Source organism: Miniopterus schreibersii (genome assembly GCF_964146895.1).
Source record: "Miniopterus schreibersii genome assembly, chromosome: 14".
NCBI classification, from domain to species: Eukaryota; Metazoa; Chordata; class Mammalia; order Chiroptera; family Miniopteridae; genus Miniopterus; species Miniopterus schreibersii.
Window position 1 is genome coordinate 45,444,674 of NC_138114.1, and position 144,179 is coordinate 45,588,852.

The 144,179-nt window shown below is 41.9% G+C and overlaps 4 protein-coding genes across 11 annotated transcripts; 3 read left to right on the plus strand and 1 right to left on the minus strand.

Moving 5' to 3' along the window:
- Positions 1-14,323: 14,323 nt before the first annotated feature.
- Positions 14,324-37,317, plus strand: PDCD4 (programmed cell death 4). Of its 5 annotated transcripts, none has more exons than XM_081157817.1 (12): positions 14,324-14,413; positions 18,874-18,980; positions 20,618-20,920; positions 22,454-22,548; positions 24,136-24,249; positions 26,418-26,639; positions 28,102-28,199; positions 29,090-29,204; positions 32,603-32,710; positions 33,188-33,298; positions 33,957-34,096; positions 35,935-37,317. In XM_081157817.1, exons 2-12 carry the CDS (start codon positions 18,938-18,940, stop codon positions 35,993-35,995), a joined length of 1,410 nt encoding a protein of 469 aa, XP_081013943.1. In that variant the 5' UTR covers positions 14,324-14,413; positions 18,874-18,937; the 3' UTR covers positions 35,996-37,317. The 5 variants fall into 5 exon arrangements, with proteins under 5 accessions (XP_081013943.1, XP_081013946.1, XP_081013942.1 ...); XM_081157820.1 differs by having other exon boundaries at positions 20,660-20,920; XM_081157816.1 differs by having other exon boundaries at positions 14,328-14,464.
- Positions 37,318-37,668: 351 nt separating this feature from the next.
- BBIP1 (BBSome interacting protein 1) lies at positions 37,669-47,544 on the minus strand. Of its 2 annotated transcripts, none has more exons than XM_081157821.1 (3): positions 47,456-47,544; positions 38,808-38,879; positions 37,669-38,032 (listed from the first exon to the last, which is right to left on the minus strand). In XM_081157821.1, the coding sequence occupies exons 2-3, from the start codon at positions 38,851-38,853 to the stop codon at positions 37,866-37,868; spliced, it is 213 nt and encodes a 70-aa protein (XP_081013947.1). In that variant the 5' UTR covers positions 38,854-38,879; positions 47,456-47,544; the 3' UTR covers positions 37,669-37,865. The 2 variants fall into 2 exon arrangements, with proteins under 2 accessions (XP_081013947.1, XP_081013948.1); XM_081157822.1 differs by lacking the exon at positions 47,456-47,544 and adding an exon at positions 46,378-46,462.
- Positions 47,061-91,271, plus strand: SHOC2 (SHOC2 leucine rich repeat scaffold protein). Of its 3 annotated transcripts, XM_081157815.1 has the most exons (10): positions 47,951-48,056; positions 55,001-55,076; positions 62,946-63,882; positions 74,170-74,307; positions 78,654-78,784; positions 82,993-83,181; positions 84,682-84,804; positions 86,739-86,876; positions 87,187-87,304; positions 89,182-91,271. In XM_081157815.1, exons 3-10 carry the CDS (start codon positions 63,180-63,182, stop codon positions 89,388-89,390), a joined length of 1,749 nt encoding a protein of 582 aa, XP_081013941.1. In that variant the 5' UTR covers positions 47,951-48,056; positions 55,001-55,076; positions 62,946-63,179; the 3' UTR covers positions 89,391-91,271. The 3 variants fall into 3 exon arrangements, with proteins under 3 accessions (XP_081013940.1, XP_081013941.1, XP_081013939.1); XM_081157814.1 differs by lacking the exons at positions 47,951-48,056; positions 55,001-55,076 and adding an exon at positions 47,061-47,314; XM_081157813.1 differs by lacking the exon at positions 55,001-55,076.
- Positions 91,272-103,141: 11,870 nt separating this feature from the next.
- Positions 103,142-105,395, plus strand: ADRA2A (adrenoceptor alpha 2A). Its single transcript, XM_081157336.1, has 2 exons — positions 103,142-103,566; positions 103,691-105,395. The coding sequence occupies exon 2, from the start codon at positions 103,987-103,989 to the stop codon at positions 105,376-105,378; it is 1,392 nt and encodes a 463-aa protein (XP_081013462.1). The 5' UTR covers positions 103,142-103,566; positions 103,691-103,986; the 3' UTR covers positions 105,379-105,395.
- The last annotated feature ends 38,784 nt before the right edge of the window (positions 105,396-144,179 follow it).

The window sequence follows — 144,179 nt, forward strand, 5'->3', positions numbered from 1 at the left end:
CCCAATGGTTATTTTGGATAGTGTCTTACACCTTTTCAATAGCTTCTGCATTCCTATTATTTGATTTGATATATGGGCCAATCACTGATATGCAGAGAAGAGGTATGATTGTGCCCACCAGGGGACTTGTGGAATATGTGTCTTTTTTGATATCTGCATGTTCAGGATATTGGAGACTTCCCCCTTTAAGCACCAAGGTGTTATTTATTTGAAACATTTGGAAGGAAATCTTTCTAAAATAATATTCTGTAAAGCCCTGCCTTGCTAAACAGTAGGTATGGAGTGCAGTAATTTGAAATTGCCCTGGAAAGTCTTTGTAAGTATCAGTTATCACACTAAGCTCCTGGGCATGACGGCCATTGGAGCTATTGACCTGTGTAAGTGTATTTGCCTTAGGATCAAATGGCTTGTGTTGCTTTTAAAGATCTTGTTCCTACCCTAATTTTTCTTTATCTTTCCTTGCTCTCTTGGTTGCCTTTTATATTTCTGTCAGTGAACAGTATGCCTATCTCTAGCAGACCAACTGCCTGCTAATCAATTGTTTGTCATCTGTGGTGGGCCAGGAAGCCAGAAAACCAAGCATAGTCTCATTATATGTAAACTAAGAAAACACATGCTCTAAGAGACCAGAGGGGCTTTTTTTCTCTAAGGAATGAGATAGACCGACAGGTGAAATAGTTTCTTTTGATTACTCAGAAGTCTTTGGGGATTTTCACATTGATGAAAGTATTAGTCCCACTTTACAGATGAGGAAGCGGATGCTATTGAGACAAGGTAACTTGGTCTAGGTCACATGGTAGTTGAGTGACAGAACAAGCACTAAAACCTGGGTGTCTTCCTCAGTTGCTTGGCCCTGTCAGGTGTGGCCCTAAACACGCTTTCTTTGATGAGCCAAGCGGCAGGAGCTTGGCTGGGGCAGAACATGCTATTGTGTCTTTTGTGTTTGTCACCAGAAGAGTGGGCCAGCTGCAGAGCCTGGCCACTAGGAGGTTTACCCAAAACTACAACCTACCTGGATCCCTTCCCCTAACAAAGCAGGCCTCTTGGTTGTTAGAAATTAGAACCTGGGAAACAGCTGTGTTTACTTCCAGAGGGCTAGTTTATCACTGCTGGGTCCTGGAGGGGATTGTTCAAGCTTATCTTCTCTAGATAGCGATGTGCTGAGGGCTGCACAGTTCTGACCCAGATTGAAATCAGCTGCAAAACACTAGTCCTGCGCGTGCACACACACGCACACACACACACCACACACACACAGTTCTCAGGCAACTTAAGCCAACTGCAACTCACTGACACATCCTTTCCTCAACAGGCCGACTCCTTCCCAGAAGGCTGTGTGCTGAGCCAAGGCAAGCTGGCAGGTCAGCAAAGGTCCCAGGGACTCTATTGAGCCGGGATCATTTCCCTGAGCTGGATACCTGCCTCCTGCCCCCATATGCCTCACTCTCATGTCTTTCATGCCAGGAGCTGGCTGGGTAAGAGGGCACATAGGGGAGAGCTGGTGAGCACCAGGCAAGGGAACACTCAGGACCAGGGACAAAGGGCAGCTTTTGACCGCTGCACATTCTATGCAAACCCTGCACTATTTCATTCTGGGAAGAAAGCCCTTGTGAAAATGGCGGAACCTCAGTCTTTCCCGTTTAGAAATTCCATCCCGGTTGCTCCAGGTGGTAGAGGCTCCAGTCCCCGTGGCTGTGATCTGGTCACTGCCCCTTCAGAAGCTTTGAATGGCTTCCAATAATCTGGCCCCATAAAGTCCAAACTATCATTGAAGACCCTTCATGGACTGGCCACAGCTCTATCTCCCTCCCAGCCCATAGCCACTCTCTCTCTGTTCTCAACATTCATAGTATTTTTCTCTACCCCTTCTAGCACACTTAGCACGTTTCACTGCACACTCTACTTATTTTTATGGGTCTTATCATTCCTACCCGGCTAGTAGTCTGTGAGCTCCTTAAGGGCTTATCTTTGTACTTTGAGTCCTCACAATAGTGCAGGCTGTTCTGGGGTGCTCAATAACTTTTGTCTAATTAAACCAGAAGCTCTCCCACCCACAAGGCTGAGTTCACCTTGATAGAGACAAGACATCCAGTTCCCCACTGTTCACGGCAGGAAGGACGCTTTCACGCCAGCCTGCACAGAGAGCATTTTAGATAGAAACCTCAAAGGCATGTGGCCCAACCCTTGCATATCTGTGACGGGGAGACTGAGACCCAAGCACTGGGCTAGGAACAGTGGGTGTTAGTCATTTGAGCTGAGGTTTAGCCAGCAGAAGCCACTTTCCTAAAGTCAGACAGGTAGAAGGTGATAGACCTGGGTTTTAAATCTAGGTCTGCCTGAGTCCCAAACCTATCTTCTGTTGTATAGGGGCCCCAGCCTCAGCCCCTGAAAATCCAGCTGTCTTGCTGGTTTCCCAGAAACGGGCTCTGGCTGACCAAGGCCAGGGAGGGTTTAGTCACTGAGGCAGGCGGTACCTGACTCCAGTCCTGTCTGCACTCTGTGCTAGAGAAGCTGTTGATGAACTCTGCCTGTCCCAGGCCTGGCAGCCCAGCTCCCCCAGCTGGGTCTTTTCACAGAAGACCCATTAGGCAGCCTAGAATATCACACAGAGCCTTTGTCCAGAGAGCTCGGTGTTTTCCAATGAGAAGTTTGCTTTGGCCATGCCCGCGGGGATGAAGGAAGTATAGGTCTCCAGCCTCCTGCCCACAGGGCACTGCTCCAAGAGGGCAAAGCCTGCAGCTCCCAAGAGAGGAGCGGAGGGGAGAGGGAGCTCGGGCCAAGGGGAATCCAAGTAGAAACTTGGGAGACAAACGGCCTGGGTGGTATTTAGCACAGTGGGTTAGGGACTCCACAAGAGCTTGAATAAGAATTTGCATTGCTAGACTGCAGTGGGCAGTAGAAACAGCTCAGGCTGATAGGTCACTTGGGTTTAAACCCTGTCCCTTCTGCTTGTGAGGCTTTTGGCAATTTTTAAAAAATCTTTCTGAGCCTCAGTTTCCTTATCTGTCCTGTGAGGGGATCTTGGTGGAGTATCTTGCTGGGTTTGGTGAGGATCAGACACCCTGGAATGTGCAGGGCACACAGTAGTCACCCAATAAATGGTGGTCTTTATAAATGTGTGTAAACCTGCCCTCACTTCCCAGATTTATGAATAAAAGACAGAGCTGCAGAGAACATTGGGTAATGGTGTTGAATGACTGTTGATTGAGAAAAGGAAAGGAAATCATTATGAGCAAACCCACATTTAGAGGAACTCTGCCCCAGAAACAGTTGAGGGGAAGACAATCTGTTTCTAATTAGGGGGTAGCCAATGGAAGGACTGTGAAATTTAGAGTTGTTGATTCATACCTGTTTTAAATTTAGGATGTGTATGTGTGTGGTATGTGTATGTGGTGTGTGGTATATATGTGTGTGGTGCTTGTGTGTGGTTTGTGTATGTGTGTGGTGTGCATGTGTGTGCATGTATAGTTTGTGTATGTTGTGTGTGGTGTGATTTCAGTGAGATTTCACCTTATAACTTGAGGTCTTGTCTTTCACCTTCAATACTGCTGTTAAAAAACAAATTTCAACTGAGTAGATTTAAAAATCTAATTGGTTTTATTAAGCACTTCATAATAGGGCAGCATCCCATTTAGCAACTAGAAGGGCTGCTCTGAGAGGCTGCATAAACTGGAAGGTGTTTATAGGAAGAAGGATGGGGCAAAGGAGCTATTAATTAAATTAAAAAAAAGGGTTATTTTTAGATTAAGATGTGTTCTCTTGGGGGAAAGAGCAAGACAAGGGGTTTTATCATGAAGATTGTGTCTTCTTTCTATGGGGGCAATTGAGAGGGCCCACTAGACAGGTGACTTTAACGGTGCTTGACCAGAGAACTCCAGACTGAGTAAGATTATGTTTCTAAAGGCTGAAATAACAGTTATGTCGGGTATTAAATGTAGGTTTGGTATCATGGGCTTTAGCACAAGTGACACCATTTTGGGCCTGTAGTTTTCTCTTTAACAGTGTTGAACAAAGAAGGAAGGAAAGAAACACTTATTATGTAAATCCTTGAGTATATGCTTTTTGCTTAAGTCTCCCCAAGGCTCCCAGACAAGGAAAAATAAGGCTCAGCAAGGTCCCTTATCTAAGCTCAACCATCTGGTTACTTTCAGAAGCCAACAATAGACCCCCATCTGCCTGACAGGAGTAGGTATACTGACTTGACTTCTAAAAGAAGAAATCCCCAAATGCAAATAGGGTTTCAGGCAGCATTTTTTGTGGTGTGTCACCCAAATACCTGTGCTCTGTTCTGGCTCCCAGACCTGCAACTTCCTGTGCAGTGCCTCACCACTCTGGTTGTTTTTTTTTTGTTAGCTCTTCCTCTGAACCAGTCCTCACCCTAAGGGAACAGGCTCCATGAGAGCACAGCCAGCTCAGGGGCTGCTGGGTCTGGCCCCTGGGCTGAGGCAGAAATACCAATCCTGCTTCTGCGGGCTGGGCCAGAGTGTTCCTGAGACAGCTGGAGTGTTCCTCTGCACGTTCTGCCTGGGATCTGGCATGGCTGGGGTCCCTGGAGAGCTCCAGCTTCCTGCCATTCCTGAGGCCCCTACACATGGCCACAGCCCTCCTTCTTGGCACGTTCTCTGCGAAGCCAGGCTTCAGCTGCAAGCACTGAAGCCCGATTGTTGCAGTTTTTTCTCCTGAGCAACTCCCTGCAGACACTGCAGTGAATGACTGGCAGGCGACTGCTGGGCTAAACCAGGAAATGAAATTCACCCACGCCTCAGACCAACTCCTGTACAGAAAAGCAAAGTTGCATTTGCTCCTTCATTCTTTCTCCAACTATTATTGACAAGCACCTACTATGTGCCTGATGCAGGGGTTGGATTTTTTTTGGGGGGAGGGGCCTTTCAGGATCCTACAATCCAGTGGGGGAGCCAACATGAAAACAAAGAGCTGAGCCTGGGACACCAGCTTGAGAGCAGACAGACATATCATACTCTGCTCTGGGCCTAGGAAACTTCTCATAAGAGGTACTGTTTTATTCAGATCTGAAGGATCACAGAATTCAATGAGGAAAAATAATATCAATAGCAACCAAAATATTTTTATTAATTAGGTACTTATAATATGTCAGGCATCCTGCTGAGTACTTTACAAACATTACTTCTGAACAACAGCCCTAATGCAATAGGTGCTGTAATGATCCAGGTGATGTTACAGGTGAGGAAACTGAGGGTCAGAGAAGAGGAAGTAGACTTGCTCAAAACTAGGAATCGGAAGAGCCTGTATTCAAACCCGGTCTTGCTGATTCCAGGGCCCGGCCTGTTATACTTTCTAGTAAGTACAGAAATTACAATAACATAAACAGGTATGTGCTGAGAAGTCTGGCCCCCTCCTGATCCCCATATATCCCATGTCCCCATTGCCCTTATAGATGTAGAAGTTACATTAGTTTCTTGTATATCCTTTCAGTGTTTCTGTGTGGGAATATAACCAAGCCTGAATAAATATTCGTATATCTCCCTATTTCTTACAACATAAGATGGCATATATTAACACTGACTTGTACTGTGGGTAGTCTTGGAGAATTTTCCATCGGAGCACATAGAGATTGTCCCTGTTCTTTTACACAGCTGTACTGTTCTCCATTTGTTGATCCCAGCCTTTCAAACACAAGGCAGTTTGTCCTAGCTGGGGAGATGTGTGTATGCTTTATTCAACTGTTTTAATTTCACGGAGTATCAAGGAGCAAAGGGATGATTAGACTTATTTTTAAAAGATTTCTTGAGAGAGGTAAGAAGTTGCTCTCAGCACAGCCTGCCTGGACATGTGGCCCCGCCTGGATATAGGGACACATACACCGCCACAGTGGTGGCTGGGGAAAGCCCTTCCATGGAACAAGTTCCGACATATCTCTGGCCTTGCTGCCTGCAGTTCTGGGCCCCTGCTTTTTACGACATCTTCCCTGTGTTATGCCTGCAAAATTTTTATAGAGCTTCCTGTGCCTCGGATGTAGAAAGTGCATGTAATCTTCATGCATCACCGTGGGCTACTTCCCCACTGATTATGCAAGAGTTAAGACCTTCACAGGGGATACTTAAAGTGTTCCCAGGCCTCTAGTATGCCCTGGGAAAGCTTGTTGTTGGGGCTGAGACTGACTCAAACACCTTTGAAAGTGAGCTCGAGTCATCACTCCTTTTTCCCTGAGTTAGGGGATCCTCCCAGAGAATACTAATGCCTGTGGGGATAACTTTGGTCCTTTCAAAAGAGGCATTTGATCTTAAGGTCATGCTTGGAAAAACCTTGCTGGCTTCTAAAAGGTTGTGTAATTTCCAAGAAGCCAGCCCCATCAAATGTGATGGCCACCAGTCCACTGCCTGTGTTGATGAAAGTCTATGGCTATGGGACTATCACATGCACTCGTCACAGTAAATAAAGCCAACCCAACTTGGCAGTGTTGGTTCCATCCTGTTCTAGTACCTCGATATTTACCTTATCCTTCCACAGGATTCTTAAGAGATTGTTGCTTATTAAGGGCAGTAGGTACCATACTGTCTCCTGGATGAAAATATGCATAATCATTGCAAATGGCTAAAAGCAGAGTCTTAGGCCATTAGCCAACCCAGAGATTGTATTGAATGGATCACAGCCCCAGAAAGAATCTGGGAGACCTTTTAAGTTCTACACCTTCAAAGCAGTCAAAGTCGTAAGGTCACACTCTAACCAGTAGCAGAGCTAGGACTGGAATCCAAGCCTCTCGCCTTCTAGCCCAGATCCTATTGGCTTAAAGAGAATTAAATGGGTTTACTTACAATAGGATTTCTCAGAAACTTAAAAGCACCACTGTTTATTGTGAGTCTATAAGAGGCGAGATGATAAGTTTTCCCCAATTATTTCATCCTAGAACACTTTTGTGGTGCAACATCTGTGGAGCACACAGTAAGTCCTCACTTAACGCTGTTGAAAGGTTCTGACTTCAAGCAAAACGATATAGAACAAAACCAATTTTATCGTAGGCTAACTGATATATGTTCCTACAGCATATTCCTGGTCACAAAAACATCAAGCTTCAAAACAGACCCAAAATACTTCTAATATTAAATATTAAAATAAATGTGAGCTACACAAATGTAAGATGAATAGAAACAAGTAAGATAATTCTTTTCCTACCTGCTTATTCCAGTTCAGGGTCTCTGGGGGCTGGAGACTATCCGACATCTCTGGGGACAAGGTAGGGACCCACCCTGGAAAGAATGCCCTTACATGGCAAGGCACACTCACACACTCACATTGGGACAATTTAGACACACCAATTCAACTCACATGCACATCTTTGGGAAATGGGAGGAAACCGGAGCCCCTGGAGAAAACCCACATAGACATGGGCAGAATGTGCCAACTCCACACAAACAGAGGCCCTGACCGGGAATTACTTTCCCCCCCCCCATCAGATTTATAATAAAAGGATATTGAACAAAATGACCTGCTGTATTTTGACAGACACCATATACTGTTTCTTCTCTTAAATAAGTTCAAGAGTTTTAAAGAAAAATTCATGGGTGATGGAGCTATGATCTTTGTTTGGGAAACACTGGGAGGTTCCGTTTATAATTCTGGCCCACTGAGGACAACCTAATGGATGGTAGCTGCCATACCTGACTGTAATGACTATTGTGATGTCTTAAGAGGGCATCCCATTTCTTTTTAGGACCACTGCTGTCTTTAAGACCAATTTTGTTTTGTTTTGTTTTCCTGCTGTGGTTACTTTGAAGGCACTTTGATTCTGTACCTGGTTTGACACACAGAGGGAAGTCTGGTGGCAGTTCCTGGTGGACCACCCTCTCTGAAGACGATGCTCTTTTCCGGAAGCTCTCGATCATTTTTGGGACGTCACTCTCTCGGGTGTCTTGTGAAAAAATGTTATACACCAGAAAATGCGTATTCATAATAAAATTTACACAAAATTTTAGGATGTTCTTGTACCCTTGGAAGCTCATCAATAAAGCACTGCCTAGATTCATTGTCCTGAAAAGGAACTTTCTGAAAACAAACACACACCTGCACTTACACAGACACAACACAAGATATGGTGGTAAAGACTTTAAATAATTGCCCCCTCCAGAGTTATTTTCTTCTTTCCTTTGAACTCTTGGTTCTTGGGGGGTGCCTTGCTGCCTGCTAGTTCCTGCTTCAACTCTGGCTTTGTCAACTGTGTTGTTGAAGGGCTGCCAATCATATTGCGTTAGATGCAGAATTTGGGGATTTCTGGAGCTGTTTTAAAATGTGGTGTGTTTTTGGGGGGAGGGAGGAAGAGAGAAGTAAAGAGGAAGGAAAAGAGGAGGAAAGGAAGAGAGAGAGAGAGATGGATAGATGGATGGGGGAGAGAGAAAGAGAGGAAGGAAGGGACTGAAGGACAAGATGTGTTCAGAGAAACATATGGAAAAAGGAAGGAACCTGTACATAGTGCGTAGAGGCACTGTGGCTGGCTGCAATTTGGCTGGAGCCAGACCTCTTCCCCTCTCTGGGCCTCAGCTTTTCATCTGTATTCTGAGCAACTGGGCCATCTCCCAGGACCTTCTTGAAATCTCTGACCTTCCATAGGGGCTAACTTCATTTTTATTATAAACATTTAATAATAATAAAAAACCCCCAATATCTTTCTTGGCTTTCCCCATTCTCTTATTTTTTTTACTTTTATTTCTCTTTGCCCAAAATAGAGGTTTGATTAGTTCCCTTTATGAACTTCCTTTTCTACCTTCTGCCCAGCTTAATGTCTTGAGCCTGCCCTCCACCCCTTTCCAGCCTTCTCTGGTTGTGTTTGTAGCTCAGGCTCTCAGTCACAGCCCATGATCATTCATTCCTCTTATTTTCCAGCAAGAAGGGTCCCTTATTTCCACACCAGGTTTCTTGGGCTCTACTACCCCGTTTGGGAGGCAAGCAGAAATTGCATCAGGAGGAGACGCAAGTTCACAGACAGGAGGGGGGCATAATGGCAGCTTAAGTGCCTTTGTGCTCACTGGAGAAAAGAGAATGAATCCCGAGAAGTGGGATGCCCCACTGAGGACTCAGTATTTCAGAGGAATGCAAATAAATCCTTGGGAGATACAACGGGAGGAGCTCTTCTCTACCCTGGCTCAACACAATTAAATAGATGCAGGTGCGACAGTTTTAGTAGGCCCTGGAAAGCATCGGGATAATTGCAAAATTTGGAGGAACTGGAGTTTTCACGGGCTTAAAATTCAGGCCAGGTGCAGGAGATGTGTTAACATTTCTGGGCCTAGGGGGGAAAGATGATCTGCTGGAGTTCCTCAATCCTAATTGAGTTTGTTGTTAAATCCTAAGGTAGCCGGAGGGAAAACAGAAAGGCATGCACCAAGAAAAGCCCTCAAAACTTGAACTGGGGAAGTAAAGCCATATTAGCCTTTTTTGGTACATACTATTTTAAAACACTATTTCTATGCTCTAGAGAAGACATTCTTGAAAATGCCCCCATCGATAGCTTCTAAACCTCATGTAAAGCCTCCCCACCCACCACTCCCCCTCCTTCCTCACACCCAGGACCTTAAACTGGACTCATCTGATAGCCAGAGGCTCTGGAGACCAGAAATGAACTCAAATACGTAATTTTTTTTTTTTTTTTGGGTATCAAAAGACTCAAGGTTGAGCAGCAGAAAGATTCCAGCCCAGGCCTGTGTCAGGAGGTCTGGACTTCCCCTGTGAACATGATCCCCAGCATGGGCAATGCTGGGACACTGAGACCTCATTTGCATTCTGCCTCTGCTTACCAACTAGCTGTTTGGCTTTGGGTAACTCACTTGACTTCTCTGGGTCCCTGCTTCACCATTTGTAAAATGAAGGGTTCAGACTAGGGATCCCCACATTTCCCTTTAGCATAAAAGTCCCGTGGCTACCAGTGACCTGCTCAAGCCTCACTTGCCTCATCTTTAAAGAGTGATACCTGCTTCTCTACTTCATAGGGAGAGGGGGAAAGTGCTCAGTAAGCCTTAAAACACAACACAAATGTCAGCTACCATCATCATCATTAGAATTCTTCATGTTTTACTATTTGTAAGACCAATTCAGTGCCTCACAGGAATTCCTAAAATTCAGTCCTTGGTTTGATGAAATATGAGGCAGGATGTCAGCTCAGGTAGATGAAGTTGCTGCAGATGACAGCAGCATCTGAAAACTCGTCAGAAGGAAGTGGGCTAAGGCCTCCCTCGGTCTCCAGAGATGGCCTCTTCTTGACCTCTTTCAACAGTGCTTACTAAGGGACTCGTGTTCTCAAATGCGGCTTTGCCTAAAGAATTGAAAAGACCTTGCAGGTTTCCAAAGACAGTAATAGCCATTTAAGGTGCTTATCTTTTGCCTAGCACCTGTGCCTTTCCAAGTAATTTACCCACATTAACTCATTAGCACTCCCAACCTTCCAGCTCTTGCCTTTGGTATATGGAGGGAGGTGATGTTATCTGAGCTTTGCGATCAGGGAAAGCGTCTGGGTTGAGAGTGACAGTCCCTCTGTCCACACCTGGTGGAGTTCTTCCCTGCCACCAGTAACAAACCCACTCATCTCTTGTCCTGCAGTAAAGGACTCTGGTGATGCTATCTCAGAGTAAGCTAGTAAGCAATTACAATGTGAAATGAAAATGTACATTGTGGCCTAGAAGCCTGGGCAGCTCTATGTTTCAGACATTATCTACCCTAAGGTAGAATATAATGCCTTTGCCAGGAACACAGCTGGTTCAGCTCCATCTTTTCCCAGAACAGGCACACAATAAATATTTGTGGATTGATTTGGTGGGCAAACATTCTTCACACTTGGATACTTTTCCATTTTCCAGCATATTCTTTTTATTCTTTTTGAATGTTTAGCAAAGGTGCAGGTGGCCAGTGTTCAGTACAGCTGGAAGGAATGTTGGTGATAGTGGATGTCATCTGTATTTCCCAAACTGGCTTCTAAGTAACACTGATTTTGGGTATCTTGAAATAAAAAGGTTCTGTGTTTAAATAAGTAGCCACCTACTCTGGTCCCCAAGATTCCCAAGGCACATTAACTTATTAAATAGACTGAGAAAAGTCGGGAGGAAAAATAAACAGTTTTAACTTTGTTAAAATAATTTCTTTCTGAGTCAATTTGATTATGGAACACTCCCATCCCCCATATTTTTGTGTGATATCTGTTAAAGTTCCACAAATTCATGGTCTTTGGAAAATACCTTGGAAACTACTAACTGAACCCAATTTCTAAATTTTACTGATGAAAAAACAGAGGTTCTGAGAGGGGCTGGATTTCTTATAGGTAGTTAGTAGGGGAGCTAGTACTAGAACCCCATTCCTTGACTGCCTGGTTCAAACTGGTCAACCGCACCCAACTAGGGGGCATTCCTTAAGGTGGGTGCTGGGCTGCCAGGCATCTTATGTAGTCCTTAAGATTAGGACTACATAAAGGATTAGAACACTGCTCCACAATGGGTTCTTTTGGGGTAATTTGCTAAAAAATAGAGGTTGTTTTAGGTGCTTTTAAAAATGGGTAATTGAATCCCACTCTTTTGTGACTCTGTAGTTCTCAGGGTGCCTGCCTAGTGCAGCCTGGATATTCCAAGGTGTTTACTAAATATTAAATAAGTGAGAGAACCTAGCAGGGGTCAGAGGAGGTTGCTGACAGGGAGGGAAGAGAGAAAGGTCAGGATCTGAGAAGGAGCGAGAAAAGGAAAAATGTGGATGAAGAGCGAGACAGATGGAAAACGGGAGCCCGCAGTCACTGATCAGTGGCAGAGAAAGGAAAGGAGACAGCCGCGGGTGATTGAAAAACAAAACTAAGCTGGGTGAACAGGAAGCTTTGCTTTTAAAAAGTAAAAGTGACTCACGAGGCTGATTCGGATGCTGGCTATTCAGTGAGGGCCCTGCCAGGAGAGCGGGCTGAGCATGAAGTGCTGAGAACCTTTGTGAACTCAGACCAAGGCGTATTTATTGAACAAGTACAATAAATGTGCAAGCTGTCTTCTTAAGCACTACAACGATAGATGAGCAAGACACGGGTCTTGCCCTCAACAAAGTGATAGTCTAATGGGAGGAAAGCTGGGACAGGGACTCAGATAACATAATGAAAGGTAGAATGTGATCAGTGCCTCCAGAGGTACAACAAGCCGATACTGTGAGGAATCAGGTGACAGGAAGATCATATCAAGTCTTGAGGTTCTAAAAGGCTTATCTGAGGGCCGTGAGGCATGGATAGGATTGCAGCAAGCAATGGTGGGAGATAAGAGGAGAGGAATTTCAAGGCGATGTGATAAAGAATCTTCCGGAGGTGGGGAAGCATATGGATCAGTGAGTGGTCCAAGTGGTTTGCAGACAGGGCGGGGTATGGACTGGGAGGGGTATGGAGAGATACGGCTAGAAAGCCTTGAAGTCATACTGGGGGGGCCTTGAATGCCTGGCTCAGGTGCTGATGCTCCAGGCAGTCAATGGGTAGCTAGTTAAGGGGTGGTGGTGGTGGTGGTGTGTGTGCCCGCGCGCCAGCGCAGAGGAATAACAACACTACAGATGATTCCCAGGCAGGGTGACTGCGCAGAAGGGGTAAGTCAGGGAAGGGCTTGCCTGGTGAGGGTGGAAGCACTTAGGTTTTGGAGACACCCCTGATCAGTCTGAAAATCCTGCCCGAGATAGTGCCTGAGTCCTCTCCTGAGACCACAGAGACACACACAGAAGGTTCTGGTCATTACCCCAGGGGTTAGAGAACCGGAAAGAATGGGAAGGGAACCACAGCCAAGAGGAAAAGACACAAAAAACAGCCACAAGAGGTGGACATTTTTCTTTCTTAAAAGTTGAATTAATTGGAGTGATATTGGTTAATAAAATTATATAGGTTTCAAGCGTACATTTCTCTAATAATCATCTGTATATTGTACTGTGTGCTCACCATCCAAAGTCAAGTCTCCACCACCGTTTAACCCCTTCTCCCTCCTGTGTCTATGAGGTTCCCCCCCTTAATCCTTCCTTTTCAGACAGCCCCCCAACTCCCCTCCCCCAGCTGTCAGTTTTCAGTATCTTTGAGTCTGTTTCTATTTTATTTCTTAGTTTATTTTGTTGATTAGATTGCACATAGGAGTGAAATCGTATTTGTCGTTCTCTGCCTGGCTTATTTCACTTAGCATAACCCTCTCTGGGTCCACCCAGACTGTCACAGGAGGTGAGATTTCCTTTCACTGCCGAGTAGCAGTCCTTTGTGTAAACGTACCACAGCTTTCCTGCCCACTCACTGCCGGTGGGCAGCTGGGCGGCTTCCATGTGGTGGCTGGTGTAAGCCCGGCTGCGACGGGCGGGGGTACACGTGGTCTTCTGAGGTAGTGTTTCCGGTCTCCGCTGACATATCCCCGGAAGTGGAATCGCTGGGTCACCCACAGCGTGGAGCTGCCTTAACAATTTTTAAAAATTTAAAAAGGATTTAAAAAGAGGTGTAAGTTTCAATAAAGAAATTATAGTCGAGCGTTTTGAAACCCAGCCTTGGAATGGGAGTGCGTGTGTTTCAATGGCCTGACTACTCATTAATAAGCAAAGGGACTTCAAGGAGTTTTACTTTTATTAATTCTAGCCCAAGGATATGCTTTAGTGATTTGAGAGAGAGGGAAGGGGGGGAGGGAGAGCAATAGACACGTAGGAAAGGCTGACTGGTGGCCTCCCACAGGCACCCCCCTCCAGGGATGGAGCCCGCACCCCGGGCTCCGTGCCCACCGGGGTCAAACCCGAAACCTCTCGGCCAGGGGCAGGTCTCCAACCAGCCGGCCCGCCCCAGGTCTCAAGGAGTGTTTGTCTCTTTCCTCATCTGCGAAATGGGAGTGACCTCCATCTCAAAGGCTGAGAGCTTTCACTGGGATAAACTCCTTAGCGTGGGGTTTGCACACCTAGGAGCCTCGGGGTGAGCAGGGGCCAGCAAGAGAGGGGACTGGAAGGAGTGGGCCCCTGAGGAGGCTCCGGGGACGAGGGCAGGGCCCTCGGGAAGCCCCAAGCCTGTGCTTTAGCCGAATCCGCCGACCGCCCGTGAGGGGAATGGGCGAGCGGGCCAAGGCAGCCTCAGCCTAGTCCCCACTCCAAGGCGCTGCCCTGTCACCCATGTTTCCATCCCACCGCGCCTCCCAACCCCCCCCCCTGCCGCCCCGGTTCCCGCTCCCGCCGCCCGCTCCCGCCGCCCCGCTCCCGGTTCTGGAAAGCAGACGCGCATGCGCGCTCTTGGGCTCCTGCCCAGCTTTCCACGTTTCACTTCCCTCCCTTTTCCGCAGCTCCAGCTCCACCGCTACGATTGGCCAGCCGACCTCTTCGCCTCGTCCAATAAACGCCGGGCTCTCGCCCCCGTGTTACTGGGTAGAACAAAACAAAAACAGAGCGAGAACGGCCGGAGACGCTCCGAGGCAGCGGCGGAGGCTGAGGGGGTCAGGTCAGCGGACAGGGACCCAGGGGAGCGGCGGCGGCGGCAGCGGCCCGAGGGGTCAGTACCGGCGCGACTCGCACGCCCGGGAGGACTGCGCCCTCTCCACAGGCCCGGCCCCTCTCGGATGCAGCCGCACGTTGGGAGGGGGAGGGGGCGTGGAGGCCGCGGCCGGGTCTGGTCAGGTCCGGGTCGGCGGGGTTGGGGTCCGGCCGCCTCCTCCGAGCCCCGCCGGCCCCGCCTCAACGCCCGGGGCAGCGGAGAGCCCACCCTGGCCCCCTCCTCTGGGCCCCGGCCCGGAGCGCGGCGGCGCGGGCCCGCCCCCTCCCGGACCCCATCCCCGCTTTGCCAGGCGCGCGAGGCGCTCGGCGGAGAGGGGCCCTGCTCGTCCCCGCGAAGGCCGAGGCTTCATTTTTATCGGGGGAGTGGGCGTTGGGAGGCGGGTTTCTAGCCTGACTGAAATCCAGCGGGGGAGGCGTGCGTCCTCCTCGCCCCCCGGCCTCCTCTGGAGCCTGCCGTAGAGGCGCCCCCAGGCCCGGCCTGCCCCGGGCCCGCCCAGCCCCTCGCCCCCGGGGGCCTGTCGGGACCGGCGGCGGGGGTCCCGGCCTGCGCCCGCGGCGGGGTAGCGGGCCGGCCGCTGCGGAGGGGCGGCGCGCTCGCCCGGCGCGGGAGGCGGACACGTGCCGGCCGCCGGCCCTGCGCGGACGTCGCTGCTCCCCTCCTGAGGCAAAGGGTCGTTTTTTGTTCTTTGGCTTTTTGAGTTTTTAGTTTAAATGAAATCTCCCGGAGAAGACAAAGACAGGAAGGGAGCCCCCTTTCTGTGAAAAGCATGCTGTGTGTGTTGCATTTGTCAATTTCGTGCTGCAACGTTCATGGGAGGGTTGTGTTTTGTTTTTTGCAAGAGCTTTAAAACGGTTTGCTAAAGTCAATATCGCCCGTCTCCCCGAGCCCCTGTGAGAGCTGGCTATGTAGCTAGCGACAGTATAGAATCTAATTAAAACAGGTAAAAATGCAGCTTCGTGTGGAAAAGACAGTCACCGCCTGTTTCTACTTATGTTTTTACTGTTGAATTTTAGAATTTTGGCATTCTTGCTAATGTAAGGCTTTTTATAGGAAACCACTATGTACTTTTCAAAAAAGGAACCACTACCGATGTGTTGTGAATTTAATTATTCGTATTTATGCCCTTACCCTTCCTTCACTGTAGGTTTATTAAATTCCCTAGTATCTCAGCAGGCGTCTTGGCATTACATTTCGATTGGTTTGTCTGTTGTAGTAATAGGAAAAATAGTTGCCAGGAGTGCAAAAAGAAATGACACTGGTGTTTTCTGTAGTGCTCGCTTTTGCATCATTGTGGTTAAATACTTTTAGCTGATTTTCTTTGGTTGCTAATTAGCTGTAATTGTAGCCCTGGAATGAATACAAATAATTTTCTACCTAACATATGGACAGAACTTCAAAAATTGTCCGAGTGGACTATCAGGTGTATTTCAGGGAATAGATTTTTTTGTGGGGGAGGGGAGCGGGTAAGAGGCCTAGGCTCTATCTTTTAAGGAGTGTCTTGGCAGTTGAAGACATCTGGGCATATGTTTTTGTGAAACACATTGTAGAAATGAAAACAATGTTTAATTTCAGCCTTAATTTTGTCTAACGTGTAGTTTTGTTTTCTTACTGAAACTTAATTTTGTAGTTTAGTATGAAGTCTGGAGGTTTAAATTTTTTGCTTTACATTTTCTTAATTTGGGGGCAAAAATCTTAAGGGTTGTTACGTAAACCGGGGTGGGGGGAACCCCACTGCTTTGAAGGGAGTAGAAACAGGGAACATAACTTTATGCTTCTCCAAATGTCTGTGTTGCTGTCAAGTGTGACTGAGTTCTTGATTGCATTATCGTTGCCTGAAGAAACAGGGCTATTTTTTAAAAATGATTACTTAATAAAAACAAACTTGGAACAGTATAGATTATAGTCATTACCTGATAATTTTCTTTGCCCAACTGAATGTCTTCTGTATAATAGTTTAAAATAACCATTTTTAATGTTTGAAAAGCAGTATTTAAAAATTTGATGTAATAATAGGAGTCTATGTTTTAATAAGGTTTTTTTTTAACCCTAAAAAAAAACTTCCTGTGGTATACTAAAATTTGGTATTAAATGTGTGCAAACAATGCTGGATTTAGAAGGTTTAGATTCTAATCCTGGTTCTTTCACTGAGCAGCCTTCTCTCTGTGGACAGATCACTTGCCTTCTCAGAATCTGTTTAGTTCTGTGCAAAGTGGAGTACTTATCTCAAGATTGTTCTGAGAGGTACATGAAATAATGCATGTAAAATTGTTTTTGAATTATAAAGGGCTTTGTAAACATCAGTTATGATGGTTTCATTTCCTTTATTATGTTCTGCAGGAAGTATTTTCTCAGATTATACTTGCATCAAGTATGAAAAGACTTTAACGTAACTCTAGTGTAAAAAAATCATACACACATCATATGACATTTTCACTTTACTGTGACATGTAGTTCATATACAGAAATGAAACAGATACAGCATTTTCAAACTAAAGGTTTAGATTTGCAAACTATTTTTGTGTGCATATCTATGTATCTCTTGTATATATTTTTAAGGTTATTTTTTCTCCTAAATCCGGAGTTTGTGGGAATTATGGTATTAAGAGGTATTTATATAAAATCATGTCTTTTTATTCAGAATAGAATTGGAGTGATGTCACCACTTTGTTAATTTCTGAAGCAACATGGTAGCATTTTAGTAGCCTAAGGGTTATATCATATTGAGAATATGATTTTAACAAAAGGTGTGTGTGTTTATTTTTGTTCTACAAAATAATACCCTTTTCTGGAGAAAGGGGCTATAAACTTGTAAGATGTTAAAGTAGTACATATAGAGGAATTTAAAAGGCAATTTCATCTTCCAGGAGGCATTATATATCATTATTCTAAAATGACATCTTAAAAAAAAGAAGAAAAAAAAAAGCCCTAGCCAGTTTGGCTCAGTGGTTAGAGTGTCATCCTGTGGAGTGTGGACTGAAGGATCCGGGGTTCGATTATGGCTAAGAGCACATACCTCGGTTCCAGGCTTGATCCCGGGCCCCAGTCCGGGCACGTGCGGGAAGCAACCAATTAATGTGTCTCTCTCACATCAATGTTTCTATCATTCCCCCCCCCCCCCCCCCCCCCCCCCCCGCCTTCCCAGTCTCTCTAAAAAGCAATGGAAAAAATACCCTCATGTGAGGATTAAAAAATAAAAAAATAGAATGACATCTACTGTTACGTTATGTGAGAAAAATAACCTTTTCTGTAGTTCATTAGTCATTTTCATTAATTTGTGCATTTTATGTTTTAAAGGAAGAGCACACTACTAGTAAAATTACTGTAAATGACTGGAAGGACTTGTATGTAACCTGTAAATACTTAAGTACTCTAAACCATTATTTGAAAAATATTTCCAGGGAGATTCTGAAATCACATTTGGTTATACCATCTGGCAATAGTTCTTGTGAAAATATATTTTGATAGTCTCTATATCACTGAGTTAATTGTCTAAATAAAAGATAATCGATTTCATCAAAACCTTTAAGCCATTTTGAAACTAAGGTCTAAAATACTGAGATGCTAATGTCATTGTACTTTTTCCTTTTTAAAATAGGTAAGATAATTTTTAAGTGTGTTTTTCAGATTATAAAAATAATACACTTGTTATGGAAATCAACTAAAAAGTTTCTCCCAATCTCAAAGTTGCATAACAGTAATTATGGATACCTAGGTGATGAAATGGCAGATCTATCTGCCTTTAGATATGTTGTAGAGTGAATAATAACACAGTCATGTGATATTCTTGATTAAACAAAACTCTGTTTGCATTTTGTAGTACTAATAATTCATGGGTAGCAAACTATCCAATATTTATTTATATCAGGTTAATTATGAGGCCTGTTATTCCTAAAGGATTGGAAGTGTGTGTGTGTATACTCTTTTAACTTGAAATAAACATATATAGCAATCTCTTTTAATTCCAAGTTAAAGGAGTAATTTGGCACATCCAGAAATAGGGACTTTTTTTTTTGGACACAGAAAAACTTGTCAGAAAGATTGGAATCAAATATTATTTAGGGTAAGCTATCTTTGAAAGTGAAGTGAAGTCTTTTTTAAAAAAAGAATTATGTGATTTAAAAAAATGTATATATTTATTGATTTTAGAGAAGAAGGGGGAGGGAGGGAGAGAAAGAGAGAGAAACATCTGTCAGCACTCCGGAGACCAAGCCTGTAACCTGGGCATGTGCCCTGACTGGGAATGGAACCCGTAACCTTTTGGTGCGTGGGAGGATGCTCAACAAACTGAACCACACTAGCCAGGGCGGATTTTTTTTTTTTTTTTTTTACAGTGTTATTAAGTAGATTGAATTTACCTTAATTATATCAGTTTGGAAAATATTGAAACTTTTTTTTTCTTTTTAAAGAAATAGATCCCAAAGGAAGTCTTCCATTTGGTAATTTAATCAGTGCACTTGAAATTAAGGAATAATGGACGTAGAAAATGAGCAGATACTGAATGTAAACCCTGCAGGTAAGTATTAATATTTTGAACCTTGATTGTATTATGAGCAAGTTTGAGGCCATACCAAATTTTATGAAAACATGGTATTAGAACCGTCTTTACTTTAAAAACCATCTTATTCATGCTACCAGAAAATAGGTCATATGTTGTTTTTAAAATCAAGTTTGTGAATCTTGTTTTCATAGAAATTCATCACACCCTTATTTTTCTGCCTATCCTTTCCCATTCCATATGTTAACACTCTTTATAATTAACTATATTGTGCAGAGTGGAGAATAGTGAACTTGCTCAGTAATACTTTCACATGAGCTAGTTAGTGATTTCTATAACATAAACTGTTACTGGTATCTTTCCTAACTAATTTATATTTTATAAATTACCTAAGGGTATTTTCCCTTATTTGCTATCATACCTCAATAGGACATTATTATAAAGATGGATTTTTGAAATAGATGTCCAGATGCTGAGTTATTTCAGACAACGTGAAATGTGTTTCCAGTTTTTAGAATAACCTTTGTGGAGAGTTCATTAGGGTTTTCAACTGTTCAGAAATTAAGAGCTTTCATATTAGTGTATTTTAAGTAATTGTTTGCTTATAATTTTATTAATATTGGAAATGATTCTTTTTTGTAATTTAAATATTTTTTACTCTTTAATACAGCTTCATTTTTTCAATGACTAATTCACTGTTGCTTACAAGTTACATAGTTTTATTTGATCTGAACACTTTGAAGTTGAAACTTCTTTGCCATTTTGTATTTATAAATCTGATTTCAAGAGTGCTAGAAAATGATAATAAAAAATTATTATAGTAATTAATGATTATTTTGGTGCTGCTATACACAATAGCTATATGGGTACTGTATTTGTTTTTTTGTGGGTATCATGTACTTCCTTCATTGAGGTGGGGATGGTAATAATACACTTTAAGATTATATTTCACATATAAGTAATAGCTTCTTTTAAAATACTTTTACATATATTTAAAATGTATTGGGGTAACATTGGTTAATAACATTATATAATTTTCAGGTATAAGATTATAGTTCTTTATCTGTATACTCAGTTGTGCAATCTACACCCAACATCTAGTTTCCTTCTGCTTATTTGACCCCCTTTACTGACTCCGTCTTCCTGCACTCTCCTCCCCTTCTGGTGGCCACCATTCTCTTGTCTGCATCTGAAGTTTGTTTGTTACTCTTTGTTTTATATTCCACATATGAGCAAAATCATATGGTTTTTGTCTTTTTTCTCTCTTATTTCACTTAGCATGATACTCTCAGGATTCCATTCATGTTGTCATGAATAGCAGTATTTCATTTTTTTATGGCTGAGTAATAGTCTATTTGGTGTTTATATTAGGATAGATTATATGATCTAAACAGGTGAAGATAGCATGCTTTCAGTAAATTTTGTTCATTAAAATTCAAAGCCTTAGTTTACTTTCCTTGATGATGTGAAAAGTAATCCTATTTAGTCATCATTTATTAGATTGAACCATATGAAATTGCTAATATGTGACCATGACTGACCTACAAAGATGGTAATTTTATGTGATTCAACCTAATGTAACTTATGACTATAATTGGTATAACAGTAGATGACTAACATACTTAGAATTTTCTTTCTTCACTTTCCTCTTTAAGATCCTGATAACTTAAGTGACTCTCTCTTCTCTGGTGATGAAGAAAATGCTGGGACTGAGGATATAAAGAACGAGATAAATGGAAATTGGATTTCGGCATCCTCCATTAATGAAGCAAGAATTAATGCCAAGGCAAAAAGGCGACTGCGGAAAAACTCATCCCGGGACTCCGGCCGAGGCGATTCAGTCAGTGATAATGGAAGCGAAGCAATTAGAAGTGGAGTAACTGTACCAACCAGTCCAAAGGGAAGGCTGCTAGATCGGCGATCTCGATCTGGGAAGGGACGCGGACTACCAAAGAAAGGTTGGTGCACACCACACCCAGACACACGTGGAAAATACTGTCAGGTTCTCGTACTGCACTTTCCTTGTTCTACGAGTGAGAGAAGTTTAAACAGTGATAACGTAAGATTTTGTGGTTTGTATATATTTCTTACATAGTACTAAATTGAGGATCATCCCACTTTTTCTTTGAGACTTTTTTCTTATTTGAATAGATACAGTTTTTTTGAGCAGAACTTTATTTTCCAGCAAAATACACACTGACATTTTTCACAGTTATGAATTGTGCATGTACTCTCTTCCCTTGCTTGAAAGAAATAGGGTCAGGAATTCATCATCCCTATTGTCTAATGAATCAGATTATGTCCATGTGAAGAATACATGGTACATAAATTTGATTGGTAATATTTTTCTCAGAATTTTAATGATATCATAGATCTGGTTCCCAGTTTTCTTTAGCTCTGTTTATCTTGGGTACTGGAATAGAATGCCTGTTTTACCGCTGTATCTCCAGTGGTTGGAGTAATGACTAGCTATGTAGGTATCTGTATGTAAACATTTGTTGATTGAGGGGGTCTGTCAGCTTTTGTCTGTGGTAGGATTTTGGTACAACTTGGTGCTTTCAGAAGCTCCCGGCTTCAACTCATAGCCTAGGATTCTTGCAAAATGTTTTTCTCCTCTTTCCAAAGTAGTTCTTCTTGTTGAATCGCCTATAGCCATGGTCGGATCAAAACGGAGCCTAGTTCTCAGGTTCTGTTTTGCTCTGGAGGCAAGGATTGTACTCTGGATATAAAATAAAAACCTCCAAAAAATACTGGCGATACTGTAACCTTCTTTTAAAATAATTCAACATATTGTACCTTGTCAAAACATTTCAGTAAGTTTATGTAGGAAAGCATCTTTGAAAGTTGCATTTATTAAACTTCTGTTCAGCTTGTATATAGAAGTAGAGAGAAATGGTCAGTGTTATTAATGCTTAAATAGCAATTTTTTGTAACATTGCTAGTTGCAAAGTATAGTTTAATATGTACTTTTATATCTAAAGAGTATTTGACTTTAAAACTTTTTATGGTGGTCACGGTGCTTCTTTGTTAATTTCTTCCTAATTGAGTTTTCTTTGCCACATTTTATTGGCTCAGCATAATTTCTTTTTGTTTTGGTCTCAAGAAATGTCAAATAAAATTTAGAAGTAAACTAACATCACCTCCTTTGAGGTCCCCAATATAGCTATTTTTTCTGATCTTTTTTTTGTTTTGGTTTGCTTTTGCTTTAATTAAAGCAGCTGCCTTTTTAGTTTTAACTTTATAAGCTATTTCAACTTGATGTTTCTATGTAGGTTATAAAATATCTAATTACTGAAAAGGCAGTGATCTGAATAAAAAGAGTCAAAGTATAACTCTCAAGTGGGGAAAAAAGCCTAACAAATTAAAATAGTTTTTTAACTATTATTTTAATTAACATTTGAACATATAGAGTTATCTCAAATTTTAACTGAAATTAAAATTTATGAACTATGAACTTTGTCTCTTTGCCTTCTCAATTTAAAACTTTTCAGGTGGTGCAGGAGGCAAAGGTGTTTGGGGTACACCTGGACAGGTATATGATGTGGAGGAGGTGGATGTGAAAGATCCTAACTATGATGATGACCAGGTATCAGTGTTTTTGCTTTTTTAATATATATTTAAATACTTACAAACTTTTTTGATCTCATGTTTGTAGTTTACTCATATGTTTGTCAAATCATATGTTCTATGCCTGTATTTATTATTTATAACTGTTAAGTCATATATATGATTATATATACTAATGTGTGTATATGTAGTGTACAATTATATATGTATATACACGCACATATTAATATAGGCATGTAAGTCATATATTTACCCAGAACCTCAGACTGTTAGGTTAATTTTGGATTAGGAAAACAAGATAACTGATATTAATGTATATTAATTTTTATTTGGTTTCTGAAGTGAATCAAAAATAGATCTTTACAAATTCACTTAAGATTATCAAGTTGAGAGTTTTTCAATAAATTCTTTTGAGTTAATTTAGTTTTTATAGTAATGAGAAATTGAGAAGAATATATATATTTTGAATATCATAAAAGACAGATATTAAGCTTCTTTTACATATTGCTGTTTAGGATGTTAAGTTTGGTAGTTTTGAAACTTGGATCTTTTTTCTAGGGATAGTGCTGAGAATATACATTTTTAATAGATTTTCTAATGAGTTTACATATATTTATCTTTTTACTGGAAAATTTCCAACTTATACAATAGTAGAATAGTATAATGAACCTGCTTGTATTTGTCTCCTAGCTTTACCAGCTTTAATAATTAGTACTCATGGCCAGTCTTTTTTTCATCCGGTACTTCCATTTACTCTTCCTGTTGTCTGTTCTTCCTCCTCACACCCCACATCTCTGGATAAAGTATCTGTATAAGACAAGACGTGGTAATGAAAATTTTAGATAGGAAGTTACCAGGGTATATGTTAGATTGTTTTTATTGTGTATTGTTTATATGTATGTTTTTAACTATTTTAACAGTTGGATATGGAAATATTTCTAAGAGAACATAAAAAAATATATTTTAAAAACAGTAGGATTCAAATACTATAGAAACTTTGCTAAATGTTCTAGTTTTAATATATAATCTTTCAACTTTATGTTGTTAGATGTAAGCGAGTCATAAGTTGTATATAAACATTTCAGGGATTTTTGCATAGGAGAAGGGGGATACTTGTTTTTGAAATTTCAGTTTAATAGTGCTTTTCACTTAGAGAATTTTTTGTCGCTACAACATAGATTTTTGTTATACAGACGTTTTACTATGTTAATACCAATCATGAAGGCTTTGGTTCCTATTTCATTTTTTAAAAATGTGGTTATAATGAAAACACTAGATATGATAGGAAGCCATCTTAAAGCTTTTTGGTCACTGATGGATTGGTTTTGTGAGAGATACGAAGAATTAACAAAAGATAATGGGGAGTTGGAAGCAAGTCATATTTGCTGTGATTGGTGGTTCTAATCTGTGTATTGGTTTATTATATTTAGATTTTGTAAAAGAACAGTGACAAACTCTATTTTTATATAAGTGATCAAAGCATATAGCGTGTCTTTTCCCCCAGAATTGAGATTACTAATCAGTTGGAATATAAAATTATAAAACAATTTCAGTTTATCTGAATATTTTGTTCTTTAATTTATAACTCTTCCCCTTCCCTTCCCAGGAGAACTGTGTTTATGAAACTGTAGTTTTGCCTTTGGATGAAACAGCATTTGAGAAGACTTTAACACCAATCATACAGGAATATTTTGAGCATGGAGATACTAACGAAGTTGCGGTAGGTTTCAAGTTGCAATAATAATTTATTTCATAGAGGAGAGAAAACACTATTAAAACATATCTAGAATGATCTTGGGTCACTGAGTAAGTTTAAGAATTTTCTTTTGTATAAATAAATTTCTAACTAAAAAATGGAGTAAAATTTCATGAATTTAGATTCTTACCTATTGGGATTAGATTAATTCTTACCTATGTGCCATTTCCTTCCCTGAAAAATGATACAACACAATGTTTTTATAATTTTTTAAATTACAAAGTATTTTTATAATTGATAGTTTATAAAATATAATTTTAACAATTTCAAGGCATTTATGGACCTTAAGCCTCCTAAGGGATCTCAGTTAAAAATGCCTAAGTTTCATTTTTTTGACATTCACTTCAATGTTTAGGATTAGGATACAATTTATCTTTGTACTTTGTCCAAAAAAAAAAAAAGAGAACACAGGCAAAGATTTGAAAAAAAGAATGTATACAGAAACCAAGAGAACAAATTGGTAATTTGTTATGGGAACATTTACTGTGTTATGGATTTTTCATAAAGTACTTTCTAAAAGGGGTAAAATAAAATTATTGGTCTAATTAGGATTTTACTGATTTAAAGTAATAAAATTGCAACTCTTAGAAGACTTTTTAGATTCTTTTAATTCAGACTTGGCTTTTTTGGTTGTCTGATACCCTGAAGGTTTGATATCTTTGGATTCATAGGATTTGAATAGGAAACAAATATTTGTTCAGTGCATTCCATGTGGAGAAATTTGTAACAGGTGATTCCCGCCCTTTTGAAGCTCAGTGAAGTGAGAGAATGATAAACATTATTAAAATACAATGTGAAACATTATATTATAGAGGAAGAATTTAAGTCCTGTGAGGGCAGGGACTGTTGAAAACCTGTTATCTAACTAGCATGGGACCAATAGTATGCTGTGTGTGTGTTAACTGAGTAGTACTGTGAGCAGAGTGTTATGGAAGCATAAAATGGAGAGTAATAGAGAGATGATTCTGAGCCATCTAGTTGCCATGGTAAGATGGCTGGAGAGGGTTTTTCAGTAAGGAGGAGTGTTGTGTTTAAAGGCATTGATTTAGCTGTTCAGGCTCAGTCCAGAAAGATGAACTGGAGTGGGAAGAGACAATAGGGACACCAGATAGGTGCTTGTGAAAATAGTAGTGGCATTCTTTTAGTAATATACCATGATTTAAATATTCTGAGAAAACTAAGTAAAAAGGAAGGCACTCCAAGTAACTGAGTTAGAATTTAACCTCCAGGGTCAAAATGACTACATTCTATTTCCAACTTTATTCCAGCTGTGTGCCCTCCCTCAGCAAGTACTTAATTTTGCTGTGCTTTGTTTATGATGAGTATGGTGATAATACCTCCCCTCAAAGGGTTGCTTGAGTATTAAATAAGATAATATGAAATAAAATGACTGTTGCAATGCCCGATACATTATAAGTAGTCAGTAAGTTTATTGTATTTTTAATAGGGAATTTTAACTTTATTTCAACATTTAAAACAATAATCCCACTTAAAAACAATGGTTTAAGATCTCATTTTAAACTTCATATGACAGTATAAAGTAAATTTTTGTGTGAAGAGAAAGTTTTGCAGAAAAGTAGAGTATAAGCAGCTCATGATAATATAAAATGAATTTCTCCATAAATGCTTATAAAGCAGTATTCCTAGAAATAATGTTAAGAGCTTGTAAGGCAGAGGATTAGTTAACTCCTAACACCAAACTTCATAATAATATGTGGTTTAAGAAACTATTTTAGGTGCAATTCACTTTTTTTTAATTGATTGATTTTGAGAGGGAGGGAGAGAGAAAACATTGATTTGTTATTCTACTTATTATGCACTCATTGGTTGATTCTTGTATGTGCCCTGACCTGGGATCGAATCCACAACCCAAGCAGCTAAATAGGGATGAGGCTCTAACCAACTGAACTACCCAGATAGGGATGTAATTCACATTCTTGAGTTCATTGATATTCATTGATAGTTCATTGAAGCTTGACGAAGTGGGTCAATATGTAATTTATATGCAGAGTAAGATATATTTATCCTATCCCTTAAAATATGACTGCTTCCCTGATTATTTCCAAATGGGGAGAGGTAATGATATATAAAATCTTGATTTTTCAAAAATAAAATACTTGTTTTTTGAATAGGAAATGCTAAGAGATTTAAATCTTGGTGAAATGAAAAGTGGAGTACCAGTGTTGGCAGTGTCCTTGGCATTGGAGGGAAAGGCTAGTCATAGAGAAATGACATCTAAGCTTCTTTCTGACCTTTGTGGAACAGTAATGAGCACAAATGATGTAGAAAAATCATTTGATAAATTGTTGAAAGATCTACCTGAATTAGCGTTGGATACTCCTAGAGCACCACAGGTTTGTATGGTTTTTCTTGTTCATTATCTTCCTCCACTACTCTTTCAGTTATAGAAATAATACAAACTCCTAGGAAATTTTTTTGATGAAAGAGGAAAATATGGTCCATATTTCCTGCCACACAAAAATAGCCCTCTTAACATTTTAGTGTATTTTCCCTGAGCTGTTTTTGTTCCCCCCCAAACAGTTTTCATCATACTATAATTTTATATCTTTTCCCCCAATGCTCTTTATAGTTTTTAGGTCACACTTTTTTTTCCTGTCTGTAAATTCTCTATTATATGCAGCTAAGCTGTTTTATGTGCTGGGATTCTTAAAAAATGTAGATTGTTGTTATCGAGGATTGAATTTGCTTACCTAATGTTTATTAAAAAAGTAATCATAAATAAGACTGCTCCTTTTTGTGGCGTTGTGAGAAAATAGTTAGAAAATTCATGGTTTATGCTTTTGTTTAGGTTTCTTTTCTCAAAGCCTTATACTTTTATTAGACTTAATACAGGCTGACATTATAACATGATTTTCTGGTTTGAGATTGAAATGTGTGTAATTGTTGCTGGTTCCTTGACCAAAGTCTTAAATCAAGGTAGGAGAGCTTAAACATTAATTTAGGAATAGAGTATAGGTAGGTTAATTCCTGAAAGCTGTGATTCAAACATGGACTTTTTTTTACACCAATACTCATACTTTAAAAAAATGATTATGTAAGTTCATATTTATTACAAAATTTTTGAAAAAATAAAAGCCAAAATGAAGAAAAGGGCCAGCAGAAATAATCACTGTTTACAATATTCCATTCTACTTTCTGTGGGTATAAATGTATAGTTTTTATATATCCTTATGTTTTTGTTTTAATAAAAAATGGATCGTATTGAATATGCTATTTGTAAACTCGATTTTCCTTACACCATAAAATGTAAATATATTTCCCTGTGGTCACATAATGTACCATCTTATATGTGTACCATTTAACCATACCTTTGGACACTAAAGTTTTTTCCAGTTTTTATAAGAAATAATGCTATGAACATACTTTCAGATAAATATTTCTACAAAAATATTTTTACACAACTTTTCACCATGAGATAAATTCTCTTAATCAGTTTTTTGGGAAAAACCTAGTCCCATTTTTTTCCAGATAAGGGATTTCTCTTGACTTTAAGTCATTGACTTAAGCATTTTGATCACATACTCTGTTTCAGGCATTATGCAAGGTAAGGTGTTGGGGATTCAGTAGTGAGCAAAAGAGAGGTCTTCCCCCCTTTGTCACTTAACTTGAAGGTTAAGAGGGAGTGTGTGCCAAGCATGATTAGTAGGTGCCGAAAATTTTTTTTGAATACTCCAGCCTGTTTTAGGTATTGACTATGTAGTTTAACCAGTCTCCATCATTTATGTATTTAGAAATTGTATTCTGTAAAGGTTTATTTTAGATTTTTTAATACAGTTTTTTTTTTTCTTATTATAGTTGGTGGGCCAGTTTATTGCTAGAGCTGTTGGAGATGGAATTTTGTGTAATACCTATATTGATAGTTACAGAGGAACTGTAGATTGTGTACAGGCTAGGTAAGTAAATTAATTTTCCTACTTAGAATTTCAAATGAGGGGAAAATGCTACAGGATTCTATTGAAATGACACATGAATTAATCAGACATTATAGACATCTATTTGTCATTTGTTTGTATTCTCCACTATTAAAACAAAACTGAGAGGTGGTTGGCCTGATATAATAGGAAGAGAACATTACTATAATGCAGAAGCTCTGGGTTTTAGCTTAAACCATTAGCTATCTTCATGTCAAGCCACTCTTTTCTGGGCCTCAGGTTCCTTATTTATAAAATGAAAGGATCCGACTTAGAGTATTTAAGGTCCCTTCCAGTTTTAACATTCTGTAATTATTTAATATTCTAATAAGATGGACAGTATTAACAAAGGAGCCCCATTTCCATTTTATTTTGTATTTTATCTGTTACAGAAATATATATATATATTTTAAAATATATCTTTATTGATTTCAGAGAGAGGAAAGGAGAGGGAGAGAGAGAGATAGAAACATCAATGATGAGAAAGTCATTGATCGGCTGCGGCCCGCAACCCGGGCATGTGCCCTGACCAGGAATCGAACCCCGATCGCCTGGATCCTAGGTCGACACTCAACCGCTGAGCCACGCCCAGCCCGGCGTAAAACTTAGTTTTATGTGAAGTGTTCCTTCTCAGGATAGGTGACTTATTTTTTAATAACATTAGGTTTTTGTTGATTGAGATATGGAAATAATAGAGATGAGAATATTAACATGAGAAGCAACTTTTAATTTTGCTTCCAGATTTTTATTTTAAACAGTAGTCTTTAAAAAGACTTGAATTTTATGTTGTTTTTTTCAACTTTACCCATGATTTGGTCAACTTGCATCATGTCCAAATGTCAAAGTTAAATTAATTATTTTTTTTTTTGTAGAGCTGCTCTGGACAAGGCTACTGTGCTCCTGAGTATGTCTAAAGGTGGAAAGCGCAAAGATAGCGTGTGGGGCTCTGGAGGTGGGCAGAAGTCTGTTCATCACCTTGTTAAAGAGGTAACTATTGGTTAATATCTTTAACTTAGTTTATATGTATTCTTCTAGGGAAATAAACTATGCCTTCTAGCTGGTATTTTTGTGGACAAAAATTAAGTCTTGTAGCTGCAAATGGAAAATTGAATAATCTCTGTATATTTGGCTTTGTACCTTTTCCTATAGATTATCCAATAATTATATAATTGTTATTAAATTTGTATGATTTCTTTGACTTAAAAAAGGAGACTGGGTTAACTTAAAAGGGCTTTTATGATTAAGCAAGCTCTGTATGAACCTCAAAGGAATGCATGAATTCTTTTTCTTACATTGGTATTTAAAATTTTCAAATACTGTTGAAATAAGATTTTCTCTTGTAGTTATCCAAAAAAAAAAAAAAACAAAACACTTTATATGAGCATTTTGAAACTCACATAAAATGAAAGGATTGGACTTAAGAGTTTTCTTTAGATTATAAATTATGAATTATGAATATAATTCTCAGATTATAAATTATGAGTTATGAACACTAGAGTAGATCATAGTGGTAGATTTTTTAAGGAGGTTCACTACCTGTATGCGAGCTTTCAAAGAAGTAATTTATTACATTAAAATGCCAGATTTAGTCTCTGGATTATTTTTTTTCTGGCAGTAAAATGATGATGTATGACAAGAAACTTAACAAACAAAAAATTAATCTTATTTGCATATTTTAAAGAAAATTAGAAGACTTATAGTTCATGTGATTCTAATTTTAGATTATAATCTTTATATGTGACTGTAGTTGTGATACTTAATAGATTTTTTTAATCCTCACCGAGGATATTTTTTCTATTGCTTTTCAGAGAGAGTGGATGGGGGGTGGGGGGAGAGAGAGAAAGAAACACTGATGTGAGAGACACATTGGTTGCCTCCCACACCCCTATGGGGGCCGGGGATCGAGCCACAACTGAGGTATGTGCCCTTGACTGGAATCGAACTCTAGACCTTTCAGTCCATGGGCCGATGCTCTAACCAGTGAGTCAAATGCAATTTGGCAAGAAAATGAAATAAAAGGCACCTGGATTGTAAAGGAAGTAAATTCTCTAGTCCCAGCTAACACGATCTGTATAAGGAAAACCAAATCAATCTATACAAAAAAGAAAAGCAAAAAACTAAACTGTTAACTAATAAATGAATTCAACAAGGTAGCAGGATATTGATCTTTCAATATACAAAATTCAATTTTAGTTCTGCACACTAACAATGCATGAACAGAAATAAAATTAACAAAATAATTATAAAATAAAAAAGATGAAAATAGAAATAAACTTATCAGAGGAAGTACAAGTTTTATACACCGAAAACGGCAAAACATTGTTGAAAGAAATGAAAGACCTAAATAAATAGCCCGTGTTTATGGATTAAAAGACTTAATATGATTAAGATGGTAATTCAGGTAGTCCCCAATTTAGGATGATTTGACTTAATGATTTTTTGACTTTATGATGGTGTGAAAGCTATATGCATTTAGTAGAAACTGTGCTTTGATCCTCACCTGAGGATATTTTTTTCCATTGCTTTTCAGAGAGTAGAAGGGAGAGAGAAGACGATGTGAGAGAGGGACATCAATTGGTTGGCCTCCCACATGCGCCCTGACAAGGGCCAGGGATGGAGCCTGCAACCCAGACATGTGCCCTTGGCTGGAGTTGAACCCTGGACCCTTCAGTCTGAGGGCCTATACTCTAATCACTGAGCCAAACCGCCTAGGGCACAAACTGTACTTTGAAGTTTGATTTTTTCCTGGGCTAGTGATATATGCAGTTTGATACTTTCTTGTGATGCTGGGCAGTGGAAGCAAGATGATTTTGCCTAATTGTAGCTAATGTAGGTTGTTCTGAGCATGTTTAAGGTAGACTGGGCTAAGCTATGATGTTTGGTGGGTTAGGTGCATTATATATATTTTCGACTTACAGTATTTTCAACTTACGATGTGTTTATTGGAACATAATCCCATTGTAAGTTGAGAAATATCTGTACTCTCCAAAATTAATATTTTGAGGAACTCCCAAACTATTTTATGGTATGTAAATTATCTCAACAAAAAATGGTCAAGATAAAAATTGAAATAAAACTACCCAGTATTTCAGTTTGACATTATTTGGATATTCATTTACTTTTATATGGAAGGATGAGTTGGACAAAGAGGACTTTTAGAAATGTATACATGTATTCGTAATTCATCATTCTCAAAAATTCATGGAACCTGATGGAAAACATTTAAAATACTTTCAGTTACATAACAAAGTTTAAAAACTAAGTCATATAATTTAAATAATAAATGTATTAATTATAGAGTAAAAATGTTACTCAAATGACATTAAATATTTTCTAAAGCATAATAGGAATTATAAGGATGTATTCTGTTAATCAAATTTTATTTTACTTTTTATGAAATATGTTTTAGAAGTATGAAATATGAAGTAGAGACACATGAGATTATTTTATTCAGTTAGCCAGCATTGAGCATCTACTAGATGCAAAGGTGATTTTAACAGGTAATGTATAGGGAAGAACATTCCTAGTTGACATTCTCAAGCCGAAAACTTTTCCCCATTTTCTCTGGGGCCATAGATGTTATTGTATAAATTTGAATAGGAAAGACAAGACTTGTCTCTTTAGCTGTTTATAACTGGAAGCTGAAATACTCATGAATGTTGTAGATAATGGGTTTCAAATCCTCACTTTTAGAGAAAAGTATATGGAAATCTTTACCCTGTCTAGTAAAAAAAACCCTGATACTTCATTTTTTTGGCTCTCAGTGCAATTTTAAGGTCATCTTGATGAAAGTGAGAGTTTGTGCCACTTCAAAAGTTCATTTGGAGACTTTCAGTTAGTGCCCTCTAGTGGTACTTAAGATCCCTTATTTTACAGGGAGCATTAAAAAATTATGGTGTCAACTCAGGCCATGTATGACTTAAGTCTATTTGTAAATCTCAGTGATTATTAAGACACACTGAAGTGCTTCATTTTCTTCATAATAAAGAACCAATTAAAAATTGAAGACTGACTTTTTGTATGAAAAAATTTTGTTATGATGGTGTCAAGTCTATATGTTCTTAGACAGCTGTTTGTAATCTATTTCATCATGTATATTGAGAATGAGGGTAAGTAAATCCTTTGACAAAGCACAATTTTTTTTTTTTTTTTAATATATCTTTATTGATTTCAGAGAGGGGAAAGGAGAGGGAGAGAGAGAGATAGAAACATCAATGATGAGAGAGTCGTTGATCGAGCCCACAACCCGGACATGTGCCCTGACCGGGAATCGAACCCTGATCGCCTGGATCCTAGGTTGACGCTCAACCGCTGAGCCATGCCCGGCCGGGCAGCACAATTTTTAAAAACAAGTTCTAACACATCTCAATTTTCAAACTTAATAGATTGATATGCTGCTGAAAGAATATTTACTCTCTGGAGACATATCTGAAGCTGAACATTGCCTTAAAGAACTGGAAGTACCTCATTTTCACCATGAGCTTGTATATGAAGTAAGTTTACTTTGATATTCCAAAGAGAATTGTGTTCTTTTTTAAAAAAATTGATTTTAGAGAGGGAAGAAGAGAGAGACATCAATGTGAGAGAGATACACAGACCAGTTGCCCTGACCAGGGATCAAACCCCTAACCTACATATGTGCCCCGACTGAGAATTGAACCTGAGACCTTCTGGTGCATGGGGAGACAGACTAACCAGCTGAGCCACACTGGCTAAGGCTCTTTTGTTCCTTTTTGTACTGCAGTGACATAATGCTTCTTTAATAACATACGTTTTTTTCTTCTTCTGAAAATCAATGAAAAATATCCTTGGGTGAGGATTTAAAGCAAATTAACACTAATGGAGAAAGTTGCTTCTAAATTTTTATGATGATTATGGTTACATATTAAATGGATCTGATACATTTTAGGAGCATTTTCTTATATGAACTAATGACCAAAAATACATTCATGCATTCATTCAATTTTTAGGCCATTGTAATGGTTTTGGAGTCAACTGGAGAAAGTACATTTAAGATGATTTTGGATTTATTAAAATCCCTTTGGAAATCATCTACCATTACTCTAGACCAAATGAAAAGAGTAAGTATAACATTATTTTGAACAGTTTTTAGCTTATACCTTAAATATATGATAGAATACAGATGATGAATTAATGACATTTTCCTTTAGATATGTTTAGTAGTATTATGTCTATAGTTTTTTGTTTTTTTAATGGCAATGTTTACGTTTGAGTCTCTTGCAGCCATTTCTTGGAAAGTAACACTTCAATAGGTTTTTTTTTAACCTGTGTTTTTAAAAATGTGATTGTTCTTCCTCAAGGGTTCGATGGTTTCTATTTTATATCTAGAGAGAAACATGAACATTTAGCAAATTATACTTTAAAGTACTTAATTTATTATTATTTAAAATTGTATGCATTGCTATTAAAGTGTGAGTGAAGTTCTTTCTTGACTTATTTTTTTTTTAAATGTAGTAAATGTACTATATAGAGAAGTAGATGGGAAAGAAATGTGTCTAATATCTGATGTCTGCCTGAAGATCTTTTGAGACAGCAGTTTTAACTTAAACACCCTATAACAAATGTACCTATTACCTGTATTTTTCAAGGTTCAGACTTGACTTTAGTCTTATTATATGAACATTTGGCCTTAAATATAGCTTGATGACAGTGATGAGTTGTATGGCATTATGTATTTTATATGGGCTAACAATTCTGTATACAATTTCATTGTTTTAGGGTTATGAGAGAATTTATAATGAAATTCCAGACATTAATCTGGATGTCCCATATTCATACTCTGTGCTTGAGAGATTTGTAGAAGAATGTTTTCAGGCTGGAATCATTTCCAAACAACTCAGAGATCTTTGTCCTTCAAGGTACTTTATTACTTTCTCAACCTAAAATACTGGGTGAGGTGCTTGGGAAGGCTAAGCTAATTTTTTATCATTCCAATTCTGTCAGAAAAATAATACTATCTTACCTGGAGCACTCAAGTGTGAAAATCATCTATTTTGTGTTTATGGAGAAACAAGGGTGAAGCTTATTTTGCCCCATTGTGAATCTAAACTCATAAAGCCACTGGAGGGAAGCTAATTTTGTGGAGCAGTTTTGTGTACCAGGTTCTGTTCTAAATAGTTTAAATATTATTTCAGTGTAGATATTACCATCAATAAGATGAGAAAATTGAGGCTTAGGGAGGTGTAATGTACCTTTTCGAAGGTCACACATGATAGAGGCCAAGGATGAATCCAGACTTTTTCTGGCTTCAGAGACCTAGGATCATTCCTGTACCTTTTGCTCCTTCACAGAATGGAGAAATGGGGCTAATTGGATCTGACTTTATATTTGTGCTACTAGGAACGAACTCTTTAGTAATAGCTTATCTTATGTGGGTCTGTTTTATGTACATTTTGTTTTTACAATTTTTATCAAAAATTTCCTAAGCTTTGTGTATTTTTATTTAAGTGTATTGTGAGTGCTAAATCTCAGAAAAGTACTTCTTGGTGTAGTGTCCCTTGTTCTAGAAAGTAGAAACCATTAAGAGAGAAGGAAAAGATAACAGTGGAAGATACAATTTAATGGCTTTGATAAAAATATTTGAAAATGTAGGTCTCTGCTTGGTGATGGCACCCTTTACGTACTGATGTGCCAAGCAGTATATACATCAGTAGAACTGTCAACTTTGTCAAGACTTCTTGCTACTTACTGCTTTGTTCCCCACCTTGGTCTCCTAATACCATAGTGTGTGCTTTTATGTTCACAAAAATATAGTTGGTTTCCAGTTAGACTTAGTATGAAAAGGAGACAACACCCTGGTATTGGCTTTTTAGAAGTTTCAGCCTCTGTTCAAAGGTCTAACTGGTTATTTGTTACGCTTTATTCTCATTTGAGGAGATACCTAAGCTTCTTATAGACCCACACCATAGAACTTCGACTCTTACCCTCTCTTCTCCTGCTTATTTAGTTTGTGACGTGCACATTTGTGTATGGCCTCAAGTATCTGTGCATGTTGGTTTAGGGTCAGCGAATAAGGGCTGATTCTGCCTAAACTGTTCTCCGCTTATTGCTTTAGGCTGCTGGTCAACTATTTCTCATGGGTTGTTGCTACTACATGTAGCTAAAATGTGGTTACAGTACAGAGCAAGGCCGCTTGAGTTTGAAATAGCATGAATCCCAAAATGGGGCACAGACTGGAATTAATTTGATTCTGATTTAGTTTTTCATACTCGGGTTAAAGCTTTTTTACATCTGAAAAAAATTTAAAATTTTAAACATAGATATTTTGATAGGTTGCGTAGGTCTAGTTTGCATAATTCCAGATTATATTGTTCTTTCCTATTTGGTTTACTGTTTAGCTTTCAAATAATATTAACAGTAGAAATATTAAATTTCTAAATAGCAATGTTTGCCTTATATTTTAACTTTTTTAAAACATGACTCCCTTTCAACAGTGAACTTATTTCAATAATTAAGCTTTTATTCAACTAAAAACTGCTCAGATTAGCAGTTCATTTGATATGCTATATTCTAGGATATATATAGAAGGGAAAGAGTCCTTTTCAGAAGATTTAGAGGCCTACTGATTTTTCTGTTTTAAACAATACAACCTTTTAAAACTTAATGGATAACCAGGAAATACCAAGTTTTAAATTGTTTAAATTGACTGTAGTCAGAATTTGTATGTGTTTTCATGTTTATGTTTTTTGCATTACAGGGGCAGAAAACGTTTTGTAAGTGAAGGAGATGGAGGCCGTCTTAAACCAGAGAGCTACTGAATATAAGAACTTTTGCAGTCTTAGATGTTACAAAAAAAAAACCAAACATACCTGAATTGTAAGAGTTGTTAGCACAGTTTCTTTTTTTTTGTTTTTTTTTTTTGTTTTTTTTTAGGCACTTGTTTTGGGTACAAGGCATTTCTGAAATTTTATAGACTTAAATTTAAGGGGGATTTTTAAAGCAAGTGTGTTTTTTTTTGTTGTTTGGGGTTTTTTTTTGACCGTGTAAAGGAGGGACAGAAAAGTAACCACTTCTTGAGTGGAATGTTCTCATAAGCTACCTTTTGTAAGTGCCATGTTTATGACATAATCATTCCAAGTTTTGCATTGATGTCAGATTGCTACTCCTTTCTTTCAAGGACAGTGTTTTTGTAGTAAAATCACTGGTTTATACAAAGCTTTATTTAGGGGGTAAAGTTAAGCTGCTAAAACCCCATGTTGGCTGCTGCTGTTGAAATACTGTGCTTTGGGAGTAAAAAAAAAGTTATTTGTCTTAAAGAATTTTAAGAAAATGAGTTAGGAGACTTATTCATCTTTCCAGGGAACATACTGATTGGTCTTAAAGACTAGACAGTTAGGTAAATGGTGGCTGGAACATCTATTTTTCTACAAAACTGGAAGAATGAACCCGGTTCTAGAAGAATGTATGACAAAATAAAACATGTGAAGCAGTATTGAGTCTTTATTGGGAGTACATTTGTTTCAGGTTTTTAAAAAGAGTTTTATTTCACATAGCAAATTTAAAATATAAGGGAGTGTATTTGAACCTAGTGAATTTGTTTCTTACAAACTTAAAAGTACAATAGTATTTATTTTAATATTGTACTTGGGAAATGCATGCACACTTTAAAAAAAATTATAGCCTAATGAAATTTCTAAAATACATACTACTTTTCATCCTTCTTAAGTTCTATTACCAAATAATGTGTCTTACAAAATATTCTTCAAGAAACTCAGTTTGGCGTTTATTCAGTGTCTGAGAAAATAGTAGCTACCAATAAATAAATATCTAAAGAATGATCACATTTCTAACTTCTTTTGCAGAGCCTTGATTACTCAGCAAGGCTTTAAGGTCTGTGGTAATTTAAATTGTCTGTTACTGTCTGCAGCCAACGAATCAAGAATTATATTCAGAATTTACAAAGGTATTTTTGGGAATATACCTATTACAGGTTTCACTACAGTGTTTTAGAACTAACACTACAAGTTGAATTTCATGTTTACCTCATGGGCTCTTTTAAGTCCACATTACTTTCCATTTCTAGGATTTTGATACCTGGATGATAAAGGTAGCAAGTAATTCATTAAGTCCTTAAAATCAGTGTAATTAAAAGCTCAGGTGAAGGTTTCTAAAATAAAGTTTAAGAAATAGAGTTCTATCATGACATGTAGGATCAGTGGTCATGCAAAATAACCTTAAACATATCTCACACCAAATTCATAAAAAGTTTTAAAATTAGGTAATGTAAAAGCCCAGCATGAACACTTAATGCAAAATTAGACTGTATCTTTAAATTCAGTTATTAATAAACATGGAAAGATTCTTTGAATATAAAAGTTGTATTTAGTCACTTGTGCCTAAGAATGTTACCAGCTGAGTAATGGGAATGGAAAAAACTAATTTGATTTGCAGTTCTAAAAACTTGGGTAAAAAAACACACAAAACCATAAGATTTGGGTTAATTTTTTAATGGCTTATATTCAGTACAAACCAGAGTAATTTACCATACAAGTTTCATTAGTCTTGGTTATTTTTATATTATCTATATGAACATCAGTTTTATTAACTTGCTATTTTCAGCATACAGGTGGATTATTTTCCAATAAAGTTAATAGTAAGGTAGGGTGATATGTAGAAGTGCTCAGTTATTCAGTGAGTCATTTGCTGCTGTTCCTTTTCTGCCATTTCTTGTTGGCGAATTGTTTCTTGTGCTGCTTGCTGCATTTTCTCCAGTTTTTCCAGAGTCAGAGATTTTAAGGGTAAAAGTTTGGGTTTACACAGCACCATTGTGCTTATATCTTCCACAGACAACTGCCCTAAGTTTAAAAAGAAATAAGAATTTGATGGAGTAATCCAGTTGTTTGGTGGTTTGGATTTGCAGTTAGGATGAAGATCTAAAACTTAATTCCATTGTTGATGAAAATCTATTCTCACAGTTTACCCCTGTAACATTTCTTCAATATAAACATAAAAGCATTTAATGTTAGGGAGTTCATGAGGAAGACAAGTTTCAAATTTTCTACCTGAGATTCTAAGCTACCACAAGACAAAACTTTTTGTGTCAAATGTTTAATTTGAAGAGATATGGGAGAAATGCGTAGTGCCTAAAAATACTTGCATAGTACCCAAAAATACATAGTGCCTAAGAATACTTATATAGTGAAGTGTATGGTATTAATTTAACATGAATATTCAAATTCCTGAGTGTTTAATTGAAACCTTCAGCGTTTCTTACTACTGCTTTAGGTTTCTTTTTACCCACATTCAGACCTCATTTAATATTATGGTACATTACAATGCTCTTTTGTATTGAAAACTTTTGAGTTGTAACCTGCACAATCTTGAGTATAACAGGATTTCTAGGTTTAAACAATGCTTCGTTTGTCATCCTTTTACTGGGAAAAATTAAAAAAGGAATGGATTACTCCTTTACAACCTACTCGTGAAAGAAGCATAGTGGAAATGGACACTAAATGTGGGATACAGAACACAGTTTCAGATTTTTAGGTATTGAGCCTACTATGTGACACTGCCTATTACTTTTTAAGTCCCTACAGTATTATATCATCTAAGTATTTGTGATTTAAATACCTTGTTTTGGAAGAACTTCCCGGAACATGGACTTCACTTCTGCCATATCTGAATTGCTGGATACAGTTTTTCCTTCAAGGAGAAATCGGTATTTAAGAATGAATTCCCAACATAGTGCTTGAGACATTTCCATTGTAATTTAAGAAGTAAAATCACAATTCCTATAAAAGATGAACTATGTATCCTTGTATAATTTCCCCCTTAATTTCTTGTGGATCTTTTAATTGAAACGGTTGAGATCACATAAGCATCTAGATCTTGTCACCTGTCAATGGTCAATAGTGGTGGTAATTGGAAGGCTGCATATTCTAAATTTCCTCCCCTCCTAGTGAAAAGTTGGCAGGAAAATTGGCACTTGTTCTTTAGACAAAGATAATTATCTAGTAGCTGAGGAAAACAAAGGCCTTTGTGTGCACCCACCTAGGTTTACTGATAGCATCTCCCCTGAATGGTGGGTGACGTAAATAACATGACCATTTGGGAGGTGGTAAGAGGTAGTTAGGGAAAGGATGAGGTAGGAGGTAAACATTTCCTAACATTCTCACTTCTCAATAGCTAACAGCTGGTTTCTACTTGAACCCTTTTGCTATAAAGAGAAAAGGCATCCCAAGGATCAGTTACTGGCTACACAGCTGCAAGCTGTAAGGAAGCAGCAAACAGGTGAAATTGGCTCTTGAACAGAAGTGAGGTATGCTTTCAGTTTACTATTTTCCTCAGTGCAGAAATACTATATGCTAAAGTACCAACGAATACTTGAGTATTTTGTTACGAATATCCCAGCATATACACCATCTTTGGCTGATGACATTTGTTTCCACTGTTACATCCCAGATTACAGTTAGGCTATATATTGAAGGTGTTCTGGATATAATTTGTAGCCTGTTCCCTTTCCAAACATGATTCTCCAGACAGTCCCACCCTTTTTGTGATATTTCGCCATACTGATGCCACCTGACCATGTCTTTCACAACATCACCACAGAAGAAAGATTTATTATTTATAAAGTGATGCTGGCTTGGTGCCTGCCTTAACCGCCCACTGCAGATGAGTTGTGATCAAGTGAAGCTGCTTCTGGTCTTAGTTATTCCCACTTCACTACTACTTTGACACTGCTGATGAAACCTTCCTACTCTTCACCAAGCCTCTTCCCCTCATTCCTGTTCCTATTCAGCTACCTTAGCCCTGTGCTGCTCCTCTGAGAGTAAAGATGGAGTAGGGACTGGACTAGAGAATAAAGCGAGCCACTCATTACTAAGTGGAATCTGAGATAAATGCATATGCAATTTCCTTAGAATGCACAGCTGCTCCTCCTGCCACATTCTTTCCTTATACTCGGGCTTTAGTGGAGTGCTTTACTAGAGTTGGTTCTTGTTCCTAGGTCCCCCTAGGCACTGGCAGGTATCTAGTCAGTGGTAGGTATCTAGTAATCATTTCCTCCCCTCTCCCCAGGTTACGTTGAAGGCTAATAACATTACAGATCCTGAATGTAACTAAAATAAACATGTAGCCTCTCCATTACAGATAGCACAATGAAAATATTCACTATGCTCTTATTTGGCCTAACCTGAAGTGAGACACCACTAGACGGGAGGGTATACATCACAGATGTTGCTAAATGTGAAGAAATACGTAACAGCTGAGCATCTTTATATCATCAACATTTTTATCACCAAAATGCTAAACTGGTGGGCTCTTAGCTGTTTTATAGATTAGCAATGCCAGCCACCCAGAATTCAATCACTATCCTTTGCTTTCTCTGGTCCATACATACCTCTTTCACATCTACACTCTGGCCTGAGGAAAACAGTGAAACTTGGTGCTCTACCAAACCTTAGTTCTCTGACTAAGCTGCCATTGTTATGGGAAAGGGTGTGGGGCCAAAGGCCCGGTGTGGGGAAGATTAGTGCCGTCCCTTGCCTGGGTGGAGTGCTTTACTAGGGTTGGTTCTTGTTCCTAGGTCCCCCTAGGCACTGGCAGGAGAGAAACAGGAAGGGAAGGGTTAACATAAGCATCGTGGTGGCTGGGTGCTTCACTGGCAAGGCTACAGGGTCTTGATAACTGCCCAGGGAGTTAGAGTAGGAAGGAGCATTTATTTCCTTCTCCAGATGGCCTGCTAATAGCTAAACATGGGTGTTTTGTCTGGTGTAACGCGTGCCCTAAGGAGCTGTGGCTACTCTAAGGGTACTTTCTTATGGTAACATAAGGTGTGTGTAACATCAGAGACAGATGGACCATAGAAGAAACATACCAGTTATGGCTGTAATTCATGTTTTATCATACAACTGCCACATCATTCAATTCATTAAATATCTGTCCACCATGTGCCAGGCACTGGTCATTAGTGAATAAGAGATACAAAAACCAAAAACTTGACCCGTTTGGAATATACAGACTAGAGTAAAGGGAGAGAAATATAGAATGCTAGAAGGTAGTACATGCTATAGAAAATAAAATAGTTTAAGGGGATTTAGAAATGCTGGGGGTCGTGGTATTGCAATTTAAATAGGAAAATCACTATAGCCTCATTAAGGTAAAAATCATTCTCATTTGGTACATATGTTATGTCTTTTGAAATTGCAAGAAAATCAAAAGCCTAATAGTATCTGCAGTTAGAGAAGGTATAGAGAAATGGGCGCTCTTTGTTGTTGGGTAGTTTTGTTGGTAGAACTCTTAGAGGAATATTTTGTAGTAGCTACTAATATTTTATTAGTATTTACCAAAACTAAATATGTACATTTTCTTTGACCCAAACATTCTACTAATAATAATGAGCCCTAAAGAAACAAAGCATGGGTGTAGAAAGCACTGTATTGCACAGCAAAATGTTCAGCAATGGGTAAATCTAAATTTTCACCAATATGTCAAAGGTTAAATTATGGAACAGCCATACAATGTAATACTATGCCAGACTTTAAAATGATACAGATTGTCCAAGGCATATTTTAAGAGAAAATACTAAACTGCAGAAATAAAATACAATTCTTAAACTAAATAGAACCCAAACTTTTACTGCTTAGAATATAGTGTCAATCATTTTTTGAAGCTCTTGGTCTGGGTAATGAGAAAATCTGTCGCTGCCTTTCCCCCATGGTTCCTTTAGTTTGTAATTTCTCCTAGAGTAATGGTTTTAGATGGATAGTGCATTTCAGAGTCATGACAAAGTAAGCAAACTTGTCATAGCCATTTAAGCTGGATGACTAAAATTAATCTAGAAGAATCTGGAGGGAAACCAAATCTTTGTCATGAAATATTTTACTAAGCTGTAGGAGTGAGAGTTGACACTTAAGTCTAGAAAGGATTACTACTAGAAATCAGTCATACACATGATAACATAATCATACAACTTGGATAAGTTAAAAATCTCTCGGGTGATTTAGTTTGGTAATCAAACTAAATTACGGGTGTGAGACTAGACAAGAACACTAAAGCATGCTTTTGAAGCTTGAGAATATACATCAGTGGTCCTCAAATTTTTTGCTTTCATAACCTCCAGAGATTTTGAAAAACTAGGTAGACAAACTACGTACTCCTTTACATATTCCTAAATTGACATAAATTTGTTCTATGTTTAGTTGTAAAGGATGTAATTTCCAGCATACTTAAAAATAACTTTTATATCAGTCTTTGAAAAATATATCCAATATAATCTAAATGTCATAGCACTTTGATAACTACCATCATCCATTAATTAAAAAAGGAAGAATTTGCCCTGGCTAGTGTTGCTCAGTGGTAGAGCATCGGGCCACACACCAAAGGGTAGCGAGTTTCATTCCCTGTCAAGGGCGTGTCACCTGGATTGCAGGTTCATTCCCAGCCCTGGTCAGGGTACATGCAGGAGGCAACCAATCCATGTGTTTCTTTCACAAATATGGCAACACCAGGCCCATATTCCCACATGGCAAAATTTAGCTAGGGCTGGGAAGTGATGCCCCATTTAGATGAGCATGAGGAGTTCTCCAGTTTCCACTACAGCCTATTGTTTCTCTTTCCCTTACCTGCCCAGCCACTACAGGCACTTGGCTTTGCAACTTTGGTAAAATACAGAACCACTGGCTTTGCAACTTTGGTAAAATACAGAGCCACTGCAACATACTATATGCCAAACTGTCCTGTTTTATAATTAATTGGGCATTAAGCAAAAATACAATCTGGGAACTGAGGGAGACACCAGAAGCAATCCTGTTTAAATAAAGGACAGGACATTTTTCTTCTGTGAATAATAAGTTAGTTCCCTTTAAGTAAATTCAGTCTGGCTAGTGCAGGTTGTGGATGGCGGTAGCAAGGCTTCTAGGAAAAACAGCGAAAAGTTTTTTGTCTTATCCAAGACTTGTCGTTGACTTAATAGATGAATTTTCAAACGCAGATTTCTGAATGTGAACTAATATGAGAAAAAGGTAAAGAGGGAGCCCAAAAAGAAAGTGTTTTTCAGCAGACACAATGTAGTAATGCTCACGCACTCTCAAGTGGTTGCCCACATGCTAGCAGGGTGCCTAATTTGGCTTGATAATGTTCATTTGGACGTGCCAAATAACGTCATATGTCATGTAGTTGGAAGCCATAGTAGATTTGTATTCTGTTTTGCTATTTGGCATCTGCTGGTAGAAAAATGTTGCAACATGTTTCAATTTGGCTAATTAATCCAGACTCATGTGAATAAAATGTGTGGTGTATAGCTTCCAGAATGTGCTTAGGCCTAAGAACAGGAACTGTTTTTCTTGGGCGAACTTAGATGATGGCATTGGTTTTGGTATGCTCCAGTAGCGGACACTACTATTAAGTTAGTAGAAAATGACACAACATCCTACTCATGCAAAATGTCTTTTTCTAATAATTTTTGCTATTTTAAAATTCAATACTAGAAAGTGGTCCTAAAAATGTTAGCTACTAACCTTTAAAATAGGTATTTGAAGAACTTTTTACATTTTCAGCATCTGAAATATATAGCTATTTCAACAGTATGCAAGGAAGGGGCAATAACTGTTTGATAACTTCTTCAGTGTTCCTCAAAAAGCCTGATCCTCAGATCACCTGCATCAAAATCCCAATTTTGGACAATTATTAAAAATACAGATTTTTCTGGAGGGTTCCTCAGACTCTCTGAATCAGAACCTTTATTTTATTAAATTCCCCACATTAAACTTGGAGGACCACTGTCTTAGATTAATTCTCACTCGATAAATATTTCATGCTCACGGGCCCGAATTGGACTGCTTTAGAAATTATTAATAATAACTACCACACACTGACTACATACTTTGTGCTATACACTGAGTAAAACACTTTATATATAGTTGAGTCATTCTGTTCAACAATCCTAAGGGGTTTTATGGTGCCATTTAATAGACGATAACTAGAATGAAAAACCATCCAAGGCCACCAGCTAGTGAATGGCCCTGTTCCTGAAACCCAGGTCTGATTCTAAGGTCTGTGGTTTTAATTGGTACTGTACATTATTTTGCTTTACTTGAATATGGAGACAAAATTGTTTCATGGTCCCACATGAGCAAATTCCCTTCTACACAAAAGACGTGACTGATGGAGTACATTACTTAACTTTCAATTTCTGCTCTCCTGGAGCATTTCCTCTGCTCCCTTAAGTGCATTCTCTTCCTTTCACTTATCTTTCATGATCAAAAATAAGTCTAGGATATGAAGAGTACTGAGCTTGGCAATTTGGGGAGTTTCTCTTGTGATTATGGAGCAAATTCTGCAAGTACGTCTCTATCCATTGAGCAGAGAATTTTCCTACTGTACTAAATGTTAAGTATAATCTTGACTTTGAAATTTTTAATAGACTTTGATGAATGTTACCAAAAAGCTATCACAAGAACACCAGGAACAATGAGGACTTACAAGAGAATTTCAGGGGGGAAAATAACATTGCCTAAATTGGAATGTGGCCACATGGCCAGCAGTTGCCTTGGTATCTGCTTTGATAACATCAGGATTCATCCATATATGAATTGCAGGGCCCACACATCTTTTATTAGCAGTCCTTGGAGAGCCATGAGTTGAAACTCATGAAACTATGCTGACATCAGTACACTTTGCTGCAGATTACACTGCATCAGCTCTGAGTGTAGGCAAAATAGCAGCAACACTTAAAGATAGGCAGTCTGTGTTGCCAGTCCAGGGCACTAACACATACTCTACACATACAGAAGCATTAAATTCGGAACTGTAAGACCACAGAAAGATGCATGTGCTGAGAAGTGGAATGGACTCAATTGATGACATGGGCAGATGTAGCTGCATTTAAGGCACTTTAACCATGATTGGAAAAGCATGAATACTGTGAAGTATGCTTGCAAAACAATGTTAAATAGAACCTAATCAAATCTCTAAACCAACTTCTGATTTACAAGATATAAAAAAAGGAGACAAAGACCCTGGCCTGAACTCGTCAAAATGCCAGTGTAACAAGGGGAAAAAAAGAATGGGGGAACTATTCTACATTAAGGCTAAAGAGTTACAATATCCAAATACAATATAGGAAGCTTGACTGGATCCTGATTCTTTGCAAGGGAGTGGAGGAGGTATAAAGATATTCTGGGGTCAAATGGAAAAATTTACACAGTGGATTTTAAATATTACAGAATTATTAATTTCCTTAGTAGTGATAATGCTGTATTTTGCAGGAGAACTTTATACTGCTTGGGAAATACATGTTGGAAATTTTAGGGTTGTCTACTTAACAACAGGTGTCTGCAACCTGTTTCCAAATGGTTCAGTGACAATGAAAAAGTGCATGAAAAGGGATGAAATAAATATGGCAAAATGTTAAAAACTGTTGGATCTAGGTGAAGGGTATATGAATATTTATTGCATTCTTTCAACTTTTTAAATGTTTGAATATTTATTTTAATAAAAACTGGGGGAATAGATCATGTTAGAAAGTCTTCAGAGGGTAAGCCTAATAAAAGGTTGAGTAGTAGGGACTATGCTGAATTTCTGATAAACTGAAGTTCCATAAAACTTTGCTGGCAGTGTCCTGGGTATCCAGGAGACGTCTCAAAATTCAGTCTTTCAGCTGGGCCACCATGGCTCAGTGGTTGAACATCTACCTATGATCCAGGAGATGGAGGTTTGATTCCCGGTCAGAGCACATGCCGGGGTTGCCAGCTCCATCCCCAGTAGGGGGCATGCAGGAGGCAGCTGATCAATGACTCATCATTGATGTTTCTCTCTCTCCCTCTCCCTTCCTCTCTGAAATCAATAAAAATCTATTTGATAGGCAGATAAACCTGATACGAACCATTCTATTTAGGCATGAACATAGTGAAGCTAAGAACATAAGCAGCTCTTATATATAAAATAGAGGTGGTCATATAAGAGGTACAAAAAGTGCTAGGTAAGCTCAGAGAAAAGTACTTCCTGCTGGGGAGAACCTGGAAACACCCCCAAGGGTAAGGATAACCAGGACATGGACACAAAAGGGAGGCGCTTCAGTGACTAACCTCGAAAGAAATGAGTTCATTTTGGCCAGAATATGAGTACTAAGGAAGTAGAAATGAAGAGGGTAGGTTTGGACCCTTGTTGGCTGGCTGGGTATAAACAATTTTCAATTCACCTGAAAGTTCTGGCCTTTTTCCTCTGCAGCTTTAGGACGATTTAGGAATCCAACCTGGTATCACCAAAATGAGTGACAGTTTTTGATTCAAGCCTAGAGAAGGAACTCCATGAGATAGTGTGTGACAACTGTAAAGAACCAAATGATACTGTGTATATATATGTATACACACACACACACACACACACACACACACACACGCGCGCGCGTATTGAATTCTTTCATAAGCCACAGACAAGCAGAATTAGGACAGACTACCTTCAGCCAGAACTGCAGTCAACGCTCACAAACCCTCAGGAGGAGAAACAAAGAAAAGGGAGAAAAGTCAGAATGTGAAGAAGGCGGGGAAGTAAGACCTAGAGGTGTTGCCGCAGTGGAGGGGGACCACCCTGTTTCTTTATGGCTGGGAATGGAAAATACTTCTTCAAGCTCCCTCATTCTTCATCCCCCAAAAGCCGGGGTGGGGGTGGGGGTGGGGTGTGTGTGAAAGTACTGAAGAGGAACTTGCGGGGCGTGGCCAGGGGCTCGGTGCGGGACTAGGGGCCCCGCCCGGCGGCCCGCGGGTCCTGCGGGCTGCGGCGGGGCGAGGGGTCGGGAGAGCGGCCTCGCCCCGCGGGGAGCGCCCGAGGGGCGGAGGGAGGGCGGTCCGCCGCCCGGCCAGCCCGGAAAGAAAAGCTGCTTCCAGCGGAAGCAACTCTGAGTCCCGCTCGCCTCCGCGACGCTCGGTCTCCCAAGCACGCCCGGCCCAGGCCTGCGCCTCAGGTGGCAGCCGAGGGACGGAAGGGCACTTGGCGACTCCAGTCGGAATGGGCACTGCCCGGGGCGCGGGGGGCGCACGCTATTCCCCCCCTTCCGCGATGACCCCATTCAGAAGTACCAAATGCAACTTCCGGGCAGGACAGGGATGGTCGGAACCCTAGACTCTTTGTCCACATAGGTAAGTGACCAGACGTCCCAGCAAACTAAGGGCCAGGAAGCCTGCTCCCCTCCCCCCCCCAGTCAGGTAGTCCGGAATATAAATTAACTTGTCTAACATGGGATGTCTGGTCACCTTTGGTCCCATTTTGGGTCTACTTACAGACGCTTCTCTTCCCGGACGGCTCAACTGTTGCCAGGGCAACAGGGGGATTGGGCGAAGGGAAAACTACGTCACACTGGAGACGGGAGGCCAGAAAACTGCCGCTGCCATCATCAGTTATGGCTGCCTTAGCTTCACCCGTAACTTCCCAGGGCGTGTTGTCACTCTACCCTGCCGGAGGCTCACTCTGTGACCGGCTAGCCAGCGGCGCCCAGCGGGCGGGAGAGGACTTAGAGCAGCAGGGAAAGGAAAAGGGCGGGGAGGAGGAAGCTGAAGCCAGAGCCTAGCTCCGGTTGGGCAGCGTCGCTGGCGCTGGTGCCTCATTCTGATTGGGCAGCGTCGGCTTCCCTTGCTCCGCCCCATTTTCTTCTCCAGCCAGTGACGGGCCAGCGCCGGAGGGGTGGGGCGGAATGGTTGAGCGAAAGTGTGGAGGGGCGGGCGGGGCGGGGCGGGGCGAGTGGGGGAGGGGCGGGGCGGGGCGAGTGGGGGAGGGGCGGGCGGGGGGCGGCGGTTGGGCAGCGTCGCTTCTAAAGGGGGGGAGGAGGAGGAGGAGGAGGAAGGAGGGCGAGCGAGGAGGATGGCGGAGTCGGGGTTCCTGACGGTAACCAGGGGCCGCTGAGGCGGGAGGGTGTCCGTGGGTCGGCTCTTCCTGCCTTCCTTCCTGCCCGTCGGGCGGTCGGGCTGGCTGTCGGTAGGGGGAGGCCCCGCGCGCCCTGACAGGCGCGAGCCGGCGGGGCCGGGGCGAGGCCCCAGGGGCCGGGGCCCTGGGAGGCGCCGCCGCCGCCGCGGCTTTCCTGGGTGCTGTCGCCGGGAGAGCTGGGCCCTCGGACCCGGCTCTCCGTGCGGGGACCGCAGTCGGGCGCCAGGAGCGAGCCGGCCGGCTCTGACAGCGACGGGAGCCAGGCCTGCTGTGGCGGCGGGCGGCCGGGACAGCGCCCGGGCGAGGGCGCGGGCCGGGGGCGTCTGGAGGACGGTCCTGTTGCACTCGGCTCCCGGAGCCACCGGGTCCAGGCTGCAGCGGGACCCGTGGGAGTCCGGAGGGCGTGCATGGTTGGCGGGGTCCCTGGCGCAGCGGTAATGGTACGGGGTGGGGTCTTTCCCCGCCCCCTCCCCAAAGCCCACGGCGCTCTCCTCGTCTCCTGTCCCTTGGGTGGAGAGTGGGGAGTAGGATTGGGGTGTGTTGCCTGGTGAGAGTTGTAGGCATTCAAGACCGCTCTGTTGGACATGCTTGATGGCAACCTCTTTCGCGGTAGCTTTTAGGGATAGAGGAAAAGTACTCTACACCCTCCCCCCCCGCCCCCAACTCAACACTAGAGGCTTCATGACAAAACGATTTCCCCTCAGCCCCTCAGTATCCATTGTTTTGTACCATCCTCCTCCCCCACCCCACGTCTAGGTGGAAGAAGAATGACTCCAGACCATTAATTGCCGTTCCCCGTTCCCCCCACCCGGGTGTGTGTTAGTGTGGATTTACAAACAGGTGGAATGAATGCCGATTCGGGACCTGGAAAGATGGTTTTCTGGTGTGTGTGTTTAAGCTTTCAGCCCTTACAGATGCTGATTTGATTTTCTTGTCTATCTGTTGCTTTGTATCGTAATGGGGGTGATGAGAATAAAAGAGGAAGCAATGTTTTGCAACCTACCCAAAGAAATGTTTTCTAAGTCTCTGGGGATGCTGAAGCAAAAGTAGGCTGCAGATGTGGACTGTATAGTCTGCCTCCATCGTAACTACCAGCAGCCTATAAGCTTACATTTGTGCAATTTTGATCATTTCTTAAATGTCAGCAGCTTCTAGTATCTACTCAGAGAGATTATTGTATCTAAAACTTATTTTTTGGTCATGTTTTTCAGAATCCTAGGGTACACTTGTGTAACCAAGTATTTTTGTATCTAAATGTAACATCAACACTGAAAAATTGTCTTGATTTTAAAGAGCTCATTTTATTAGTGTGCTGATCTGTAGACTTCACCTTTCCATGCATAGTCCTTATAACTGTTACTTTGTATTTCAAGAGGCTTAGCTGTTGGGTAAATTTGTAACATTCAGTAAGCTTACACTTATAGTTTGAATTGATCGTGTTGAGGTTTTTCTGTGTGGCAGTGACAAGAATTTTGAGGCATGAAGTATGTAAATAACCATTCCCTACATATAGAATTTAGACTGAATATGACAAGCCTTTCAAATACTTGTTTGGACATGAGTTACACTCTAATGCTTTTATTACATTATGAATATACATTTGAAAAGTAGACTATAGACAAATAAAGGCTTTGTCTAAGGTTTGTAAATTTCAATGGCTTAAATGTAATATAAAGCTAACGTGTAAAACTATAGTAATCATTTTTTCAAATTTTATTGAGAAATTGACATATATCATTGTATAGGTTTAAAGCATATAACATGCTGGTTTGGTTTTTATATATTGTGAAATGATTACCACAAGAGGTTTAGGTAACATCCATCTTCTCATATAGATAGAATAAAAATAAAAGAAAGAAAACAAGGAAAATTTTTTCTCCTTGTGATAAGAACTCTTAGGATTTACTCTCTTAACAACTTTCCTGTATCTCATACAGCAATGTTAGCTATAGTCATCATGTTGTACATTACATCCCTAGTAATTACTTATTGTGTAACTGGAAGTTTTTTCCTTTTGACCACCTTCCTCCAATTCCCCCTCCCCCATCCTCTACCTCTGGTAACAAGTCTGATCTCTTTTGTGTTGTTGTGTTTTTTGGGTTTTTTTAAGATTCCACATATAAGTGAGATCATATGGTATTTGTCTCTGTCTGACTTATTTCACTTAGTATAATTCCTTCAAGGTCAATTCATGTTGTCCCAAATGGTAGGAATTCCTCATAAAAATATATTCTTGAAGTGCCAGTTTTGAGGGATGGACCTCACCTATCTCTTAGGTTCCTACTTCCCCCCCAAGATATTTGTTCAGTTTTTGAAGAAACAACTACATTTATGTTAGGTTGGCATTTGTTTTCTGATCTCATTGTTAATATTCAGAAATTTTATCAGAGCTGTGTTTTGATAATTGTAGCAAGTAAGAGCCATATAACAACTTGTAAAGTACAAACCAGTCAGAAATTTGAAACATTTCACTTTTAAAAAAGGAACACCAAAATTATAAATTATTTTTGTTAGACTCGGTGGAATTATGCTTTTTAAATAGTGCTAATATTTCTTCAGTGTCTTGGGTCAATGCTTAGAATCTTCCATGTTCAGAGAGATATAATCTGGAGTTCTCTGTAAAACACTCCCAAAGATGGTTTCTGAATAGCTGCTGGTATATGTGTTTTTGCCTTGACTTACCCCTGTGGATTATGGGGAAGAGTGGTTAAAATTGGAATTCTTTGTTATCCAGGCAGTTAATTGCCGTCATATTTGTTTTGAAGGTATACTAGGTTATCAATATCTGTTGTGTAATTTAATGTTTATGTATGTCTTAGGTTCTTTAAGCAATTTAAATAATTTTTAGGTTTTTTTCTAGTAAGATATTTAAATATAAAAATTATCTGTTGTGTTTTGACTAAAAAATATGCTCTAACCTGTATGTGCAGACGTAAGGATTATTATATTTTGGAGGTTGAAGATTAAATAAAAAAATATATTTAGAATTCATTTTACCATATCGTTCATGTATCATTCATGATGAAAAAGCATAAAATCAGTGCTTATAACAACAAAACAAAACACACACACCCCTCCAAAACAATAAAAACAACCAAACAAGTTGACCCACAAGTCCTTCAGTGAGTTCTGAGGTTTATAGCTGGGTTTTGGTGGAAGTGTTTTTGAACTAGTTTATAAAATATCAATTAGGAAATTTAGATATAAAGTAAACACTTTGACTTTTCCTAATAAGACTAGTAGAAAGTTGGTAAATATTTTGTTAATAGCTGAATTAGATAGAAATTGGCTGTAATTTAGCAGTAGAGTGATAAATTAGGTATTTTTATGTGGTACTTGAGAAGTGAGTATTGCAGGTATGAAATTGCTATTTTTGTTTATTGTTAGACTTGCATTTTATGCATTATATTATGCATTAGGCATGTTATAATTTGAGGCTAAATCTTTATTTATAAAAATCTTTTATATATACAAATATGTTACTCTGTTATCCCTGTCTTCTGAATTTTGTTCTGTCTACTTGTTACACTGCATCAGAGTTATGCCCTATAGATCTTTCTGGAAATATTTTCTCTTAATCTAGTTGTTAAAATTTTGTATTTTCTACCTGTCTACACTTTTAAAGTCTGAAAAATGTGTAAGTTACAAGGTGACCTATGGGTATGCTTGAACTTGATATAAATATCAATGTTGGTTGAGAAGAACATGCGTAAGTCTGTGAAACTGATTTATGTTCTAAAATATGTAGTTACATTATTTTTAAGCAAACTAATGTTTATTGTGTCTTTGTTGGGTATTTTCCCCTGGTTTACAACTTTTTAGCAAATCAAAGTTCTAACACATGAAAAGCATATTCTAATTACAAAGAGCTCTTCAACTTTTCAGATGTTGGTAACATGTGCTTTTTGAGAAAATATGAAGTTATCATCAAGATTTAAAAGAACTAATTAGATTTCACACTATATATCTCATTGCATCTTCTCTAAAGATCAGCACTGGTTACAAAAAGTAGTACATGCTATAGAAGGCAAAGGTCCTTTTGTCCAAAAGAATGAATATACTGCTTGAAGCTATAAAACATTATAGGAGACCTCTAAAGGGTATAGTTGGTCCCTATGTGAAATGAACCTGAAAGGCTTTTATAAAGTATTTGGCACGTCTGTCTTCTAATGTTTATAGTACTGTGAACACTCACAATTTAAGCACGTTACTGGTTCTCAAGTACTTTTTATAAATCCTACAACTTTAATTTAGTAATTTTACAATTGACAAAGATAAATGTTTTTTCTTTTAGTGTTTCTAATGTCTTGGAGGTAAAGTGGAAATGACTTGTTCTGACACTGATAATGTCTTAGAATTTGGAGTGAAATTCATCAATTAAGTTTGGGCTTTCTCAGTTTCGTGTTATAAAGCACTCCTTCCTGCTTTTAAGACTTTCACAGTTTTGCAAATAGTCTTTATGTTAACTTTTAAGTTTCATTCTATAAATATTTCTTACTAACTACAGTTTCATATTCACTAATGTCATAGACCTTCTACTGAGTGCCATGTATGGCTCACACTCTGAGGTTGCAGAGATAAATAAACTATGTTTCCTGCTCTCAGCAAGTTCAGTTTGTTGCATGAGCTGGACAAATCAGTAGTTAATTGTTTTAGTATGACAAGTGTTTTGATAGCACTATACACTGAAGATTTCAGATGAGTTAAGACTCAGTCTGCCTGTAGAACCAGCATTGCTTACTGGAGGATTGGGCCTGAACAAGGTCTTGAGGAATAAGGATAGGTAGAAATTAGAAAAAGCATAGACGTTAGAGACTCTAAAGTCCATTTGGAGAATTGCAGGTGAATAGCAATTTGGATTCCATGTGTGACCTAATGTAGGTGATGCAGTAGGCGTTCATGAAGGCTCACATTTTTAGAGACTGTTATATCTTGTGTGTCTAATTTAATTTGGGCCTTGAACTGTGTAGCTCTGTATTAATGTAGGGGAGCTGTTCCAAATTATTACTTAAAACTTAATAAAGTATATATTTTATTAATATTTTAATTAAATACAAAGAACATATTAGCCTGATGTGAAATAATTCCCAGGCTTGGAATTTGGATAATATGTTTCAAAATTGAAATTAAATATCTTTTTCTCAGCATTTATGCATCATGTTAAGAGTAACATTTATGAATTCTTTATAGAATTCATGGTAGGCTTTTGTTATATAAACATTTAAAATGTGCTGTTCTGAGAATTAAAAACAACCTCTTTCCAAACTTATTTAAGAGTGCCACTTTTTCCACTAGGTAGATCAGACTGTATGATCAATAGTTATATCCTGGTAGAAGTCTTTTTATTGTCTTATATGATTTAGAAGTTTTCTGAACTTGAATATTAAGTAATATTTCATATAGTCTGATTTAATACTTTTTCAAGGGCACAATGAGGCCTTCTTTGCCATCCCAAACTCCGTTCCCCACAAAGTGCAATAGTGCCATAGTTTCCCATTTTAAAACATTCTCATACTGCTTTTCTTTTGGTTTTGATACTTTTAAATTTTCATTATAGAAATTTGAGAAATTTCTTTTTAAAAATCTCACATTTTAACAATTATCTTATAAATGTTATAACACCTCAGTTATCTCAAGGTTATTTATTAGGAAACTAAAATTTTCTGGTGTCGTCTTCTTGGATAAAACCAAATGCAGTGTTCACCTGGCTAACCTAATCACTCTTCAGTCTTCAATATCGCATCCTTAGGGAGGCCTTCTTTGATCCCTAGTTAGATTCTTCTGATAAAGGTCCCTTAGCACCTGCAGTTTTCTGTTTTATTCCATTTATCCTTTTTGTAATGATGTGTTGAATGTCTTTTCGCTAGACTGTAAGCTTCATGATGAGCATTGAGTATGTCTGTCTTCACTATTTCTCCAGTGTACAATGTCTAGAGACCTTGTAGGCTCCTAATGGAAAATTAGTTTAAATTAATAGTCTGGAGCCCCAAACAAACAGGCCACTAAAAAAGATAAAGAAATGTCATTGTTCTTAAACACATTTCCTGCTCTTAGAACCCCTCAGGACTTAATTTAGGGCTTTTTTACTCTCTCATAATGTACAATTAAAAAAAATGTGGTAACCAAATGTAAAAAGGCCTGGGATACTCCTAGAGGTCATAAGATAGTTGAAAATAAGAGCAGAGGGAGAACAGTTAAAAAGCCGATACAAGTCTTTAAAAAAATATATCAGTTTAGGGCAACTTAATGTTGTGATAAACATATCTAGAATCTTTTAAGACACCATTTGTTTTATATGTAAAACAGTGTAGCAATAATGATGATGTAAGATCATGAAAAAGATCAGTTGCTGTTAGTAAGTTTTGTTAAAGGTGACAGGACTATGTATTGTATTTCAGAAAGGTTTCCATCTAAAATGATACAATTAAAAAAGTTATGTTTTAATCCTCACATGAGGATATGGTTTTTTAAAAATTGATTTTAGAGAGAGAAAGGGAAAGGGAGGGGGAGAGAGGGAAACACATAGATGTAAAAGAGGGACATCTGCCCCCCCAGGGGATCGAACCCACGACTCAGGCATGTGCCCTGACTGGGAATCCAACCCATGACCCTTTGATGCACAGGATGATGCTCCAGCCAACTGAGCCACACGGGCCAGGGGCTAGGGCTACAATTAAACATTGATAATGTGTTACACTTTTGTTATTGGAAAGATGTGCTTAATAAGGCACCATAAGTATTTGAGTAAAATTAAGTACAAGCAAGTAATTATCTGACAGTATAGAATCAGTGCAGTATATTATGACCTTACAGTTTGCAGAAGTAGATTTTATACCTAATGTGTTCTTTGTTTACTTAGCTTTGAAATACGTAAAATTGAGTAATAACATGTTTTTCTTTATCAGGTTTGAATGAAAACATACCTGTTGCAATGATATGACAAAATGACACATTTCTGCAACTTCTGTTCTGTTAAAGAGAGTAAGCTTAATTTCTTGGCATTTCCTGGTAACCTGGACTGGAAAAATTAGATTGAAGGTCATAATTATTTTTATGCTAGAAGTATGTGCAGTGTAACAGATTGGGTGGATTGAAATAAATTATATTCAGTTCAGTTTTGTTTTATATTTCTTCTGGGATAAAATTTCATTTTAGTTCTGGTTCAGGTAAATTGCATTTTATCTTAATATTGTAATATATTGAATTCTGTAAATATAAGGATAGGTAGAAGAGCTAATTCTTATTTTGTTGCTAAAACAAATATTGGTTTATCTATCATGTGTTAATTATAGTTTTAAATTTATAGAAATAGGATGGTTATATACTAGGCAGCTTAAAATAGTAAGGTTTTATGATTTAATCTTGAAGATATTTATTTCTGTACTTTGGAAGTAGTGATCTGGAATTCTTAATACTAGAAATATGGCCTAGTTTCAGAACACCCACTGAGCAACTGTGGGAACTCAGCATGCTAAATGGCTTGTAGTGCTGCTGTATTTTTTAATTTTCCCCACCTCCTGTTATATAATAGCTTATAGTAGTACACACTGAACATGTATATTTGGGACAAGAATAAAGTTTATTGAAGCCCCAAAATATGTGAGACTGTGTCAGGCTTTGTGTTGGGCATTGAGGACCTAAAGATGATAGAACATGATGGCCAGTAAGTGAATGACATAAATTAGGTGGTAATATTTTAGCTTACAAATAAGTCATGAAAAGCAAGAATTGTTTGGGGGCATGAGAGAAATGACTTTAAAAATGGAGTCACTATTTTTGAACAACAACAACAAAAATTTAAATGCTATTAAATTTTTTAAAATGACTCTGATATAATAACATTTTCATGATTGTTGTGTACATGACAAAATTTTCAGTGGAAATAATTTTAAACATCTCCCCCATTATGTGCAACATTATGCCAGTGTATGAGAACCAGCAACTGAAACTGTTTGGAAACTATAAATAATGAAATCTGCGGGGCTGGAGTGGAGTGGCTCAGTTGTTTAAGTGTGGTCCCCTGCACCAGAAGGTTGCCGGTTAGATCCTTTCGATTCCTGGTCAGGACACATGCTTGGGTTGTGGATTTGTTCCCCAGCCACCAGGGAGCTTAGGGAAGGCAACCAATTGATGTTCCCTTCCCCCTCCCTCCCCCCTCCTGTCTCTTACCCTCCCCTCCTCCCCTTTCTGCCCTCTCTCCCTCTTCCTTTCTCTAAGCACGTCCGTCCTCAGGTGAGGATTAAAATAAAAGAATGCACTCTACTGGTTTATATGCATTGTTTAGGAAACTATATAAAGGCATTTGATAAAACATACTTTTGCCAGATTAATTTGTTAAATAAAAAAAGGGACTGAGTTGATCCGCACTAATTGTAATATCTGCAAATGGATATTAGAGTTAAATGTTTCAGTTTAAGAATTTTCATGATATGAAAAAGGAAGGACTTAATTTGCTTTAAAACTCAGCTATGTAATTCTTGTAGAGTTAGCTCTGAGAGTAATGCCTTAATATGTGACTAATTATTCACATACAAAAATATTAAAAACTATGGCCTTTTCTCAATAGGAACTCAATTATACCTGACATTTTCATATATAAACGGGTATATATATATGGTGATAATTGATATAATAATAAGGGTCCTGTGGCAAGATCTTGAAGATTTTTGTTTCATCAAAAAAGTTGAAATTAAATGTAATATAATTGAAGTTTTGCTGTATTTTATTAAACTCAAGTTCTTTGAAAATTGAAAATCCACAAATGGTAGATTCGTATCCTAAAAATAAAAACAACTTGTTGATTACCCCATCTCTTTCCTGACTATACTATTACCCAGTTTTTATAACTAACAATTTGATAATACTTGAGTTACTTCTAAGAGTAATTAAAATTAAGTATTGCCAAATAGTGTTTTTTCTTTCTGGTATGGTTTAAGTAATACGTATATCACTTACTATCTGCAAATTACTACATGATTTACATCTTTGTGATGTAAGAATTTTTTTACATCAAAGCTTCTGTAAACTATGTGGGAATCATATTTTGGGATTATAGTCAAAAGATAGTAGATAGTACATACCAGTTGGGAACTGGTTGGGTTTAATGTGTTAAATTACAAAAACAGTAAATTGTCTCTTTTTGTATATTCCAAAATATAAGCAAGGGCTGCCTTTCTTTAATTTGAGTAGCTTCTGATGGGAGAAATTCTTCATTGACCTCAGTTAAATTGGGCCTGGCTGCTCAATATATTTCTTTTAATTTTATATGAGAAAGATTTTTTTGCTTTGGGATAGTTAAAAAAATTAATACAGAGATAAATGAGAGATATTTTTAATGCCTCAAATATATTATGTAAATCCTATTTTAACAACTATCAGGATAAGTAGATAAATAAAATATTTAGTTGAGCATATGGTCTTCATCTAAGTAGTTTCAAGATGTGAAAAAGGCTATTTGTTTTACAATAATGGGAACTTATTAAATACTGATTCTTAAATGTAAAATACCTACCTTGAGACCACACACTCCTCTAATCTTGTTACATACAATACATTTATTTTTGTTTATATTTTTCTGACAGTTTCTGATAAATAGTTTATAGAGTGAGTAATGGAAAGGATTTATAATCAGATAAGACCTAGTGAAGGAATGTGTAGGTTTATACAAACAAAAATGAAGCAGTTAAATGTAGTTAATTTTTAGCATAAAAGTACTGAAAGTCATTTGTTTTTTTAAGTTGAAAATACTTTATTGAACATTAGTCATTTTAGTGTGAATAACCTAAGATAGCAATTACATTTTATCTCTTTGCTTTACACTAATAATTAAGTAACCAGCTTACTGATTTATTGCCAGTTTGCCCCTGGTAAATGAAGAGTAAAGTATATTTTGGAGGACTTAGGTTGTGTGTGACATGTTTGGAATTCCTTGGCAAGAAAGGCAATTTAAGCAATATTCAGAGGTAAATCTTCTTGGGGGAGTGTCTGTGTGGCAGAAGAGTTTTTCAGACAGTGTTTAGTCAAAGATATTTGATGTTTACTATTATATATCTTAACTTATATTGAGACATTCAAATCTTCCCTACGCTACCTCTGCCTTTTGTTTTGATACTTTGCTGGAGAATCTTGCAATTTATATATACTGTGAGTTGGAGTGTTTTACAAGAGAGCTGTAATCCCAGTTATGGCTTATATTGTGGGTTGGGCAAATAAGAATTTTCAGTTCTTTGCTCAAAACTTTTGTTTACCCAGAATCAAAATTACATAAGTTTCATGCTTTCTCATAAGAAGGAACACAGATTTCCTGAAAAACTCTCATGTATTTGCTATTGTATATAATAACTTAACCCTGTCTTTCTCCATGTCTATCCAAATTATTTCATCTTCCCTCCTCACCAAAGGGGGAAAAAAAGTTGAATGAATGAATTTGAAGGTCCTGTGAGTTGTTCACAGACAGGTATTTCTCTAGCCTCCATGAAAACTACTTTTACCTCAGGTTCATTCATGCTGCTTAAGAATGTGGTTTTTTTTTTTATTTTTAATTTTTATTTCTCTCTGAACAATAATGCTCCCTTCAGCATGTTAACTTGGGGTGCTTCCTTGATCTTAGGTCTTCTAGTTTTGAGCATTCCTTTTTAAACTCCTGAACAAGAAAAACATCGCTTTATGTGATTTGGAGGGAGCCAGTTTGTTTGTCCTCTAAGCTACGTGCTAGGATGAGGAGTGCTTCAGTTCCTATAAACAAAGGAAATACAAAGGAGACCTTGCCATTTTTAGGTATTCATAGCAAGATCTGAGTGATTTATAGTTAATTTTAAATGGAATATAGGGAAACTGTGCACAAGACGAGATTTTTAACTGTTTATTGTTCGACTATCTTTATTCAGTGAGTGTTTATTGAGCAGTTACTGTGTGCTTAATAAAAAGTTCATAATATCTTTTAATTTGTAGAGCACTTTATAGAGTAAAAATAGTTTCTTCATGTAAGGAGCCTGCCATCTGGTAGGGCAGATAAAGCCAAGTTAACACATTTAAAATTCTTTTAATAAATATAACTGCTGTTATACGTTAGGCATTATTTCTAAGTATTAGGATAGAACTGTGAAAAAGAAGGGTCCTATTTTCCCATTACTTTAAATGAGGGAGTCAGATAGCTAACCTGGCAAGTATAATACATTGTGATACGTATTTTGATAAGCGATAGTTTTAAGTGGAAGCATGGAGGAAGGGGTATTCAGAAAAGCTTTGAGTAATCCAGAAAGGCTTCCCAGACCTCTGAGCTGAGATCTGAAGAATACAACAGTTCACTCAGTGAAGAATTGTAAACCCATGTTTCTGGCAGATGGAAATAGCTTGTATAAAGTCCTAGGGACAGAGATAGCAGGACCTGCTGTGGGATCTGAAAGAAGTTCACGTGACTAGAGTGCAAAGTGGGAAATATCAGAGTTGTGGCAGGAGAAGCAAGCAGGGGCCAGATCTTGAAAGGCTTGGTAATTACTACTAAGAAATTTGGATTTTATCCTGAGGTTTGTGTTTGTGGGGGCCACCCACTCTTCCCCCAAATGTTTTAAATTAGACAGTAACCTGATGAGATGTGAGTATTTGAACGATCACTTTAATTACAGTGTAGTGATTAGGTGAGGAACAGGATGGGAGAGTGGATGTGCTAAGACTGGTTACAAAGCTATTGGGATACATTTGGTATACCCTAGAGCAGGGTAGTGGCAGTGAGAATGAAGAGAAGTTGAGTTGGGAGAAATTTTGGGGAATAGAATGGATAGGATTTGGTGATTGTTAGGATGTCAGAGTTGAAGGAAGATAGGAGTCAGGATGACTCCAGGATTCTTGACCTTCCCTCCTACCCTTTTTAGTTGCTTTCTCCTTAGCTGTTATCAGTTTTTTTAATTGATTGATTGATTTTTTAATTTTAGGGAGAGAGGAAGGGAGGGAGAGAAAGAGAAACATCGACTTGTTGTTTACTTATTTATGCACTCTTTGGTTGATTCTTGTATGTGCCCTGACCGGGGATCAAATCCTCAACCTTGGGGTAGCTAGACAATGCTCTGACCAACTGAGCTACCTGGCCAGGGTTTAGCTGTTCCATTTTTTAAGACACCTTTACTGATACCTGCAACGTCCAAGACTGGTTTAAGGGACTTCTCTGTAATGCGGCAGTACTTACCACACTGTTCGTGGCCTTTACCTCTTGTTTGTAAGCTTAACAGGCAAGAACTGTGGCTTATTATTGCATACTTAACACCTTGAACAGTGCACGACACTAAGTATGTATTAAATAAAATGTTGACTGAATGAAAATACAGTTTTTATACTTATAAAAATTTAAATATTTATAATTGGAGAAAAAACTAGTTTTCTGAACTGCCAGTATCCAAAAACTTGGTTTATAATTTCAGTGAATCAGATCATTCTGTGCACTTTTGAATGTCTCCTGTAAAAACTGTGCATTGTCATTCAAATCTGAAGAGCTGGATGTGTTTACTTCTGTATGGACTGTCATGGACTAATTTAAATGGACTTTGATACTATGTTCTTGCTAAGCTAATGGCAGTAATATCTCAATATTTCCCAAATTACTAGTGATATTGAGTAGTTTTGAAACAGTATTTATTGGCCACTTAAGTATTTTCTGTGAATTGCTTGTCCACTTTTTAGTGCTGTATTTGTATCATGGATGTCCTTTTCACCTTGCTTGTATTTTTTTAAAAAATATATATTTTTATTGATTTCAGAGAGAGGAAGGGAGAAGGGGAAAGAGATAGAAACATCAATGATGAGAGAGTCATTGATCGGCTGCCTCCTGCACGCCCCCGACTGGGGATTGAGCCCGGCATCCTGGTCATGTGCCCCGACCGGGAATCTCTTGGATCCTAGGTGGATGCTCAACCACTGAGCCCCGCCCCGCCCACCTCCTTGCTTGTATTCTTAACTCTCTGAGCCCTGCCACCTACCCCTTAACCACCCAGCCATCCATGTAGACATCTTCCTTACTTAAACCTCTTACACTCCAGTATCACACACTAGTCCATCACCACCTGTGTACAGTCTTTTCACTCCATTCTCCATGCTAAGCCATCCCCCTGTAAAGACACCCATGCCCACCTCAACTTAGCCTCTGACACCTCTTGTTGGTTACCAACATATGTTCATGTCCACTTTGTCATGTTTGGGTTCCAATATCACCCACTGAGCTGCTGCTTTGTGGGACTGCCTTTCTTATCCCAACCCGTGTGCCATGGCACACTGGTGTGCCAGTAAGAATTTTTAAAACATGCAGTTCCTGATCATTTAGTCAGGGGCACTGACCCCTCTTCCCTTAGATTGTCAAAGAAAGAAATGACAGTAGCCAACACAACAGTAGCGGCCCAGTGTGAATGAATCAATATTACACCTATACTTTGGTCAGATAAGCAAAAAATATATTTTCTGGTGTTCCGCAGAATTTCAGTATTTAGTTTATGTGTGCCATGATATGAAAATCGCCCAGGCTCAGTTGATTGGAGTGTCGTCCTGTACACCAAAAGGTTGCAGGCTTAGTTTCTGGTCAGGGCACATACCTAGGTTGCGGGTTCGATCCCTGGTCAAGGCTGTGTAGGGGAGGCAATGGATTGATGTTTCTCTCTCACATCAGTGTTTTTTTCTCTCCCTTTCTCTCTCTCTAAAATCAATTAAGCACATATCCTTGGGTGAGGATTCAAAAAAAAAAAAGAGGTTGAAAATTGCTGACTTAGACTATCGAATACTTTTTGTGGTTTGATAAAATTTTATTAACATCTTTTTAATCTCTTAAGCTAATCAGGTAAGATGTTATTGTTTTGTCTTTAATCTTTAAGCCCTAGTATCAAATAAAGATCAGTTATAAATTTAATAATAGAGCCACAAAACAAAAATCTTACTTTAAATTTTGAGATGTTTAGGGAGGACTAACTCCTTCACAAAGATTTTACTCATCTTTTCAGCCTTTGTGGATCTCTTTGGTCAGTCATTTTACCAGTGAACTTTTTCTACTTTTAAGAGCCCTTAACAGTCCTAACTTTTACAGTTCCTTGAATATAGACATCATTGGAGATGGCTCCTTGTTACTGTTTCTGAAAGGTGGCCTCTAGATCTACCTGCATCAGTCATCTAGAGGGCTTGTTTCAGTGCAGATTCTTAATGCCCTTTTTCCTTTTTTTTTCCCTGAACCATTTGCTGTTCTCTATATGTATTTCACTTTGCTCATTTTGTTCTTTTACCAGACTATTTTATCATAATCACCTGTGAAATCCTCCCTGTTACTTAGAGCTATCTGGTAATTAGTTGTAGATAGAGCAGTTTTAGTGTAGTGGTTAGGAACACAGACTGTGGATACATACTACCTATCTTGGAACCTCAGCTCTATCACTCTTCCAAGATTACAAAGCTAGTTAATATTTCTGTGCGTCGGTGTCTGTATGAATGAAATAGGGATAACAATTTATCCCATGGGGCTATTAAATGTATTAAATGAATTAATATTTGTAAATTCCTTACAATAGTGCTTGTTCATAGAAAGCACTCAAACATTAGCTGCTGTTGTGACTTCTCCCCCTTTTTAGCTCTTAACAAAGTTTTGTACTATAGTAACTTATATACTTATCTTACCTCTTACTGTTCAGACTAAATTCTGAGGATAAGGCCTACCTTACTAATTTTTATAGTTTTTCAAAGGATTTTGCATAAGTATTTGATAAATATTTACTGTATAAAATCATGGGAAAATGGCAGACTTTTCAGTATGATTGTTTTTCAGAGCTCATTCACTTAATATAAATAATAACCTAAAGTATTAATATCCTCTATATTGTATTTCAGGAATTCTAATGAATCACTGATTGACCAGCACCATTTTACCTGTTGGAATGAGTTGTCAGAAATGGGAATAGATCCACCATGTAACAGATGGCTGTTACTCCGTGGTGATTACTTCTTCAAGCCAGTACCTTTTTGATTCCATAGGATCCTGGTCTCTTCATCTTTGAATTCCAATTACTGTTGGCAAATAAAATAAAAGGAGTTCATGTAGTTTTTGCCCAAGCTTGAGTCACCATGAGTAGTAGTTTAGGAAAAGAAAAAGACTCTAAAGAGAAAGATCCCAAAGTGCCATCAGCCAAGGAAAGAGAAAAGGAGGCAAAAGCCTCTGGAGGTTTTGGGAAAGAGAGCAAAGAGAAAGAGCCTAAGACCAAAGGGAAAGATGCCAAAGATGGAAAGAAGGACTCCAGTGCTGCCCAGCCAGGGGTGGCTTTTTCAGTTGACAATACGATCAAAAGGCCAAATCCAGCACCTGGGACTAGAAAAAAATCTAGCAATGCAGAGGTAATTAAAGAGCTCAACAAATGCCGGGAAGAGAACTCAATGCGTTTGGACTTATCCAAGAGGTCTATACACATATTGCCATCATCAATCAAAGAGTTGACTCAATTAACAGAACTTTATTTATATAGCAACAAATTGCAGTCCCTCCCAGCAGAAGTGGGCTGTCTAGTAAATCTCATGACACTGGCTCTAAGTGAAAACTCACTGACCAGTTTGCCTGACTCTCTTGATAACTTGAAGAAGCTGCGGATGCTTGATTTACGGCATAATAAACTGAGAGAAATTCCTTCAGTGGTGTACAGGCTGGACTCTCTCACCACTCTCTACCTTCGCTTTAATCGTATAACTACTGTGGAAAAGGACATCAAAAACCTGTCTAAGCTCAGCATGCTTAGCATCCGAGAGAACAAAATCAAACAACTACCTGCTGAAATTGGTAAGGCCTTGCATTTTTATGCTAAATAATTTAATCGAGTGCTTTTCCATATCAGTAAATATTTGATGCTTGCCTAAAAGCATGTTTTCTAAATTCCGTCTTATTTATGGTTTACTCTAATTATTTAGTTGAGTACATGTTTTGAGATATTTTCTAGACTTAAGTGAATTAGAATATAGATGCAATTAGACCTTCTCCCCACAAAGCTCATCTACTTTCATTTTCATTGAAGGAAAAGTGAATTTGAAGCAGAAAAAAGATGTTTGCCTAATTATTAAGTTGTTTCCACCTGTTTTTAAAGTATTTATACATGTAATTTTATTAGATCCATTAAGGCTACATTTTCCTATTTTCTGACTTTCCCTTTTTTACCTGAAAAATGTTTGTTTAAATTCACATCACTTTTCTACCTAAGTTACTGCAAAAGACCGACATAACAGAAAAAGCAGTGTCAGATGAAAATTGAAGAATTTTGTTTTTTCATTTAGAAAGTACTTACATGTTCATTAAAAACAATCCAAGAATACAGAAAAGTAGAAGAAAAGTTATATATACTAAATGAAACACTGTTAGCATCTTGGTAGATTTCATTCCAGGTTTTGTATATAAAGCTAAATTGTACTGAAACAAAGGAATGTTTTTAAAAGAATGGTAGTAGGATAAAAATAGGAAATATACATGTGTAAACAAGTCAGTAAAAAGAAATTTATTCTCTTGATATTTAAAAAAGTTTTAGAAACATTTGGAATATATATATAGTAAACCATTGACTTACCAATTTTGGGAAATTGATAAAGGTATTGTCTTTGTGGGCCCTTTTTATAAATTAAAAAAAATTAACAAAAATTGATTATGAAACTTTTTAAGGAAAGTTTTCTTTTTGTATGAAAGGCCAATTTATTGTGAATAAAAAAGTTGAATTAAATATTTTGTTGCCTTGAGCTTTGGTCTTATAGTGGGTGATAAATGACACTATCTCTTTTTAGGCTCTGCAGCTTTGTAGAGATATAATATTCTGTGGATATTTTAAAAATTTTATCTAGTTTTGAAAAAGATCCAGTTTAAGTTTTAGTTGTGTTACTACATTTGACTCTAACCAGACACTTAAAATTTTAATTTTGGCTTAACTAAGTGTACTTAGACTTTCTCAAGCAATACTTACAAAGTGTGGCTCACTCATGATACATTATTCTCAGGAATTTGAATGGAAATGTTCCTTTCCACGTGTTCAGATAAAGATGTGGTTGTTGAAAGACTTTTGATTTTATACTGGATTCAGTCAAAATTTGACCTATATGTGTAGCTCATTGTGGATAGAATTATGGGCTTTTGGAGAAAGCAATGCTAACTTTTTATATGGAAATAAAAAATGTCATTTCCTGTCTTTGTTCTTGTTGTTTTGCATATGTATTCTCCATTCTAAAACTTTGGCTTTAATTCATATGAAGTCTCTCTTTAAGGATTTTTCCCCCCTTAGAGATGTTATCAGGTTACCTGGGAATTAAGAACACATTTCTTAAGCAAGAAGTTATTTCGTGGGATTTTAAATTTACTTCAGTTGTTCTTGAGCACAGAGATATTTAAGCATTTTTACTAAAAAGTGAATGTTGTTTTTTTAATTGGAAAATTTTCTTAAATGGTTGATATTTGTGGCTGCCTAATTTTTTTTTTTTTTTAAATATATCTTTATTGATTTCAGAGAGAGGAAGGGAGAGGGAGATAGAGAGATAGAAACATCAATGATGAGAGAGTCATTGATCGGCTGCAGCCCGCAACCCGGGCATGTGCCCTGACTGCGAATCGAACCCTGATCGCCTGGATCCTAGGTTGACTCTCAACCGCCGAGCCACGCCTGGCCGGGCGCTGCCTAATTTTTTAACTTTTATTTCTAAATTTGTAATTAAAAAAAAATAACCATAGAATTTGTCTTTTAATGAGCACTCTCCCACCATTAGTGTCATTATTTAAGTTTATGCTGTCATTTCTGTATTTCTGTAAAACTACTAACTTCATAAATGGTATTTATTTTATTCCAAGAAAGGCATCAGGTAGAAAGTAAACTGCTTTTAAATATACTACTTAATATTTCTTATAAGGAGTTAAGATTTATAAAGTTTAACTTAGATGCATGGATTTGGGGCAGACATTGCAAAATTTTGCATTATCTGTTTCCTTATTGGGAACAAGAAAATAAAGGTTCATTGAAATAACATAATTGTAATAATAAGAATAGCTATTGTTTGATCACAATATGTCATATGCCTTACACTGTTCTGTACGTGTGTACTTTACATATGTTATCTCATTAAATTGTTACAGTAACCCAAGGAAATAGGTACTTTTCCCCCCTTCCCTCCCGTTGTACTGAAGAAGGAACTGAAAATGTAGAGAGATTAGATAATATGACTGAATATTGAGCAGCTAGGAAGTTAGTTGGCAGAGTCAGAATGTGAACCTAGATCTCACTGTACTGTCCCCACTAGTCTCAAAAGTGGGTCCCACTCCCATAGATCATGATTTAGTGGTCTGGCAGGTCCAGGGGACCTGTACTTTTAAAGAATAAGCTGGGTTATTCTATGTGTAGCTGCAGTTGAAAGCCATTGCATTAGTTTTTTTTTTTTTTTTTTTTGAGGCTGGGAGGATATTAGCAGTTTAAGATATAATTCATATAACATACAATTCACACATTTAAAGTGTACAATTCAGTGGTTTTTAGCATGTTCACAGAGCTGTGCAACCATCACAAACAATTTTTAGAACATTTTCATCACACCAAAAGAAACACTGTACCCTTTAGCAATCACCCACTCCTGTTTTCTCCCAACCCCTTAGCCCTAGGCCAACACTAATCTACTTTCTGGGTCTATAGGTTTTCCTACTCTGGAAATTTCATATAAATGGAATCATACAATATGTGGTCTTGGTGATTGGCTTCTTTCACTTAGCATGTTTTCAGAATTTATCCAGGCTATAGCATGTATCAGTACTTAATTTCCTTTTATTGCCGAATATATTCCATAGCACGAATATACCACATTTTATTTATCCGTTCATTGGTTATGTTCAACATTGGGGTTGTTTCCACTTTCTAGCTATTATGAGTAAAATTACTATGAACATTTTTGTACAAGACTTTGGACATTTGTTTTCATTCCTCTTGTGTATGTACCTAAAAGTGGAATTACTGAGTCATTATGGTAATTTTTGTTTAATATTTTGAGGAACTGCTAGACTGTTTTCCTAAGCGGCTGCACCATTTTATATGACCAGGAGCAGTGTGTGAGGGTCCAGTTTCTCTGCATCCTCAATATCCTTGTTGTTTTCTGCCTGTCTTAACTGGAGTCATTCCTTGAGTGTGAGGCTGTATCTCATTGTGATTTTGATTTTCAGTCCTGTGATGACTACAGGTTTGTTCTTAAATCGTGAAGCTACCTTTTATTATAAAGGAAAAACAGAAGTAGATTATTTTCTGTGATTCAGATCTTCCTTTACTGCTTGTTAAATAAAATCCATAAAATCATCTCCTTGAGAATATTTATAAAATAAGACCCAGACATAAAGATCAACTGGAAATTTGACATTTTAAAAAGTGTTACACACCTTTCATCTAATTTGCTGAAACCCATAAGAGAATTTAGAATCCAAAATTTATGCAAATTATCATTTTGTTAAACTTCCGTTTATAAATATTAGATTGATATTATCGATATATATTAGATTTATAGTATGCATATTAATGGCTTTTTCTCTTGTTTTATAAGTATACTGCTTTCAATTATGCCATCCAGTTTGTGTTCAACAGTACATTTGAGGAACGTGAGAAATTAGAGGTTTTTGAAAATTTAGTGACTATTTAGTTAAATAATATATTTGGACTTTAACTATTACAAAAGGTTGTATTGTGCTGCTGCCTTATAGGGAAATTATATTAAAATCAGAACATTTATTTGTTTAAGCATTAAGGACATTTTTATTAATTCCACATGATTTGATACCAGGGATAAATATTCACATGGGTGAACATTGGCAGAAAACACTAAAAGAGATAATATATCAGAGTAGCCAAGAAACCTCTACATTTGGTAATGTTCATTTACTTTTCTTCTTTTGTATAAGGCATTTCTTTCGTGTTAAGTAGATAGGTGGAAACCTTAGTTATTGCTTCTTTTGTAGATCAGTATTCTATTTTTCCTGTTATACCCCCTTTCACCATTTGTTACCTTTGAAGAGACTCTTCATGTACACCAACAGAGTCAAGAAGTCATCTTTTCAGAGGGAAAACAGTATATAACCATTCTCTACCCCCCAAACTGGTTCCTTTGAGTTTCATGTTAGAGATATGATTTGGTAAAAAAAATATATTACTTTTTGCCTGGATGGATTAGAGTGAGGGCCATCAGGTATTCAGTTTGAATACTTGATCATTTTAGTTCAGGAAATTCTGGACAAGGAAGTTTTAGAGAATTTTATTCTTCTAGGAAGGAGATGGCTACTCTTTGAAACCAGAAATAAACCCCATCTTTGTCTCTCACTAATATTCCTATAATTTATTTTCTGTCATTGAATTATGGCCTAGTTTAGGATTTCTCCTCTTTCATTAAAGTTTCCCCCTAATATATTATTCTTTATAAGATAGCTAAGCTAGAGGGACTTAAAAAAAAATCTGTTCTTTTTACATTGTATGTTCAGATATATTATATATATAGTACATCATTTATATAGTATACAATTTCATGTGAATGTGTCAACCCTTTTTGTTTAGGAGAATGATCTGATATGTTTAAGCTTTTTGAGAACCCAGATCATTTTCATTCATTTAAAAAAAACTCTCAGAGCATTCAGATATATGAGAAAGTAGAATCAGCCATTTTTTTAACACATCTGACTCATTAACATTTATTGAAATAAAAATCAATTTCCTACTATACTGCAGTGTTACATTTTATAAGTCAAGTTAGATATACAATCAATATATAATAAATGTATATATAATCATTATCTATACAAAAACAGAATGAGCAAATTTTTAAAAAGTTGAAGGATCTTAGAGATTTTAACTCCTAATTATGTAATTTTCTATAGATAATAAATTGTAAGTTTGCAATAAATGTGGCTTGAAGTGAATTGAATGAAGCCCAGTACTATTACCCATTTTTCAGTATTAACTCAAATTGTAACCCTTAGTCTCTAAAATTTTTGAAATTCTCCCAGGTCTGCCAGGGGGTTATACAGTTGCTTTCATGGTCCAGGTAACATTATTTATTTATTTCATTTGCATATTTTGTACAAGTGTTAATGAGTAACTTAGTTTGGCAAGAAAAATACATCAGGAAAGGGAATTTAGAGTTGTTAATAAATAACTCCCTTTGACCAGGATTCATTATGAAACCTTCGAGATCTAGAAATGAACTATTAACTTAGTTTATTGTTATCAAATTGTCATGTCTTTCATTAAACAATAAAAACCTTGACAAGTTATTATTATTGCTAATGGAGGCAGGAGCAGAACAGAGAAAATAGCACGTGTGCTATCTGAGGAAGGATTTGATAGGGTACCATTGACTTCTGGTACTGCCCATGTGACAGCATGCTGCCCATGCAGAGGAATGTAGACACTGTTGTCCATGTTGCTAAGCTGCAGAAGCAGTTGCTTAGAAGAGCTACTGAAGTCTTCTTTGCCGTGAAAAAAAGTAAGCCTATAAGCCAAATTTAAATAATGTTTTGTAAATTCTGACTCAAGTCCCTAAATCTATTCAAGCTTATGTGATAGGTATTTCCAGCCCTTGTTAATTATTAAAAAATTAAATAAATTAAAATAAATGTATGTCAGTAAGACTTGATGTGATTTTTATAGAACTTAACTAAATATTTGAAAAATGTTTCTATAAGTTCAGGAACAAGAGTTATTTTTAAAATATAGGCATCCTTAATGGAGTCAAATGATAGTATAGGGAAGGTCACAACTTATGAAACAAGCAAACCTAAATTACTTAGCATATTTGAATGCCTACTAGGGACATTTGAATAGGGCCTTTTAATATGTTGTTAGATTTAATTTACCAAAATTTTGTTCAGGATTTTTGCATCTATAGTCGTCATGGATATTGATCTGTGTAATTTTTTCTCTTTTTTTGTGATCGTTTACTACCAGGGTAATGCTAGCTTCATATCATAGAAATGAGTTGGCAAGTGTTCTTCTTTTATGTTCTGGAAGAGTTTGCTTAGAATTAGTATTATTTCTTCAAATGTTTAGAAGAATTACCAGTTGTGTAATCTGAGAGTAGGGTTTTCTTTGTAGGAAGGGTTTTAATTAGTAATTTAATTGACTTAATGAGAGAGTTATTTGAGTTGTATATTCTCAATTGAAATTTGATAGTTTGAATCTGTTAAAGCAATTGTCTATTTTATATAATTGAATTTTTTGATATACAGTTCAAAATAGTTCTTTATTGTCTTTAAAAAAAATGTTTTTATTGATTTTAGAGAAAGAGAGGGAGGGAGAGAGAGAAACATCCATCCGCTGCCTCCTTGTGCATGCCCCCCACTGGGGTTCAAGCTGCAAGCCTTTCTTGTGCCCTGGCTGGTTATGGAATCAGTGACCTCTTGGTCCATGGGACGACATTCAACCAAGCCACACCAGCTGTGTGTTTTTTATTGTTCTTTTAATGTCTGTGGTAATCATGTCCATCTTTCATTCCTGATATTGGTGATTTGGGTCTTCTCTATTTGCTTTATCAGTCTGGTTAAAGGTGTATCAATTTTGGTCTTTTCAAAAACATTGCTTTTGTGTGTTTTTCCCCCTAATATCTTTGTGTTTTGTTTTGTTTTTTATTTTTCTGCTTTTTAATATTTTGGTCCTTAAGTTTTAATATGTTCTTCTTTGTCTAGTTTCTTAAATTTTTAGATTGATTTAAAACCTTTCTTTTTATTATATAGTTGATCCTTGAACAAAATGGGTTTGATGGACTGCTTCATTTACATGTGGATTATTTTCAATAAATACACAGTTGGCCTGTTGTATCTGTGAATTTTGAATTCAGGGAATGGCATTATTCATCATATTGGTATATGTGGTCAGAGATTGTTCGTTCTCATTACTGCATGATATATCATGGTGTGAATATGCCACAATTTATCCATTCTACTGCTTGATCGTTCTGAACTTGGGGCTAATAAAAATAGTGCTACTATTTTATTGTAATATAAGACTTTTGTTAAACATAAGGATTCATTTCTGTTGAATATATACCTAACAAAGAATTGCTGAGCCCATGACATTTTTTGTCTTTTGTTTTCCTCACGTTGATTCTTTTTCTTGGAATATCTATGCAGTTACGAACTATCTTTTTTTCCCCCTTTTTTTCTTTTTTAAGTATGTCTATTGATTTCAGAGAGAGGGAAGCAGAGGGAGAGAGAGATAGAAACATCAATGATGAGAGAGTCACTGATCAAGCCCGCAACCCGGGCATGTGCCCTGAACGGGAATTGAACCCCGATCGCCTGGATCCCAGGTCGACACTCAGCCGCTGAGCCACACCCGGCCGGGCCTGACTATCTTTTAAAGTCTAGCTTTCACCAATCCACCCAGTTAGAATCTCGGTTCTCTATTTACCCATCACTTTGCGTATATGTATATACCTCCTACTTTATGTTTACAACATTCTGCTATTTATTATATTTTTAAGTAAATCTTATTTTTTCTAAGAATAGATTCTGAGGTTTTTTGAGGTCAAACATTGACACATTAATATTGCTTTTCCATAAAGCTACCTTATATCCTGTAAAACTGTACTTTCAAAATACAACCACCACCACTAAATAGCTATTAGAATGGCTAAAATCCAGAACATTGACAACACCAAATGCTGGTGCAAACTCTCATTTGGTACTGGTGGGAATGCAAACTGATACAGCCCCTTTGAAAGACAATTGGCAGTTTCTTACAAAGCTAAACATAGTCTTACCATACAGTTCATCAATCATGCTCCTAGTTATTTACTGAAATGAGTAAAAACTTATGTCCATACAAAAAAACTGCACACAAAATGTTTTTAGCTGTTTTATTCCTAATTGCTAAAAATTGGAAGCAACCAAGATATCCTTTAATAAATGAATGGATAAACAACTGTGGAGCATTGTTCGGTGTTAGAAACAAACAATCAAGCTACAAAAAGACATGAAGGAACCTTAAATGCATATTGCTAAATGAAAGAAGCCAATTTGAAAAAGCTGCATACTATATGATTCCAAGTATGTGACATTCTGGAAAAGCAAAAAATAAAAAGATCAGTCGTTGCCAGAGGCTCTGGGAGAGGGACAGAGGGATGAGTAAATAGGTGAAGCACAGGAAATTTTTAGGGCAGTGAAACTTATGTGTGATACTGTGATGACGGATATATGCTAATATGCATTTTTTTAAAACAAAGTACAATTTTTTTAATAGTTCATTGATTTTTAGAGAGAGGAAGGGAGAGGGAGAGAGAAACGTCAATGTGAGAGCATAGCATCTGTTGGCTACCCCCTGCATGCCCCCCTACCGGAAATGCTTATTATTTCAGTTAGCTCGGTGGTAGGTACTAAGCACTGTACTAGATATGGAGGAGATAAGCAGGCACATGCACTTTAAAGATTGCTGTGTTGTGGAGAATTCTTCCATTTATGTAATGCCTTCTATATCCCTGATAATTTTTCTTGACGTCTACTGTCTGAATATAGCCTTCTTTTGATTAATGTTAACGTTGTATCTCTTTCTCCATCTCTTTACTTTTAATCTACTTGTGTCTGTATTTAAAGTGAATTTTTTGAAGATAACAGAGTTGGGTTTTATTTCATTACTGCTGTGCAGTCAGTCTGTCTTTTATTTGGTGAATTTAGATTATTCACATTTAAAGTGTTGATTTAGGTGGATTAATATCAACTATATTTGTAACTGTGTTCTATTAGTTAAACTTTGTTTTGATTTCTTTTTTTGTCTTTCACCATTTTTCTGGTTTTAATTGAGCATTTTATATTATTCCATTCTCTTTCCTTAGCATATCATTTATACTTCTCTTTAATTTTTTTATTTGTATGTCTGTGTGTGGTTGCCCTGGAGTTTTGCAGAATATATTTACAGCTTATATAAGTCCACATTTAAAATAACACTGTACCACTTTGTGGGTAGTATGGGTACCTTATAACAATATTCCCAATTCCTCCCTTCTGTTCCTTATAACTTTGCTGACATTTATTTCGTGTATCCTTTCTTAATCTATAATCACCCAACATATTGTTGCTATTAATACTTTGAACAAACTGTTATGTTAGATATTTTTTATTTTTTTCTCTAATGCTTTTCCTTTTCTTAATGTAGATCAAAATTTCCAACCTATATTATTTTCCTTTCTAAAAACTTCCTTTAATATTCTTGCAAGAAAGAACTACTCAGTTTCCCTCAATTAAAAAAAAATTTTTTTTGAGAAAATATTTTTTCTTTTAAAGGGTAATTTTATTGGATAAAGACTGAGGTTGGTGGGGTTTTTTCCTCTCAGCACTAAATTATTTTATCCCATTCTCTTATTACTTGCATGGTTTCTGAAGAGAAGCCCAGTGTAATTCTTACCCTTGTGTCTTTATATGTAAGACGTTTCTCTCCCCCAGCTTTCAAAATTTTTCTTTGACTTTGATTTTCTGCAGTTTGAATATGATATCTCTAGGTGAAACAGGAGGCGAGTTTTCTCTTAACTTCACCCTGAGAATATGGGGTTGGGGCTCTTGGAGGTAAAGCACAAAGGTTCCAATCCAACATTTATTTTCTTTCTTTTTTATTGCAGCCATCCTAATGAGTGTGAAGTGGTATCTCATTGTGGTTTTGATTTACATATATATTTTGAGATAGAAAGTGATTCTCAAACTAAATTCAAAGCTGATACTGTGTTGAATTTGGTTAAAAAATTTGTGAGCTCTTGGAATATACAAATGTAAATGTTTGTGGTTGAGTTGATTTCTTATATATATGTATGATGTTGGTAATCATTTACAGTCAACATTTTAATTTTATCTGATGTCTTTTTTTTTCTTTCTCTCTTTTTAGGTATAATTGAGATACAGCATGTTAGTTTCAGGTGTACACCATGATTCAGTATTTATAAGATGTCATTTTCAAATAACAGTTTTAGATTTTTGTGTTTGACTTTGTTTTCTGAAAGAAAGTATAATTATGATATAGAAAATGAAGGTTTTCTTTCAGTATGATTTAATATATTCTTTAATAATTCTTATCAAAGTTTTATGTTGGTCAATTTACAGGTGAATTATGTAACCTCATTACGCTGGATGTAGCTCACAATCAACTTGAACATCTTCCGAAAGAGATTGGAAACTGCACACAGATAACCAACCTTGACTTGCAGCACAATGAACTGCTAGACCTCCCAGATACTATAGGTAGGTATGAGAGGAGGAAGAAGGTATCGATCATCATTTATAGCTATTTGGACATTAAAAGACTATTTTTGATCCATTTTGATGATAACATTAAAATATTAGAATTCAACATTGTCAAAGTAGTAAAACTTCTAAAAGGTTGTATGTAAAAATCACTTTCCATTTCCTGTCACTTTAATTTGTATCTCTGATGACCTTCAGAGAGATCCATGTATCCTTCTTTCTCCTGGCTTTCTTAATTTTACATTTCTCTGTTCCCTCAGAAGTAATTCTTCTGTATTTTAAGTGTGTTTTATTAATACGAAAAGATTTTCATTATTAATCTTGTAGTTAAGATGTTATATCACAGTAACATAAGTGCCTCACTTCTAGCACATTCTACGTGGTCAGATTACAAGTATGTATGGGCAATCAATGAGAACTGAAAGATTAACAATAAGAAAAATTTTAATATTTTATTTTTTTATAGTCTTTGATAGTTGTCAGCAAATAGAGTACAGCTGTTATTCCAAGTATAATGGCAAAATGAATAAGAATGTTTATTGAAATTTTTTATAATATTGTAGTCATTTATCATATACTATGCTTACTAAAATAATGCTTTTGCCTTCTTCCATCCATCTCTACTTTATATAGCAGAAGGTTGAGATTTGGTGAGAAATTTGAACATTTGGGTTTTGGTCTGTTACAGATCTCAACAGTCCTAATTGACCTTTGAGATTCTTCCTCTCATTTATTGGAGAAGTGTGATTCACCTAAAACAGATAGGGCAAACTAATTAGAATATAATTTTCCTAATACTTTTCCTTTTTCCTAGTCTTCTTGAAAAGTATCACTTAAAAAGAAAAACAAACGAAAAATCAACACCTATCGTGGAGAGTCAATGCTGATCCTGTAGCAGCTGCCTTACTATTCTCTTTTCCCTAGACTAAAGAAATTCCCTAGAATAAACTCACAGATGAAAATCAAATCTTCTAACTACCATCTTACAATTACTTTTCCAAAATTCACTTTATTTCCTTGCCTTTCCTTTTTTTAAAAACATAACTGAGATGTTTTACCTCTTTCTTTATTTAACATGAACACTCTTAGAGTAGTTATCACTCATTGGCAGTAATCACTGCCATTTACTTCCAGGCTGAGTAGTGCCAGGATCACTGACAGCTCAAAGAATGTGGAGAAGAGGCAGGGAAAATGGGGAGGGGCCAGCTGGTTGCAGTTAAGTGAGAGAGTACTTAAAACCCTGTTATAGTATCTCTGATTTAACCATTAGTCTGCCCTGTTGAAGAATAAAAAGTGTATTCTCTTTCATGTAAATATTTTCTTATTCAAGAATCAGTTACGAACTAAAGAAAACATTAAACTTCATTACAATAGTCATTTGGTTTCAAACTATGAACCTGATCATCTTAAAGCCTTCTGAGATCTCTGGTGGTTTTATGAAATTGGGGGTGGGGTGGGTGGAGGGGTTGTGTGCGAAGTAGGAAAAAATTTTTTACTTTCTATTTCTTCTTCTCAAAATGCGATAAAGAGAGAAATGTACAACAAGACCTTGCCTTCAAGGCTGGAGCACAGAACAATTCACAGAGGTCTTTTTGTTGCACTGGGCTCTGAAGAAATGTTACAGTAATTATGGTTTTATCAACAAGTAGAGTTTTAGTAGTTAGGTTTTAGGTAATTACAGTGGAGCTCACATGTAACAGGTTTTAGGTAATTACAGTGGAGTGCACATGTAACAACTTTACTAGTTTTCTTTTTAATAGTGGCATTCTTTTGGGTTTTTGGCATTTAAGAATTTTTGTATTGCTTGCTTTTCAGTTTAATGTTGAAAAAATTGTATCTTTGATGTTATTCCATTGTTAGAATTGTGTCTTTTCTGCTGATTTTTTGCTAAATAAGATTGAGGCTGTTTAAGGTAGAGTCTTACTCAAAAGTTATCCTGAATTAACCTACAGATGCTGATTATATTTGCTGAAATTGAAAGCATCTAATTTTAATTCATAGCCATTTGATGTTGCTATATTTTAAAAATCTGACAGCATAAGAAAGCAAGCTGTCAAAGTGGAGCACAGAACAACTTACAGTCAAAGTTAAGCACTTAAAAGCCAAATGCCAGTGATTGGCAGTGATCAGCCTACATTTATACACAGAATCTCAGCAACATTGATTTTACTTACTCGCAGTGGCTCAATATTACAGCAAGCTATGGCTTGATTTCTAGGTTGCAGTTTAGTTTGTGGTTAAAACCGCTCATTGAAAGAGGTTAGAGGTTGAAACCACTGTAGGGAGTGAATCACAGTAAATGCCAAACTTCTGATGTCAGGTTTGTTTCTGGCATAAGAGAGTTTTGATATTTCATCCTTAATTTTTTTTTACCTCTTTTATTTTTCTGAGAGTAATAGATTTTGGCAAAATGTGGATGAATCTTTGGACATACCACGCTCTCAAGAAAGTAATAAAGCCTTTCTGCAAATGTGAATTTTTTCATCAGAATAGCATTCTCATACATTAAATTTTTAGAAGTTTAATGTAAACTTCTACCACACACACAGGGAAAAAGAAAATGTTTAGGAAAGTTGGAGGTACCATTTTTGTTTAAGTAATCGTGAATTTTGGTGCTAGATAATATATGGCAATTTCACCATCATTTTCATTTTGTAGTTTTTAAATTCTAGAAGCCTATTCTGAATTTAAGAGTTATTTTGCCTTTGGAAGAGAAGTTTTAGGTATCTGGTTCTATTTACTGGGCTTTTGAGTTGATAAGCATTTAGAATTTGGTTAGCATACTAATCTTTGTTTCCAGAGAAATCTTTTAGGTTTCAGTGAAAAAAAATGGTTAGAACATTGCATTTGTCTACTATTTTACTGTAAACAGTGATTGAATGAGGCATGCCAGTTGATGGAGCAAAATTGTGGAAACTTTTTACTATTAACAAGCCCTTTCCTCTTCTGGCAGATTTCAAAGACCCCTTAATGAATGCTTCAGTCATTTTATTACAGTGGAACAGCTTTCCTCCATAGGGAAAGCAGTGGTATGAAGGAGAGAAAGGATTGATCTTATTTATTCCAGGTTTTTAAGGTTGACTGCCTCTTTTATCTTCAACTTCATATAGCAAATTAAAATTTGTTCAAAAGATTTTGAAGTTCTTTATAGTCAGACATCATCACTACTAGTAGGAAAATCCCCACCTTTACCGGCCTGGCTGTAGCTGTAGTGGCCACGGGCATTGAGTAGGCAAGGGGTAAGATACTGGTATCTTCCTCTCTCCCCATCTTAAAAGTATGTGAGAAGTGGGCACTGTCCTTCACTCTTGGTGGGAATGAAACTGATAAAGCCTTATACTGTCTATCAAGATTTAAAATATCTTCTGATCAGAAATACTTTCACATGTATATAAGGTGTATGTATAAGGTTGTTCATTACAGAATTCCTTTTTAAAAATTAGAAACAAATGCCATCAGATTGGGAGATGATTAGAGAGATAACAGTAAGACAATGGTAGAATACTGTACAAAGGTTAAGTGAAATGAGGTTTCCTGCACTTACTATGACCTGTGATATTGCAGGGGTTGGGGGGAGCATATGGAATGATCCCATTTATATAAAAACAAAGCAAAATCCCATTATTTATATATGTGTAAGTAAATGCTTAGAGAAAGGGCTCCATAGGTACATATTAGATTACAAACCATGGTTATCTGAGGGAAGAGAGTAAGATGCATTAATATATTTTGTAATTTAAAAATGATTGAGTGGTCTAGTTTCATATTTTTGTATGTATCTGTCCAGTTTTCCCAGCACCATTTATTGAAGAGACTGTCTTTACTCCATTGTATGCTCTTGCCTCCTTTGTCAAATATTAACTGACCATAATGGTGTGGGTTGATTTCTGGGGTCTCTGTTCTGTTTCATTGATCTATATGCCTGTTCTTGTGCCAGTATACCAGGCTGTTTTTATTACAATGGCTTTGTAGTATAGATTGATATCAGGTATAGTGATCCCTCCCACTCTGTTCTTTCTTAAGATTGCTGAGGTTATTCGGTTCTTTTTTGGTTCCTTATAAATTTTTGGAATATTTGTTCTAGATCTGTGAAATATGCTGTTGTTGGTATTTTAATAAGAATTGCATTGAATCTGTAGATTGCTTTGATCATATCAATAGATACAGAAAAAGCATTCGACAAAATATAGCACCCATTTTTGATAAAAACTCTCAGCAAAGTGGGAATAGAGGGAACATACCTCAACATAATAAAGGACACATATGACAAACCTATAGCCAACATCATACTCAGTGAGAGCTTATCATATTTTAAAAAATTCTTTTTTTATGTGTGTTCACAGGAAACCTGTCCAGTTTAAGTCGTCTTGGTCTGAGATATAACAGACTGTCAGCAATACCCAGATCACTGGCAAAATGCAGTGCACTTGAAGAATTAAATTTAGAGAACAATAACATTTCTACTTTACCAGAGGTAAGAAGCAGGAACGAGCCTGCAGGCTAATGAAGGGAAAACTAATAAGTCTTTACACCTGGGTAAATAATTTGATGATTGAGAGTACCTAAAAGTGAGTATGCTGTGGATATATAGCCACCACTAAGATAAAAATTCCAAAGAAGAAAGAATAGATGTGATTAAAGGAACATATTATTATTATTATTTTTGATGTGCTGAAGGGAGAAACCAAGGTGGAAAATTGGTGTGCTACATTCCCCTTTAGCACCATGTAAATATTTCTCATGTCATTTGAAACTAGCAATAAAAGCTATAATAAAGGAAAAGTTGTATGGCTGGTTTTAAAACTCACTACCCCACCCAGTTCAGTTACAAAAAAACTTACTGTAGAAAGAAGATGATAAATGAAAAGAATGAACTATATAGAACATACTATTTATTATCAAGGTTAATATTAGCTGCAATAACTGTGACCCAAGTTATTACCCTGCTTATACAATACTATTAATCTGTTATCTTTTAACACATTAGTTTTAATTTGGGTTTTGTTGGCTGTATTGGAAACATATTTCCACTTATTTTGCTCAGAGCTTTATTGGGTAAGATACTTTTAAAAAATCCTTCTTAACTTTATTATTTTTTCACTCTTGCCTTTCCTCCTCTTGCTGCCTCCTTGTTTTAGCACACCCCGCAACTCTTATGTTTACTTACAGTTATTCAGCGTAATACCTTATTATAGAATTCTGACATACAAAAGGATGGAGTCCTGGGCTTATGGATTGAGTGAGCTTTTGCAAAGTCTTATGTTTCGACTATTGCTAGTTTTTCCGTGGAGTTTGTGTATGTTTATTTGAATTAAGAATAAAGGTGCTTTGGATGAATGTTCTTCAGATTTATGCTTTGATTTAGAAAGAACAGTTTAAGCAGATGAAGCTATAGGCTTGTAGCAATTAGTTTATATAATAAATATATTCAGTTTATTTGTGTCTAAGGAATACAGAAATAAAGTAGCACCTATTAATTTGGCTCCTATTAATCTGGGTGTTTGGGGTTTCAGAAAGTGGTTTGGTTGGAGTAGAGAAATGAGTTTCCCAGGATTGTAGTTTCTAGGCTGGACCAGTTCAGTAAAACTATTATGACAGTATCTCACCTGTGGCAAAGGAGCACCACTGTTAGCAGCTTAAACGGGATAAGAAATAGAACCCACAGATTGCAGATAGAACCCTAACAACTAGACTGTCTGGATTTCTGTGTTTCTGTGATAGTGGTAATTTAGAATGATCAAAATGGGTGAGGTTCTACTGTTTAATGTCATCATCCCCTTTTCTAAAAGTGATTCTTATCTGTAATAAGACAGACAATTAGCACATTAATTAGACCTTGTTGGGATGCTTTTAGGGTGTGATTTGTGAGCTTAAGTAAGATGGGCTGCTTTTACAACTTTGCTGTGCCTAACTATAAAGACTGGGTATATATCAAATTAAACAGTGAGAATTTTAAAAATTTATTTATATATTTAGTCTTACTTCCAGTGAAGGGAAACTAATAATTATTGGTTACCTCTTAGGATACAGAGATTGTAATAAGTACTTTCATATGTAATATTTTGTAAGTGAAATAAGTATGGATTTATTTTTGATAGAATTATAAAGACGACAGCTCTCTTCAGTCTTGCTGTGGAAGAAGGGCTGTGTGTGTGTGTGTGTGTGTGTAAGGTAACAAATCTGGTCAGAAACCTAACTTTGTTACCTTACATATCTGACTTATTTTTCAGATGGAGAGACTATGGGGAAACCCTTGATTGGCCCTGTCCAAATATGGGAAAGCATTAAGTCTTATTTAAACATAGTATATGTGCTTTGTAAGAGCATATTTCTAATGCAAATATGTTATTATCTGTACTTATCACAAATAAGGAAGACAAAATCCATTAGATAGCACTTATTCTAGACACTCAGGCTGGGTTAGGCAAGAAAAATCAGGAAAGTGTTTTCCAGTTGGGGCTCATATATTGCTGAAATCAGAACCTATAGAATGACTATATACTTTTTCATTTGAAGACTGTCTGAAAATGGACTGGTTTTAATGTAGACATGTACACATAGGAAAAGGAACTTAATAATGCTCAAGGCATAAGGCTAGGAGCTCTGAATGTATTAATCCATTCAAATCTTCATTATAATTCTACTAATTATTGGGGTATTCTTATCAAATAAGTAGGGAAATAAGACTTAAGAAAAGTTAGGTTTCTGACCAGATTTGTTACCTTACATATTTTTCTGGGAATATGGTGAGAGATATATTGATTATCTAATTAATTCACCAAAGGTCACAAAACTGGTAAGTGAACATCTAAGATGAGAACCTAGATGTGTCAGACTCTAAAACAATGATAGCCCCAAAACTTCACGGCGTGATCTAAGAGAGAGGTTGGGGAGCAGCCTTCTTGTTGCACCTTTTCAAATGTCCTCTGGTATTAACATTTTAAATAAAAGAATGTCAAGTCAATAAGCTGTGAGAAAAATGACATTAACATTTTTACCATGAGACTCAATAAAACTCCTTTATTTTCAATAAAGTATGAGACATTTTTCCTAAATTGACTGCCGTACAAAACTTTCTCACCACTCTTATCTGTGCTCTTCCTTTTATCTGTGTATACCAGTAGACAAATGTTGAATAGCTTCTTAACATTCAGTATAAAGAACATGTTTCAGTTCACCATATAATTACACCTTTAATTATATAGTTATTTCATTCCTTCAGCTGGCCATGCAAATCACTCACACCTCAGATACTGTCTTCAGTTTCCTCATGGTGAACAGCTAAAGTTTGAACATTATTTAAAACATACATGCACATGAACATTTCACACACATTCCTGCTTGGGCTTTTATTTTACAGAGTTTTCTTCTACTCTAAATATTTAATTTTTTTTTCATCCTTTAAAATTTAGCTCACTCTCAGTCTCCTTGCTGCTTTTCCAGTTTTTCCAGTATTTCTTATCTTTTCTTTCAGTTTAAATAGAGAAGGGACTTAAAATTTAAGTACTTATTATATGCTAGATATTGTAAAACTAGATATGTATTTTATTTCTTTAAAAAGTCTTTACAACAACTTATAAAATAGGGAGGGCATCATCATTTACAAATGAGTAAAACTAAGTTTCAAAGAAATAACTTGCCCCAAATCACAAGCTCCTAAAAGACAGAGCCAGGATTTCAAACTGATTTATAGCCTATACCAGTGTTTCTCAAACATTAATGACTATTCAGATTACCTGAGAATCTTAGGATTCATATTATGCTTCTGCATGAGTGGGGCCTAGGACTCTGCATTTCCAGCAAGCTCCCAGAGGGTGCTGATTTGCTTTCCTTGAACCAGACTTTGAATAGCAAGAGCCTATTCTATGTAATGTATCATTGATTATATACAGTTATGTATTTTCTTTTTTCTTACCTGTGTGATATGTCTAAGTAGGGTTTATTCTTAATAGCAGAGATTCTTTTGTAATACCTAAATATTTAGCACTGTGGTTACATGGTGGGAGGCTTAAGTAAGGGGATATGGGGTTATGTGCTTAATAAATACTCAATTGATAGGTGCATATTCCCTCAGAAATTTTACCATATGGAAAAGCAATGTATTATACAATATCAGGAAGTATAATCATCTTCTGAATTTAATATTCCTAAAAGGACCCATTAAATTACTAAAGAACTGCTTACTCTGTGCCAGGCATTATGTTAATCTTAATAATAATTTAGAGCTAGGTACTAAGACCTGGAAAGGATAAGTCTCACAGCAAGTGGCAGGACCAGGACTGTCTGATATCAAAGTTTCTGTTTTATAGAGCTCTCAGACTCGCCACTCATGAGACACCTCTTCCCCACAGACATATTTTATTTATAATGTTTTAAGTAAATTGAGCCAAAGAATAAAAATTAGATTTCCTATAAGTAATTGACTTTCCTTTTTCTTGTAAAATCTGAAAACCTGACTACATTGGCTCTATATTCCTGGAAGGAGCAATGAGCTAGAGCTGAGGAATGACTGTCACTGTCCAGGAGGCATCAAGGAGGCATCACAGAAGGCCCTGCCAGGCTCTGTCACTTCTTACCTTCAAGGCCCTTTAAGGCATTTGTGGTTGGGACTTCTGCTCTGTACTCTATAAAATAAGTCTTTTTACAGTTCTAATTCTTACGTTTATTTCATTTTTTTTACAGAGCCTTTTATCAAGTCTTGTGAAACTGAATAGTTTGACCTTAGCTAGAAATTGCTTCCAGTTATATCCAGTAGGTGGTCCATCTCAGTTTTCCACCATCTATTCCCTCAACATGGAACACAATCGGATCAATAAAATTCCATTTGGAATTTTCTCCAGAGCAAAAGTGTTAAGTAAGCTGAATATGAAGGTAAGCTTCTGTTTATAGTAGGGGGAAAAAGCTACTATGATTAGCACTTCTACTAATTATGTTTTGTCTATCAGTGTGGAGAATGAGTATTTGCTTCTTGCTGATGGGGTCCAAACTGATAATAAGGATACTTCAGGGCAGCTTGTATTAGATAACAAATCTTGGAACGGTGCATGCCCTTAGCAATTTGTCCCAAAGAAATACCTATGAATGTCCATAAAAGCATAATTGTGGGGATATTTACTGCAGAGCTTTATATGATGATAATGTAACATGTTAGCTTGGAAAGGGTTGTTGTTTTCAGTGAAATAAAACTTTGCATAGAGCTTTGTCTTAATTTTTCTTCAAAATTATAACAAATATTTAACCAGTTTTTCTTGAAGTCAAATAAAACCTGACATTTTCCTCTTCATATAAACACCAGTAGTAAGTTTTTTAAATGAAAATGTTTTATCATACTATTAACTATCAGTTGTTTGGGCATTGAAAGATAATAAGTTGAAATGTTATAATAAATAGGTAATAAGTTAAAATATCCTAATAAAAGAAAAACTTGGTTTTCAAATGGATGTTTGCTACTTGGTATTTCTCTTATGGATGATTTTGTGTAAAATGAGACAAGTAATCATTGTATATCGCAAAAAAATTTAAAAATACAGATTAACAAAAAGGACATAAAATAATCCCACCAATGAGATGTAGCATCACTGTTAACATATTGGCATAATCAGTACTCACCTGGGACGGAGTACTGATGCTTCCCTCTTAAGACGAACACCCCAAACATGTGACAGTGTGGGAAGAGTTGTTATTGATGAAAATGTATTTTACAAATGAATGTGAGGAAGTGGAAAAATAGTGAATCATTGGCATATATTTTACTCTTTTTCTATGTATAGTTATATCTCATTTTTAAACAATTAGCATTACACTGTTTCATCATCTGTTTTTATTCAATGATAAATATTTTTTGTCATCTTTTCTTACGGACTTTTAAAGTAAAATTGAATACTTAATTAGTGTTTTAATGATTTTAAATTGCTGTCTTAAGACTTTTTCCCTCTCTTTATTGCTCAGCATCTCTAGAATTGCTGAGGTTACATGGTTTCCTTGTAGGCCCTAATTAGATGTTTATTCTTTCATTGTGCTCCTGAGCATCTACATTTTATTCAGTGATTTCTGTACATTATTGCTAAATGGAGAAAACATCATATTTATCACTGGAACCTTTGAAATGTGAAGTGTTGGTTTGCATGGTATATTTTTTCTATGTGCAATACGGATAATCACATAGGGAACAAACTTCCAGTTTTACCTTAAAAACCTAATTACTGTATGAAAGGCTTAGCGTTTTTATTGCTTTTTATTCTTTCTTTATTTGTTATATTAAAAAAAGGAGTAAAGTTTTCTGTTTAATTCAGAATTCTCTTTCCATCATGTAGTATATATGAAACTTTGTTTTTGTGGTTATACTTTAGATGCTCTTTTTATCTTTGCCAGGACAATCAGTTGACATCACTTCCCTTGGATTTTGGAACTTGGACCAGTATGGTAGAATTGAATTTAGCCACTAATCAGCTCACAAAGATCCCTGAGGATGTGTCTGGTCTTGTTTCTCTTGAGGTGTGTATAAAAGAGCATTTAGAATTCCTTAGGTCCTTCCACCATTGTCTCACTTATAAAAAAATGAATAAAAACATATTTAAAGAAATAAAATTTCCAGGTAAAATAAGTGATTTCTGTTTGGGTGAAGATGATCAGAAATGTTAGCGCTCTCTTAAACATACAACCCTGTGAGAATGATGAGGTGTTGGCCTAATCTGGGCTCAATGCTTCTGGATTACTCTTGCCTACTAAAAGTTGGTAAGTTTGAGTGCTATAGAGTATCTTTGAAATAAAAGGTTTCTAAAACTTAGCATTAAAAAAAAACAGCATTTTTTAGAACGCATTTTTCCCCTTAATTGTTTAAGAACTCTGTACCATTGTCTGTCAAAATAATTATGGGCAGGCTGGGCATGGCTCAGCTGTTGAGCATCAACCTATGATCTAGAAGATGGTGGTTCGATTCCCGGTCGGACACATGCCCGGGTTGTGAGCTCAGTTCCCAGTCGAGGGTGTGCAGGAGGCAGCCGATCAATGACTCTCTCATCATTGATGTTTCTATCTCTCTCTCCCCCCCTCTCCCTTTCTCTCTCTGAAATCAATAAAGATATATTTAAAAAAGGAAAAAAAAAATTATAGATTTCTCTGACTGGCATTCAGAACCCTTCATACAATTTTGGCCTACTTTTCCATCCTAATTACCCACCTACTCTTTTATTTATTAGTTAAATAGATTATTTTTTTGTTGAAAACATGCATATTTTTAGCTCCATACATTTAGTCTTATTCTCAATATCTAGAGTGCCCTCTTCTCATTCCCTTTTTTTCCTTTTAAAGTTCTTTCCCGTAATTAAAGGTCCATCTTATTGTCACTTCCTTAGTCAAGTATGAGTTTGCCTGCCTATGAGTCCCTGGAATTTTCATTCTTTTGATGAGAAAGTTTACTAATAGTAAATACATATTTTTAAAAATTTTCTCTGTATCCATGTTTTCTAAAAATCTGATTTATTCTTTTATTCTTTTAGTTAATAAGGTGAGATGGTATGGTACAATGGTCAAAAGTATGAGCTTTGAAGCCAAACAGATCTGAGTACTTTTAGCTCTCTTTACTTATGGATTTAACCTTCCCAACTATCAGTTTCCTCAGCTGTGAAATGCGGGGAATATGTAGTATTTTTCTTGTAAGGTTGTAGTTTATGCATTCATTGTAGTGCCCTGTAAATAGTAATCTCAGTAAACTACAACTGCTATTATTATTTTCTTGGTCTTAGTGTATGTGTTTATTTTATTGTGGTAGTATAACTTTGGAGGAAATAAGTTTATATAAAAAATTAGCGAGAATCTTATGTAGATCTTTCCATTTAGTGTTCTCTTCACTGTCACTGTACCCAGTGGTGTTTCCCTGCACCCCCATTGTAACTTCTCTGAGAACAGGGACTGTCTTCTTCAACCCTTTTTATATCGTAGGATGTCTTGCAGTGTAAATAAATACACCACAAATACTAACTGTGCAGGACTGATGCAGGCAGTTTAGAAGTCAGTTGTTCGCCGTCCTTAAATGATGGTTTGTGAGTGGTTTGAATAATAACTCGTTTCCTGGTAGACAGTTGTACCTTATTCAGGATCAAATGCCATTAACCATGTGAGTCTTAGTGCAAGTAATTAGTAATTGTATATATTTTTTGTAAGTAAATAATTATATATATTTTTAACTTAAAGTTAAATTCTTTACTTTTGCTTACATTAATTTTGACTTAATCAAATAAAATCTATTTCCAGTAAGTATGGTGATTTTTTTAGAATAATAAGTTGTGTTTTATGTGAGGTACTTGAACATGACCCTTAATATTCAGTGTTTAGAAAATTAGCATTGTTTCATAAATTTTAAGCCACACAATGGTAATATATAATTCCATTTTATGAGTTGCCAAACACTATCAATAATTTCTCCTTAGGTTCTGATATTATCAAACAATCTTCTAAAGAAGCTTCCCCATGGTCTTGGAAACCTTAGGAAGTTAAGAGAGTTGGATCTAGAGGAGAACAAGTTGGAATCCTTGCCAAATGAAATTGCTTATCTTAAGGATTTACAGGTAAAATATCCTGATGATTTTATAGTTATATGATTAAAGTTTTTGGGATGCATTCCAAATTGCACATTTTTCTTAAGAAATGTTCTTAGAGACCTGATAGATTTTCCTATTTTAGTGTTAGGGCTGAGTTTTATGTTCATTTAACCTGTTTGCTTTTTGTCTTCCTAACAAATGATATTTTTTGAAAGAAAAACTTAATGAGTGATTTTTGTCCTATTTAATCTAATTTCCCTGTTTATGCTAATGTACTAATGTACATTAGTTGCTGGAAATTTATATGTAACCATCTTTTATTATGTTGGTCTTTTAGAAATTAGTCTTGACAAACAACCAGTTGACCACCCTTCCCAGAGGCATTGGTCACCTCACCAATCTCACACATCTGGGCCTTGGAGAGAACCTGCTTACTCATCTTCCTGAGGAAATTGGTATGGACTCTTTGGATGCTTGATTCTGTACTAATAGTTTGCTCTTTGTGTGTTCAAGTAGTATTTCAGAGAATTATGACAAATCTCTCTTTGTCAACTGAGGTTCCAGCAGGCTCAAGGTATTTAGGTGTTTTTGTTTTTTTTTAAAAAATATATCTTTATTGATTTCAGAGAGAGGAAGGGAGAGGGAGAGAGAGATAGAAACATCAATGATGAGAGAGTCATTGGTTGAGCCGGCAACCCGGGCATGTGCCCTGGCCGGGAATCGAACCTCGATCGCCTGAATCCTAGGTCGACGCTGAACCGCTGAGCCATGCCTGGCCTGGCTAGGTGTTTTTTTAATAGAGCATCAGTGGTTGGTGGGTTGGTTGGTTGGTTTATTGGTTGGTTGGTTAGGTTTCTCTCAGGGCTAATGTTGTATTTGAGAATGTTTTAGCATACTTATATTTCTATAGTAGGTATGACCTTAATTTCAAAGAGTTATTTTATATTTCTAACAAATTTTATTTTTTAAAAAACATGTATTTATTGATTTTAGAGAACGGCAGGGAGAGGGAGGGGGAGAGAGAGAGAGAGAGAAAGAAACATCAATGATGAGTCATTGATCGACTGCCTCCTGCACAACCCCTATTGGGGATCGAGCCCACAACAGGAGCATGTGCCCTAATTGGGATTCAGACCAGGATCGCCTGGATCATAGGTCGATGCTCAACTGCTTAGCCACACTGGCTGGGCTTTCTTACAAATTTAAAAATTACACAGGCTTGCTTTACATTAGTAATGTCTTATGCCAAAAACAGATTTCCTTATGAGGTTTAATAATAATATTTGATTAATACTTTAGAATTTTCTAAGTGTTTTCTTATCTATTACTTCATATAATCAACATAACCACCTTGAATTTGAGGCAGTGCAAGTTGTAATCCCATTTTATAAAGAGTTAATTGATTGAGGTTACATAGTAGCTTTTAAATTAGTAAGTTCATGTATTGTGTTCTCCCATCTGTACCATGCTGTTCCATAAGCACTATAGATTAGTGGTTAAGAATGGTTTTGAAGTAAAATAGACAATTCAAAATCTTGCTTTGTGGCTTTGGATAAGGTAGGGAAACCCTAAGTTTCAAGTTTCCTGCCTGTAAAATAAAGATGATAATAGCTTCTCATAGCGTTCTCTGAATGTTAAACTATTAAATATAAACAAATCCATTACTTGGTAACCATTATTTTTATTCTTCTACATACCACTATCAGATATCACAGATTTTGAAGTTAAAAAATTGGCAACACATAAGGAAACTTTACACTTTTATTTCTAGTACATTTATTTAGCTGGCCTCATGCAGTTCCTTGAGACATTTGCCTGGAAAGTATAAGTATCCTAAGACAGTCTAAGAAAAAATTTTAAAAGGTTATATAAATTCACTTTTGTCTTACTTTTAGATATGTGATAAGTTTCTTAGTGAAAGATTTATACCAAGTAACAAAAACCTTTCCACATGAGAAATGTATTAAGAGAGATTGTCACATTATCTACAACAGAAAAATGATTACGGGCACTGACTGTACAATAGACTTACCTCTGGAGTTTTAAAAAAACCTCTCCAAGCTTGAAAACCAGCCACAAAGGAAGATTCCGATCTACCTGGTATGGCATGTGACCTGGATGTTAGGGTTTTCCACATTTCCCCCGTTGATTTGAACATGCAGCAAAGTTTGAGACCCGCAGTTGTATAGAGCTTTAAAATTGGGAGAAGAAAGGAAGAGGAAATGGGTATTTGAGTATATATAATGCCCAGGATAGCATTGCACCATTGAATTTATTTTAGTAGTAACTAATTTTTAAAAAATATTAATTGATTTGATTTTTTTTTAAACAGGTACACTGGAGAACCTAGAAGAACTGTATTTGAACGACAACCCCAACCTTCACAGCCTTCCCTTTGAGCTGGCTCTTTGCAGCAAACTTTCAATCATGAGCATTGAGAACTGTCCACTCAGCCACCTTCCACCTCAGATTGTTGCTGGGGGTCCTTCTTTCATCATTCAATTCCTGAAGATGCAGGGTCCATATCGTGCCATGGTCTGATACAAGTCTGCTGGTCCCACACACTGTTCACAAATAGACTGCCATTAATGTTTCATATCTATATCTGTATCTATTTATGTAGATATTGATATATTTGGCAGATTTATAAGGACTGCATTATGTGTTTCTGCTAATAGAGGAATCATAGCCATTTAGATTTTTTTTTAATTCTGTACAAAAGGCTTATATAAGTTTTCTTTGCTGAACTTGATGGATGTTTTCTGTTGTGTAATATGATATGCCAGTTTGCTCAAAACATTTGTAAACATTATGAATTTATTAAATTTAAGGGGCAGAGGTAGTATAGTTGTACTTTCTCTTAGCAAAAATAATGGGCAAATAATTTTGTTGCAACTTTTCATATACATTTTCCCCTTACCAGTTGTCAGATCTTTATAGTATTATAGGCCCTGAAGGTAGAATTTTTCTTTAACTTATTTTGAAATTTGAGATTTAAATTTTATATATTGTTTACAGTCAGAGTAAATCACTGGATTTTTTTGTTGTTGTTTTGATTTGCTCTGTTTTAATCAGTCAAATCTAGACAAATTATATCCTCTGCAAAGAATTTGCATCAGCTGGTTTAAATATTAAAAGATACTTTTGAAACAACTGGCAAAGTGAAAAGTTACAGTCAAAATTCTAGAATTCCTTTCATTGTGATTCTCAGATCAGTTGTGAAGCAAAATATTTTAATTGAGTCTTTGTGTTGGGGGGGAGGGTATTGAGGCCTTTTCTAGTATAAATATCTTTTCTTAAGTTTGGGGGAATAGAAACTTGTAGTGCAAAGGAGTTTTCATTCCTAAAAGTTGCAGGTCCACAAAAAATAACAGACTAATTTGGCCAAAAAAAAAAAAAAATTGCATAAACACACACATTCTATATATGTATATACAATGCTATATAGATATGTATTTATTATATCATAAACTACAATAGGTAACTTTAAGGATTTCTCCCTAGCCTTGTACAATGAAAATGAATGTTTTTCTTTGAACACTGCAATATATGTATGTTTCAAGGTTATTTAACAGTGTACTATGGTTTTATATCTTGACTTGCCTTGTACATCTTTCAGTTTTGGAATATCTGCGTCTAAGCACAATATCTTCACACTGTGCTGTATTGCTGCTGAACTAAATGCACTTTCCCCACATGTGGGGCACTGGCTTCAAACAATTCAGTTCAGTACCATTGATTTTAATCTCATCTTTCCTTTCTTGGTAGTTGTGAATACTGTTATGGAAAAGAAGCACATTGCATAGAAGCCATTGATAGTTCAGTGGGAGTTCTGTGAGACATGCATGTGCTCCTTGATGTCTTTTCTTTTGCTCTACTGCTTTTAAGGCTGGCAGTATTGTAAATGCGTGCCCCTCATACAGGACTCTTACTTTTGGTAGTGTCAGTCTAAGTTGATTTAATTTTTGAAGAGACAGAGCAAGTGCATTCTAGATATCATCCTAAACAACCCATCCCATATAATGAGTAACTATTATGTGTAATAACATATTGCTGCTTGGATTTCTTTTTTTGTTTCCATTTAGATGGGCATTGTGTTTTAAAGAAAATCATTTTTGAATTAAGGTCATGATATTAAGATAGAAACCTGGGGCGTTGATTTGCTTTTCCTGGCTCTCAAAATCAGGACTAAGTTTGAGGTGGAACCTATATTTGTAATTGGCAAATTTTTAAGGATGAACTAAGAAATGGAAGGCAGGTGAAGATATAAAACCCTAGAATGCTTAAATGTGCTGTAAAACTATTGTAGATGTCACTGGATTTTACTAAGTAATATCCTTTCTTCTTTTTTCCCATCTACTGTGGCTTTTCAGTTAAAATTTTGTTTATAAAAGGAATTTGTTTATTACAGCTCTACCTAAAGCTTGTGTGTATGTGTGGTTTTTAAAAATCTCATATCTAGAGGTGCTTATGTATTAAGATGATGGAACTTGATCTTTAAAGAGAGTAATCTAATGTCTTTTTTGGGGGGGGGGAGGTTGTTTCTTAAAAACGAAGATAGACACGATTTTTTAAACATTTTGGTTACTCTACCTTCATTTATATTGGTCTGAAACAAATGCAAAGTGGTCAAAATCTTACATGTAGAAGTGATGCTGTAGACAAACCATATATAGCTGAGGAGCTTTAAAATTTTTTTTAAGGAGCATGAAACATGTCCTGGGTATGGCTGGCACCTTGTAAGAGCCCATGAATTTTATTACTACTAACAAGAAACTAAAGTGGACTCTAATTGGGATATCCTTGTGAGATCAAGATATTTAATATTTAAGTAGTTAGAATATAAGGGATATTGTTGACCATATGTAAGCTAATACTTTTCCTAAACTGCGGTAGGACTAACTGGCATGTCCAAAATTTTTCTTTTAAAGGAATTAGGTTTAGTCTCTTGATGAGGCTCAGTAAATTAAAAAAAAAAAAGTCATAGAATGTTACATTGCTCTAAACTTTGCTTTTTGTTAATATACAGGGTGGGGCAAAAGTAGATTTACAGTTCATAGGGAAGATAATACAATAATAAGTAACAATACGAGAATAAACTGTTTCATGTACTCACACCTGTAAACCTACTTTTGCCTCACCCTGTATAGTAGCAAAACAGCAATGACTGTCAGTCCTTTTGTGATAGTTTAATAGTTTTTAAATCCCAAATGATTATTTCATACAGAAAGGAGGGAGAGATGCTAAATAACTTATAAACTTGATGGATACAAGTGAAAGCAGTAGAAAATAGAAACCCTTGAAGGAGAAAATACACATAAAACATTTATTTGTACTTATATTAAAAGGTGGGTGATGCAATTGGAATGAGTTCTAAAAATGTAATTGCATATTTCTCATTTATCTTCTTACCAAGTCTGAGTCATTTAAAATGGACAAAGTGTTACACATAACAATCTTTCTCTGATAACATTTGCTATAACTTTTCATCTCAGTTATTGCTAAGCCACGTGTATTGAATCCAAGTTTCAGCTTGCAGAATTTGTCATTGTTCATCAATAAGAATGGGTTGTGGTCATGGTTCGAGTATATTAAATGGGACACTTTGAAATGGGAAGGAGGCGCTCGCTCTCAGTCGTTATATTGAGCCATTGGTACATCAGAGCTGTCTTTAGAAAACCAGGATGTATGGTTACTCTTGCATGATTAAAATTAGATGAAAGCAAATGGCACAACTCCAAAGTAAGCAGAAGAATCAATTCATGAAGTTTTCAAATTTAAAGTGAGTAACTTGTAAAGAAAGGTTTCCCTCTGCCTGTGCTAGAGGATAAGTTAGCACGCAAGTATCTTAGCTAAAACTTTCTTCTCACTTTTGGTTTGTGTAGCCCTTACGAGCCAGTTTGGGCAATTGGAAGTCATGTGACAATAGTCGGTTGTGAAATCTCTGAGAATTGAATATGCAGAGTTGTTGACATTGATTTGGTATCTAAGGCAGTATCTTGAATGTTGTTAGATTACAATAAAGTATTATGAGAATGTTTTCTAAAATAGATATCAACACTTTGTTATTGAATAGAATGTCTTCTAAACCTGGTAACACTAAGGAAACATTTGTGGGTTTTACACTTTGAAATATAAGTTAAAATATAAGTCTTCGGAAGGGATTTTTAACTTTAAAAACTGAAGTTGGTTGTTATTACCCTTAAAAGAACTTCCCCTTTACATACTTATTATCCTGGTGCCATTTTACATTCTAAATAGAAATGTTTTAATGTAAATGCTTGTTAGTGTCAGGTATAGTAACTGGATAGTAGTTTATTGTGTTTCATGTTGAGGACTATTAAAAAGTTTAGAAGCAGGAATAGTGTCCACTGTTGAGAGTGGATGGACAAGGCTGTCAGGTATAGGTTTTGCAGGCTGTGCGGGGTACACCACCACCTCGCGTTAGGGGGGACTTATTCCTATCACAGATTTGTAAATTATTATGCAAGTTCTTCAGCAGATGGCAATAAAGTGCCTTGTTCCAACAAAATCAGTATATTATGTCAAATTTCTAGGATCTGCACTATACGAAATGGTTGCCACTAACTAGCCACAGTTAAAATTTTAGATTAATTGAAGTTAAATAAAAATTTAACTTTAATTCCTCAGTCACACTAATCACATCAAGTTCTCAGTAACCATATGTAGCTGGTGGCTATTACATTAGTGTAGATAGAGAACATGTCTGTCACAGAAAAGCATGTTGGACAGTGATCCTAGTTTATGACCTCTTTCTCCATAACTAGTTTTCGGCCCTGAAGCTGAGACAGAGATTGTTTGTTCGGGTTGGGCCTCTATGCAATTTTATTTCCCCAAAGAATTCGGTGCAGGGTGCCAGAGAAGGATCGTTGGGGGCAGCTCTTCATGATCTTTCCAATAATCTTATATGATTGATTGTATTCTTGTTTAAATTTGAGTCCCTTAAACCTTATCTCTAGAAATGTCACCTGAAGATTTAACCTATTTTTCTTCATTAAAAATATTTTGTTTGCTCCTTGCCATATTATAATTATTTAATGAACTGATTTATGGTGGCCTTTTTCCCTTTTTGCTATTTAACTTTATAGTTAATCTTTTGGAATAGATTAGATTTGAGATAACTGGCCAAGTCTATACATTTATTTTTGACTCATCTATGAACAGGACTGGCTGAACAGGTCCAGCTAAAGAACTAGATTCCATGGTTTTAGCCCTGCTAGCAAAAATCAGGCCTGGGAAGAGAATGTCTGTATTTGGGAGGGGCACAATTCTAAAATGCACACAAAAAATTCTGACTTGAATGTCATAAAATATATTACATTTAAGTGATTAGACTGTTGGCTTTTTATAACTTCTGTTAAGTGATTAGACTGTCAGCTCATACTACTGTTTTTTACTGAGATTTTTAGAAACTGGTTAATTTTCCCTTTAAATTACAAGTGCAGGAACATCTAATGAGAGTTCGTATATGTTGTAAATATTACCTTCAAATTAGGCAATGTGAATGTCCAAGTCTTTTTAAAGATATCACCTGATTGAATATAGTTACTTTAAATTTCCCTGTTGAGATTAGAGATAAGAATCTGAATGCTTGAATTATTTTTAGTTTTTATTGATAACTTTGAAAACTAGTTAGAAAACCTAATTTTAATGTTATTGGTATCTTAAGGAGTTTTAATGCAGTGTTTAAGCATCTAAATGTCCGAATTTGCCGTGACAGAAGTAGCACTCAGAATGCTTGGAATCAGCCGTGTAGTTTGAGTGTAAAAACACCGTATGTGAGTGTGAGTGCATACTTATGAATATATGAATATGGGAGGGAGAGAATCAAGGCGTAATGGGGAAGACATAAATGAAGTGAACTTTGTGTTTTAAGTCAGGCAGGCCATTGGTTTGTAAAGAAGTTCCTGGTTTTTGTTGATTTTGGAGGATCATTATGTTTTGCTGAATTTTATTTATTACAGATAATATGCCTTTTAACTAGCAGTACTTCTTAGTGCAAAACAGTGTTTAGCATATATCTTGTCAAACGCTATAGACAAATTTTTGCCATTGAGGTCACAGTCTGATGGATTTCACACCCATTTGAGTAATCATCTTCTAAAAAATTAAGAATAGCTGATTTCATTCAGAGTTCAATTTTTCTAACTTCCAAAGCACCTCCGGTTGCTGCTTAATAATGGCCATTCTGAGACAATTGAGCATATTGGTTGCCTTTAAAAAATACTGGTAGACTTTGGTTTATAGGGAATAAAATGTTAACAAAGAGTTGTGGATGAGCCTGGGTTTAGAATGACCACCGTTTTCTGTTAAAATGTTGGGTGACTTCTTTTTTACTTCTGTGGACATCAGCTTAGATGCACATCTACACATTTGGCCTTTGATGTCAACTTCAAAAGAACACTGTACAGTCCAGAATTCTCCTAAGTAACCCCTGCTTTATTTGGATTGCAGATGAAAACTACAAGCAGTTTGTTCTAGTTTTCTGCTTTTGGACAGTAATAACATCCCGTTACTTTCCCCAGGGCCTACGTAGTCTTACTGCATTCATGAGCTTTTGTTGTGGATGAGATACCTGAGGGAGAAGGCTTACCTTTTTCATTGTATATAATACACACATACATATACATACATACTTATATATTCTTCCTCGAGATTACATTTCTCCAGCTTTTCTAACACGTTTGAGTGCCATATAGTAAATGCCAGCTTTTAAAAATATACAATTCTAAAGTATACAGTTGAAGAGTTTGTTTATGCCTAAGCGCCTTGGCAGTTACTTCATAACTTTCATATACTGTTATTTGTCCCAGAGTGAATTTTAGAACACTTTGGATTATTGGAGTTGGCACGGGCTGTGCATTTTATTGAGGATTGTTGAGGACTCAGGTTACTTCTGAACCTTTAAAAATTTGACAACCTTGGTAATCATTTTTTTTCTCACTTCTTTGGTTTTTTTTTTGTTTTGTTTTTTAAGGATCAGTTGTGTTTTATTTTTTATTAATTTTTAATTTTATTTGTTTTTTAATAATTAAAAAAAATTTTTTTTTTTTTTAAATATTACAGATGTCCCTTTCTCTCCCCAATGACCCATTCCATCCCGTCCCATCCCTCTCCCCACCACTGTCCGTGTCCTTGGGTTGTGCATATCTGCATATAAATTCTTTGGTTACTCTCTCCCCCTCCACCCACCCGCCCTCCTCCATCCCTCTGACATTCGTCAGTCTCATCTATGCTTCCATGTCATTGAATCTATTCTGTTCATCAGTTTATTAAGTTCTTTAGATTCCACGTATAAGCGAGATCATGTGATGTTTGTCTTTCTCTGCCTGGCTTATTTCACTTCCCCAGGTCCACCCATACTGTCCCAAAGGGTACGAGATCCTTCTTCTTTACAGCTGCGTAGTATTCCACGGTGTAAATGTCCCACAGCTTTTTTATCCACTCAGCTACTGATGGGCACTTGGGCTGTTTCCAGGTCTTAGCTATTGTAAACTGTGCTGCTATGAACATCGGGGTGCATATATCCTTTCTGATTAGTGTTTCAGGATTCTTAGGATACATTCCTAGGAGTGGGATCACTGGGTCAAAAGGCAGCTCCATTTCTAATTTTTTGAGGAACCTCCATACTGTTTTCCATAGTGGTTGGCAAGGATGTGTTTTAAGTAATGAAGCTAACTTCATTTTTCCTTGCTGTCCCTTTGACTTTTATGTAGCTCTGACTTTATTTTCAAGGTGAGGGCATATCCAGGGATAATCGAATGAGTTATACACTAAAGCAATATGATGGCGACATTGACTCAGAGCCTGGGCCTTCTGACTCCTTGGTCAGTATTCTCGCTGTTCCACTCGGTCACCTCCCATCTAAACCGTGTCACGCCCGCTGCTCTGGTTGAAATGTGCTCCCAGGTGAAGTGGAGCCTTCATTAAAGTAGGTTAGCCAGGCGAAAGCCAAGTTTAGTCAATACGTTTCCTCCGTTAAGAGTCTGCACATTGAAAATGCCACGTATTGTAAGAACCACAGATCTGAACAGTTTAGACTGAATTCCACATGTCTTTCCTTCGCATTTTAAACCAAATGCAAGTTACAAGCCACAGACTAAGTGCTGGACTTAAGTCCATAATGTAAAATCTCTATACTTCACTGCTATTTTTGTGTGAGTAATCTTTCGTGTTGATTATAGGTGAAATAATGGAATTTTTGTTTTGGACAAAGTCAAGGATGAGAGCTTCAAAGAAATCACATGGACCATTTGTCAGAGATTTGAGGTTACAGGGCAAACTGCTGCCTCCAGAATTGGAGAGAGAGCCAGATACGGAGAATCACAGCCACCAGAGCAGAAACCCATGAGCATAAACCTCCCTGGAAACCAGTGCTGGGGTAGGAAAGCCTAAACCATAACTGACAAATTGCTGATGGCTCAGTTTGAACCAGTCTGAGTTAAAAACTGGTGCCCCAGCCGGAAGGGGCCCCAACACTTTTTTTTTTTTTTTTTAGTTTTTACCTCCAGGAGCCCTAGCAGGTTCTCACAGTGCAGACGGTTGAACGATCTCTTTATGCTTCTAGCACAGAGACAGGAAAAATAGCCATTTTGAAATATACTGAGAGCATTTCCATTCTTAACAAGTGCCACCCTCAGGAGAAACTGATTTACCAGAGCCTAAGGTGTTGGGGTTTTCTCAGAGCCTAACTGACTTGGGGGAAGAGAAATACCCAACTCTAGTCTTCCTGCCCTGCCAAAGAGGGGGAAACCAAGTATTTATTTTTGATCACAGCCCAGGGGCACAAGTTCACTAAAAGACACCCAATACATCATGACTAGCTTTCAACAAAAAGTTACCAGTCATACTAACGCAGGCGGGCGGGGGGCACTCCGCTTAAAGGGACAGCTCTCCCAGACCCAGTCCCGGTGTCGCAGGGACGCTGCAGTGAGCAGCCCAGGAAGCTGAAGCAACGATTAGTATGCTCAGGGCTCCAAAGGAGACAACCCGAAGGACTGCGGGAGGCGAGGGTAAGGTTTGTGTGGGTGCGCAGCCCTCCATCGTCACATTTTAGCAGAAACACAAACGTGTCCTATGGGGTTGGGCAACAGCAAAGAGCCAGATGGGAGCCCAACCCTCCCTAGCATCCCGAAGGTAGAGACGCCCTGGGCCCAGACTGCTGTCGTCTTGGTCTTGACCAGAGGCCCTTGCCGAGACAGAAAACCCCCGGCTCAGTCTCCCAGGCAGGGGCAGGGGCAGGATGGGCCAGCACTCAGTCTGGCTGGCCCGGCGGTGGCGGGACCTGGCCCGCTTGGAGAGCACGGCAGGATTTCCGGCGGGCGGTGATGAGAAACGGACTGTGGTGCATGAGGCAGCTCCCACGACAGCACCTGGAGCCCGTGCTACGCTTTGGGCTTCAGTGACTGATTCCAAAGGGCTCCGGCACAGGTACAGGAGAGTGCAGGAACTGCGTAATAGCTCGAGGGAAGCAATAGGTTTTTCCCAGCGACCGCCCCTGCCTCCCTCTGTGGGCAGTACGGTGACTCGACAGATGTTTGGTTCCAGCTGTGCGCACGGCGGACGGCAGTGGGAGCACTGTGTTCCCCGCCCGCTCATCACGTTCAGGCGGCTGAGAGTGTGTGTTTCAGGCCTGTGGCGGGGGTGTCCAAGCCAGTTCGTGAGGGTTATACCACAGCCTAGGACTGACTCCGAGCTAATGGGGCACATAGCCTTTTCTTAGTCAAGTCTTCAAAAAAAAAACACAAAAAAAAACAGAAACAAAAGTAAGCTATTAACACCTCCTCTCCCCAGTTCCTGACTTCCTTTAGATGAAGTCAGGTTGTAGTTTGGTGTCATCTTGCCTGACACTTTAATTGCAGATGTAATTCCAGAACAAATGGTTTAGCTTAAGCAGCTTTCATTTATGGGTAAATTGTCTAGCTGAAAGTTATAAAAGAGTATCTCCCACTACTTACATGTTCCTTTCAAGAAAAAAAATAGGTAGGTAGATATAGAGATAGAAAATGAGAGAATCCTATACCTGTATCCCTGAGCTAGTTAAGATTCCTCAACTAAATCTTAATTTTGGAATGAAGAGCAAACCATCTGAGCCACCTTCTCCTGGGCCTTGTACCTCTTGGGTAACTTAATCATAAGCAGCCATTCATTCACTATGTCTTTCATTCATCACACAAATGTTTGCCAACTATCTATGCCAGTACATCTTACATTTTTGTATTTATTGAATTAGTTAGGTATTTGTTAAAAATGCAAGTAAATGCCTAAGTCCTACCCTGGACATGTTGAATCTCTATGTGGCAGTTTCCAGAAATTTGATTTAAAAACAAAACAAAACATATATATATATATATATATATATATATATATATATATATATATATATATATCTTTGATTTCAGAGGGAGGGAGCGGGGAGAGAGATGGAAACATCAGTGATGAGAGAGTCATTATTGATCGGCTGCCTCCTACATGCCTTGGACTGGGGATCGAGCCCACAACCTGGGCATGTGCCTGACCTGGAATTGAACGGCCATCTCCTGTATCCTAGGTCGATGCTCAACCGCTGAGCCATGCTTCACTGGGCCAGAAATTTGATTTTTAATAAACCTGTTTGAAGTACGCTCTGGGAATACAAAGGTGGACAGGACAGTCCTTTCCCCTTTCTAGACCGTTGTACAAATGAGCAGGTAAGCTAGTGCAATAAGGGTCCACCCAAGCCCTGGAGGAAATATGTACGGGCGCCCACGAGAGGGGGTGGCTGCTCGCACCGAGGGGAGCCCAGCAATCCCAGCGTTGCACAACCAGTTAGTGTAGTGCTTGCTGTCCAGCAGGTTGGCCATTGAGAAGTATGTCCGATGCTTCCTCCAACGTAGCAGGCATCATATGTGGAATGAAAGAACACATCTTGTCCTATACTGTCCTGCTCTAGTAGCCACAAATGGACGAGCACAGGGATACTGGGAGGGTCTGCAGCTCATCACCAGGCTCGTTTCTGGTGAACCTCTTGCAGGTCCTCCATTGTCAGTGTGGCAGAGGGCAGAGATCTACAGAAAGGGAGTTAAAATCTTGTTTGGCTTATAATCAGGAATCATGGGGTCGGTCCAGGTCTGACCCTGCTGCTTATTAGCTGGGCAAGCTGCTTTGTCTCTCAGAGCCTTGTTTCTCCATCTGCAAAGGCCAGAAATAATAGCTACACATTAGGGTTGTTTGGGGAGTAACAAACTATCTGGTACCTAACCTGCCCAGCATTGTGCCTGAGAGGGGTCAGTGCTAATACATAGTACTTATTTTTATTAATAATAGAAGTAATAGTGGACCTCTATTTGTGTGCCCAGAGTTGATTCACCCTCAGGCCATGAAAGCCACCTTCCATATTTACAATGATTCTGAACGGCCCTGCCCAGATCCCTGGAGGGCTATGACACCCACCGGGGCAGCGGTTCTCAATCTGGGGCCCATTCTTCGCGGCTCAGGTTGGCTTGAGAAAAGTCCTTGGGTCATTTGACCCCCTCCCTGCCCCCACTGAGATTTATTGCTTAGGGAAGTGAGTCTTAAGCAGTGTGCCTGTTAGCATCTCCCAAGGAGCTTTGTTAAGATACACAAACTGCATCCACTATGATTCACTGGCCTGAGTCATCACTACCATGGTGGAGCATCGGGGAGTGTATTTCACCTTTCCAGGCAACGCTGATAAACAAGCCTGGCTGAGAACTGTCTCCGTGGATGTGTCTCTGCTCAATGCTGTCTGACTTGGCGCTAACTCTTCTGGGGAAAAAGAATGGTGCCCAGTAGCTTTTCAAAGCTCAGAGATCCTGACCCTGTGTGTCCAGCTAAGGAGGCAGAGCCTTTGCTGATGAGGCAAAGGAGACAAGAACTCTGGGCATAAAGCGACTCCATATATAGCCCTGCCTGGACATGATGCACACTTGGTATTTAACAAAAGGAAGCAGTTATTATTATTATTGGTTGTGTATTGGCCTAGCTCCTTGAAAGGCCTGTATCCATTTTAGGAGAAAAGACTCCAAACCCGGAAGTTAAGAAACCAACTGGCTGCTGGGGAAGCATTGAGACAATGTGACAAGAGGTGTCATGCACAGGCTAGCAGAGATTTCAAGAAGGAAAAGCGCTGTGGTCTCTGTTTCTGTTTCCCCGTTTGCTCCCGAAATGAGAAGGAAGGAGAGCAGTGCATTGGCAGCTGGTTCAAAGAGGGGCAGCAATGGCCCCAATGCTTAGTCTTACGCTGTGTGAACGCCATGGTGAACCCCAGATCACCACGGGCTTTGATTTTTGTGTGTCTCAGCGTTTGCACTTCACATCTGGGGCTCCTGGTTGCTGTGCAAAGACGAGAGTAGCCACATTTCCAGCTGAGCCTAGCGCAAAGTTTCTGCCCCTGTGGAGACACTCAGAGCTGAGATCTGAGTAGAAGATGGGAAAGGACAGGCTCAACAGAGGGAGGAAATTCTGCCTGTTCCGTCTTCCTTAGATTATCCAGGAAAGGGGATTAGAGAGACTCCTCAGAATTAAGACTGGAAGGGGAGCTCACCCCTCTGGAGCAAAGACCGGGAGATTAAGGTACTGCAGTCAAACGGGACACCTGCGAAGTACTTTGAAATTACTTTAGCTGGACTTCGTGCCGACCTACATCAAGAGCAGCGGCATCAGTAACTGTGTCAGCAGCTCGGGCCGAAGGTGATGCCCGAGGTCCCGAATGAGCCCTCAGCCCCCAGCCAGACCCGCGCCTCCATCCTGCTGTGCAGAGGTGATCTGCTCAATCCTTGGCACTTCCGGCTGACGTGACTACGGAAGGTGTTTGGTACAGTGGGTCCTTAAATAAGAACTTTTCTTTAGGTCTGATCTCTTTTCTGCCCACAGTTCCTAGCTTCCTAGGCCTTGCCCTTACGCTGCCTACTGCCAATACAAGTTGGTAAAATCTGTTGACTGTTAAAACCTATTACAGGACAACTAGCATGCAGAGAAAAACAAGCCATTCACCCCACTCTGTGCTAGTCCTATCAGAGAACAGGGAAAATCTCTCTCCTCTCGGCCAGCACCCTCCCCTCTAGTATGTGCATCTGAACTGGGGGTGTGGGGGGGGGTGGAGTCTAGCTTTCCTGCTGCAACAAAGACGCGAAGGAGCACAGCTGGCCAGAGCTGGGCATTCAGCGAGGCCGGGGCCAGGCCTGTTGGATCTGCCGGAATGGTGGGCAGTGCCAGGCCAGGATGGGTGTCAGCTCTGGGCTCTGATGCGTGAGGGGTCCTTCCTGATGTGACTTTAATCAGGCAACCCCCGCTCCCGCCTGGAGTAGACCCGTAAAAGGGTCTGCTTTAGAAGGATGTCTGCAACATGACGGTGCAATTTAAAATCTGGGTCCTACTTTCCTAAGCTTGGACCCAAACTTGTCCTGAGATGAAGGCGCTTTAGGCAAAGGGCCGCCGGCGGTAGCTTCCCAGCGGTGACGAGGCGCGGCCAGCAGGTGTCAGTGCGCCCTCGCTCTGTCGCGGCGCCGAGCCGCGGCCTCCAGGACCCCTCCTCGCCGCGGTCTTAGGGGCGAGGTCCAGGCCGCGGGCCGCCGCGGTCCCGCGAACCGCTCCAGCAGGGAGACGGCGGTCACCTTCCACCACGCGCAGCTCTGAGATCCGGGGGGCTGCTCCGGGAGGCGCTCCCCTTTTCGCCGCAGGGGGTCGAGCTGAACCTGAGCCCCCTTCTCACCGGGACTCCACTCGCCCCAGCCGCCCGGCGCACTTACGGTTGAGGGCCGCCCGGCCCAGGGCGGGACCCTCCTGATGCCACCCGTGCCCGTGGCTGCTTCTCCAGATTCGGGTCAGGGGCCAAACCCCTTTCCTCCCAGGACGCAGCTCGATGGGGACACTCCCGGGTGCTCGCTGCCTTCTGCGGCGCCGGCCGGGGCCGCTCGGCCAGTTCCCGGCAGGGGCCTCCCCGCCCCCCGCCCCCAGCACGCTCTTTAAACCCCGCGTTCGCGGCACCCACGTCTGCAAAGGGCAGGTCCGGCTGGGGACGCGGCGCTCCCCTGGGCCAGGCGCGGGGCACCGGCGCTGGACCCGCGGAGGGGAGGCGCAAGGGGCGGGGGAGGGTCGGCCTCCCACGTGGGGCTGACGCCGGCTGCTCGGCAACGCCGGCTTGATCCCGGGGCTATAAAACCAGTCCACGGTGCGCGCGGCGGAGCAGCGGCAGCTCGGCCACGGTGCGGACGCCCGGCAGCCGCTCGCCGCCGCCCAGCGCCTTCCCCCCGGCGAGGCGCTCCGGCCTCGGCTCGCGCCGCCTTCGGACCCCGGGGGGGCGGTCGCGCCCCGAGCCCGCAGCGCGCCAGGCCGACGCCCCACAGACCCTCCGCCTAGACCGCGGCTCCGAGAGGGCCCACCGCCCTCCCGCCCCGGCCGCCTGAGGACGGGGGCGCCTTCATGCGGCCCCCACACCTCTCCCCCCGCCGCCGCCGCCCCCGAGCTCCGCGCGCTGCGCCCCAGCCCCAGCCCCGGCCGGCACGCAACTTTGGGAGTCCCGCGGCGTTCCACGGGGCGGCAGAGCCCGCATCCCGGCCCCGGCGGCCCCGCCGCGCCCGGGGGAAGCGAGAGAGCCGGTGACCGCTTCGGGGATGTAAGCAGACAGACGCGGGACCCCAAGCCCGCATCGGCTCCCTTCGGCTGCCTCCCGGGGCGGGCGCGGGCTCCGCACACGGTAAGACCTCTCGCTTTCGCTCAGGCTCCAGAGTCGAGGTATAGATATGTGCATATGTTTTTAATTCCCTGTTATCCTTCCAAGTTACCGGGCCAGCGGTGATTTCTGTTCTCTCTTCTTGAAGGAATAAATCTCTTTCCCCATCGGCTCGACCTACTCTCACCCGCCGCTTAGAAATAAAACTTGGCTGTGTTTAGGAGCTGGGAGCCAGAAGGCGCCCACGCCGGGCGACGGGAGCGCCGACAGGGCATCGTTCGCTGGAGCCGGGCCCATGGGCCGCTAGCAGACCCCCAGCTCCGGCCCCAGGTGCCCGCGGCCCCCTCCCCATGTGAGGCGCGCGGGGCGCGGGAGGAAGAGCACCCACGGGCCCCGGGCCCCAGGCCGCTGGCAGCAGGCCCAGGCGAGCGCGCACCCGGGTCCATGTTCCGCCAGGAGCAGCCGCTGGCCGAGGGCAGCTTCGCGCCCATGGGCTCCCTGCAGCCGGACGCGGGCAACGGGAGCTGGAACGGGACGGAGGCGCCGGGGGGCGGCGCCCGGGCCGTCCCCTACTCCCTGCAGGTGACGCTGACGCTCGTGTGCCTGGCCGGCCTGCTCATGCTGCTCACCGTGTTCGGCAACGTGCTGGTCATCATCGCCGTGTTCACCAGCCGCGCGCTCAAGGCGCCCCAGAACCTCTTCCTGGTGTCGCTGGCCTCGGCCGACATCCTGGTGGCCACGCTCGTCATCCCCTTCTCGCTGGCCAACGAGGTCATGGGCTACTGGTACTTCGGCAAGGCGTGGTGCGAGATCTACCTGGCGCTCGACGTGCTCTTCTGCACGTCCTCCATCGTGCACCTGTGCGCCATCAGCCTGGACCGCTACTGGTCCATCACGCAGGCCATCGAGTACAACCTGAAGCGCACGCCGCGCCGCATCAAGGCCATCATCGTCACCGTGTGGGTCATCTCGGCCGTCATCTCCTTCCCGCCGCTCATCTCCATCGAGAAGAAGGGCGGGGGCGGCCGGCAGCAGGCCGAGCCGCGCTGCGAGATCAACGACCAGAAGTGGTACGTCATCTCGTCGTGCATCGGCTCCTTTTTCGCGCCCTGCCTCATCATGATCCTGGTCTACGTGCGCATCTACCAGATCGCCAAGCGCCGCACGCGCGTGCCGCCCAGCCGCCGGGGCCCGGACGCCGCGCCGCCGGGGGGCGCCGAGCGCCGGCCCAACGGCCTGGGCCCCGAGCGCCGCCACGCGGGCCCCGCGGGCGCCGAGGCCGAGCCGCTGCCCGCGCAGCTCAACGGCGCCCCCGGGGAGCCCCCGCCGGCCGGGCCGCGCGACACCGACGCGCTGGACCTGGAGGAGAGCTCGTCGTCCGAGCACGGGGAGAGGCCCCCGGGCCCGCGCAGGTCCGAGCGCGGCCCGCGGGCCAAGGGCAAGGCCCGGGAGAGCCAGGTGAAACCCGGGGACAGCCTGCCGAGGCGCGGCCCGGGGGCGACGGGGCCCGGGGCGCTGGCGGCCGGGTCGGAGGAGGAGCGCGGCGGGGGCGCCAAGGCGTCGCGCTGGCGCGGGCGGCAGAACCGCGAGAAGCGCTTCACGTTCGTGCTGGCCGTGGTCATCGGCGTGTTCGTGGTGTGCTGGTTCCCCTTCTTTTTCACCTACACGCTCACGGCCGTCGGCTGCCCCGTGCCGCGCACGCTCTTCAAGTTCTTCTTCTGGTTCGGCTACTGCAACAGCTCGCTGAACCCGGTCATCTACACCATCTTCAACCACGACTTCCGCCGCGCCTTCAAGAAGATCCTGTGCCGCGGCGACGCCAAGCGGGTCGTGTGAGCGCCGCGCCGCCCCCTGCGGCCCCGCCGGCTCCCGAGGGCGCGTCTCCGCCGCCCCGCGCGCCCCCCCGCGCGCCGCCCCGCGCTCCAGCCCGGCCCCGCGAGCGCCCGCGAGCGCCGCTCTGCCCCACCGGGCCCACGCCGGCCGGGGGCCACGGGCGCCCCTCCCCCCACTGTTGTTAGGGCCGCTCCGCGTTCCGAGCGGTCTTCCAGGGCTCTTGGGCCGCCCCCAATCAGTATTGTTTTTTAAAGGTGTTTTCACTTCCCCCGCGTCCGGAGCAGAGCGACCCCTGAACCCCAGAGGGTGGGGCTCACACAGGGTTAACGAAAGGGGTCACCTGACCCCGGCTGGTTGCTCTCCCCGCCCCCAGCCCTGTTTTTTTAACAAAGCTCAGGGCAGCCCAGCCTGCTCTCCGAGCCTCACTGTAAATACGCACTATTTTTGATAGTACATGGGGGGTGGGGCGCGGGCGGGGGGCCCCAATGTCGCTTGGCTTTTATTGTCCGAATCCTGCCTGTTGGAGACGCCCCGGGAGGAGACCCGTGGAGTCTGGCTCAGGGCAGGGCCCTCTGCAGTCCAAGCCCTTTTCTAGGGTCCTTACTTCCCTCTGTGACCTTTTCGCCAGCAGCTGGTGACTGTCCCTTTGGGTCTGGACCTGCTTTGAGACTTCCTGAGGGGGGAAAGATTTGTCCATTTTTTTCCTGTGCCTCACAGCGTAATTGCCTTTTCCTATGTAAATATTGCAGTGATGGACCAAGACAGAAGTAATGAGCCTTTCTGCCTGGCATCCTTCCCGTGTATAAAGCCATTATCCCCGAGGCACCCTGGCCCCAGGAACTCACTTTAAAGCCTCCTTCCCACGTCCCCCCCTCCGTCTCTCTCCGGGGCCACTGCTTGAGGAATCTGTATGTTTCTGTTTTGTGTGTACGTGGCCCCTCTGTCTCCCAAAGTGCTGACTGCGGGGAAATCGTTTAGCTGCTGTTTTTAGACACAGAGAGGTGTAAATTATGCGGAAGAGGCAAACCTGATACAATTTGCCCAAGGTAAACAGTTTGAAAAGACAAATGGGCCTGCCAAACTGTACAGTTCCTGCCCCAAGAGCTCTTAGGTATCAAAGTGTTGCCCTTCTCCACCCCCTCTGCTTTTCTGGTTGAGATCCTGTCACTGATGAATTCCCAAAGTCAACAGAGGAGGGCGGAGACCTCGTGTTTACATCGAGTTTCTACACGTTTCGGACAGAGACTCTTTAAGGCCTGCGCTCTTATTTTACTAAAGAAAAATTAATATCAGCACATGTTGCTAATGACAGTGGATTTTTTTAAATAAAAAGTTTACAGATCAAATGTGAAATAAACATGAATTAAATGGTCCTGTCTGTTATCTGAGTTTCCAAAAGCTTTAAGGCTCTGAGAACATCTGGTGATATATATATGTATATGTATATGTATATATGTGTACACACACACACACACACTCTTTAAATGGAAAGGCACATGTACATTATAAAACACTCACCTTTACGAGCGCAGCGATAACAAAGCCACCATTTACCACGTGTTTCTTATGTGCCAGGCACTATGATGAGCCCATTATAGGTTTTGCTTCATTTAATCTTCCCCCAAACCCTATGAAATAGGGACTGTTATTATCCCCATTTTACAGGTGAGGAAACTGAGTCTCAGAGGGCAAGTTCTTTGCTTAAGGTTAACAAGAGGTGGACATGCTTTGCACCCAGCTTTGTCTGGTTCCAGGGTCTGTACTCTTAACCCCAGAGCCTTGCCAGAGTGGCATCAGTACCACTTTGCAGAATGTTGCCAGCAGTGAGGTCTCTGCACAAAGTGTGCTATGCACACAAATATGGGATATGTCCCAAGTGTGTGGGTATACACAAAGTGTGTACATACCGCAGGGTGTCTAGATGCCCTAAAGTGTGTACGTACTTCAAAGGGTATATATATATCCCCTAAAGTATGGTATATGCACAAAGTGTGGAATATACTACAAAATATGTATCACATCTTAGAGTGTGATAATATGCAATGTGTGCTGTGTAGCCCATGGTTTGGTATATGCACAGAGTGCAGAGCAAACACCTAAGTAGAACCAAGTATTAGTTGGTGGCTTGAATTGTCTCTGGCCAAAAAGCTTGGATCCTTCCTGTTGCATTTCTGTCATACCAAGTTCCGCCCTGCTGTCTAGGAGAGCTTAAGATCCACGCCCTACAGTTATGGTTATGACACTCTGAGGTGGGAAGGGTCCTTGGAAATCCAAGGATCCAACCCCTCATTTTCCAAGATGAGTGACTTACGCAGGGTCCCACAGCTCTGGGAGACAGGGCTCTGGACCCATGCTGCCTCATTCAGTTGGGAAGCAGCAGGAGTGGTTCTGTTTACGTGTATAATCACACACACTGCTGATTGCTGATGGATTGGAGGGGCCATCACAAGCCACAGGTCTTGGTTTGGGGAAGGATGGATGCCCCCCAGAAGCAGGCCCTCGAGCACCCTCTGGGCAACACCTGTCTTCTCGAACTTCTTTAGTGGGGGCGAGGGTGTGTGTGCCAGGGTGGGAGGCTGGAGAGTCCTGAGAGGTCAGCTGGGCTCTGGGGGGCCTGGGAGAAGGAAGGCATTGGTTCTGAGAGGTTTTTGTAGAGGCGGGAACATATGAGCCTGCAGACAGGAGGAGGGTGGGCAGCCTGCTGGCTCCAGTGACCCATCCCTGGGGGCTTCATACACCATGGCCTTTGCTGCCAAGTCTGGCTGCCTGGTCTGGTGCTGAGCCCTGCTGCTCCCTGCTCCCACTCCAGCCTCTTTCTCCCTCCCGCTCAAGGCACCCATCGCCTCAAAGGCAAATAGTGCCAGACAATAAGCCAGCCTGGCAGGCCCCCAGGAGCTGGGCTGTGTGTCTCAGATGCAGGGGCAGATACAAACAGTGCTTGCTGTTGACTCTTCTGCTCTGTCTGCTGGTCTGTGTTTGTCTCGCCTTCACCCCCAGAGGCTCTGCTCCCTGGGAAAGGGGGGAGTGTGGGCAATGGTGCCCCATAGGGCAGGCCCCACACCCCATTCTAGCAGCAGGGAAGCCTCAAAAATGGAGAAATCCCGGTCAATGTGGGGAGAGAGGGTCAGAGTAAACAGGGCAGAGAGCTCAAGCAACAGTCTGCAAAGGTCCGGGGTGGGGAGGGGATTGAAGGAGGAGAAATGGTCCTCATGGGGACCTTAGCCTAAAGATCAGGAGGTGAGACTGTCACCTCACAGCTTCCTGCCCACATCTGATCTGGATTATTTGGGCCAAGAGGATCTGTCTTTGTGATGGAATCTCCTATTTTATGGGACTTTGCTTAGCATATCAAAAGCCACTGGTTTTTGTGTCTAGAGCATGTTTTGCCAGATTTATTTCTGCAAGGTGCCTTGAGTTGAGGGAGGGGTAGTGCCCTCACTTGAGCCTGGCTGCAAGACTTTGCTCAGCTTCTGTGCTGCAGGGCTGGAGGAGAGGATGTTGAAAAGGGGCCTTAGGTTTTCCTTCTTTATGACTCTAATCTAATCAGTTTCAGAGCCAGAAGTTTCCACACACATCTTCCACTCCTATATTGTGCTGTTGAGGGACTGGAGACCCCGAAAAGGCGACTGGTTATTTGACATTTTGGCGAACCTCAAGCCCACTGCTCCCTGACTATCTGATGCCATCAATATTCAACACAAATTCTGTTTTGCTGTTGGATTTGGTGAGTTGCTGATCAACCCCAGAGGAGCCCTCTGTGCTTGTTCTGTGCCAAGCACCATGCCAGGCACTGTGAGGCTGCTCTCTCCCTTTCATGCATGTGCCCCACAGAGCCCGGCACTTGTCCCTAAGAGATTAGGGCCAGCCCTGTGCTCTGGAAGCATTAAGGCTGCGTGGGGGACAGGATGTGCCTGTGTGAAGCATTAAGTAGCCATACAACAGTGACAGCATGGTGGGGGTTAGTGGATGCTGAGTGCCCACTGAAGGTCATGGGCATCTATCTGTACTGTGCGTGTGCTGTGGGGGAGACGTTGCTGGGGCTGGGAGCTCTGGGAGTAGGACATGGGAGCTGGGGTGTCAGGATTGTTGCTGAGGGAAGGGGCAGGGAAGGCAGCTCTGGTTCTAGCAGCTGAGCCCCGTGGAAGCATTGCAAGGCTTAGGGCAGGCCTCAGCTTTCATTTCTCCAACCTGATCCGCACTGGAGGACACCCATTCCTCCAGGGAACCTGCCTCCCTGCCTCAAATAGAGTAGCAGGATCCAAGTACCCAGGCTCTCGCCCTTGTCAGAGCCAGGGCCCAACACCAGGCCTCGGGTGCAGGCCTCTCCCTAGGCCCTGCATCCCCGACAGTGGGCCTGAGAGTCTGGGGTGCAGGAAGGGTGCCTCCCTCAGTAGAGGGAAGCTATTCGGAGTCAAGGAGCACAATCGCGAACACCAGGGTTTGTTTTGAAAATAGCATCAACCTCTTTGATTACCAGTAATCCTGGGGTTTAGAGTTAAACACAAAAAAGGGAATAGGGCCTGTTGGAAAGAGCCTGGACCTGCGAATTAGATGGCCAAGGTTCTCATCCCAGCTTTGCCTTCTGCCAGAGGTGTGACCTTGGGCAAAGCCCTTTCTGAGCCCCCATTACTTCATTTATGAAATGAAAATGGCTGGTCTAGATCAGTGTTGTTTAAAACTGTGTTCTTTAGGGTTTATTTAACTACAAAATCAACCTCAATCTCTCTCTCCCACAAATATTTATCATCTATCATCTGTCTGTCTGTCATCTTCTATATGTCCTATCTGATGAATTGCTGGGTTAAGTGACTAAAACAGGTACCTTTTCTTCAGGACGTCTCAGAGCCTCGAATATGCCAGTGTGATTGTGATTCTGAGAGGGGTGCTTATGGAGAGCTGTGCTTCTCAAACTGCCTGGACTGCAGGCTTCCGTTTTCACAGAGCATCTCAGCAAATCATGTTGCTAAAACTCTGGGGTCATGCTGGGCTACGAGATCTCACCGGACTTTTCTCTTGATCAATTCTGAGATTCGATGAAATGTCAGCTCTGCTCTCTCCTCTGTCCCTCCCTCCCTTAGGTGAGGCACACTGGGCACGGGCCAAGCCAAATGTTCTCCTTGGGCACAGCTGACTCTGAGAGTCATTGGCCTCATTGAGACTTGGGATCGTGTGGGGTTTGTTACGAGTGTGGTCAGACTGTGTGCACACACAGACATACGGGCACACACATGGACATATGGGCACACACAGACACGTGCACACAGACAGACACGAGCACACCATCCTCCCGGCCAGCTGGTGAGTCAGGTGAGAGACAGCCCCAGGGAACCACGTGGCTGGCTCTTAGCCAAAGTCGTCTGGGCTGTACTCACGTCTGTGGCTCAGGTCCAGCCTGGAAGCGGAGGCCAATGAGGCTGGGGTCTGGTTGGGGAGTGGTGGGGACTGGCCCAGGTCGATGCCCCTCCTTGTCCCCTGGGTACACTAAGAGTTCTGCCGCTTCTTACTGAGCACCTATGGGCACCCCTTAGCCTTCCTTATCAGCAGATACACACCTTAAGTGTTCTTTCTTATGCCCTGGCCCCAGAGGAGGTGCTGAGAGTTTTAATGAACGATCAATTCCTCCCTCCCTGCCTCCCTCCCTGCTTCCCTCCCTCCTTCCTTCCTTTCCTTCCTTCCTAGCGATTTTTTTGAGCTGTCCCCAAATTAATGTCACAGTCCTACACCATTTGTGCTGGGGGTGGAGTGGTGGACAAGATAATTAAGATCTTTGCCCCGCAGAGCTTCTTTTGGGCGGAGACAGATATTAAGTGGGCACCAGGGAGTGGTAAGCAGGTTGGTGAGGGTGGTAGAGCGGGTGACAGGGACTCACTGTTGGGGAGCCTGCCCTGGGCTGAGGCATCAGAAGAGGAGAGTCAGTCCCTGGAGAAGTGATAGCTAGAGGAGAGCTGAGGGATGGGCAGGAACAGGTTCAGAAAAGGGGTTGGGGTGCAACGGGGAGCATCATACGTTCAAGCAACTAAATGATGTCCACTTTAGTCAGATGCGAGAAGCCGAGGGGATGGGACAGGCTGAGGGGGTGGGGGCCAGATCCTCCAGCACCTGGAGAGGTTTGCCTTGAGGATAGTGGGAGCCAGGGTGTGGGCAGGCAGGTGATGAACATGAGTGGATTGTTTTTGTTTGGAAAATCATTCCGGCTGCTGGGTGGAGACTGATGTGGTGGAGCATGCTGGGAACAAATGACAGTGGCCTGATTAGGGTGCTGACATGTCACTCAGGGAAGCTCAGGGCCTCTGCCACCCCCAAAGTCACCCAAAGGCAGTGCTAGTCAGTGTGCAGACCCAGATAAGGATTTCAGAGGTACCCTTGCTTGCAGAATACCGGCCCAGCCTCTGTGAATTTCCATCTTCAGAGAGGGGTTCCCTGGTTCGGAGCTCGTGGTTACATGCAGACAACTCAGCCAGCCTTGGCCGTGTGGAAACTCACTGGCCATGGGCCTGGTCTGACTTGCTCCCTGTTTCTGAACCTCAGCTGCCTTATCTACACAGCGGGTCAGGGAGGATGAGAGGAGACCATGGATCACAAGCTTATGTACGGCTGTGTGCGCCCCTGAGACACCCAAAGATCAGCTGACAATCAGGGGCAACTGAGAGCCTAAAGGCAGTCAGCACCCCATGGATTCCACTTGGGATCAAAAGAGCTGATAAGCCCCAGATCTGGGACTCATCCTGCTTAATCCTATACCAGGCTCACCCAGGCCCCTTGAGGAGAAACACCCTCTGTTTGCAAGGAGTTCAGGGAACCTGTGACTTGACACACCTGTCTGCTCTGCCTGCTGCGAGGAGCTCAGCAGCAATTCACTGCTCCTGGCAGGGCCTTTTCCTCTGACTCTCCTGCTTGAAACCCAGTCCCTACACTTTCAACACTCGCTGGTCTGCAAGGGAGCGCTCTCCCGGGAGTTCCCAGAGAGGGTGGCCAGGTCTTGGAACGAATGGCTGGTGTTCCTGAGAGGGTACTTTAACACTGAGACTTGGGCACCAGAAGACCCGATTACAATCCTGGATCCATCACATAGCTTTGACTTTAACCTTAAACAGCTGACCAACCCTCAGTTTCCCCACCTGTAACTTAGAGATTTTGGTTCCCAGTGTTTTGGTGAGTTAGCCAGGCCAGTGCTTGGCATAGCGCAGAGACCCAATAGTGCCCACCTTTTCCACTCCAGTTTGGGAGCTGGAGGCTTGTTTGCTCTTGAAGCTGCAGCGGAAGGAGCTGGGCTGGGCTGGCTAGTTTGGACAGTGCCAGTACCATGCCCTTTGAACTGGTGTTTGAGGGTGATTTATGATAAAGATTTGACTTCTCAGGCTCTTAGCTTCCTCTCTTTCCAGCCCAATGAAAGAAAGACCTTGAGTTTCTCAGTAGAGCAAGAGGATGGGATTGGACAAACTCCAAGTCCCATACAGGACCCATGATGACAGCGATGGTTTCCAGCGAAGCAGCTCTGACGCCGAGGCCGCCTGATGTCCAGGTTAGTGTTCTCGTGGCCTTGTTGTGCCCCAGGCTGGTTTTTCGTCTCCTGATGATAACACTCTTGTTTCTACCTCCATAAGGCTGCTCAAGCTGTTCTGTCCTACGTGTGGAATGCCACACTACTCTTCCCTGGCTGCCTCGCAAAATCATGCCCAAACTTTAAAGCCAAGCTACATCACAACACTTTTGAATTTTAATAGTGGAAAGAACCTGAGGTTTGGCATCAATTACTCCAAGGCTTAAACCTTGGGTCTGATTCCCTGCTCTTCATGGGTGGGACAGTTTGTTTGACCTTCTGCATATCCCCAGCTTTCCCACAGCTCCCCAGCATCTCCTCTACACTGGAGCAAAGGGAACAGGAGTGATGGTTTCTATCTGTAGCTCATCAGGTCATGTGTATCATGGAGTCCACGAGTGAAAATCGATCCATTTGTTGTGAGCCTTGTGGTGAACATTTGCAGTTTGCCTCCCCAGCTTCCATCCCCTCCCTGACCACAGTGAGTGGGTCATTGTCTTAGTCCCTTCAGGATGCTATACTTTTCCTAGAATGGTGGGGAGAGAGACATCTGTTCTTTCCCACTGGATCTGCTCTGTCCATCTGTCACCTGGGGTCACCGTTGTAGATAGCAGAGCTCTGAAAGAGGGAGTCTTGATGACATCAACTTAACCCTTTTATCTAGATGTGTGTGAAGAACCACCTCTAGACAGTTAAAAAAAAATTATGAGCTAATAAATTCCTTTTCTTTTATTTAAGTGAATCTCAGTTGGGTTTTCTATCATTTGCAACTAAGAAAGTCCTTTAGGTCAAAGTCACATCATCAATAGTCTCAAAGGTTGCAAGATTTTGGAATGAGTTCAGTTGTTTTGCTTCTTTAGTTGGATGCCACTTGGCCCTATGTTTTGATCAACTCTTTAATTCCAGCTGTGTTGACATGCCTCTTGGTTTTAATAGCCTCAGACAGTTCTTTGAACTTGTCTGGAGGCCAATCATTCCAAAGTCAGAAACCCATAACCCACTCGCTGTCCCGTGGGATGGCATACCTCCTTGGATGAGTTGGGAGGAACTTTCAGTCATCCATCCATTCCTGGAATCATTCTACACTGGTAGGAGTGGAAGGCAACTGGTCATCTGGGCTTCCAGACCTAGGGTCCAGCTCACGCTTCATTCATTTCTAAAGAGGACAGAACAGTTTTCACAATGGTTTCCTGGCTGAGCAAATAGTACAACACAGTCATTGTCACCAAACGCAACTGAGTTTATGACCTAAATTCTGACTGTCCCCGAATTAGGAGCTCTCCATCCAGTGATTTACTTCATGGCTAAAGCGTCCAGGAAATGGGTTTAGAGGTTGTGAAGCGTGCATGTATTTTTGTGTGTTGAGTTTTGGGGATATTCTTCTTTGATCGAGTTGGCGAAATGAAGCCGTGCGAGCTGAGAGCGTGGGCCATTGGGAACCCAGCTTTCTGAACTTACGTGCAGCCTCTTTGCACATTCCCATAGACAGACGCTCAGCCTCGAAACTGCGACAGCGATGGGGCATGAATCCTATAAGTGCCAGTAATGCCTGTAACTCAGCTGCGTGTGAGGGTGGGTCCTGTGAAAGAAGGAGAACTGGGGTCCAGAGTATGTACCCTGGGGTTGCATACCTCTGCTCCGTTTAAGCTGTGCGATCCCAGGAGGAGAGGAAGGTCTGGGGACCACATTTCTCTTGTCTTCCAAGACCAGTTGGGGTGTTACCAACTTCCCAAATTTCTCCATGTTCTTTTCCCACTTATGATCTTTCTAGGCTGCTTAATTCCATGATGTGGGTGGCTTTTTGACTTGCCATATTATTTGATTTGGGGTGGGGGTCGGGGAGAGGAAGTCTGTGTAAGCGTTTCCTCTCTCTCCAACTAGCCAGAAACTTCTGGGTGGGCCAAGACTGTGCTTTATCCCTCCACAACCAACCTCTCCCACCGCCCACCAGGTGTCTAGCATGGCGCCCTGCGTAGAAGGTGTTGGTTATGGTCTTGTTTGACCCTCTGGCCTTTGCTGTCATGGGGGTGGGGGTAGCCAGTGTGGGGGTGTAAGGAAAGAGCCTGAGGGCAGCAGTTAGGTTTGGGAAGGAAGGTGTGGGTGGGGTGGCCAGGAGACGGGGAAGCGGCCGGTGAGAGGAGGCCAGACCCCTGCCCCGCTGTCCACACTGTGTTCACGTGCCCCGCGGGCTGCGCTGAGCTCTCAATGGAGTGAGCCCGGGTTCGTGGCTTGCAGTGGAGACATGGAAGAAAGAGTGACCACAGCCACTTCTGCAAGGTGAATTGACCTGCTGGTCGGGCACCCTGCCCCTGGGCTGGCCCTGTTAGGTGTTCCGTGCTCTGACCCTTGAGGTGTGGATGGTGTGGAAGGGTTAATGGCCAACGAGCTGTGGGTAAGGGGTTTGCTCTTCACCTTCTTGGGCAGAGAGCATGGAGGACTCTGGGGTTGGTCCCCGATCCTCCACTGCCTGCAGCCTTATCCTAAGGGTCTCGTGGATACAGGGATTTTGAAGATCCCAGCCCTGATTTAAGACTGAACAGGAGTAGGAGGCAGGGGGCAGGGACACGTGCAAAGTCAAAGAAGCACTTCCTCTCTCTCTTCTGCGCCTCACCCCCCTTGGTCCCCAGCCTGTGGATGGCGACTCTCCTGGCACGGGAGGCTGTGGTGGGAGTGGGAGACAGAGGCCCAGGCACCGGCAGGGACTCCCAGCTGTGAGCCATGTCCTTGGGGGAGAGGAAACCCATGAGCAACGGCCCCTCCTTGGTGACCATGTGAGTGGAATTAAACAGGTACCTGGGCCTGGCTTCTGAGCAGAGGCCTGGTCCTCCTACTTACTGTCTCTGTGACTAAGACACATCACCTCTCCTTTCACTGCCTCAACTTCCTCATCTGTAAAATGGATATCCTGCCACCACTCCTCCAGTGGGCCAGCTGAGGCTACTGTGAGCAGCACTGTGCAAACTGTAATGCTCCCACCGTAGTGATTGATGATGAACAGGACAGAGACAGAGCGCAGGACCTCCCACTGCCCTGCTGGGGTCTGCAGAGGGACAAAGGGGCGGGAAGCGCTGCTCTGAGGAAGGCAGTTTCATCCCCACAGGCGTCTTGGATCTTTTTGTCCCTTTGTCCTGGGCCACAAGAAACCAGGAGCTCAGGGCCTTTGAGTGTAGGTGGTGAGCGTAGGTGGCTAGAGCCGATGGAAAAACAGGCGGAGAACCCCTGTCCCTCGCTGCCTCTGATTTATCTCATCACTTACCCCTGGCCTCAGAGCTGGTTCCCTCCCAGGCGGTGGCAGGAGCCACGGGGCCCTTGGACTTCAAGCGTGATGTTTTTATGGAGGTGGTGTTTGGGGACTCAGGAAGCAAACCAGCCCTCTGGCACTGTCTCAGTCTCGGCCGTCCCTAAAAATACGACGTGATGCGGCTAATGAGAAAGCACAACAGGCCTGGCTTGGCATGACCTAATATAGCCTGGCATTCAGACCGAACCGGCACGTAAATGGGGACTTGTAATTGAAAACGCAAGATGTCTCTCTGCGGGGATGGCAGGCAGCCTGCTGGGCTCCCTATGGGGGCACAATGTGGGGATCTGAGTGGAGGACTGGGGCGGAGGGTCCCTCCTGGATGTTCCCCTGTGGGTGGGGTTGGAGTCTGGCTGGGAGCCCCCCTGCAGCCTCGTGCCCACCCTCTGGCTAGAGGATTGGCATCAAGCTGACCGGCCCTTCGCTCCTGTGGGGAAGACCAGTGGGCTTGGTGCCATCAGGGTTGTAAATTCCATCACCCTGACTTTTAGGAGAACAGCACAGACCATCCTCCCTCGCCCCAGCCCCGTGGACACCCCGACTAGTCTGGTTTTGGTCTTGCATGGACTCTCTGAGAGAGCCTGGCCCAGCCCTGCCACTTCAAACAGTGGATGGATGCCAACCTCCGGCGTGGAAACGTCACAGGGCAACACCAGTGCATCGCTCTTCCTCTCCCTCCCTCCCTCCTTCTGCATAGACCTGGTCCCGTGGCTCAGCCGCGAAGCTGAAGGACTCAGAAGCTGCTCTGGGCTGACTTGTGCCTCAGGTCCTGCAGGAAGAGGGGGCGGAGGATCATGGAGGAGAGAAGCAGGCCAGCCAGTGACCTGCTCACCCGTTTGCCTGAGACTCCCCTAGTTTGGGCACCAAAAGTCACAAATCCCAGGAAAGTTCTCAGCCCCACAACAGCCGGGATGGTTACCTACTGTATTAACAACCCCAAACCTGCTCACCATAGGGGCTCAGTGTGCTCTGGATGGGTGTCCCGTGTAACTCCCCCAAGGTCACAGGGCTGCCGGCTGGCAGAGTGAGGACTCAAATCCAAGGCCCTGATCACAAGTTCGGGGTTCTTTGCCCCCCACCTGCATTTCTCAGGTTGCTCTATGAGGCGGGGCACCTGGCTCTCTCCAGGGATCTTGGTCAGGGCCTTTTCCTGGGATGGAAGTGATGGTGAAACAGCAGAAAGAGGGAGCAGTGGAGGGAATGTGGTCACCTTTGGGGGTGTAAAAGCTCAGGGCTATGGGACCCCAAGAGAGGACTCCACCTCTGCCTTAAGAAGCTGGCACTTTAGTTAGAAATATGCTGCAGGCTTGCCTGGCTCAGGTGCCACGCTATGCCACCTACACACACGTACCAGGGAAAACAGGTAAAGGGCGTGTCCTATAGAGGTTGCCTTACTCTCACTTCCCTTAAAGAATTTATTCTTCAACAAATATTTATTGCATATTTTTTCGTAAATGTGCTGTTCCCTCTAGCTGGGACATACCTGTCCCCTCTTCCCTCCTCCCTTCCTTTTTCTCTGCATCCCAATCCATTCCTCAGGTCCCAGCTTAATGTGTAATATTTATTGAACACTTGGCACTGTGTAGCTCATTTACTCCCTGTGAAAACCATATGAAACTATTAGACCCATTTCACAGATGAGGTTGGCTTGTCCAAGGACTCGTGAACTTAATCATGAGGCTGGAGTGCAGCCCGGCCTGTGCCTACCCTGGAAGGAAGGCTTTACTGATGCCCATATCCCAGTTCCCAGTTGAAACAGTTGTCACAGAGTCATGGAACACCTGTCCTTTTTTTTTAATTGATTTATTTTAGAGAGAGAGGAAGAGGCGTGGGGGAAAGGAACATTGACTTGTTCCACTTATTTATGCATTCTTGTATTTGCTTGGACCCAGGATTGAACCCTCAACTTTGGCGTATCAGGACGACACTCTAACCAACTGAGCCACCCGGCCAGGGCCACAGCCATCCTCTGCTTTTCCTCCATGAAAAGCACCTTGTGCTTCATCCATCAGTCTAGGCATTTTATAAAAGCTCAGTAAACAACTGCTGAATGAATAAATGAATGAACTGATGGATGAATGAATGATTCACCTTTGTGGCTGCAGTTGCTCTGAGGCCAAGGTCCTCAGCGGAGGCTCTGGTTTTGTCACTATGGAGCGCCACACACTGGCAGTGTTGAGCCAGAGAGCTCTTGATGTCACAGGATAAACATGACTCTCCTTTCTGGAATAATGATGTAGCTGTGAGATTGGGGAACAAACTGATTTTTAAACATAACACAGACTTGGACTTTTTTTTGGAGTAGAGATTTTTTAAAAATGAGTTTTTAGGATAAAACTGAGATTCAGAGGAAACTGAATCTCATGCTGATATATCTATAAGCAGGAGATCTATAAGCGAATAGATCTATAAGCAAGTCTCAGATCTCACTAACCCCTCCACCTCCATTGCAATTTCTCCTATGCTGTTGGGGGTGCTTTGGCGAAAAGTTTGAGAAACTCTGCTCCGAGGAGTGGCTGGAACTCAGTGCATGGGCGACTTGACTCAGTGTGGGGGACAAGGGGCGCCGCACCGGCAAATGCGAGGAGACGGGAACACGCCGCAGCTCTCTGCTGGCTCCTGGGAGCTGGGCGAGCAGACGGTCCCCACGAATGGCTTCAGCTTCGAGGCACCGATAGCTGTTGAGTAAACGCTTTCTAGCCACATCCTGACGCCCCGCTACAGCCTCTTGGAAAACCTCATGCTATTTTTAGTTCCTTTAGCTCAAGAAAATGCCATCTCTTTTCCTTACCCACGAGCCAGTTCACTGTTGATCTTGCCAGGGTCTTAAAACCCTGTTCTCCGTTTTAGCTCAGGGAGACCAGTCAGCAGTGGGGTGGAGTTCCTCTGTCCATTTCTATTTTCATACCTTGTGTCACTTGTTCACATGGGAAAAATCCGGCTCTTTCCCCACCCTGGGGCCCCTGCGTAGCCTGGCTTCACGTTGTGGGCATGTGATTGTTCTGAATCACGGGGGGAGAGGTGAACGAAGGGACTTTAGGACTTTGGGTTCGAGGTGCCTGAAGCTGGCATGATGGGAGCTAGCCACTGACGTTGTTTATTCAGAAGTGTCTCCAGGGCGGAGAGGGGACACAGTGCCTCCCAGGCCGCAAGAGGCCAGCAGGGGTGACTTTCCATCGGAGACATTCACTCTCATGCAATGGGGACGCCAGGAGACGCTCGGTGGTCAGAGTCCTTGGCAGTTTACAAGATGCTTTCCTCGAGTGGTCTGTTTCTGTGCCCACTAGTATAATAGGGAAATGAACAGAAGATGATAGAGGGGCTGATTCTGTCTGGGAGGATCAGGGAAGACTCCATGGAGGAAGTGACATAATAGCTGGGTCGTAAAGGGTGAGAAGAAACGGAGAAAGGTTCCAGGCAAAGGGAACAGCACATGCAGATGCAAAGAGGTGTAAAAGGGCAGTGTGAATTCAGGGCACAGGGAGAGAAAGTCCGACATACCTACACTACAAGGTGCACTTGTAGGAGGGTCATTGATGAGACTGGGGAGGAAAGTTGGGTGCACACTTTGATGGGCCCATGTGTGTTGTTAGAGGCAACCAGGAGCTGTGGGTGTCTATTTTGTAGGAAGTACACTCTGGAAGTTGGTTGGAAGCTGGATCATTCTGGAGTGTGTAGGATGCTGTGCTGAGCACAGCATATTGGACCTCTAATATAAGAGGACTGGCCTTTTATTTTAAAGGTCTGCTGAGTACAGACTAGACCAGCAAGGGTGGGAAATTTAATGTCATCCCCTTAGTAGGGGGTCACATGGGTGCCACCACCCCTTCCTATCATGTCCATTGCAGACATTGTTAATCAATCACAGCACTATTTCTTGCTGCGTCTGGTCTTGGCCACAGATTTGTTCCCAAGGCAGAGCTCCAGGTAGCCACCGTCATATAGCTGAGGTGGCACATGAAATGAGGTGTATTTTCCATTCTTGTCTCAGGAAAATAAAACCTAACATTGACATCAGTGCAAACCAAGCAGCACCACCTAGGAAAGCTTCACGGGAAAGTTCCTGAGAAGTAGCAGTCATAATAAATACAGGGTGTTTGTGGGGCAGAATCAAGTTCACAACCCTGAGAAAGTACCATTTTTAAAAAGAAAGTACCTTGGGATTAATTTTCCTACAAAGTGGCAGAATCAGACAGTAATCATAAACCTGTCACTCTCCCTACCACACACTTGGAAATTATAAGCAATTTTCAAGGCCTTGTCGCTGCAGGTTTTGCCTTCCAATTTCCGCTTTTGCAGGCAGAAAGAGAAGGGAGTTGCAAAGTCTGATGTGAGCAAGGAGTCGGCTAGTAGGGGTTCCCACAGGGGCAGGGGGCAGGGCAGCCATAGTCTTTATCTGGCCCAAGAAGGACGGCTGCGCTCCCGGTTAGGAAAGAGGTGAGACTCCATCCGACCCCAGTGAGAATTCCAGGAACACAGTGGGGCTCAAGTTCATTGGGAGATCTGGGCTCTTTGCTCCGGCTGCCAGTCAACTTCCCTGTGGCCTTTGGCAAGCGACTGGGACAAGCAAATACCAAGTTGGACTTTTGGTCCTTCCTTCTCTGTACTTGACCCTTGCCCAAGCTTTTCTTCTCAAGCTTCCCAAGCCCCACCCCAAGAAGTAGAAGGAAAGTGATACCAGCCCCTGCTGTTCTCCCCCTCCCCTCTAATCCCCAAGTTTAGCACAGCCTGCAAGGTGCTGAGAAGGGCCCACCCCACCCCTCTGGGCATGTCCCACCGCCTTCCCGCACTGTAGACACCTGCTTGCCTCCCCTTCCTCTCCATGCACAAAGCCCAGCTGATTTCTAGCAGGTGAGAGCTCATCCCCTGGCTGGGTTTAGGGATCCAGCTCTGCACACCTGACACCCGCTGGCATCTGTGGGTCCTGAGTCCCCTGAACCACGGAGGAATGAGCCCCTGCATACCACACCAGGACCCCGCAGGCAGGGCCATGCACAGAACAGAAACCTCATCGGTCATTGCCATCGGAGCTTCAGGACACCCATGAGAGGCTTCTTCCAGATCAGGGCAGGGTCCCTGGCCAGGGCCAGCTCGTGGCAGAGTCCTTAACGGGGGCCTCAGTTTCCTCCTCTGTAAAATGAGGGCTCTAACGTTGACTTTGCAGGCTTGTCGGGAGGATTAAAGACCGTATGCATTGGGAGCCACCTGATATGGTACTTGGCACACAGCATGGACTTAGCACATGCTGGCTGTCATCAGGCCTCAGCTCACCGCCTCCAGGGAGTGTCCAGGTGACAGGGCTCCCCTAGCAGGTGGGGAGGGCAAGAGGCCTAGAGCCATCATTCTCACTGGGTGGCAGGGAGGTTGCTGCTGTCACTGAGAAGTGGAGCGTGGAGTTTTTACACATGAAGAGGGGTGCTGTGTCAACCCTTCAGGCCACTGTCACCCCGAAGGCCCAGGAAATCCCAAGCAGATCCTATAGGACTGTGAAGGAAGGAACCTGGCCTTCCTCCAGCCTTTGCCTTGGGGTCAGTGGCTTTCATGACACACACGCACTGCATGCCCTCCTGAATTGCAGCCTCCCCCAAGCCGGGCCACCTGAACTCCTGACGGGTCTGTTTCTCTGTCAGTGTGACCGACGTCCCAGGACCGACTCAGGGAGTTCCTGTAACATCTGTCAAACCCCACACCCTAATTTTAGCCCACGTTTGCCCAGCGCAGCCTGGGGCTGCACACTCTTGACGAATGACATGAAAGCAGGAAAACTGCATGCCCAGAACCTCTCCCCTTTCCTGCTTCTGCCCAGACTCAACACAGAGCGACCCCTGGAAGGGTGTTCCCGGGTTTCCATGGAGGGCTCTCCACGGTGCCCGCAGCAGCAGCCCCTTAAGCCCCGAGGCCTGTGCTGCCCCGGCAGTTGTGAGCAAGGCTGCCCAAAGATGTGGCTGCCCAGACTTGCAAATAATTGGATACCCCTTCACAACAAACTCCTCTTCTGCTCGGAGGGCGTCAGGGAAGACCCGGATGGTGGTCCTCAGTCTCTCCATCTTCCCAACCATTCAGCTTTGACCCCAAACGTGCCCAGCAAACCAAAAGCTCATCAGAGAGTTGTTGCCACCCTGTCGGGGACTGTCTTACGTTCATCACATATCAGTGACCATTTGCTGGCCCCCAAATCTTCTAGCATCATAAGGCTTCCCCGGGAAGCCACTCTGGTAAATATTAGTCCATCATCTGCTCCCCAGCATTCCGCTCATGGCCCGTAAACAGACCACTCAGGACACAGCAAGCTGTTTCCCCACTAGCCCATCAGCCTCCACAGGGTGGGGACACTGAGATTCTGCCGTGCGGCTCTGTCCCCCGCGCACAGCTCACAGATGGAAAGGGCTGGGGCAGGTAGGGACCGAGCCGACCCGAGGATGAGAGGCCCCCGACGCGCTGTTGGTGACTTGAATCCTAGTGCCATTAGTCCCAGCCCTCCGAGGGCCTGGCTGGGATCCCCCTCGCTGCAACGAGAGACCGGGGGAGGGCAGTGATTACATGGGCTTGGTAAGACTTCTCTGTTCCGTGCTTGGAACGGCAAAGGGGAAAAGGGGAGGTTGAGACAAAACAGTGCTTATTTCACGGAGCTCCTGTCACAGCTGAGCCGGCTTCTCCAGGCGGGGCCGCGAGGCTAACCCTCCCCTTGTGAGCCCAGGCACAGGAAGGTGGCACCGGGCCGGCCAGGGTGGGGGCAGGAGCAGGTGTGGCCGTGGGACAGGGGTCAGCGGGATGTCACCCCTGGGGGAGGGCAGGGACATTGTCACAGGAGGAGAGGCCGGAGCTGTGGCTTGAGGGAAGTGTGGGACTTTGTCAGGTGGAGCAGCTGGCCCGGGTGAGAAATAGCCAGTGCAGGGACTGAGGACAAAGGGCCACCACACCCGGAGCTCCATGCAGACAGGGGACGATCTGCTGCGGTCCTCCTCGGCCAGATCCTCCGCTCCGAGAGGCTGGGCCCCATCCCGTGTCAGCGCAGGGCTGGCCACCGCGGGGGACAACGGGCGGTGCTCACTGTCCTGCTGGATTTTTCTTCCCCTGGCCGGCCTGTTGGAATAATTTGTGCATCTGTGTGACATGTGGCATCTTTTGGAGGCGACAGGTGCTGTAAGGTTTCCTAAGGGTGGGCTGCGGTCCTATTACGTACTCACAATCGGCTTCTCTGACCGACTGGAAGGGCAGGCAGGGAGGGCGGCCCCTCGCAGGGCCACTGTCCTAGCCCATCGTCTGTCCCACTGAATCATCAGGCAGGACTTGGAGGGGTGCAGCCAGGGAGGGCAGAGGTTCTGCGTGCGCCCCTGGAGCTGAGCACGAGAGGAGAGGAGCTGCTCAGGCACTAGTGAGTGTCCCGACACTTCCGTCACCTGCCCCCAAAGGACTGAGCCGCCTGAGGCCTCAGGGCCTTGCAGGACTTGGTCCAGCCCTCGCAGCTCCTCCAGCAGGAGGCCCCAGGATTCCACCTGGGTCACTGTCACGCGCCTCCTGGGCTGACCCTGACTGAGGCTGCGCTGGGCACCTGGCAGTCTCTCTGGGGCTCAAGGCTCAGGAGGGAAACTACGCCAATGGGGAGTCAACTAAGGCGTAGTCTGGATATGACCCGATGGTGTCCGGGAAACAGAGATGTCCTCAGGAAGCTGCATGTCACCTAGTAGTGGCCTCTCCCCCCAAATGGCTTCACCACCCTGAGGGACTTCTGCTATGGCACAAATACAACTCCTGTGGCAGCCGGGAGGTGTTCACAGAGCCCCATGACCCCCCTGCACCCCTCTCCGTGTGGTGGGGTTAGGGATGGAGGGGGCCAAACAAAAGGTCCCTCCTCCCTGCTGGGTCCTACCCATGGTGGAGAGAGAGTGGGCAGGAGGGGAGCCAGATAGCACCTTGATGGCAGAGAAAGTCCATTTGGAGGAATGTGCTGAGAGCTGCAAGCACCTGGGCCTCCTCATACTGAACCTCCAAATTAGACAAATCCCACACCCTGTCCCAGGCAGCCCCGGACCCTCCTGGTCCTCCTGAGGGCAGGACAGGGGCATGGGAGGGGGCTGCCGTCACCCTCACTCACCCCGTGACCAGGAACAAGGAGACTCAGGCGAGAAGAAGCCGTGAATAATGTTTCTGGTATAAGTATGTCCCAGACATAATGCGGACATACTTACACTAGAAAGGCAGTTTACCTGATGGTTAAGTTTAGCTGGGTACTCTGTGTTTTTATTTGCTAACCTTAGTTTTACTGGGCAATTCTAGTTTGGAAAGCCTCAGGATGTTATTCAAGCATAATGCGGGGAGGGGAGAGGCGATGGGGTCCTGAAATCTTGTAGAAGGCTCACAGCTACAGTAACCAAACCCCGAGTGGATGAGCCTGGGCCGTAAGGAAATCTACTATTGCTCGTGATGAATCCAGAGACAGGGAGGTCCCCTGAGCTCCAGCTCTACCTGCTCTGAGGTTCTCGCAGCTCTGCCTCCAGGATGGCTCCCCTCAGGGTCACTAAATGGATGCAGTATCTGCAGGTGCCACATCCATATCATTGCCCTCTGCTGGCCACCCAGGCGGGCATCTCACTGTCCTGGCAACATGGCAGCCCTGGTCTGGGAGGCCGCAGGAACATGGGCCAGTGTTTTCATGAGGGGCAGGCTGTTTGGACACGGCTGCTTCTCTGGCCAGCAACACTCACTGATTCTTTTTTCCATTTGACTCCCAAAGGGCCTGGTAATGGAATTGAAGAAATCTGAATAAATTGTCTGATGCGTCAGAACTAAGTTTGCAATGTGCCAAGTGTCCCCCAGCAGAGGCCCTGGGACGGCAGGGCTGCAGTGCCAGGCTGGCTTGTTGGAGACCACCCATGTGGTCTCCAGGGACAGCCACCATGTAAGCTGCCCCAAGTTCTAGAAGTACTTGGAGGGTCTAGAGAATCGTCGCATGAATTTGTGGCACCAGCCTCATGGCCCCTGACTAAGGGGTGGTGGCACTATTTGTTGGCCTGGCTTGGTGGCGGGTGGATAACTCAGTCCACACAGCCTGCATACCTGACAGCTTTGATGGCTCCCAAGTTCTGTTCATGACCCCATTTTGACTGCCCCGGAAACTGTGTATGTCTTATGTCAGTCTTTGCTAATTTATGGAGACGCAGGAGAATTCTTATTTCATTTCCATAAACAGCGTATTTCAAGTATGTTCAGAGAGCCCTTCGCCATTTATTTTCCTGCCTCCACCCTCCCTCTGCCTCCTTTCTGAATCTATTCTCTAGGGAAAATGTTCTCAATTTTATTAATTCTCCTTCCTGTGGTTTTAAGTCTAGGTCCTTTTACCATACTGATCAGTGGGTATAAGATTTATTGATCTCTTACTTGACACGGACTCTTTTAATATCTGGTGCGCATATTAATATGTAACTAAGAGCTACTTCATGTCCATTTTCTCTTTAACTCCACAGTGACCTGTGAAGTTGATACTGTTATTACCTCCCCTCTTTATAGATGGGACACTGAGCCTCCCTTACTCAACGTTCCATAGCAAGTGAGGGGGGCAGGGCTGGGGCTGGGCCTGGGAAGCTAACCCCAGGGCCTGTGTTCCTAACCCCTTCACCTGCTACTCAAGGCGTGGCCTGTAGACCAGCAGCAGGCAGTTGCTGAAGCATTGTGGGAAATGCTGAGTCTCAGGCCCCCACCCAGGAACCCAGGTGATTCACATGCACATGACATCAGGGAAGCTCTGGTCTAGCCTCCCTGGAAGGACACGGTGTGTGAGAGAGCATGGGGGTCCTAGCTTCCAGCCCTCCACATGAATACTTTTCCAACCCAGATCTGTGCCTTGATGGTATAAAAATGCAAATAGCTAAAATTGACTGAGCTCACCCATGTGCCAGGCACCATGCTAAGTGCTCTACAAGCATCATTTGGATGCTTTCCTACCACTACCTTATGAGGTTAGCACTGGGAGGAAACTGAAGCTTGAAGGATTAGGGGACTTGCCCAAGATCACACAGGTTTTTTTACGACAAAGCTAGAAGGTCCCTCAGCCCTGTCTGCCCGGGAAACATTACCTGGGCGTGTAGGTGCTGAACGTGGTGCTGGCCTCCAAGTCTGCATCATTCACTGCTCAGTAGGATTTAAACCTCTTGTCTGCACGTTGGATGGACTTACCGACCTTACCCAGTGCTCCTCAGGCTCTCCTCTGATGTATAGAATGTGCAGGAAGCCAGAGCAGATCTCTGGAGGGCAACCCAACTCCAACAAGACCCCTGAAAACTACAGGAGGTGAAGGGAGGCTGGTGAGCAAGAGCTGTATGCCACCCGGCTGCCCCAGCCCTCGCCCTCGCCCTCGCCCTCGCCCCACAAGGGCGGGAGGGCGAAGCAGGGGCAAGCGGAGCCCACATGAGCCGTGGCGGGTGAGGAGGTGCTCTTTCCCGAAGCACGGCCCTGTTACTCTTTGCTTTGGTCTGGCCTGTTTTGAAAGGAAGCAGGATGTGCTTCGGTCAACTGTGGTTCACATCCTCCGCTGGGTGTAGTGTCCATGGGAAAATGACAAGGTCTGTTGACAGGGATCCACTCAGCCATTCAGAACAGGTGAGACTCTACGGTTCACAAAGCCCTTTCGTGTGATCTAAAGACCAAGCCCTTTTGTGTGATCTAAAGACCAGTGGCATCCATATCACCTGAGAGGTTGTTAGAAATGCAGAATTTTGGGCCCTTCCCTAGTCCTATCATCAAAATCTATGTTTGAACCAGCTTCCCAGGCCATTTGTGAGCACATTAAAGTGAGTGCATTAAAGACGCTGATTTGGGGGACTTGCTTGATGTTATCTAGCTCATAGCAGATATAGATAAGGGACCCAGGCAGCCAGTGAAAAGAGGTAGGAATGGTTGCACCTTCCCCTCCCTGCCCCATGCTGAGAGCGTGGGGACCGGGATGTGCAGGGCCTGGGTCAAGCACCTGGATCTCCCTCCCAACCTGTGTGCATGGGCTCCCTTGGCAGGCACGTCTTCAACCAGTTTGAGTGGTTCATGGTAACCCAAGCTATTTATTGACATAGAAGCACCCAGAAAAGCACCCAGACTGCGAGTTCAGGGTATATGTTCCTTCCAGCTGTGAATCCTTGAGTGAACACTGGGAACACTGGTGGTGGGCTGGGGTGGGGTCAGACACTGTCCACACTGGGGAAGTCTCACGCTCGGCACACAGGATGGGACTGGGGAGCTGGGATAATTCCTTGGCAATAGGAGCCACATACCTTGGTGCCTCTGTGGCTGGCAGAGTTGGACTCCCTTGGCTTTGAGCTTGGTGTCTGCTTGGACCATAAAGTGCCCCGACTTCCTGTGCTGAACCCCCCAGACGATCTTGCATGGTGCCCGGGCCTGCAGATCTTGGTGCACTGTGGTTCCTGCCTCCACCGCAGGGGCTGAGCGAAGCTGCTCAGTTATCAGGTTAGAGATGAGGAAGTGGCCAGGAGCTGGCAGGAGAAACGCTGCAGCTGCCTGGGTACCTGGCCAGGGCTGGACACCTGGGACAGGCAGATTTCCGTGGCCCACAGCCCCTGGAACCCTGATCAGTTGGTGGCACCATCTCTGTGGAGCCACAGTGGGGTTGCTGAGAAAATCGGGGCTCTTGTTCAGAGGAACATAACTTGGCTTCTCCCCACTGGAACCACCAGACTGTCCGCAGCTGTTTTCTCTCCAGAGGATTAGATTATCTGTAAAAAGCCACAGTTCCCTCTCCCTGGTTAAGGTCCGGTTACCTGCCCTGGCCGGCGTTGGTCAGCGGTTAGAGTGCCGGCCCGCGCACCCAACGGTCGCGGGTTCAATTTCCAGTCAAGGGCATGTACCTGGGTTGCAGGTTCAGGGCATGTGTGGAAGGCAACCAATAGGTGTGTCTCTCTCACATCTCTCTCTCCCCCACCCCCCTTTCCACTCTCTCTAAAAATCAATGGAAAAAATATCCTTGGGTTAGGATTAATAACAACAGAAAAGATCCGGTTATCCAGTCAGCTAAACAAGAAATGTCCTATTACAGGGCGATCGATCACTAACTCCTACTGGGTACCTGCTGAGGGCCAAGCGTGGGGATACAAAGAGCAATGAGGCAGGTTTGCATTAGGCCAGGCTCCGGGCTAGTTCAGATAGAAAGAAGGAATCGATCGTGTCTTGCTTTCTTTGCTCCCAGTCCAGGGGTTCGTGTTGCTGTGATGTGGGTGATTGACGGACAGGTAGAGAGCTCCCCGGGCCCACCGGGAAGGAGGTGACAGTACTGGGCATTGGCTTGGAGCACTGGCCGAGCACTCAGCCCTGGATTCCTGTTCGGGGCCACACCATTTATTCACTCAGCCACATCCGTTAGACTCAGGCAGCGGCAGGACCTGGAGTGAGGAGGGAAGGCGGGCACTGCCGGCGATCGGGCTCTTCCTATGAGCCACATGTCGTGCTAAGGCACAATGGTCATTGGAAGCTTGAATCAGTGGGTGCTTAGGGGGTGTTAGGGGAAGTGTCATTACCTTTTGAAAATCTGATTTATGAGCTTGGGAGTGAGTTGCCCAAGGCCCCAGAGCCAGCTGGTGGCAGAGCTGGCTCCAGCTCCCAGACCTCTGGTCTCTTTCTGCGTCGACTGGGCACTTGCCCCATTTTCCAAGCTGGGCTGTTTTTTCTTGTTGTTGTTCTAATATGGAAATGTGGCCTCAGAGGGGCTGAATGTAGCAGGGCCTTCACCAACTCCCTTCCCACAGGTAAATGGAGCCTTGGGCCTCCATTTGGCAAAAAAACATACAAATTAAAACAGAGAAACTCTCATCCCCTTTTTACCCCTCACCCCACCCTGGCAGATTTATTTTGGAAAGTGACAGGAGGCTAAAGGAATCACTTAATTTCCCCGATAATAAATCACCCCCAAGTGCAATAATTAAACGTTTTACAACAAACGGTTTCCTTTGGCATGACCTTCCTGGCAGGTGTCTCTGCGCTGACGGCCTCCCTCCTCCCCTCCCCCTGTCCCAGTCCTTGGCACCCACTCTGCGCTGAGCCTCTCCTGTGAGTCACTGTCATCTCTGGGCTTTGGGATTGCGACCCAGGTGATAACGATTGCAGGAGGACCCTAGAGGAATGTGGGGAAGCAAAGAAAGTGTAAGGAGAGAAACAACCAGATCAGGGTTTGAATCCCAGCTCTGCCACTTCCCGGCCACGTGACTGAGGAAAGTCGCTTAATTTCCATTTGCTTTGGTGTCTTCACTTGCAGATGGGATAATACTGCTCAGCTCAGCTTGCAGGGTGCTTATGGGGTTTAGAGTGGTGCCTGCCAAGCCGCTGGCGCATTAGGCCTTCAGCAAAGGGGAAATGCTGTAATTTAACATGCACTGCCCTAAACCTTTGGAAGGAGAGAGAATGAAAGAGAAGGAGAGAAGCGTAGAGAAGTGGGACAGAGACCAAAAGAAAACAGAAGGAGAGGGAAAGGGGTGAGACCATGCAGGGCTGGAGGGAGTGAGCATTTGCCCAACGGCGCTCGAACCCTTATAAAATCACACACTGCACAGCCAAGGGACGCACACTTGCCAATCTTTCTAGCCAGATGTCTGAGGTTCGAGAGAGGGGCCAGCTGGAATTTGGAGGCCTGTTTCTATTCTCTCCCAGCTCAGGAGCTGGGTGCCTGTCTGTGTGTTAGAGAAGATTTGGAAGCAACGGTGGCACTTTCCCCCGTGATGCGTGATTAATGTACAATCGACTGTGGCATGCACAGCTGTCGGTTATTTTCAAGGCAAATGTCACCATAAGGCCAAGAAAATACACGGATGGCGCTTATCCGCTGTAAGGTCTGGCCTTGGGGTTAATTATAGGCAGTAGGCAAGAGTCAGCCTTGCTGTCCCTTGGGCCTGGAGGATGGGGACAGGGTGTCTGGTGGTCTTTTCAATATCAACATCCCTGGGAAGGAACACCCGGAAAACCCCGGGTTCTTATGGTTTCCTTCTGTGTCCTCCCACATGGCCTCGTGGGTGTCTGGCTCCAGCACTGGGCTCAGTTCAGCTGGGATCCAGACTGGACAAGGGAACAGCCAGACATTCCACGTGCTTGCTGTCCAGAGGGGGACCAAGGGCGTTTGCATCTGTTCCAAGGACACAGAGGCTGGGGAGAGTGCTGTCCTAGGTCAGGGGACCGTGAAGAGGCATCTACCTCTAACTGGGAAAATGAAGAATGCTTCTGGGACAGTGGCCAAAAGGCACCCCTTGAACTGAGCCTTTTAAAAATGTTAATTTTGAGGGGAGCCAAGAGGAGCTACACGTTGGTTTTGTGCATGGTCAGCCTATGTCCTCGAGTCTCAGTGGTACCTATAAAGACATAACAGTTTCTGTGACACTGGAAAATTAAATGAGATAATGCCCAGACCGCCCACAGTGCATGCTTGACCCACTGTAAGTGCTTAAAGGTGGGCAGCTGCTCTTCTGCTCTGAATGGGGTTACTCAGTCAGGGAAGGTGCAGTGGGAGTCTTGCCCAAGGTTCCCCTTCAGTCCTTTCCTCCAGGCTTCCTCTAGAGAACTGTACCCCTTCGTGCAAGAATTTTGTGAAGGAATTGCTGAACTACCCCAAGCGCTGGGGAGAGGAGGCGCCAGTTGCCATGGCTCCTCCTCCTCATGGAAGCCCTGCTCTTTCCTGCTGCCTTCAGGGATGGTAAACCGTAAACCCCTTAGCCCCATGGACCAAGAGCCCCTTTGGGGTGCTTATCCTGCCTGCTTTTGGCCAGTAAAAACGAGGTTTGCAGGCCCTGTCCCAGTTCATTTGGGAGTGAGTTTCAGCCGGTTTCAAAAGTGCAGCTTTCAGCGAAGGAATTTAGCTGGCAGCGTGGGGGGTGATCTACTAACACAGCGCTGAGGGTGAAGGCCGCCCTGGCCCGGCGGTGTTCAGGTGACCTGCGGGATTAAGTGGGTGGGGAGCCAGTGTTATTTCCTTACCAGCCCTCTGTTTGCAATGTGGCTCAAGTGAGTAACCTGAGAAGCTCCTGTGGCTGGAGCTGAGCTGGCAAATATAATTTAGCACAATCACTGCGATTTAGAATTGAAAAGACCTCGAGAGAAAATGCAGCCCAGGAGTCTCCTTTAGAAGCCAGGGGTCCCTCACTTAGAAAGCATAGTGTCCAACCTGACTGCAGGTTTTCTCTTTGTAATGCAAGTGCCTGATTTAAGCTGACTGCCCAAGCATCCACTTCAAAGATGGCTCTCAAATAAAAACATTGCCAGCCAAGGCTAGATAAAAAGCCAGGCCGTCCTCACCCCCTCTTCCCAGGCCCGGCTCCTTTGTTTTGGAATCATCAGTTGATTTAGAGAGCTTACCTATTGGTGACTCCCCCCCGCCCCCCTTTTCTTTCCTGGTTTTAATTCCAGTTCTTAAATTTTAAATTCACGAATTAAGAGTGAACCTATGAAATCCTAGGCCCCCACCCTTAACCTCCAATAAAAGCAGAACCCATCCCTCCAACCCCAATTGTGACCTCACTGTGTGGCCCCAGGTTTGCTGTGTACCTTTTAGGATTTGTGAGTAATAAACCTTGTCTTTCAAAGTTTCCTGATGATTGCTGCTGAGGGCAGCAATCATCAATCTTGCAACCATAAGCTGGTCCTACCACAACATTGGTTCTGAAAGGGGGCCCAGGGCCCAGGTGAGTGGCCTGGGACATTTCTGTCCCATAGCATCACTATCTATCAGCCCAGACAGGCACAAAACAGAGAGGTGCCCTCGGTTCTCCGCAGCTGACCAGCCTCCTGTTCTTTCCATTGGGGCAGGTAAAATCAGGCCTAATCACAGCTACTGACCCGCACCTCCTTGGAAGGAAAAGAATTCCATAGCTCTGTGTCCCATAAGAAACAAATATTTGTTGAGAAAATGGATTTGTATTTGCTCCTTTGATTTAAACTATTGTCTTCAGAAATCCCAGTGAAAATGCAAATATGTTTTCTGGGAGAGGCAGCCTGTTAAGCTATTAAATCCATAGCAGCAGTTTATTGAATCAGTCCTAGTTACCTAACTGGATCCGGAGGAGCCCAGCAGGTCATTTTTGGGGACGGGTCACAGAAGCTCAGGACAGGACTACAGGGCGGGGTTGTTTTCAGTCCAGGACCTGCCAGGGAGTCCCAGGCTCCGGAAGGAGAATGGCCTAGTTCGACATTTTGCCAACCCTGTTGGCAGGGTTTTGGACACTCACAAGGAGGAATTAAAAGTTGTGTCCCTTTCGAATCTTTCCAAATACGGGTCCCCAGAGAGGAACTGAAGTTAGCCAGCTTGGGACGGTTCCCCCATTGCCAGTTTGCCAGCTATTTACTGAAACAATTAAGGAGAAATTGAGAACCTTCCCAATCACTGCATCACAGAAATGTATTCCATGTGTATAGCTTAGAGTTTCTTAAAATTGTGATAAAACTTACACAGCATAAAACTCCCTGTTCTAACCACTTTCAAGTGTAGAATTCAATGGTATTAAGTACATTCTCATTGTTGTCCAACCACCACCACCATCTAGCTCCAGAATTTGCTATCATCCAAACATCAATTCTGTGTCCATCAAACAATCACTACCCATTCCCCCTCCCTTATCCCTGGTAACCAACATTCTACTTTCTGTCTGTGTGAACTTGCCTATTCTAGTTACCTCATGGAAGTAGAATCCTACAATATTTGTCTTTTAATACCTGGCTTATTTCACTTAGTAGAATGTCTTCAAGGTTCATCCATGTTGTAGCATGTGTCAGAATGTCCTTCCTTTTTGAGAGCTGAGTAATATTCCATTGTGTGTGTATACCACAGATTGTTTATCCACTCATCTTTTGATAGACATTTGGGTTGTTTCTACCTCTTGGTGCTGCATGAATGTTGGTGTACAAGTGTCTGTTTCTGTCTTAAATTCTTTCGGGTATATATCTGGAAGTGGAATTGCTGGGTTACATGGTGTTTCTGTTTAACTTTTTGAGGAGCTGCCACATTGATTTTTATGATGGTTCCATTTAAAAGTCCCATTAGCAGCACACAAGATTCCAGTTTCTCCATACATATCCCCACCAACACTTATTTTCCATATTTTTGCTGATAATTCAAAAATTATCTATCTAATGGGTGTGTCCACATATTTTTTTAAGTTGCCTTTTCCTTGGTCACAAATATTAACAAGAACAAGAGCCAACATAACCTTTGATTTTTAAAAATAGTAACTGTGTGACTCCAACAGATAAGTAATACATTATGAAGATGCAGCACTGACATAGAGCCCAGCGAAGTCAACATATAATGTGCATGGGCATAACATTGAGCACATATGGTTGCCATAAAGGAGAGAACTTGGTCAATTTTTATATGACCAAAATAAACTGAGTTTTTCTCTTAATTTGTCCCTAGTATCATGCTCAGCATATGGTGTGTGTGTGTGTGTGTGTGTGTATGTGTGATGGTTTTCCCCAGTGCTGTCCTTTAGCCCACCTCTGGTCCAGTTGAGTAAGGGGTAAGGTACTTTCCTTCCAAAGAGCCAATCCTTCTTCATTCCTGTTTTCCACTCTTCCTTTAGCGTCTTGTTTTGGATGCTGGTAGAATGAAAACAAATAAACTTCTGGACCCTGAGGCTGAGGTCAAGAAAAAAGTCTAGCAAAGCCATAGAACCAAGTTTATACCCTACAGATGTCCACTGGCCACTGCTTCAGGCTTCTGTTAGATACTTTCTCACGCATTGATTTTGTGGAACCCCAACGACAAGGCAAGAAAAGTTATCCCTATTTTACAGATGAGGAAACTGTTTCCCAGAGAGGCGAATGATTTGTCCAAAGTCACCCAGCTGCTAAGTAGCAGAGCTAGGACTTAACCCTGGGTCTTCTCACTGAATGCTTTTCTTCCTTGCAGCACCATCTGTCCCTTCATAACTGAGGTGGTTGAATCAGAGGTGTGTGGACAGTTGACTTCCAAGCTGTCCCCATGGGAGAACTGCCTCACACCATATACACTCATCATCCTGCAAATATTTACCAGAGTGCCTGCTGTGTGCCTTTCCATGAACATAGGCTTCCGTATCCCTGCAAGAGCAACGAATCAACCTTGGAAGGGTCCTGTGCTTTTGCCATTTCATAGATAGTGACTGACTGTATGAGGAAGGTAGTTATATCTGAGACCGATAAGAAAGCCTTTGACTGACGTTGATGATTTAGGAGACTAATGCAAGAAAATCCTCCACAGAGGGTCTTAACTTTCCTGTTACACAGGCTGTACTGCTGGGATCTTAAGGGCCTTGCTGATGAGAATGTTGAAGGAGCTACTACTTATTAAGCTCGAACACAATTCTAGTTCAGCCGGAGTGTTTTTTTCACTAACACGGTAAGTTATTTATTAATTTATGCATGCACTCAAAAATATTTACTTGGTACTTGATAGGTGCCAAGTACAAAGATGAAAAATGACCAGGACACGTGACCCTGACCTTTGACCAGCTCACTGTGCGTGACCAACCGTGGAGGCAGACACATAAACCTTTAGCAAGAACACAGTGTAAGAAGTGCTGCAGGAGTGTGCACAAGGACTGTGGCAACGGGATGAAATGACAGTGACCTCTCCCCACAGAAATCAGTGAAGGGTCTATGGAGCATGGGACCTTAGAGTTGGGTATTGAAGGATGAGTAGAAGCTTGCGATATGCAGAAATGGAAGATTAGTTCATGAGATGACAACTGGCAGCTTGACCTGAGACTAGCTTGATAAGGTTCATGTAGGGCAGTCCCAGGCGTTTGAACTTTTACCTGTTGGTATTAGGATCTGTTGAAGGAAGGGTTTTAATGAGCTACCAAAAGTACAGGGCATGTTTCTGATGCTCCTGCCCTAACACACCTTTCCCAGTTTGCCAGGAAAGCTGGTAAACCCCGTGTCTCTGAAAATGTGTCATCATAAGCATTTTATAAACCATAAAATGACTTCCAAATTACCTACAAGATACTTTTGGATTTATTTTTTTAATTTCTGAGGGATCTTCGAAGTTGTGGTGTTTTCAAAACTCTTTCCAGCCCTTCACCTCGTCAGCCTCCTTGCCAAGTCGATTATGCCCTGCTCGTGGGGCTGTTCTGAGGGATTACTGAGCTCATTACCATGATGTGCTTGGCACATAAAACTGCAGTAGCTGGGGTTTCGTCGAGCCAACTTGCCATTTCACAGATGAGGAAACTCAGCCATGGAAAAGGCGAGTGCCTTGGACAAGACCTCAGCTAGCAGACAGTGGAGCCAGTGTTTAAAGTTTAAGCCCAGCGTGCCTGGCTGCAGAATCCTGTTCTTAACCACAACACTGCCGTCCCGTCCACAAAGCGCCGGAGTCCGAGTCCAGCTCAGGAATTCACAGTCTTCAGAAAGAGTCTTAAAGTTTACCAGGAAACACTGACTAGTGGAGAGAGAGGGAATGTGGGGTTGGATCTTGGATTTAAATCTGGATTTACTTCACAAATTTTGAGTAATTAGATCTTTTTGGCAAGTCACTGTACCTCTCTGTGCCTCATTTTTCCCATTTCTAACCTGGGTTAGGACCTACGTGTGGTATTGTTGTGAGTCTTACAAACAGTATACACAGAGCATAGAACAGAATCTGGTTCCTAGCAGCTACAGAGTAAATGAAGGAGATTAATTAATAATAAGTTACAATTACAATGAGTTATAATGAATTTCTTTTGTAAAGTAGAGATTTTTTTCCTGACCTCAGACTTCAGAATATTAGCTAAGTGCTTCTGTAATAATGGTTGTTGGGAATGATGGTAAAACTCTTCTTTTTCCCAGGACATCAGGGCAGAAAACTTCAGCCCACGCACTCCAAGCCCATGCCCTGGGTCTTATGCCACTGTGTGCAAAGCATAAAACAGCAGGAGGTGGTGGCCTTTCCTCACTGTGGCAACTGGCAATCGCCCTCACAGGGGCTCTCCACCCACCTGCCCCTCTACTACTCGGACCCTTGCTGGGCAAGGGCTAGAAAAAAATAAAATCAAGTGCCCCATAAACACTTGAGAGTGGTCATAATTCTGGCTAATGACAGCTGAGAAGACTTCAGGAGAAGGTGGCCTTAGCCAGGCCCCAAGTGACGGGAAGGCCAGGTGTCGATGCTGGAGAGCAGGGAACATTCGGGGTGGGGAGGCACGAGGCACTGGAGCGTCAGAGCAGAGACAGCAAGGGTGAGCCCTTTGCATCCCACGGGAGACTGGATCTCCTAGGGATGTGGGGGGCAGGTGGCCCAGAGGAGTCCTGGAAGGGAATGAAGAGAGACGGGGCTGCGATGAGGCCACGTGACTGTGAGTCACCGAGACCGGCTGTGGCCCTGGAGATGAGTAATGAGGGCATCAGTGCGGAGCCAGCTCAGGGGTTCTCGGGACAAGCACACAGGGGTGCCTCTCGGAGGCCAGCAGAACCTGCCCCTAATGCATCCATCCGGGGACACTAAACGCTTTAGTATATCCTCTGATGAATAATTTCTCCAACTCTAATCACATTAGGGACACACGGGGCCATGGCCGGTGCTCTGTCTGTCAGATGTCGTTGCCATTTAAGTGAGTGATGCGAGTGGGTCGGCCACAGGCCGGGTCTGCTGGCAAGGCAGGCAGCCAGGAGAGCTGGCCCCAGAGGTTTTATTTCTTTGGCTCTGTAATCAGATTGGAGGCAGAATGTTTCTCTGCGGCTACTCCTTATGCTCTCTGTGTTGATACCTTTGCCTCTCCTCGGCTCTTCGTCTCTCGGCTGGTCCTGAGGGCTGACCCGGTGGACTGCTCGGCCTCTCACCCCTCCGGGCCTGCACCCCTGCAGGACTAGACAGGGGAGATGGCCCCCAGCGGCCCAGCCTCAGCCCTGCACCCCCGGGGAGTGGGAGCGGGGACGGAACATGTGCTTATTACATTTCCTAGAGGTACAGAGCCAGGAAGCTGGGGTGCCCACGACAGAAACAGGAGTCCAAGGGACCCCAGGGAGCTGGAAGTCAGAGTCAAAGCCAAGAGGATGCCATTCTGTAGGGATAGGGGGTAAGTTGGCATTTATGCTCAAAGACAACTATATGAGACCAGGGGGAAAAAGTCCCCGGGCTTTATTTTTTATGAAAGACCTAACATGGACTAACTGTGTGGTAAAGCTTCTTAAATCCCTGAATGTAATCTGAGTTTACAATACAAAATTTTACTATTTAGAAAGAAATTCATATTCTCTGTAAAAAAATTAGAAAATTACAGAGAGGAAAGAGAGAGAGAAGTTGAGAGAGAGAGAAAGAGAGAGAGGTAGTTGGCTTGATGAGGGGATTACACTTAATCCCATCTCCCACGATTGTCGGTTAACCCATTGGGTTACAGCCTATTTTTCCCCCCAGGCAAATCTACATAGTGTATATAATGTGATCCAATTTTTGAAGGAACATATTTTGAAAACTGGCTTTTTAAAATAACTAAATATTATAAACAACTTTCAAAGTCATTAAATATTTTTCTGCAACACAAATATTTTCAAGTGTTTCAAAAATATTCTATTTTAGGGATGTACCATAATTTATGTACAAAGTGCTATTTTTTACATAAATTAATTTTTTTCACTTAAGTGAATGCTGAGTGGACTGCCTTGGGAATACATTATTGTGCATACTCCTGAGTGTTTCCTTAATATAAAGTCCTAAAAGTGGGAGCTCTATGATTGAAAGGGTCTGATTTTGTTTGTTTCTGTCTGTGGCCGCAGCACCAATGTGTGCTACAGTATCCTCATGTGTTTCCCTACATTTTCCCTAGTACTGGGTATTAAGATTTTAAAATACCTTACCAGATTGATAAGTGAAATATGGTATTTCATTTTAATTTTTGTGTTTTAGATTATTAGTGAAATTAAATATTTTTTTCATATTTGTTCTTTCTAATTTCTTCTGAATTGCCTATTTATGTCTTTCGCCTAATTTTTTCTGAGTGTATTATCTTTTTCTTATTGATTATAAAATATTTTAATGTTAAGATTATTAGTCCTTTGCCTTCTAGCTTGCAAATATTTCTTTTCAGTTTTGCTTTTTGCCTAGTGTATGCTTATTTCAGATTTTTATATTGCCAAATCCATCAGTTTTATTTAACTTTTAATCTATCAAGATTATGTTTAATTAGTTTCCTTTGGTGTCATATCTAGAAAAACTTCTTTTGACCTAAGGTTATATGTTCACCTATATTTTTTCCTGATACCTTTTAGGTTTTGTTTTTACATTTAAATCCCCATAGTTTCATCACAATGCAGTTTAAACTAATATCCAAGTAAAAGCAGATAAGTTACGGAAAGGAAGATTTTGATTCAATATGTGCATGAAATTTCTAATGATTTAGAGAAGAGATTGACAACTGAGGAAATAAGCTAATATTGCCTGACCTTCCCCCAGGGTTTACGGATTGCTTGGCATTCTGTAAGTGCTCAATTAACATTTGCTCAATGAATGATGGAATACGAGACCTCCACGGTGCTTTTCAATACTGCTTTTCTGACTTGGCTCGGGTTTTCAGTTCATTCCATCTCCACGGATCGTTCCAGAAATGGAGATTGTGGCTCTCAGGGGTGAGGCAGGCAAGAGGGCAGGAGGGCATGGAGAGAGCAGATGCCAGGGGAGCTACTTCTCAAATCTCAACTTCCACACGGTGAGTAAAGCTTTGCAGGGCTCGTTGCTGTTTGCTGGGAACCGGGCTGGGAGGGAAATCCCTGGGCGAGCCAGTTGTTAGCCTGAGGGAATTACAAGCAGGTGGGAGGTGATGCAGGTACCAGCTTGCGTGGTGTTGAGGAAGAAGAGTAGGAATGCGGGCTGGTGGTCCTGGCACTGTTGTAAGACCTTAAAATAAGATGAGTTTTATGAGCTGAGTCCCAGAAATTTGCTCCAAGTGGTTCTCTCCTGAAGGACTCTTCCATTCAGGTAAACGAGAGAAATTATCACAAGTGTTAAGAGTTTCTTTGCTACTTTTCTCAAGTAACTCAGTGACTCAGGGAAGAAGAAACTGTATCCATGCATTAAAATGATAACTGAAAGGGCACACGTGCCTATACACACACCAGTGTACAGAACCCATGAGGGTGTACATGTGTGTACATACCTGTCCGACATTTTATTTTATTTCTGTTTTGTTTTCTGGATAAATATCACCATACTTTCTAGATTACATCAGCCTGGGGTAAAAGTAGGATCTTGATGATCCAGACAAATAAGAATTTCTCCCTCCCTGCCTCGTGCAATCTATGGAAACACCAGCCCCAGTCAAAGGACTCATGAGCACGTCTGCTCTCCTCTGGGTGCCCCAGGCACCTCTGCCACCCTGGTTTTCCTGTCTCAGGGATGCCAACAGCAATGGTTCTGCCTCCAGTTCTGTGGCCGCTCCTGCTGCCATCTGTGCCCAGCTGACCGGTATGCAGGAGGCAGAGGATGATGTCTGCATTCGGGCGCTAATTCTGGTAGCAACTGCGTGTGCCCAGGGTTCCAGCAATTTTAATTTTAATGACTCCGTTGCTTTACCCTGATTGCCAAGGTTCATGTGAATCTTTGGGGACTGGGCTGGGAGATGGTTTGATGGTGCCTGTATGCGAAGCTCCTTCACCACCTTGGTTTACCGTGTTTGGAGCGAACTTGGGCAACTCCACATCCCTTCTCCTTTTCTGGACTCCTTGTGTCTTCAGGCAAAGCTCTCTGGCCCAGATGTGCCTCAAGTGGAGCATGAGCATAGTTTATGGGACACGCTTACCCATCAAGGACCAATGTGGTGGGTTCCTTCATGGGCTCTGGAGCCAGCTGCTTTGGCTTGTACCGTGAATCAGCTGGTGATCCTGGCCGCATGGCTTCACATTCCTGGGCCTTAGTACTCATCTGTAGAGTGGAAATGATAATAGTACCTACCTCAGAGCACTGCTATGGACATTCTCTGAGTTAATATAAATACAATGATTAAGAGAGAGCTAGGAATGTAGTAAACGGATTAGGTCAAAAAATGTTAGCAATTACTATTTACTGTAACTTCAAGTTCATTCTCCTGTTCCTTACATCTCGCCTGATTGGAAAGTTCTCATCGACATGGACTCCTCATGGACTGCGAAGGGCTGAAAGAGAAAACGGAGGAGAGCCAGCGACATCGTGGTTATCACAATGTCTACCCGGGTTTTCAGCTCCTTTGGAAGACCGGTGGCCTGGCTAGACCAGCTTTCCTTCTTTCTTTCCCATGTCCTCCCTCAAATAGTTTTTGAACAAGAAAAACCTATTTTTACAGATAAAGAATAAAGGGAGAGACCAAGAAGAGAAGGAGAGAAAAGAAGGGTTGGTCGGGTGGGTAGTAGTGTTGGGCATCCAAGTTCTGGGTCTGTCAGACCCGTCCTTGTCTCCTCTATTATGGCCTTAAGTAAATTGCTTAACCATTTTAAACTCAAGATCTGTATAATGGGTTTACTGGTTACCTATCTCGAGGGATGGGCGAGAAGATTAAAGGAGAGAACTTACACGGTATCTACTAAATAAGTGTTAACTTCTCACCTTCCTTCTGCCTTTATCCCAACAAGATCAAACCAGCGTCAGAAGTTGCCTGCCCATGACATAGACCTTGGGAGAATTCAGAAGCTGTCAAAAGATAATTTTTTTAGAGAGTTTATCCAGCAATATTCATTCTGTAATATTTTCTCTCATCAGATTTTTTTTTTTTTTTTTTTTGTCTTTTAGAGGATGGTACAAGTGAAATCTGCGAACGGTAGCTGGATCCAAAGACGGCAGTTCGATCACTTGCCGGCTGACTTCTCCTGACTGCTCCTGACTGCGGGGCTGTGAAACAATGTGGGCAATTGACGAATTTTGTCACTTTCCATCTGTTCCCCCTCCCCACTCTCCCGCTTGGCTGGTATTTTTGGAAGAGTGGTTAAGTACATCAACCTTTAAAGAGAAGTAATTATTAGATCTTCCTTGTCATCAAGATGCTGTGGGGTTGTGTGTCATGCATAACTCGTGGCAGCATCTAAATCTGGATTTTCAAAACAAGGTGAAGTTTCTCCTTGGCCCGTTTGTTTCCCTGTTGGAAAACTTCAGCTTCTGCAGCAGCCCGTTGGTTACTTGCTCTGACTAGGCCAATAACAGGAACGATTTTCCCATTCGAATAGCTCTGCTGAGGTCCACCGGCCACGCAGAGCTGGGTGGTGGCTACAATGAGCTTTGCCACTTACAAAACATCATTTTTGGTTTATTAACTTCTCACCTCTGGGGCCTGACCTGTGGGGGCTTCAGCAATATGAGCCTGATGGCTGGTCGGGCTGCTGGATGAATGAGTTGGAGCTCAAGGTGGCTACTATGGAGAAGTAACAAATATTATGAATTGAATAAGTGCTCACCCTGTGTGAGCAGTTGAAGGACTTCTGGTGCATTATTGCAGCTGAACCCCCCAAAATGACAGCCAGTATTTACTGAGGACTTACTATGCACCAAGCTGTACTCTGTGATTTTATAGCATTCTCATTTGATAGTCATATCATCTTATGGAATGTAGTTACCTAGTGATAGGGGAAGTGACAGTAACCAAACTCAGATCTCTTTGATGTCCAAGCCAGCTTTACTGGATAATGAAACTGAAAAAAAGTCCTTGGGGTAAATCTTGATAGCTTTAGGCCTGGCTAGATCCAGGTGTTCAAATGATGTAATTGAACTTCCTCCTCTCTCTTTTTCTCTCCCTTCCCCCCCATACTTCTTTGCCTTCCTTTATATTGACTTTGTTCTCAGCAGAAACTCTCTATGAGATGGCAATGATGCCTACTCATAGCTCTGGCTTATATCCTGCCAGCCTAGAGAGCAAAGTCCAAAGAGGGTGATTTTGCCCAGTGGGTCCAGCGGACTACCTTTGGCTGCATGCTTATACCTGAACCAGGGAGGGAGACTAGATTGATTGGCCTGCGCTGGGTCATGTGTCTACCCCAGGTGCTTGGGGGTAACGGGTAAGATCTACCCCATCCATAGCACATGGCCTTGGAGTGGGAGGGGATGGTACTCCCAAAGAAAATCAGCGCCCTTTAATCCAAAGAAGGTAAAATGTCAGGCATCTTCCACGGTTCTATTATTGGGTTCATTTCATAGATGAAGAGACTGAGGGTCAGAGAATTTATGTAATTTGTTCCAAGATCTCACCACCGGAAGTGCCAGAGCCATTACCCCATTGTCTTTCCATTATTTGGCCTCTTTTTGGCCTGTCCTAATACATGACAGGCCCTGTCTCAGCTGCATCTATTGTGCCTTTCCTCTGGCTTGGGTTCCTACAGTTTGCTTGTGAACAACTGAAGCCAGTAACCAAACAAGAAGTAATCCAGTGACATGGGTGGGGGGTTAGAAAAGACCTCTGCTGTGTGCGCTGAATCTGATTATTCTAGATGGTGAATGGGGCCCAAAGAACCAAGGCTCAGCGGCACATGGCTGGCGGAGCGAGCGCCTGAGGAGGCAGGGAGTGGCCGGGGCCTCTCCTCCGCGCTGCTTGCTGGGCCCAGGACCAGCAGTCACACCTGAGAGTTTGGGGCTGATGCCTCCCCCTGCTGCTGTGGGGGGGATGGTATTGCTGCAGCTTCCGTTGCTTCTGTTACCAAGGGGGGGCAGCCTAATATGTCACTAGGGAGCCTTCTGCTGGGTCCTGTCCTGGGGGTTCATTGGAAAGATGAGGGTAGTGGGCTGACCGCACCGTTCTCGTGGCTGGGTTGGCAACTCCCCGCAGATAAACCGCGACCAGCTGTCTGGACACTGGGTAATCGCCATGAAGGCTTAACGCTCCTCGGCTGTTCTTCCACAACCCTGCAGTGTTGTCTCTGCAAGTTCTGGACAGAAGCCTCAGGCTGCTCAGGAGAGGGTTTCAGGTGGGACATCCATGGACGTAGCATTAAATGACATGGGGCTATGGTGAGAAATGTGTTCCCTTGTCAGCTCTGAATCATTCCTCCTGATCAGCATCACCCTGAAACTTCGTCTGCTCTGTCCTTAATGTAGACCCATCCCAGCACCAAATCAGCTCTCTCTATTCTCTCTACAGTATCAGGACGGGACTCATGCTTGGAGCCTTTGCCAGGAACAGCATCCAGCTGGGACTTCATGGCATTGCTTCTGCTTTTATTGTATTTATCTTTATGGTTTCCTTCCATGATGGCAGGTGGTACTAGTTTTCTACGTATGGCAGGGATATAAATTTGGCATAAAAAATAAATTAATTTTAGTAAAGGAAGGTGAGCGGACTGAAAAAACACATTCTAAATTATATGTATGTTCTATGGATCTGTCAAGGTTCAACCAAGTAAACAGACGCAGTAGGGTGTATGCATTAAGAGGTTTATTAGAAGGAAATGGCTCACATGGTTGTGTGGTCTGGCTAGGTGAGCTTGAAATCTGTAGGGCAGGTGGTCAGGGTGGGCAGGCTGGACCTCTTGGGCAGGGGCTTAAGCAGCTGTCCACAGGTGGAATTTCTTCGCTTCTGGGAAACCTAACTTCTGCTCTTAAGGTCTTCCATCTGATCGAATCAGTCCCATGTAAATTATCTAGAATAGTCCCCTTTACACACAGCCAGCTCTTTATGGACTGTAATCATGCCTATGGCATGCCTTCACAGCAACACCTAGGTTAGTGTTTGATTGACTAACTGGGGACTGTGAATAACACGGTGACACAGCCAGGTTGAGGTTGTGAAGGAGCCAAGCAGGTGGGGCAAATAGCGTGTTAGGTCTGAGCAAAGAAGCTGGAAACTTGAGGTCAGGGAGTGAGGCTTTCTGTGCCTGGTGATGGGTATTTTAGCAACCAGGGGTTGGCAGTAACGGCCAGTACATGGGCTGGGGGGAGCAGAACACAGCAGGCTGCCTTTTCTGTTATCTCCTCTTAGGCTCCTTTTCTAAGGGACCAGCTCCTGTTTGCCTCTAGCTCCCTAATTTCACCTGTTTGACTTCACAGAAGCAAGTTTGTTCTTAGAAAAGGTCTGCAAAATG

What these genes read in the sequence shown, in the direction of transcription:
- PDCD4 (XM_081157817.1), top strand. Translation starts at nt 18,938, where the DNA reads ATGGACGTAGAAAATGAGCAGATACTGAATGTAAACCCTGCAG. An exon ending in CTAACTATGATGATGACCAG is followed by an intron (nt 22,549 to 24,135) that starts GTATCAGTGTTT and finishes TTCCCTTCCCAG; the next exon opens with GAGAACTGTGTTTATGAAAC. An exon ending in ATACTCCTAGAGCACCACAG is followed by an intron (nt 26,640 to 28,101) that starts GTTTGTATGGTT and finishes TTCTTATTATAG; the next exon opens with TTGGTGGGCCAGTTTATTGC.
- BBIP1 (XM_081157821.1), bottom strand. Translation starts at nt 38,853, where the DNA reads ATGGCAGAAGTGAAGTCCATGTTCCGGGAAGTTCTTCCAAAACAAG. An exon ending in GGAAGTTCTTCCAAAACAAG is followed by an intron (nt 38,033 to 38,807) that starts GTATTTAAATCA and finishes TTTTAAACTTAG; the next exon opens with GGCAGTTGTCTGTGGAAGAT.
- SHOC2 (XM_081157814.1), top strand. Translation starts at nt 63,180, where the DNA reads ATGAGTAGTAGTTTAGGAAAAGAAAAAGACTCTAAAGAGAAAGATCCC. An exon ending in ACAACTACCTGCTGAAATTG is followed by an intron (nt 63,883 to 74,169) that starts GTAAGGCCTTGC and finishes GTCAATTTACAG; the next exon opens with GTGAATTATGTAACCTCATT. An exon ending in CTTATCTTAAGGATTTACAG is followed by an intron (nt 86,877 to 87,186) that starts GTAAAATATCCT and finishes TTGGTCTTTTAG; the next exon opens with AAATTAGTCTTGACAAACAA.
- ADRA2A (XM_081157336.1), top strand. Translation starts at nt 103,987, where the DNA reads ATGTTCCGCCAGGAGCAGCCGCTGGCCGAGGGCAGCTTCGCGCCCATG.